Here is a 138,939-nt window from a genome sequence, read left to right as displayed (position 1 = left end):
GGAGCTCAGCTTGCCTTGCGGACCTCGCGATCTGGGCGACGGCAGCTCCAGCACGGGCAGCGTGGGCAGCCCCGATCAGCCGCACCCGGCTTGCTCCCCCGACGAGTGATGGTGCTGTGGATGCTGCTGCACCGGACGGATGGCAGCCTGGAGCGTGGGAAGACGGCAGGGAAGGATGGATGGGTGGGTGGATGGATGGATGGATGGATGGATGGATGGAAGGAAGGTACGGCCATCCACCATCCACCACCGCCTTCCCCTTCCCGGAATTTTATTTAACAAGATATAGGTTGACCGTCTTGGAAGGGACCTTGGAGGTCATCTAGGCCAACCCCGCCCACCCATGCAGGAGACCCTACACCATTTCTGACAAACGGCAGTCCAATCTCTTCTTGAAAGCCTTCAGGGATGAAAAAAATAACAGATGAACAGAGTTGGAAGGGACCTTGCAGGTCATCTAGTCCAACCTCCACCACCTGCCCAAGCGGGAGACCCGACATCTGCCTCTCCCTAGGATGGAACTCACAACCTCCTGCTGGTGAGGCAAGAGGCCACCAGGTATGGGCATAACAACTATCCGAAGAGTTGCGGCCATCTAGGCCAACCCCCGGCCCACCCATGCAGGAGACCCTACACCGTTTCTGACTAACGGCAGTCCAATCTCTTCTTGAAGGCTTCCAGGGATGAAATAACAGATGAACAAGAGTCGGAAGGGACCTTGCAGGTCATCTAGTCCAACCCGCCGGCCCACCCAAGCAGGAGAACCTAGACCATGTCTGACAGATGGCAGTCCAATCTCTTCTTGAAAGCCTTCAGGGATGAAAAAATAACAGATGAACAGAGTTGGAAGGGACCTTGCAGGTCATCTAGTCCAACCCCCACCACCTGCCCAAGCGGGAGACCCAACATCTGCCTCTCCCTAGGATGGAACTCACAACCTCCTGCTGGTGAGGCAAGAGGCCACCAGGTATGGGCATAACAACTATCCGAAGAGTTGCGGCCAAATGCAGCCAGCTTTCGGGATCGCACAGGACGCCTCGGCGAGGGTTTTTTGTTTTTTTAAATTGAGAAGGCATAATAATAATAATAATAACGCCATTTGGCAATTTGCTTGGCACCGCCGGCTGGTTTACCTCCTCCACAGTTTCTGATCTTTCCACACGCACACACAAGAAAGGGATCTCTTCTGGGGATCATTCGAACCCGCCACCACGCTTGGATTATTGGGTAGGCCGGGCACCGGAAAATTTCCTTGGAAGGCGGCTGGATGGGGAAAAAAGCAGGATCCGTTCCGAGAAGAAAATCTTGTCGCTAATCTAGTGAGGAATTATTGTGGCTAAAATCCCTCTTGAATGAGTTTGGGGGTGGGTGGGTCTCGCAGGAGTCTTTGCTTCAGTTGGCCTGCTGGGTGGCCTCCTCTCCCCCCCCCCCATCACCATTAAAAGACCATTGGGGCCGGTGACTTTTCTTCCTCTTCTTTCATGACTTCCTCCACCCAGATTGGAAAATTCTCTGCATCTCGTCCTACCAGGCGGGCCTACCCTGCAGGGCCGGTTGTTGGGAGAAAGGCGACATTAAGGAGGAGAAATCTGCCTGCCTGCGCTCTTGATTTTTTTTTTCCCCTGCAGGAGCTAGAAATCAGACGGACCAGTTTGCAAATTTGGGGAGTGGCAACTTGGCCAGGAAAGGAAGCACCATTTTGTAGTTTTATTCTTGCTATCCGAAACTGGCGTGTTCAGAAATGTAGTTATAGCCTGAATTTTTTGGGGGGTGGGTGAGGGAAAAAGGGTTGTCCGATTCCTTGGGAGATTTTCCCCACCGTTTTCGACTCCCTGTTTTTAATTCCTGCAAGAACAGGTCCCCGAGAAATCATGCAAAGAGATCCATGGGGAACTCCAGAATGGACTTTTAAAGGCTACTGCATAAATAAACCCTTTGTTCTGGATTTTTTTTTTTGGATTATGATAGGATCAAAACTACATAAAACAACAACCCAGCAGGTTAAGCTACGGAAAAGTTAAACCCTTGGGTGCAAAATACGATTCAAAAACACTGCAGCTGTGTTGAGTGACAAGCAACGGCTTGGCAGGAGTTGAACAGCGCTGGAGGGCGGGGGGTGCAAAATTTTTAGGGTGCACTGTTGTGCGTGGAAGGATAGACTCCACTTGCCCACCCACCCACCGGGTTCCCTACTGAGGGACAAAAATTGCCAAACGATTTCAAAATGTATTTGGGCGCGCAATGTCGGCTGGGCCTTTCTCAGCCGAGTTTTGCAGGCCGCGAAACGGATCGCTGCACTTTGCAAAAGTTCTGCTAGTGTTTTAAACCTTTTTTCCTTTCTACCCAGGGAAACGTAAGGCTGTGGGGTGGAGGTGGGGGTGTTTGAATTTCGATAGAATATATGCAGGGGAGGGTCCCCATTTTTTTCTCTCTCTCTCTTTCCGATGAGCAATATTTCAAAAAAATAAAAAATCCATCTTTGGATCACCCAAAGATGGAGCTTTAAATAAGGAGGGTGGTCGAGGGAACTCCTTGCCACTTGGTTGTGTCGCGTGTGCCAAAATGGAATTTTTTTAGTGCAGATTATGGGGTGGGGTTTATTATCCTGGTCGCAGATGCTGGGTGCCCCCCTCGCCCCATTCACCCCAGAGAGGGCGAAAGGAAGGGCTGGAGGATTGCGCTTGGGCTGGGGGTGAAAAACGGGGAAAGGCGCCAGTGACAGGGAGTCCTCGACTTACGACCGCAATTGAGCCCAGAGTTTCTGTTGCTAAAGGAGACGTGTGTTAAGGGAGTTTTCATCCCTGCTTTTACGACCTTTTGTTTCCCCGGTTGTTTAAATGAATCTCGGCCGTTGTTAAGTCAGTCCCACAGTTGTTAAGCAAATCGGACCTCCCTCTTGACTTTTGCTGGTTACGAGGTCATAAAAAGGGGATCACGTGACCCTGACCCTGTCGTAAATAGAGGTCAAATTGCCAAGCAATTGAATTTTGACCCACGGGGATGCTGCAACGGTCGTTAAGTGCGAAAAACACTTTTTTTAGTGCTGTTGTAACTTCGAACGGTCACTAAACAAAACCGTTGCGAGTCGAGAACTGCCTGTAATTGCCGAATGCTTGTGTCCGTGAAAGAGGCCTGGTTTCCCCCCCTTTTTAAACCGAAATTAAATCATATAACTGGTCGCCAGCCAGAGAACGGCCCTTTCCCAAAAATCCTGATTATTCTCTTGTTGTAATGCCAATTTTTTTTTTTCCAAGCCCTGAGCGAAGCTGAGTGGCAGGATTTTTTTTTTTAAAAGAGGAAACAACATCTGGTTAAATTGATAACGCCTGGAATCCCGAGCAGGACAAAGGAGGAAAGGGGCCTCTTAATCTTTTTGGAAAAAAAAAAAAAAGTTTCAGGGGTTCTTCCTCTTGAAAGCGAGAATGTTAATAAAACTCTTTAAAAAACCGACAACTTTGAAAGGGAGAATTTCTGTGTGGGTGGATTTGCGTTATTCCCGTGAACGGAGGTATGGAGGATCGTTCTTGATTAGGTATTTAGGCGAGAAAAACCCAAATACACAGGTATGGTATAGGACCGTGATGAGGAACCTATGGCACACGCGTGCCAGCCGGTGGGGTGGGCACGCAGAGCCCTTTCTGTGGGCACACGCACCGTCGCCAGCTGGTCTTCTGGGAGCCAGAAAATGGTCCGAAAACTGCCCCAAAAAACAGCCAAAAAACAGTCCATTTTCGAGCTGTTTTTGGGCCGTTTTCCGGCCATTTGTAAGTCTTTTTTCGGCCATTTTTAAGGCTGTTTTCAGATCATTTTTTGGGCTGTTTTTTGGCCCTTTTTCCCAGGCTGTTTTTTGGGTTGTTTTCATGCTGTTTTTTTGGACCATTTTTCAGGCTGTTTTGGGGGGCATTTTCTGGGCTGTTTTCATGCTGTTTTTCGGGCCATTTGCAGGTTGTGTTTGGGCTGTTTTCAGGCCCTTTGGGGGCTGTTTTTGGCTGTTTTTCGGGCTGTTTTCACGTTGTTTTTCAGGCCATTTGCAGGCCATTTTTGGGCTGTTTTCAGGCCATTTTTTGGGTTGTTTTTGACTGTTTTTCGGACCATTTTCATGCCGTTTTGGTGCCATGTTCCAGCCATTTGGGGAGCCATTTTCACACTGTTTTTCGGCCCATTTGCAGGTTGTTTTGGGGCTGTTTATAGGCCATTTTGGGGCTGGTTTTGGCTGTTTTTCGGGCTGTTTTCATGTAGTTTTTCAGGCCATTTGCTGGCCATTTTTGGGCTGTTTTCAGGCCATTTTTTGGGCTGTTTTTGGCTGTTTTTTGGACAGTTTTCCCAAGATGTTTTTTGGGCTGTTTTCAGGCCGTTTTGGGGGGCATTTTCAGGCCATTTTGGGGGCCATTTTCAGGCCTTTTTTTAGGCTGAAAAGCAGGCACGCGTGCACCGGCCAACTGGTTTTCAGGTTTCCGGCGTCTCCACGCGCTCAAATGCACACACAGACACGCGTGTTCCAGTTTGGGCACTCGGTGTCTGAAAAGGTTTGCCATCACTGGTATAGGAGGTGGTACTTGGCTCAACGGCAGTCACTTTGAGATGGGTTTTGGAGTCCTAGTGGAGAATCACTTCGTTACGAGCCAGCCGTGTGCAGCAGCTGCCAAAAAAGGCGACACAATCCGAGGCTGGATCAACAGAGGGATAGAATCAAGATGACAAGAAGCATTTAAAACTTCTTTATAATGCCGTGTTAAGACCGTACTTGCATCCACTTTTGCTCACCACAATATAGAAAAGATGCTGAGACTCTGGAAAGAGCGCAGAGAAGAGCAATAAAGATGATGAGGGGACTGGAGGCTAAAACATATGAAGAACGGTTGCAGGAACTCGGTATGTCTAGTTTGATGAAAAGAAGGACTAGGGGGGACATGATAGCAGTCTTCCAAAGAGGTTGCCACAAAAAAAGAGGGGGGTCAACCTATTCTCCAAAGCACCTGAAGGCCGGACAAGAAGCAATGGGTAGAATCTAACCAAGGAGAGTAACAACTTGGAATTAAGGAGAATTTTCCTGACAGTGAGAACTATTAATCGGTGAAACAACTTGCCACCAGGAGTTGTTGGTGCTCCATCACTGGAGGTTTTTTAAAAAGAGACTGTCTGGAATGGTATATAGGGTCTCCTGCTTGAGCAGGGGGGTTGGACTAGAAGACCTCCAAAGCCCCTTCCGACTCTGTTGTTCCGTACTCTGTTCTGTACAGCAGGAAAAAAAAAGGTTGGAAGGGACCTTAGAGGTCATCTAGTCCAAACCCCTACTCAAGCAGGAGACCACAACCTTGGCAGATTTAAGAGGAGGAGGAGGAAGATATTTTATCCGTTCAGTCGTGTCCAACTGGCAGTTCTTATGGGCCAGGTTCCCCCACACCTTCCGATCTCGCAACTACTTCTTTGGGACTTTGTTCTTCTTTTAAATTTAATAGAATAGAATAGAATAGAATTTTTTATTGGCCAAGTGTGATTGGACACACAAGGAATTTGTCTTGGTGCTTATGCTCTCAGTGTACATAAAAGAAAAGATACGTTCATCAAGGTACAACATTTACAACACAAATGATGGTCAATATATCAATATAAATTAAGACTTGGCTTCAAACTTCCAGAATTCCCTAGCCAGCAGAAGCTGGATGGAAGTTGGACCTTTAGGAAGAATCACCTAATGGTAAGAACCGAATGGGATTCCCCCCGCCCCCCCAGGAATTGTTTCTTCCGTTGGATAAGGAAAAACAGTTCACCCATCAGCTGGCTGGGGGATTCCGGCCCTTGAAGTCCACCCATCTTAAAGCTGCCAAGGTATAGATGTGCCGTTTGATAATATGAAATTGTAAGGGAAGTCGATTTTAGGTGGCCCGGGGTGGGGATGGGGGGACGACGGACTCCTGGTGGGAGCAGGCAGGGTCTCTTCCCCAGTGAACCTGGGAGAATTGCTGGCTGCCACTGGAACGGAACATCCTTGCAAATGAGCAAGAGGGGGTTGAGATAGATGACCTCTAAGCTCCCTTCCGACTTTTACTGAGCCTGTACGAATCGAAACAGGGTTCGGTTTGGGCGCCACCTATTCAGTGGGCACAACAACAGTGTCGAGTGGGTGGAAAGCAGCCAGCAACCTGAACCACATACACACACACCACCCCAAGGCTAGCCCAACAATCCTGGTTTGTTCAGGACCTGGTTTTGATCCTGCTCGAGGATCAATGTGTTGTTTAGCGCATGATGGGGGTCTCTGGAGGATTGCAAGAGCAGGAACCCCGTCTGTTTGCAAAAATCGCAACCGAAAGGGGGGGGGCCACAAACCGGCCTTCCTCGACACTTCCTGCCCAGCCTTGGGTGGAGGAGACAAAGGGTCTCCGAGCCAGGAAGCAGGTGGCCGGATCCTGGTTTCTGATAAAGGAAACCTTTTACCGTCAACATAACCGGATGGAGAGGATCCCTCGGTCTGCCTTTCGAGACTCTTCTGACGTCGCTAAATCAAAATGAAAACCATTAATCTGACTTGGTAGAGGAGGCGACGCAGATTAAATGCGGCAGAAAGTGTCTCTTTATCTCTGGGGGTTCCCCCCCCCCTTGAAAGTCTGTATTCACACAACTCGTTTCACGCAGGGACCGAAATCCTCCTTTGCAAAACAACACACAAATTATAAATTATTGCCAACGGGTTGGATTCTCGGCCCAAATCTGAACTAAACTCACATTTTTCTACCTCCTGGGGTGGGGTGGGGTGGCGGGTTGTGTGAATGGGGCCAGAAACTGGGAACGCTGAGCCGATAAAAATAATTTAAAAAGGTTCTGCAAACTGTCTGGCTTTTATCCATCAATTTACTTTGTTTCCTTGGCTGGCCCCACAAGAAATCCACCCTCTTGCTCGATCGCCCTGGGCCGAAAAAACGCTCACACGCAAAATGCACACACACACACACTCCTGCTGCAATAGTGTTTGTTTTTAATTAGTCCCATTTTTCCAAATAAACATTTTCTCCCAAAGTTGCTTGCACAGAATTTTTTTTAAAAAAAGAAAAGAAAGAAGGAGACCTGCCAACACACACACACACGAAAAAAGGCGTGCAAGAGATGGGAAACGTGCTTTTCAGCAATGCTGGAACTTAACCCCAGCAGTAAACGAAAGTTTTCGACTCAGTTGGGATTCCCGGCTGTGATTCTTCTTGGAAAAAGATATTTTCCAATAAAAAGATATTTTATTTTATTTGCTTCTCAGGTCCAAGGTAAGTTTGAAATCTCCTTTTACGGCTTCGGAAAGTGAGGCTGCAACGGGTTAGCCTGATTTGGCCTTAAAGTGTCACCAACTTATGGCAGTCAGCTCTGCCAGGAAGCTAGTCCTCATGAGGTTTTAGCCGAAGTCGGCAAGAGGCAAAAAGCGCCGATCTGATCGGACTTTGTGGTTAATCAGGTAGTCCTCGGTTTGCAGCCCTCCATTCGGCAAGTCTTCGAAGCTACGACGGGACTGAAACAAAGGAACCGGTGGACTTGTCCTTGCGCTTAGTGACCCCCATAGTCACGTGATCTGAATTCGGGTGCTTGGCGCAATTGGCGTGTATTTATGACGGTTGCAAGCGTTTCCAGAGTCACAGGATTGCCATCCAATTACCGTCGAATCGCACTTGGCCAAATAAAAGTTCAGTTCAATTCATGTCCCAGCCGGTTTCTCACCGGTTAAATCAACAGGGAAGCTGGATTTGTTTAACGACCACACGATTCATTTAACAACGGCAGCGATCCGCTGAGCAGGCCAGATCATAAAATTCGGGCGTGACTTACTTAACCGCTGCCTTGCTTAGCCATGGAGACTGCAATTGTAAGTTGAAAACTACCATTATTAGATGCAATTCATCACACTTTTCCGTTCATTTTCCAAGTTTTGTCACAACCCAGCTTAAGAAAGTATTCCTGGCCGAACCAACAAGAGTTCATGAGGTCTAGCAGCAATATTTGGTTTATTTTCAAGAAAAAGCAAGCCAAAAGAAGGGGGGAAAAAATACCCAACCCATCTAAAACAACACATCTGGGATTGTTTCCAGCACTGTGGAGTTCTGCAGGTTTCCTAAGCTTATTATTCAACATATGTTTTTTTTAAAAAAAGAAATAACAAAAGTTGACGGAATACAAATAGATAAATCTATCCCTCGCCGATCTCGCATGGTACAGTTCTGTGCTTGCCATTCTTTATTTATATTAAACTCCAATTAATTAAACTCCGATTAATTCCTATGTGGTTTGAAGACACACACAAAAAATGACAATAGGTATTTTTGTATCAATTCTTTTTTCTTTGCACAAGTGACCAACGCCCAGGAATGTCTAAAAACGGCACAAAACCATCACAACTTTGTCCAAAAACATCCCTTGTAATGTAACTTTCATGAGGCATCAGGAAAAAAAAGAAAAGAAAACTTGTTATGTTTATAATAATATACAGTATATCCAAACCAGCTTCAGTTCTGGACAATATATGTCCCACGACTACGTCATCCCGGCGGCTGTAGGTCATCGTAGAAAAATAAATCTAGATTTGTCTTAAATTTCTCTTCTTGGTTTCAAAAATCAAGCAGAAATAAAGTGAAAAATGACTTTAAAACGGTGATTTTTTTTGTTTGTTTCTTGAACGTGATCTAAGGATCCAAAAAGCCCTGCTTCTTTTCCAGAAAGTGGATGTCAAAATAAAAATAAAAATAAAAATGACTTGTCCGGTCAGTCTTGAGGACTAGCCACTTGGCCCTTATAAAACGCGAGGGTGAGAGATATTTTAGTGTTTCGCAGAAAGATCATAACCCTGCTTGGGGATTCGGGTTCTCCGGACCAAAGAAAAGAGCCTCTTGAGGACTAGCAACTTGACGCCTGCGTCTGGATGGGGGAAGCGGGAGCCCTGTAAACGACAGCTGGTCACAAAAGCGAGGCCAGAGGGAATCGGGTTATAGCCAAAGGGGTCAGCAAGGAAGGTTAATCCTCTGACAGCCCCCCCCCCAAAAAAATGGGGACAAGATTCGAGACAGCGCAACCGAAGTCATCTCCTCAAAGCGCCAGCAATGTTGGGGAATTGAGGGAATCCGAGGAGTGGTCCCCACTGCTGCTCCTTCGGTGGGCGGAGGAGCAGGGCTCGGAGGGGAAACCGGACCCCGACGGTCCGTCGGGGTCCCCCGGCGCTGGGTAGGTGAAGACCAGGCTGGGGGTGAAGGGAGTGAAAGACGGGGTAGACATGAGAGTAGGGGTATGGAGGGATTCGGGCTCCAGCAGGCCGCTGGGCGGCAGGGTGATGCTAGGGGGTACCGGGGCCATCCGGCGAGAGCCACACCGAGGCCCCGGGGGAGTCTCCTCTTTGTCCGGCGGTTGGGAAGGGGCGGCTGGCCGGCGGTAGCCCCCATCCTCATCTCCGGATGATTCTTCCAGGATTTTGCAAACGGGACGGTGGGCTTCCAGAACTAATTCCAAGCGGTCTTTCTGTTTCTGCAATTCAGCGATTTCCTTCCGGAGACCCGACTGTTCGGCTTCCAGCTGGTCTGTTTCCTGGGGAGGAAGGAATTTTTTTTTAAAAAAGGGGGGGGATTGGGGAGAGAAATCGGCTTAGATTTGAATCAGGAAGGAGATTCGATCCTTCTGACATTTGGGGGACTTCCTTGGTAAGAGATTTTTAAAAAATATATATATATAGTGGATAATCGTTGGATCGGGATGTATATGTAAAGCTTGAATTTACAACAGTTCATTGAGTGGCCAGTCGAAGTTACAATAATTAATAAGAATAAGAATACAATATAATAGTAAAATGAATAGAATAGAATAGAAGGGGATTAGGGTTAGGATTAGGATTAGGATTAGGAATAGAATAGGATAGGATTAGGATTAGGATTAGAATATGAATATAGAATAGGAGAGGACAGAATAAGATTAGGAATAGAATAGGAATAGAGAATAGGGTTAGGATTAAGATTAGGATTAAGATTAAGATTGGATTAGGATTAGAATATAGGATAGGATTAGGAATAAGAATAGAATAGGATTAGGAATAGGATAGGAAAATAGGATAGGAATAGGAAAAGAATATGTAGGAATATAGAATAGAATTAGGAATAGAATAGAATAAGGAATAGAAGAGAAGAGAAGAGAAGAGAAGAGAAGAGAAGAGAAGAGAAGAGAAGAGAAGAGAAGAGAAGAGAAGAGAAGAGAAGAGAATAAAGAACAGAACAGAACAGAACAGAATAGAATAGAATAGAATAGAATAGAATAATAGAACTAGGAGGGACCTTGGAGGTCTTCTAGTCCAACCCGCTGCTCTGGCCAGGAAGGGAACCTCAGAGGTCATCCAGTCTGATCCCTCCCCGCCCTCCTGCCCATTGCAGACCGTCGGGCGAATGCCATCAAATTAAATATGGTCTCTGAACGCACCGCTTGCAACGTGTCGGTCAGCTCTTTCCGCCGGTTGCGGCATTTGGCGGCCGCCAGCTTGTTCCGTTCCCGCCGTAAACGCCGTCGCTCTTCCTCCTCAGGGGTGAGCTGCAAAAGAGAGTCCGGCGTTCACAACTGCACAACACCAACCGGCCGTCTCCGGAACAGCACAGCGCGCAACACAAAACTCTGCGTGCAACACACACACACACACACACACACACCTCCAGGAAACCAAGAAAAAGGTAGTCCTCCACTTCCAACTTACGTTCATTTAGCGACTGTTCAAAGTTTAGAACGGCACTGGAAAAGGGGGACTTATGCCCAGTCCTCACACTTCTGACCACTGCAGTATTCCTCACGGTCATGTGATCGAATTTCGGACGCTTGGCCCCTGGCTCATATTTATTTTTATAATTTTTTTTGTAAAAAGTTTTTTATTTTTTTTAAAGAAGTAAAAAATCTTTTTTTTTTTTGTGAACAGGATATCAGCCAGGTACATCCTTAAACATAATTCAAATTTCACCCCCCAATGTATTACATCCAATATGTTTCCTTTTCCCTCTTAAAAATTATTATTATAGGCACATATTTATATTGATATATTGACCATCAATTGTGTTGTAAATGTTGTACCTTGATGAACGTATCTTTTCTTTTATGCACCAAGACAAATTCCTTGTGTGTCCAATCACACTTGGCCAATAAAATTCTATTCTATTCTATTCTATTCTATTCTATTCTATTCTATTCTATTCATATCTATCAAAAAATCTGTTCCATCCCCCCATTCTGAAATCAATATTTTAAACCAAGTCTAGTCCCCATATTTCAACCCCCCTTTTTACCCTACCCTCCTTCATTCCAAATAAAGCAATAGTTTAATTTCATTAAAACAATTATTATTTCATAACCCAATACCCAATAAAAACAAAGGGGATCAACATAAAATCTTAGTTTTCCCTTACCTAGTATTTCAATTTCAATTTCATATTTAACGTAAGTCTCTTAGTTTCCCCAAAACATCATTAATAATTATTCTTAACTTCTTAAATATCACCGATCTCAGGCCCCTGGCTCATATTTACGATGGGCGTCGCATCCCGGGGTCACGTGGTACCGTTTTGCAACCTCCTGACAAGCGAGGTCAATTGGGGAAGCCGGATTCACTTAACGACCGTGGTTCACTTAACAGCGGCAGCGATTCGCTTAACAACCGTGGCCAAAAAAAAGGTCCTAAAATTGGGTGCGACTCGCGTAACAACGCAAAATCGGATCCCAAGTGCGGTTGTAAATTGAGGAGGACTTGTTCTGGGGGGTACAGCCCAATTTTTTCAAAACCATTCTTAATCCAGTTCTGGCTGATCCTAGACTGAACCTTCCAGAGCGCAAACCAAGATTATGGTGTATATATAGGAAAGCGGACCATAAATACAGTTTCTATTTTTATAATTTTTCCCAGCTTTCAGGATTGGACTACAGCTCCCATCGTCCCCACTCTCCCGCCTGCACAGCCTGAATTTAAGGGACAGCAGAACACCATCCAACAGAGGCAAAATGAGAGTGGCGCAAACATAATAGATCCATAGATTGGACACGCCTTTGGTCTGAAATGGGATAGGGCTTCCAGCTTGGGCAGGGGGTTGGACTACATAACCTCCAAGGTCCCTTCCAACTCTGTCCTTCCTTTCTTCCCTCCTTCCTTCCTTCCTTCCAAAAAGAAAGGATTTTAAGAAGAAACTGGACAACCATTTGTCTGAAATGGGATAGGGCTTCCAGCTCGGGTAGGGGGTTGGACTACATGACCTCCAAGGTCCCTTCCAAACCCTGTTATTCCCCTTATGGCGGGTTCACCCGGTTGGTTTGGGGCCTTGAATGGTTATGTCACCTCACGGCCAGCAGGGGGCAGAAAACAACCAGGAAAAATCCAGGAGAATTTGTCCTGATTGGTGGTTGTTGTTTTCTTTCTTCACTTTTTTTTTCTCTCCACAATGGCTGTTTGCCTTTTTTTTAAAAAAATTATTTGACACAAGTATGCAAATTGAAGGGCCAGGAAAGGGCCTGTAAGGGAGTTTTTTTCCAAATCTGGCAACTCTAAATAGAATAGAATAGAATAGAATAGAATAGAATTTTTTTATTGGCCAAGTGTGATTGGACACACAAGGAATTTGTCTTGGTGCAGATGCTCTCAGTGTACATAAAAGAAAAGATACGTTCATCAAGAGGTCACAAGTTATTTGTAAAAAATAACAATATTTTTATGGATAAAAATTATATATATGTGTGTGTGTGTGTGTGTATATTTGTTTTCTGAGGTTTTCACGGGTGTTTGTATGTAGGTCTTTGGTTATTCAGGTTTTCTCCCGCGTAAAATTGGAAATGTCTTGGCAACGTTTCGACGAAGTCTCATTCGTCATCTTCAGGCTTCAGCTTCGTGCTCTGAGCACGAAGCTGAAGCCTGAAGATGACGAATGAGACTTCGAAACGCTGCCAAGACATTTCCAATTTTACGCGGAGAAAACCCAACAACCAAAGACCTATATATATATTTATATATATATATATTTTCTGAGGTTTTTGGTGTTTGTATGTAGGTCTTTGGTTGTTGGGTTTCTCCTGCATAAAATTGGAAGTGTCTTGGCGGCGTTTCGAAGTCTCATTCGTCATCTTCAGGCTTCAGCCGTGCAAGGAACATTGCTCCCAGAAGCACGAAGCTGAAGCCTGAAGATGACGAATGAGACTTCGTCGAAATGTCGCCAAGAGACTTCCAATTTTATTCCAATTTTATGCGGGAGAATAACCCGAATAACCAAAGACCTACACACACACACACACACACACACACACACACATAAATACTTGTAAACAAATAAAACATCCACCGAATGTTTGTGGCGGAGTTTTGTTTTCCCTTTCCCAGATACTCACCTGCTCTGAGTGACGCCTCCGGGGCACTAAACCGGGGCCCGTAGTGCGAATGACGCCAGGACGGATGCCAGCTGCGTAGTGTGGGCACCGATAGGGCCGGGGGAAGGGAGGGAGTCCCGAAGAGGCGCCCATGAGGGAAGGCTGCACCATCCACTGCAGGTTGTGGCTGGTGGTGATGGTGTTGAGGTTGGGCACAAATGGGGCGGTGGTGGCACTGCTCCCGGCTGCGAGATCCGGCTGGAATTTCTGTGAGGAAGAGAAGGAAGGGAAGGAGGAAGGGAGGAAGGGAGGAAGGAAGGAAAGAAGGAGGGAGGGAGGGAGGAGGAAGGAAGGAAGGAAAGAAGGAGGAGGAAGGAGGGAGGGAGGAGGAGGAAGGAAGGAAGGAAAGAAGGAGGAGGAAGGAGGGAGGGAGGAAGGAGGAGAGAGAGGAAAAAGAGGAGGAGAAAAGAGGAAAGGGAAGGAGCAGAAAAGAGGAGGAGGAGGAAAAGGAGGAGGAGAAAGGAGGAGGAGGAAGAGGAAAAAGAAGAGAAGGAGGAAGGAAGGAAGGGCAGAAGGAGGAAGGAGGAGGAGGAGAGGAAGAGGAGAGGAAGGAGTAGAAAAGAGGAGGAAGGGAAGAGGAGGAAAAGGAAGGAAAAGGAGGAGAAGAAAGGAGGAGGGACGAAGGAAGGAAGAGGAAAAAGAAGAGAGGGAGGGAGGGCAGGAAGGAGGAGGAAGGAGGGAGGGAAGAAGGAAAAGGAGGAGAAGAAGGAGGGAGGAGGAAGGAAAAAGAAGAGAGGAGGGAGGGAGGGAGGAAAGAGAGGAAGGGGAAAGGGAGGGAGGAGAAAAGAGGAGGAAAGGGAAGAGGAGGAGGAAGGAAGGAAAAGGAGGAGAAGAAGGAAGGGAGGGAGGAAGGAAGAAGAAAAAGGAGAGGAAGGGAGGGAGGAAGAAGGCGGGTAAGGAGTAGCAAGGAGGAGGAAGGAAGAGGAGGAAAAGGAAGGAAAAGGAGGAGAAGAAAGGAGGGAGGGACGAAGGAAGGAAGAGGAAAAAGAAGAGAGGGAGGGAGGGCAGGAAGGAGGGAGGGAAGGAGGGAGGGAAGAAGGAAAAGGAGGAGAAGAAGGGAGGGAGGGAGGAAGGAAGAGGAAAAAAGAAGAGGGAGGGAGGGAGGAAAGAGAGAGGAAGGGGAAAGGGAGGGAGGAGAAAAGAGGAGGAAAGGGAAGAGGAGGAGGAAGGAAGGAAAAGGCGGAGAAGAAGGAAGGGAGGGAGGAAGGAAGAAGAAAAAGGAGAGGAAGGGAGGGAGGAAGAAGGCGGGTAAGGAGTAGCAAGGAGGAGGAAGAGGAAGGAAGGAAGGAAGGAAGGAAGGAAGGAAGGAAAGAAAAAACCAAAGTTACACTGCTGCCTTATGGCTGAGTGATAAATATTTCCCCTGTTGTCCAACTGAGAGAAATTCACTTCTGCAGGAAGGGCTGGGAGGCCGGAAGTTACACGGGATCCTTTTAAAATAATCTTATCAGCCTCTCCCCCCTGAGTCCACCTGCCCCTCCCAGGGATACCCCGGAGACGGGGGGGGGGGATAGGGAGAGCCCTCTGCGCACGTTCAGAGGGCGCTCCCAGCCATCGGGTGCATTGGAGGCGAAAGGTTCCCGTGTTCCAGAATGCGCAGCCCGCCTCCTGCCCTTTCCACACACTCGGTGACCTAGTTCCCCGGTAGCCTCTGCCTTGCCCTGGAGGCTCTTGGCACGCTTGTGGGTCGCGCCTCGGCTGTTTGCGTGGGGCTGCTGGCGTCATTTCATTGGGCGAGGCCTTCCGAGTGGCGTAAAAGGCCATTTCTCCTGACCTGCTTTGACACGGGTGGGGACTTTCTGACACGCCACCATCAAGCCGCCATTTGCTTCGCACGATCCTGGATAGCGGTTTCCCCCTCTTCAAATTGTGTTTTTATTGCTCGACCTGCCTCACAAACCAGGGTCTCCAACCTTGGCAACTTTAAGCCCGGCGGACTTCAACTCCCAGAATTCCCCCAGCCGGCAAAGCTTTAAGCCCGGCGGACTTCAACTCCCAGAATTCCCCCAGCCGGCAAAGCTTTAAGCCCGGCGGACTTCAACTCCCAGAATTCCCCCAGCCGGCAAAGCTTTAAGCCCGGCGGACTTCAACTCCCAGAATTCCCCCAGCCCAGCCAGCAAAACTTTTGCCGGCTGGGGAATTCTAGGAGTTGAAGTCCGCCAGGCTTAAAGTTGCCAAGGTTGGAGGCCCCTGTCACAAACAACCCTGCGAGGTAGGCTAGGTGAAGAGCCGGCTGCTGAGTAAGTATGAATATACAGTGACGACCACAACGGAGCGCCAAAAATTTCACGCCCTTCCTCGTCAAGTGAATCGCTGCAGTCCTTAAGTGAATCGCAGGGTTGTTAAGCAAAGCTGGCTTCCCCGTTGACTCGGCTGGCCGGAAGGTCGCAAAAGGGGAATACGTGACACACACACACACACACCCGGGAGACGGCAACCGTCATAAATATGAGTCAGTGGCTAAGCATCCAAATTTTGATCAGGTGAGCATGGGGAGGCTGCAAAGGTCGTAAGTGTAGGAAAGGGTCATGCAAGTCCCTTTTTCCAGGGCTGTTGTAACTTTGAGCGGTCACTAAATGAACAGTTGTAAGTCGAGGACTAGCTATACCTATGAGCTGACCTGGGAAAGTGTAAGTCGGTGGATTTAACTTACTTTTCTCCCAAACGCTAAACTTTGAACTAAGTAATCTGAAGTTAAAAATAATATAGGGCAGGGATGGCTAACTTTTTTCTCGTTGTGTGCCGGAAGCGTGCATCCATGCGCAGGACAACACCCATAATGCAATGCGCCCCCCACGCTCTCCCTGCCCCTGCGCATGCACACGTGACCCCCTATGCTCCCCTTGCGCATGTGTGTGTGACCCCCGCCCTTCCACATATGTGCCACCCCCGCCCATATGCACACGTCTCCTGCATCCCATGCGCCCCACCCTCTGCGCATCCCGAAAATCAGCTGGCCGGCAGAAGGGGCGCACACACATGCACGGTGGAGCTGAGCTGGGCGATGGCTCACATGCCCACAAAGAAGGTTCTGCGTGCCAGTTGTGGTACGTGTGCCATAGGTTCACCATCACAGATACAGGGTTTCCTGCCTGAGCAGGGGGTTGGACTAGAATTGGTCCCTTCCAATTTTATCATTTTGTATTCTGATGGGGGGGAGTCGGACTAGAAGACCTCCAGGGTCCCTTCCAATTCTGCCATTCTGTATTCTGAGGGGGGGTCGGACTAGAAGACCTCCAGGGTCCTTCCAATTCTGTCATTCTGTATTCTGACCGGGGGTCGGACTAGAAGACCTCCAGGGTCCCTTCCAATTCTGCCATTCTGTATTCTGACTGGGGGGGGGCGGCTAGAGAAGGGCCTGTCTGCAAACGTCTCTCCTTCCTTTGCCTTGAGCAAAGGTCTAGAGAGGTAGACTTCTCCTGTCCATGGAGGATCCATTTTGCCTTGGGGTGGGGGGTGGGGAAGAGCAACATCCTCTGTGAATCAGCCATTCTGCCCTCCATGGCTTCTGCCTCGCTTGAGAACAGACATCTTCCTGCCCTCGTAGGTAGAGTTTGTCGTGTTTTGCTAAGTGCTGTTGTTGACAGAGGTGTCGTGCGTGGCTCCAACCACTCCAGTCCCTTCTCCTTCCAACCTGGAAGCAGCTGCAAAACGGACTTGCCCTGAGCGGAGGCTAAATTAATCCCTTACCCTACTCCCGTCGCTGCAATCCATCACAACCAAGCCGGAAAACATTCCTTTCCTGTTGTGTTTGCGCACAATGATTGCCGAGTCATGTAAACACCTGGTGCTTGCACAACATGGGGGGGAAAAATGAGTACAGTGGTTTTCATCTGGATTGGGGGATTAGAATAGAATAGAAATAAAAATGCAATACAATAGTAAAATGAATAGAACAGAACAGAATATGGAAATAATTAGAATAGAATAGAAAAGAAATTAGGAATAGAATAGAACAGAACAGAACAGAACAGAACAGAAAATACGGAATGGAATAGGATTCAGAATAGAATAGAATAGAATAGAATAGAAAATATGGAATGGAATGGAATGGAATGGAATAAATGGAATAAATAGAATAGAATAGAATAGAATAGAATAGAATAGAATAGAATAGAATAGAATAGAATAGAAAATATGGAATGGAATGGAATAGAATAGAATATATGGAATGGAATGGAATGGAATAAATAGAATAGAATAGAATAGAAAATATGGAATGGAATGGAATGGAATAGAATAGAATAGAATATATGGAATGGAATGGAATGGAATGGAATGGAATGGAATGGAATGGAATGGAATGGAATAGAATAGAAAATATGGAATGGAATGGAATGAAATAGAATAGAATAGAATAGAATAGAATAGAATAGAATAGAAAATATGGAATGGAATGGAATAGAATAGAATATATGGAATGGAATAGAATGGAATGGAATGGAATGGCATAGAATAGAATAGAAAATATGGAATGGAATGGAATGGAATGGAATGGAATCGAATCGAATCGAATAGAATATATGGAATGGAATGGAATGGAATGAAATGGAATGGAATGGCACAGAATAGAATAGAATAGAATAGAATAGAATAGAATAGAATAGAATAGAATAGAATAGAATAGAAAATATGGAATGGAATGGAATAGAATAGAATAGAATAGAATAGAAAATATGGAATGGAATGGAATGGAATGGAATGGAATGGCATAGAATAGAATAGAAAATATGGAATGGAATGGAATGGAATGGAATGGAATGGAATCGAATGGAATCGAATAGAATAGAAAATATGGAATGGAATGGAACAGAATAGAATAGAATAGAATATATGGAATGGAATGAAATGGAATGGAATGGAATGGAATAGAAGAGAAGAGAAGAGAAGAGAAGAGAAGAGATGGAATGGAATGGAATGGAATGGAATGGAATGGAATGGAATAGAAAAGAATAGAATAGAATAGAATAGAATAGCAGAGTTGAAAGGGACCTTGGAGGTCTTCTAGTCCAACCCCTTGCCCAAGCTGGAGACCCTATAGTACCGTTTCAGACAAAGGGCAGCCCGGTCTCTACTTAAAAAAAGAAGGAGATTAGATTTCCCAACTTAATTTTAAAACTGGCCTTCGAAGGACCGATCAAAATCTGAACGAATGAAAAAAATGGGGGGGAAAAAAATTCCACCAAGCTCCCTTTAACTCCTGCCAAGTGAACGCCAGTCTTCAAAGAGCTGGGAACCCAATCCCCTTGCGAGGTAGGCCTGCTCGGGCAGGCCCAGGTACCCATCCCCTGGGGGTGGGGGGGGGTGGAATGGGAAGATTTCACAAGCCGGGGAAAAGGGTGAGAAAAAATAAAAACCCTTCCCAGCCGCTTGGAAACTGGGTCCCAGAAGGGAGTGGCCAACCTTTAACGCTCCGTCTGCAGAACAGAGTGACTCCGTTCTGACAAATCTGGACGTGACTCACACTTATGACACAGCACAAAGAACGACCTGCCCTTCATCAAGACAAGGAATCAAACTCGGTGCCGCAAGCAGATGACTCAGGTATCTGGGGGAGACGGAGGGGGGGCGGGGGGGGGAGTGAGAAAGCAACCTTTGTAAATGCCCCCTCCCCTTCTTCCTAACTCTGGAAAATAAAATATCATTACTCAGCATGGTTATTGCTAAAAGGAGAATTTCCCTCCCCACACCTTCAATTCTATTCTATTCTTCAAACACCCCGGGGAACTCCCTGCCACTAGAAGTCCCAGGAGCAGCCGAGATGGGGGCACGGTGTGTGTGCATATGTGTGTGTGTGTGTGTGTGTGTGTCAGGTTAGGAGAACCTCCATTGCAAGGAGCAGTCTACATTAGGAGTGCTTTGAGGGGGGTTGTTGCTCCGTAATATTTCTTTTTAGGGGTGGAAGAGACGTCCGGGTGGGGGGTGGGGAAGAGGAGGTGGGCTTATAGTAACAGAGTTGGAAGGGACCTTAGAGGTCATCTAGGCCAACCCCCTGCTCTCTCAGGAGACCTGCACTAGGGATTCGAACCGCCGACCTGCCGGCCTTTCTGATCGACCAGCTCAGCCACTGATGCTTTTTTCTCCCCAACCTGATCCAGCATTTTTTGAAGGGCGTAAAAGGAATTTATTCTCAAAGTCCCGTTCCCACCCACCCCAAATCTACCAGCAAACTACGAAATAGGGAAAGACCACCGCATGTTTCATTGAATCCTATGGTCTATTTCCACTTTTTCCCCAAGTGACAGCTTTTAGACCAGTGGACTTCAACTCCCAGAATTCCCCATGCTGGCTGGGGGAATTTTGGGAGTTGAAGTCCACCCAAGATGACAGCCGGCCGCCAAGGCTGAGAAATACCGGATCAATTTAGTGTAGCGGAGACGCTTCCGATTTAAAATATTGAAAATATTCACGATCCTCGGTGGCATTGAAAAGCTGGCACAATAATAATAATAACAACAGAGTTGGAAGGGACCTTGGAGGCCTTCTAGTCCAACCCCCTGCCACAGTCCTCCATGCCGTTGTAGGAAAGAAATAACTCCCTTTGCAAACCTGGGTTTGACATTCGCACATTGGCCGAACCCCCAGATTAGCCAGCAAATCTTTCCTAAATCAATGGCCTCCTCCCACCCCTTAAACTGGATCTTGACACACCTTTTCCCCCCCTTCCAAAGGTAGAAAAACTCCCTTGATCATCTCTCAAATTTAAAATCTCAAATAATCTCAAATTCCAAATTCTACCCCCCCCACACACACTTTCTTACAGTGGATAAAATGGGAAAGAGACCCTTCCCCACGACATAAGTAACAGACACGCGTTTGATCAACGGCTGGATTCCATAACTAGGGTCAGTTTTCAAGACCCGTGGGGGAAAAAAAACCCTCGATTTTGACTCCTTCTTTTGACAGTTGTAGTTTTACCCATTTTGGCTCCCCCCCCCCCAAATTTCAGAAATATTCCAAAATCCACTTTTTGGGGGTGGAAGGGGGTTGTTTGCTGTGGGTCGATCCCTTGGGGAGATCCCGATCTGGAGATGCTGCCGGAATCCCACGCTCCGAAAATGTGGATTTTTTTTAAAAAAAAAGAAAAAAGTCTTTTATGTAATCTATCCGCCGTCGGTCTTACTTATTCCCATCAGCTTTCTATCGACCCTCGCAAAAGCGGGCGACCCGTTCGCAGCCCGGTGCAATCTTTTCCGCGTTCCCTGTAGCCCCCCCCAACCTCCTCTGACCAGTGCCTCTGAGCATATACAAAGTGCGGTTTATTTGTCTCTTCCCGCGCCCCGGTATTAGTCCTTGGAAAAGGCGGGAGTTGAAAGACAATCTGCAAAAGACGTTTGGAAAGACTCCTTGGAAACGGGAGCTGGGCTAGAAGGGGAGTTTAGAGTCTCAAGAGCATGTGCAAAGTGAGAGAGAGTGAGAAAGAGACAGAGAAGGAGAGAGAGACAGAAGGAGGAAAGGAAAGAGAGAGAGGAGAGAGAGAAAGAGAAAGAGAAGGAGAGAGAGAGACAGAAGGAGGGAAGGAAAGAGAGAGAGGAGAGAGGGAAAGAGACAGAGACAGAAGGAGGGAAAGAGAGAGAGAGAAGGAGAGAAAGAGACAGCGAAGGAGAGAGACAGAAGGAGGGAAGGAGAGAGAGAGAGAGGAGAGAGACAGAGACAGAGAGAGAAGGAGAGAAAGAAAGAGAGAGAGAGAAAGAAAGAGACAGAGAAGGAGAGAGAGAGAGAGAGGCAGAAGGAGGGAAGGAGAGAGGGAGGGGGGGGAAACTTCCTTGTTTCTTCCATCCCGGGCAGACTGCAGAGTCTAGAGTCGCCTGAGCATGTGCAGGGTTCAAAAGAAGGGGGCAAAGCGAAACTTCCTTGCTGCTGCCATCCCGGGCAAACACGCGGAGTCTCGAGTCTCCCCTCCCCCAGAGCATGTGCAGAGTTCAAAAGAGAAAGGTTGGGGGCAAAGCGAAACTTACCATCCCGGACAAACAACGAAATGCAGCGTCGTTCCCCCCCCCTCGCCCCGAGCATGTACAGAGTGCAACCCAAAGAGGCAACAGGGGAAAAAACGTCCTTGCCGCCGCGCATCCCAGCCGGACCGCGAAGTCTTAAGACTTCACCCCCAGCCCTCCAGAGCATGTGCAGAGTTCAAAAGAGAGAGAGAGAGAGAGAGAAGGTAAAAAGGGAAACTTACCGGCTGCTGAGATCCCGGGCGGACTGCGGAGGGCAAGGCGGGTAAACTTGGCCGCGGAGCTGCGGGCGGAGGTGGTCTTCCCCCTCCGTAACCCTTGAACATGTCTAGCCGGGCTCAGCCCCTCCGCCGACGCTCCGATGCCCGAAAGAAGCCAAAGCGGCGCCGACCTTGGCCTTTTTTTTTTTATGAATGGGGACTCCCGGCACGGGTTCTTCCACTTTTCTCCCGAGGGAGGGGAGGCAGAGGGAGGGACTTCGACTTTCCCACCCGCCATCCGCGTGGGGGAACCCCGGCCCGAGCAGCCCGTGGGAGCGAAAAAACCATTGTCAATCCAACCTGCCCTGTTACGCCTTCCCACGACCTCCCGAGGGAAATCCGAAGGGTTTCCCCCAACCCGCTTTCCCCCCCTGCGAGCGGACGCACTTGGTTTCTCCCGAACCGTGAATCACGAGACGATGACGCAGATGCCCTTAAATGGGCTGATTTCTTCCTGTTTGGCGCGCCGGGCTGAAGGATTCCCTTCTCGTGCCGGCTTCGCACGTGCGGGCTTGGCCACCTGCGCCCCCACCCGTGTTTTTTGGGGTGGGGGGTACAAAAACTGGACGCTTTAAGGGGGATTAGAGGAGAGGGGCTGGGGAAAGACACTTTGAGTGCTCTCTACACTCTGCACATGCCCAGAGGCTGTTCTTCTTGCCCAAAAGAACTGTATCCCAGACTTACAACAGTTCGTTTAGTGACCGTTCAAAGTTACAACCGCCCTTGAAAAGAGTAGTGTTTTTTCCCCACACTTATGACCGTTGGGACATTCCCCAGCGATTAAAATTCAAATGCTGGGCAATCGACTCGTATTTTATTTATTATTATTTATTATTTATTTATTATTTAAACTTATATACCGCCCTATCTCCCAAAGGACTCAGGGCGGTTTACAGGCATATAAAAACATCAATATACAAATTAAAATAATCATTAAAAGACTTATTCTAATGCCAATAATTAATAATACCAATTGTTAAAAATAGAAATATAAATATTAAAATCAATTTAAAACCCCTCTAAATTCAAAAATCTAAAAATCTAAGCCAGTCCTGCACAGATGAATAAATGAGTCTTGAGCTCGCGACGGAAGGTCCGAAGATCTGGAATTATGATGGTTTCAGTGTCTTTCGGGGGCGGAGAGGGGATCATGCGATCCCCTTTTGCGACCTCAAAGTCACCGGACTCGCTTCCCAACGGGGTTACTCATTGAACGACCACAGCGATTCGCTTAACAGCAGTGGTCGTAAAAACAGGACGAAAACTGGCTTGAGGATGGCTTAGCGACAGAAATTTGTCAGTTGTGGTCGTAAATCGAGGACTCACTTACCTGTAGTGGAACTCGCTTCCAGGGTTGGGAAAAAAAAATCGAAAAACAGCTTAATGGGGAGCTGGGGGGAGCTGGGGCAGTGGACTTGGGAATAAAGGAAGTGATGGGGTAACAAATTTTCTCTAATGACCTTTTTCCCCGTCCCCCATTCCTTTCGTTCATGCCTGGCACGTGTCAATCTTATTTGTCTCATCCAAATGGCCTCCGTGCATTCTTGACGCCGGTGACTCAGATTCCGCCCCCCCCCCTCCAGGCGTGAAACGGGGGAAATCCCCTAACTTTTCCCCAGTGGGAATTCAGCCAGCTTGCAATCCTATCCTGACTCCGGTTTCATTGTAAAAAAAGAAAGAAAAGAAAATGAATTGGGGCAAACCTGCTTTCCGGTCGTCCCCCCCTTAAAAAACCCGAGGAATTATTCGCAGATCAGAGGATCTAGTTGCTCACCTGTCAAACCCCCCCCCCCCTTCACTTTAGAGCACAGCTTCGTGCAAGCTCCTTGATTTCGATTGATTTTGCCGCTTGGCATCCAACCTGGATTTAAAGCCTGTCTTGGCTAATTGAAAAAGGTGGACCAGGGGGGTGACAGGATAGGAGTGTTTGAATATTTGAGGGGCTGCCCCAAAGAAGACATTTTTTTTTTCTAAAGCGCCTGAAGGCAGGAGAAGAAGCAAGAGATGGAAATTTAATCATTTCCTGACTGGGAGAACAATGAACCGGTGGAACGGCTTGCCACCAGAAGTTGTGGGTGCTCCATCGCTGGAGGTTTTTTAAAGAAGAGACTGAAGTACCATTTATTTGGAATGGTATAGGGTCTCCTGCTTGAGCGGGGGGTTGGACTAGAAGACCCCCAAACTCCCTCCAACTCCTTCCTTCCTTCCTTCCTTCCTTCCTTCCTTCCTTCCTCCTCCCTCCTCCCTCCTCCCTCCCTTCCTTCCTCCCTCCCTCCCTCCCTCCCTCCCTCCCTCCCTTCCTTCCTCCTTTCCTCCCTCCCTTACTTACTTAAAACAAGGTTTTTAAGAAGAAACTGGAGAACCATTTGTCAGGAATGGAATGGTGTCTCCTGCTTGAGCGGGGTTGCGGGTTAGACTGGAAAACCTCCAAGGTCCTTTCCAACTCTTTTTTATTCTGTGATTTGGGCTTGTTTTCCCCCCTTTATTCGATTAGATCAAGATACTTTCTATTCTTCAAGCTCTCCTCTGAGGACAGGAAGGGGTTTCCTTCCACCCCCAAATCTGAATGAGGTGTGTTAACTTTCGGTTGGTTTTTTTTTAAAGAAAGGTTTTTATTCAGTTTTTCTCAGGGCTACCAGCTTGAATGAGGAATAGAAAGTTTCAAAAAGGAACCGCTTCAGAAAGAAGGAGGAGAAACTCCTGGGACTTCGTAATAATAATAATAAATTTTTAAAAAAGGAGAGTGAGCCAAGGGTCCTTTGGAAGTGGTGGGACACCAACACCCATCAGCCCCTGACAGATGGTTGTGGATGATGGGACAGTTCCCCCATCCTTGCAGAGAAGAAAAGTTAGTTAAGGGTGGGGGTGGGGTGGGGTGGGGGCTCCCCTTGTGTAAAATGATTTGAGATTCAGACTGATGTGGAAAAAGGGAATTTTTCTTATAAGAGGTTTTTTTTTTCCAATTTCACTCCCCCCCCCCAGCATTTTTGAGACGCCCATTCTCACAAGGGGAAACCTTCGAGGGGGGGTGGGGAGAAATCTCATTTTATGAAAAAAAAATAAAAATAAAATTTAGCTAATTCACAACGAGGCTCTGCTCGGGAACGGAACGGCCCGACTTTGGTCCCATTTTACAGATGGGAAAACTGAGGCTGGGTCAAAGAGAAAAGATCCGGAACTGGGCGGTGTGTAAGCTTAAACTTTCTGTTCCTGGTTGCATTTAATGGGGAAGGGGAGGAAAGGGGCTGGATGAGCTTTTCTACCACTCACCAAAAGGCTAATTTCCCCCCCCCCCCATGACCCAAACTGCCCTGGATTTACTTCTGAACTGCAAGGGTTAACCAAAACTCTTTTTTCTAAGATCCGGCAGGATATGACACAGGCCTATAGGATTTTGGTGATTCACCTAGGAGGAAAGGACCTAGGAGGACTCAGCCAGCCTCAGCTTCTCCCTCCGTCCGTGACTGAGCTCTGAAGACAGAATAACACAGTTGGAAGGGACCTTGGAGGTCATCTAGCCCAACCCCCTGCTCGGGCAGGAGACCCTACCCCATTTCAGAGAAAGGGTCTGCCCGATCTCTCCTTATAAACCTCCTGTGTTCTTAAAACAGAACAGAAGAACAGGAGTTGGAAGGGACCTTGGAGGTCATCTAGCCCAACCCCCTGCTCAACAGGAGACCCTACCCCATTTCAGAGAAAGGGTCTGCCCGATCTCTCCTTATAAACCTCCTGTGTTCTTAAACATAACAGAAGAACAGGAGTTGGAAGGGACCTTGGAGGTCATCTAGCCCAACCCCCTGCTCAAGCAGGAGACCCTATCCTTCAACTTCAACTCCCAGAATCCTCAACTTTAGCTATTTTAAGATGGACGGACTTCAACTCCCAGAATCCTCAACTTTGGCAACTTTAAGATGGACGGACTTCAACTCCCAGAATCCTCAACTACGGCAGCTTTTATGATGGGTGAATTTCAACTCCCAGAATCCTCAACTTTAGCCATTTTAAGATGGACGGACTTCAACTCCCAGAATCCTCAACTACGGCAGCTTTTAAGATGGGCTGACTTCAACTCCCAGAATCCTTAACTTCAGCCATTTTAAGATGGATGGATTTCAACTCCCAGAATTCTCAGTCTCTGCCACTTTAAAGATAGGTGGATGTTCATTCCCAAAATCCCCCAACCCAGGCCTGGCTGGGGAATTCTGGGAGTTGAAGTCCACCCATCTTAAAGTTGCGGAGACGGAGAAACCCTGCTCTGAAGGGGCCTCCGTCTTTGAGGAGCAAATGGGAAGGACTCGCACTCACGTGTGGAAAGACGCCAGGAGGAGGACGGGCCAAAGAAGCCTGGTTTGGTGCAGAGTTTTCTCCGAGCTTTTAGAGCTGAGTCATCCATCCTTCCTTCTTGGGAGTCGTTTCGCTCACATTGCAAAAGGATGTCGGTTGGATCCAAGCCACCTTCGCTTGCAAAGCAAGACGTGCGTCTCTTTCCTCCCGTAACCAAAACCAGAAGTGGGAGCAGGAGGTCAGCCAGCCCAAGGATGAGGAATAGAGAAGGGGGCACTGACCTCCGAGCAGTGGTGGGCTTTCAGATTATGTTACTACCGGTTCGCCACGCAGGCGCACGCTGGCTGGTTCGCAGTGGCGACAGGAAAGGCACCCGGCCATTCAAACACTCCGCTTGCTCCATTCAGTGGCCCAGACTCCACCCCCAAAGGAATATGGGGCCGTTAAATGAAGATGATTAAAAACAGGGGTCTCCAACCTTGGTCCCTTTAAGACTTGTGGACTTCAACTCCAAGAGTTCCTCAGCAAGCTTTGCTGGCTGAGGGACTCTGGGAGTTGAAGTCCACAAGTCTTAAAGGGACCAAGGTTGGAGACCCCTGCGTTAAAGGAACTCTGCCCGGTTGCTGTGTGGACGTGGCCATGGTGGGCATGGCCTAATCGGCCAGGGGAGGGGCCTTTTTGCCCTCCCTGGGCTCCGGAGGCTTTCCTCCAGCCTCCGGAAGGACGAAAACGGCCTTCCCAGGCTCTGGAGGCCCTCCCTCTGGAGGCCAGAAACGGACCCGTTTCCAACCTTCCCGAACTTCCAGTAGGCCTGTTTTTTGCCCTCCCTGAGCCTCCTCGCACGCCCTGTACTTCAAAACGGGCCGTGTGGGGACTTCTGGGAGGGGCGGGGCCAGCCAGGAGTGGGATTTGGGGGGGTTCTCCAAACTGCACAGAATCTTAGTTAAAGTTAGGCCTTAAAAGTTGTAAACCTAATCGTGCATAACTTCTTCTCCAGAAACGCTACACTACTAACCAGAGCATACAAAACATTTGCTAGACCAATTCTTGAATACAGCTCGCCTGTCTGGAATCCGTATCTCATTTCGGACATTAATACAATTGAGCATGTCCAGAAATATTTTACAAGAAGAGTTCTCCGCTCCTCTGAATACAACAAAATACCTTATGCCACCAGACTTGAAATCCTGGGTTTAGAAAACTTAGAACGCGCCGCCTTCGACATGACCTGAGTTTAACTCATAGAATCATCTGTTACAACGTTCTTCCTGTTGAAGACTACTTCAGCTTCAATCGCAACAATACACGTGCACACAATAGGTTTAAGCTTACTGTTAACTGCTCCAATCTTGATTGCAGAAAATATGACTTCAGTAACAGAGTTGTTAATACTTGGAATGCACTACCTGACTCTGTGGTCCCTTCCCAAAATCCCCAAAGCTTTAACCAAAAACTGTCTACTATTGACTTCATCCCATTTCTAAGAGGTCTGTAAGGGGCGTGCATAAGAGCACAAGCTTGCCTACCGTTCCTGTCCTATTGTTTCCTTTCGTTATATCCAATTAATATAGTTATTACATACTTATGCTTATATATATGCTTATATATTGTATGGTTATTACATGCTGATGCTTATATATACTGTGTGACAAAATAAATAAATAAATAAAAATAAAATAAAAAATAGAGGTTCTCCCGAACCCCCTGTGAACCCCCAGCGGCCCACCCCTGGTGTAAATTAAGGAATACCTGTACAACTACAACTACAATTCCCAGCAGCCATCAAGGGGTAAGAGGGAGGGGTGAGCAGGGATATTGGGCCCCGGAGGACCGCAGAATGATGCCCCCGTACCTGGGATTAAAAACTCACCTGTCTTGGTTTTGCCACTACACCGTGTCGCTCCCTCCAGCCCAGTTGGCTGAGTTGTCACGCTGCTAAACCCAAATTAAACCAACTTCGACCCAGGTTGTGGGACTCTTCATGTCCACAAGACATGAACAAGTCAACCGTGTTGACTTTCGTGCAGGAAAAGGATGCTATGTAGCGTTCTCCTTCCTCCCACGTCTATAACCTTCTCCTAGTTCAGCCTTCCTCAACAAATTATTAGCGGAACCCCGCCTTAAAATATTCCTTTCATCTAATTCTCAGCCTCCCGCAACGAATCACTTAAGGTGCTCTTGGCAGATAGCTTGCTCCTGGCTGGGGAGGCTCCGTGTTACAAAGGTGACTAAGACTTCCAGGGAAGAGTTTGACACTGTTAGTGAATTTTTCCTGAGTCCAGCAAAAAGTGTTTTTTTTTTTTTTAAAAAAAGTACTTTATGTATGGACAGGCGAAGTTTGTGTCTTGTGGCAAGGAGTTCCAGAGTTAATCCGGGGGGGTTACTTAAAGAGGGATTTTGTTCACTGGCTGGCCCCAAATATCGGAAAACTGCTATCATGTCACCTCCCCTCAAAGCTGGAAAAATCTCTCCTGAATTTCTAAAAGTCGGAATGGGTGACTCTTTCGTGATCTTCCAACCGGGTTGCTGCTTCTCGTCAGGAACAGCCACAGTGAGTTGGAAGGGACCTCGGAGGCCATCTAGTCCAACCCCCCTGCTCACGCAGTTGAACTTCCCTCCTGCGTCCCAAGCAAAAAAACAAAAACAAAACTGCACTGGTTGGATTTCTGCCTGGAAGCATCTCTTCACAAACACCCCCCAAAAAAGCCCAGGAAAGCAGAATCAATGGGGTAGAGAGCCCCCCACCACACACAAACTGTACTCTGCCAAAGCATCCATTCCTCCCCCCCCCATTTCCCGTAGGGCTCAGCCACCGACCGACCGTTGCTTTGTGATTCATTCCTCGTTTTTCGTGGTTCATCATCTTTCTGGCAAGCGAACCAAGAGATTCCATTCCTGGCGTCTGAATCACTCGCAAGTGCACAAAACTTGGGTGGGGGTTGCCTGTGTGTGTGTGTGTGTGTGTGTGTATAGGGGGTGGGGTGCGGGGGAAACAGGACCTACCAATCGGTGCCTTCATTTCCTGCCACCCACCGGGCCGTAGAGGAAATGGGGGGAAAGTGAGTCAAACTCTTTCACCCCCTTTTCATCAGCCTGTTATGAAACCTTGCATTTTTATTTTTTTTTTGGGAAACGTGAAACACACATGACCCAGCCGGGCACGTGAAGATGCTTCATTGACCCTGGGGGGTGGGGAGGGGTCCTTTAACGGATGAACAGAGTTGGAAGGGACCTTGGAGGTCATCTAGTCCAACTCCCACCCACCCCCACCCAAGCGGGAGGCCTTACACCATGTCTGACAAGTGGCAGTCCGGTTTCTTCTTGAAAGCCTCCAGGGATGAAGTAACAGAAAAGCAAGAGTTGGAAGGGACCTTGGAGGTCATCTAGTCCGATCCCCCCCAACCTGCCCCAAGCAGGAGACCCTACACCTGCCTCTAACTAGAGTGGAACTCACAACCTCCTGATTGTGAGGCAAGGGCTCCACCTCTAGCCCACCGCAGATGTCTAGAGGGGTCCTGAGGACCGCCCCCCATTGGGTTCGTGTACTACAACGGTCCTAATGCTTTATTTTACCTTCTATTATCCTCCCTCCCTCCCATCCATTATCCTCCCTCCACTTCCTTCCTTCCTTCCTTCCATTATCCTCCCTCCCTCTCATCCATTATCCTCCCTCCACTTCCTTCCTTCCTTCCTTCCTTCCTTCCTTCCTTCCTTCCTTCCTCCATTATCCTCCCTCTACTTCCTTCCTTCCTTCCTTCCTTCCCTCCATTATCCTCCCTCCCTCTCATCCATTATCCTCCCTCTACTTCCTTCCTTCCCTCCATTATCCTCCCTCCCTCTCATCCATTACCCTCCCTCCACTTCCTTCCTTCCTTCCTTCCTCCATTATCCTCCCTCCTCTCATCCATTATCCTCCCTCCACTTCCTTCCTTCCTTCCTTCCCTCCATTATCCTCCCTCCCTCTCATCCATTATCCTCCCTCTACTTCCTTCCTTCCTTCCTTCCTTCCCTCCATTATCCTCCCTCCCTCTCATCCATTATCCTCCCTCTACTTCCTTCCTTCCCTCCCTTATCCTCCCTCCCTCTCCTCCATTACCCTCCCCCCACCTCCTTCCTTCCCTCCTTCCTTCCTCCATTATCCTCCTCCTCTCATCCATTATCCTCCTCCTTCCTCCATTATCCTCCTCCCTCCATTATCCTCTCCACTTCCTTCCTTCCTTCCTCCTCTCATCCATTATCCTCCCTCCACTTCCTTCCTTCCATTATCCTCCCTCCCTCCCATTATCCTCCCTCCACTTCCTTCCTTCCTTCCTTCCTTCCCTCCATTATCCTCCCTCCCTCTCATCCATTATCCTCCCTCCCTTCCTTCCTTCCTTCCTTCCTTCCATTATCCTCCCTCCCTCCCATTATCCTCCCTCCACTTCCTTCCTTCCTTCCTTCCCTCCATTATCCTCCCTCCCTCCCATCCATTATCCTCCCTCCACTTCCTTCCTTCCTTCCTTCCTTCCCTCCATTATCCTCCCTCCCTCCCATCCATTATCCTCCCTCCACTTCCTTCCTTCCTTCCTTCCTTCCTTCCTTCCTTCCCTCCATTATCCTCCCTCCCTCCCTCCCTTAACATCACTTAACAACCAGTTTACAAACTTATTACCGGCAGTGATTCACTTAACAACCGTGGCAAGAAAGGTCCCTAAAATGGGGGCAAAACTCACTTAACAAATACCTCACTTAAAACCACAGAAACGTTGGGCTCCATTGGGGTCGTAAAGTCGAGGACTACCTGTATATTTTGAACCCCCCAATTCCGCCATTCAAGGAGCTGAGTGGGCATAATAAATAAATAAATAAATAATAATAATAATAATAATAATAATAATAATAATAATAATAATAATAATAATAATAATAATAATAAAAAATAAATAGATTGGGTGCTTTTCTAAGCCTGAAAAACCAAGCTGTATACTTTTTAAAAAACCTCTTAAATACAGTTGCAATGCAATCTGCTCGCCGCTTCTCAAACCGAAGACGCCAAGTTGTATTAAAATAATTGGTGCATTTTTATTGCAAATCTGTGAAAGGTGATAATAAAAAAATTAACCAACAAAAACACACAGGCTATTTACAATTCTGTTTCTTCCCTTCGGCCAGGATTATTTGCTAGCTTCCAGGCCTGCTCTGCCGCTGGGTATTTCAGAGCAGCTGCGTCCGCAGAAATGCACAGCGATAAGTTTGGAGCGGTTGGAAAAGTAGCTTTTTCTAGCTTGATAAAGAGACCGGAGAACTTCAGCCAAAAGGACTTTGTCAACGGTAATTTGCAAGTGTGGTGGATTGCAAACGATGTCCTAGCTCAGTGTTGTTCAACCTTGGGAAATTGAAGACGGGTGGACTTCCACTCCAAGAATTCCCTAACCAGACATGCTGCCTGGGGAATTCTGGGAGTTGAAGTCCGCTCTTCTTAAAGCATGCTAGCTGGGGAATTCTGGGAGTTGAAGTCCACCCTCTTAAATTATGCTGGCTGGGGAATTCTGGGAGTTGAAATCCATTCATTTTACATCATGCTGGCTGGGGAATTCTGGGAGTTGAAATCCATCCATCTTAAAGCATGCTAGCTGGGGAATTCTGGGAGTTGAAGTCCACCCTCTTAAATTATGCTGGCTGGGGAATTCTGGGAGTTGAAATCCATTCATTTTACATCATGCTGGCTGGGGAATTCTGGGAGTTGAAATCCACTCATATTACATCATGCTGGATGGGGAATTCTGGGAGTTGAAGCCCACCCTCCTTGAAGTTCCCAAGGCAGTGAAAGTTTGCTCTAGCAAACGAGGGTCTTATAAAGGTGATTTTAGCCGGTGTAAAAAGTGTAGGAAGAACAAAGGCTGAAGGGCTGCTGGAGAAAAGGCTCCAGGGCTAAACATGTCCTTTCCGTCGTGCGTCTCAAACCCCAAGACAACCTACCTGACGGGCTTTTGCAAGAAGCGTGAGGTTTGGGGGTTAACCCCCACCCCACAACCCAGCCGCCTTGCCCAAACCGCAACTCCCAGGATGCCTTGCGCCACCCACACCTAGCAGACCTCGCTCCGAGCAGCTGCGTCCGCAGAAATGCACAGCGATAAGTTTGGAGCGGTTGGAAAAGTAGCTTTTTGTAGCTTGATAAAGAGACCGGAGAACTTCAGCCAAAAGGACTTTGTCAATGGTAGTTTGCAGTGTGGTGGATTGCAAACGATGTCCTAGCCCAGTGTTGTTCAACCTTGGGAAGTTGAAGATGGTGGACTTCACTCCAGAATTCCCTAACCAGACATGCTGCCTGGGGAATTCTGGGAGTTGAAATCCATCCATCTTAAAGCATGCTAGCTGGGGAATTCTGGGAGTTGAAGTCCACCCTCTTAAATTATGCTGGCTGGGGAATTCTGGGAGTTGAAATCCATCCATCTTAAAGCATGCTAGCTGGGGAACTCTGGGAGTTGAAGTCCCCCCTTCTTAAATCATGCTGGCTGGGGAATTCTGGGAGTTGAAGTCCGCTCTTCTTAAAACATGCTGGCTGGGGAATTCTGGGAGTTGAAATCCATCCATCTTAAAGCATGCTAGCTGGGGAATTCTGGGAGTTGAAATCCATCCATCTTAAATCATGCTGGCTGGGGAATTCTGGGAGTTGAAATCCATCCATCTTAAAGCATGCTAGCTGGGGAACTCTGGGAGTTGAAGTCCCCCCTTCTTAAAAAATTCTGGCTGGGGAATTCTGGGAGTTGAAACCCACTCATTTTACATCATGCTGGCTGGGGAATTCTGGGAGTTGAAGTCCATCCGTCTTAAAGCAGCTGGCTGGGGAATTCTGGGAGTTGAAATCCATCCATCTTAAAGCATGCTAGCTGGGGACTTCTGGGAGTGGAATCCCGCCCTCCTTGAAGTTCCCAAGGCAGTGAAAGTTTGCTCTAGCAAACGAGGGTCTTATAAAGGTGATTTTAGCCGGTGTAAAAAGTGTAGGAAGAACAAAGGCTGAAGGGCCGCTGGAGAAAAGGCTCCAGGGCTAAACATGTCCTTTCCGTCGTGCGTCTCAAACCCCAAGACAACCTACCTGACGGGCTTTTGCAAGAAGCGTGAGGTTTGGGGGTTAACCCCCACCCCACAACCCAGCCGCCTTGCCCAAACCGCAACTCCCAGGTTGCCTTGCGCCACCCACACCTAGCAGACCTCGCTCCGAGCAGCTGCGTCCGCAGAAATGCACAGCGATAAGTTTGGAGCGGTTGGAAAAGTAGCTTTTTGTAGCTTGATAAAGAGACCGGAGAACTTCAGCCAAAAGGACTTTGTCAATGGTAGTTTGCAGTGTGGTGGATTGCAAACGATGTCCTAGCCCAGTGTTGTTCAACCTTGGGAAGTTGAAGACGGGTGGACTTCCACTCCCAGAATTCCCTAACCAGACATGCTGCCTGGGGAATTCTGGGAGTTGAAGTCCGCTCTTCTTAAAGCATGCTAGCTGGGGAATTCTGGGAGTTGAAGTCCACCCTCTTAAATTATGCTGGCTGGGGAATTCTGGGAGTTGAAATCCATCCATCTTAAAGCATGCTAGCTGGGGAACTCTGGGAGTTGAAGTCCCCCCTTCTTAAATCATGCTGGCTGGGGAATTCTGGGAGTTGAAGTCCGCTCTTCTTAAAACATGCTGGCTGGGGAATTCTGGGAGTTGAAATCCATCCATCTTAAAGCATGCTAGCTGGGGAATTCTGGGAGTTGAAATCCATCCATCTTAAATCATGCTGGCTGGGGAATTCTGGGAGTTGAAATCCATCCATCTTAAAGCATGCTAGCTGGGGAACTCTGGGAGTTGAAGTCCCCCCTTCTTAAAAAATTCTGGCTGGGGAATTCTGGGAGTTGAAACCCACTCATTTTACATCATGCTGGCTGGGGAATTCTGGGAGTTGAAGTCCATCCGTCTTAAAGCAGCTGGCTGGGGAATTCTGGGAGTTGAAATCCATCCATCTTAAAGCATGCTAGCTGGGGACTTCTGGGAGTGGAATCCCGCCCTCCTTGAAGTTCCCAAGGCAGTGAAAGTTTGCTCTAGCAAACGAGGGTCTTATAAAGGTGATTTTAGCCGGTGTAAAAAGTGTAGGAAGAACAAAGGCTGAAGGGCCGCTGGAGAAAAGGCTCCAGGGCTAAACATGTCCTTTCCGTCGTGCGTCTCAAACCCCAAGACAACCTACCTGACGGGCTTTTGCAAGAAGCGTGAGGTTTGGGGGTTAACCCCCACCCCACAACCCAGCCGCCTTGCCCAAACCGCAACTCCCAGGTTGCCTTGCGCCACCCACACCTAGCAGACCTCGCTCCGAGCAGCTTTGCGTAGCGGTGCTGGTGTTTGCAACGGGTGGGGGTGGGTGGGGGGCTGTGGAAAAGGGGATCCCCCAGCCGCCACCCCCACCCCCTCCGGGGCTACTTTTTGTGTGTTTAAAAAAGTGAAAAACGACATTTTAAAAAAAGTTTGTTTTTTCCTCCCCTCCCCAGCGATGCTACCCCCTCGCTGTGCAGAAGGCTCCTGGGGGGGCTGAGAGAGGGTCTCGGGGTAGGGGTGGGGTGTCTCGGCTCAGGGTCGGCAGTGACAGTCGTGGGCCAGGCGGACCGTCTGGAGATTCAAGGAGCCGTCCTCTTTGAGGAAGAGAAAGGGCAGCGGGATCTTTCGGGGTCGACAGCAGCGTCTCTGGCGGGAGAAAGAAAGAAAGAAAGAAAGAAAAAGTAGGGAGAATTTGACGGTCTCCCCAACGCCATTTGAGCCCTGGGAACCGCTAGAGGCAAGTCCTCGACTTACAACCGTTCGTTTAGTGACCGACTGAAGTTACAACAGCAGCCAGGACTGCAGGGGTGACATGTCAAATTTGTTACTACCGGTTCTGTGGGCGTGGCTTGGTGGGGTGGGTGTAATGTGACTGGGTGGGCGTGGCCTACTTTTTTTGCTTTTTGCTTACTTTTAAAAGCATTTTTTTCTACAACCTCTTCGGCCAGAGAGGTTGTAGAAAAAAAAATGCTTTTAAAAGGCTCCTGTGATGATCCCATCTCAGCTGGGATCATCAGAGGAGCCTTTTAAAAGCATTTTTGCTACAGCCTTTTCGACCGAAGAGGTTTTAAAAGGCTCTGGCGATCCCAGCTGAGCCGCGCGATCATCAGAGGATTTTTTTTTTTTTACTTTTAAAAGGATTTTTTCAGCCAAAGAAAAAAATGCTTTTAAAAGTTAAAAAAAAACAAAAACAACCTCTGATGATCGTGCGGCTCAGCAGGGCATGGGCCAGTGGGGGAGGGATTTTTTGCTACCGGTTCTCCGATCCACCTGCTGCCGTCGCTACCGGATCGGGCGATCCGGTCCAAACCGGGAGCATTTCACCCCTGCATATTTTTTTTTTTGTTTACATTTATACCCCGCCCTTCTCCGAAGACTCAGGGCGGCTTACAATGTATAAGGCAATAGTCTCATTCTATTTGTATATTTTTTACAAAGTCAACTTATTGCCCCCCCAACAATCTGGGTCCTCATTTTACCTACCTTATAAAGGGTGGAAGGCTGAGTCAACCTTGGGCCGGGCTCGAACCTGCAGTAATTGCAGGCTTTGTGTTCTAATAACAGGCTTCTCTATTGCCTGAGCTATCCCGGCCCCTGCATGACTGTTTTTCACCTTTACGACCCTTCCTTTGATCAGGGAGACCAACATTAAAACAGCTTGGCCGCTGACTCGTATTTATGACGGTCGTCGTATCCCCGGTGATCTCGGGTTGATTCCCTTTTGCGACCTTCTGACAAGCAAAGTCAATGGGGAAGCCATGTATTCGCTTAACAACGGAGTTACCGTAAGGGCTGTTGAGAGGGAGGGAGCTAAATGCAAGATTGACGTTTAAAACCTGCATGTTAGGGTCAAAGAACGTATTAGAAAGTTTTGATTTAAAGTGCTTGTTTGTTCTTTTAAAAATTTTAGTACTTTGAAGGAAAAGAGAGGGTGAAAGAAAGGCAGAAAGAAAGGGGGGGGAAAAATTTCCCTGCCTCCTTCAGTAAGGCCAAAAAATTTGAAAGAATACAATAAATTTTGTAAATAAAAATGGTTTACCAGGTGCAAACAGAAATACATACTGTTTCCATAGCAAGGAAGATAAAAGCAGGAACGGTTAAATTGATTATTTCTTTTAAAGAGGAAAAAATGTTCTCATTTGGATATCGCTTCTGGAATTTGTGCTTGTGAATTAAAAAAAAAAGGAAAAAAAAGAAACTTTGATCTCGGTTTTGTTGATTAGAAAGACTTGGTGTTCTAGAAAGGGCTGGTTATATATTAATAATATAAAAGCAAAAAAGCTGAAGACGTAAAAAAAGGGAAACGTTAGCACGGAGCGTTGTTAAAGACCATGTTAAGCATTATTGTTATGATACGATTGTATAATTATTCTATCCATATTATTGCGGCGAAGGCTACGACAGATATGCGGATTATGGCTCTTTAAAAATAACTGTAGCCAGATCGCATGCAGTCGGATGGACATTGAATGTTATATAAATAAAATAAATAAAACATGGAGGAAAAAAAAAAGCAAAAAGTTGAGGATGGAGTGTGTTTATCTTGTACTGAGCTAGGAAGAGTCAACGCCCGCTTTTTTTTTTCTTTTACTCTTCCCCCTTGTATTTCACATCTCTTCTCCTCCGTTCCCTTTCCCGCCCTTAATTTCCTATTTTCTTTCCTTTTCTGTAGTTTATACAAAAATAAGGGCCTCTGGTGGCTCAGCAGACAAAGTCTGTCTGTTATTAACACAGCTGCCTGCAATTACTGCAGGTTCAAGTCCCACCAGGCCCAAGGTTGACTCAACCTTCCATCCTTTATAAGGTAGGTAAAATGAGGACCCAGATTGTTGGGGGCAATAAAAGTTGACTTTGTATATAATATACAAATGGATGAAGACTATTGCTTGACATAGTGTAAGCCGCCCTGAGTCTTCGGAGAAGGGCGGGATATAAATGCAAATAATAATAAAAAAAATGGGGCAAAACCAGGGGTGGGCTTCAAAAATTTTAGCAAGGCGTTCTCTGCCCTGTTGCTGGGTGGGCGTGGCCATGTCAGCCTTCTACACCACGCGCGCCCTGCACTTACCTGCATCCAAAACGGGCCAGGTGGGTACCCCTGAGAGGGGCAGGGTGGGGTGGGAAGGGCCAGCCGGGAGTGGCATTTGGGGGTTCTCTAAACTGCACAGAATCTTAGCTACAGGTTCTCCTGAACCCTTGCAAACCAGTGGTGGTTTTCAAATTTTTTTACTACCAGTTCTGTGGGCGTGGCTTGGTGGGTGTGACGTGGCTTGCTGGGCGTGGCTTGCTGGGCACGGCAGGGGAAAGGATACTGCAAAATCCCCATTTCCTCCCGATCAGCTGGGACTCGGGAAGCAGAGAATAGATAGGAGCCTCTGGTGGCTCAGCAGACTAAGCCTGTCTGTTATTAACACAGCTGCTTGCAATTACTGCAGGTTCAAGTCCCACCAGGCCCAAGGTTGACTCAGCCTCCATCCTTTATAAGGTAGGTAAAATGAGGACCCAGATTGTTGGGGGCAATAAAAGTTGATTTTGTATATAATATACAAATGGATGAAGACTATTGATTGACACAGTGTAAGCCGCCCTGAGTCTTCGGAGAAGGGCGGGATATAAATTCAAATTTTTTTAAAAAAAAAGAAAACTTGAAGATTAAAACCATTTAACCTAACTTCACAACGGCAGCGGTTCACGTAACAAATGGGGCAAGAAAGGTCATAAAAGGGGGGGCCCCAAAAAATTCACTTTGCCCTGGTCTCGCTTAGCAACGGAAAGGTTGGGCTTCGTTGTCGTTGTAAGTTGAGGACTACCTGAATGCCACACGGCTGGACCCAAGTTTCAATCCTTTGGACGCCAGGTCTCCCTGGAGCCGCCCCTGCACCTCCATCCCCTTGCTCTACCTGTTGGGCATCCACCTGGCCTTGAGGGCTTGGCTCCTGGAGGCCACAGGTCAGACTCCAAAAATCCAGCTGCGTCTCTTCTTTGATTCGGTGGCAATGGCACCCCAGACATTCGGTGAAGGTGAAGGAAGTGGGGCTCAGCACCCAATTCTGCCAGCCGAGATCTGGATGGTGGGATAGGGGAGGAGGGAGGGAGGGAGGGAGAGAGAGAGAGAGACAGAGAGAGAGAGAGAGAGAGAGATGGAAAGAGAGAGAAAGAGAGAGAGACAGAGAGAGAGAAAGAGAGAGAGAAAGAAAGAGACAGAGAAAGAGAAAAAGAGAGAAAGAGACAAAGAAAGAGAGAGAGAGAGAGAGAGAGAGAGAGAGAGAGAGAGAGACAGAGAAAGAGAGAGAGAAAGAAAGAGAGAGACAGAGAAAGAGAAAAAGAGACAAAGAAAGAGAGAGACAGAGACAGAGGGAAAGAGAGAGAAAAAGAGACAGAGAGAGAGAGAAAGAGAAAGAGAGAGAGAAAGAAAGAGAGACATACAGAGACAGAGAAAGAGAGAGAAAGAGACAGAGAGAGAAAGAGGCAAAGAAAGAGAGAGACAGAGAGAGAGAGAGAGAGACAGAGAGATAGAAAGAGAGAAAGAGAGACAGACAGAGAGAGACAGAGGGAAAGAGAGAGAGAGAGAAAGAGAAAGAGAAAGAGAGAGAGACAAAGACAGAGAGAGAGAAAGAGAGAGAGAAAGACAGACACAGAGAGAGAAAGAGAAAGAGAAAGAAAGAGAGAGAGAGAAAGAGACAAAGAAAGAGAGAGAGACAGAGAGAGAGAAAGCGAAAGAGAGAGAGAAAATGAAAGGATACACACGTCACTTACAAATATTTCAATTTTAAGAAGAGACTGGACAGCCACTTGTCTGGAATGGGATAGGGTCTCGTGCTTGAGCAGGGGTTGGACTAGAAGACCTCCAAGGTCCCTTCCAGCTCTCTTATTCTGAAATTCTTCATTCCCACCCTAAACCTAGTTTCTAATTCCAGTTTAGGTCAATGGGAAACCAGTTCTCTGTAGCATTTGAACGAAGCCAGGATTAATGTGTAACCTCAGCTACTAGGGGGCATAGTTACTTTTTAAACCTATTTTTTTAACCTGCCGTATTTTTCACGTTTTAATGTATTTTTTTAACCCGCTGTATTTGTTTTTACTACTATTTTTTAACCCAAAGTATTTTTTTTACATTTAGCCTATTTTTAACTCATTGTATTTTTTACTTTTTAACCTACTTTTTAATCCGCTGCATTTTTTTACATTCAACCTATTTTTAACCCAAAGTATTTTATTTTTTTAGCCCATTTTAACGTACTGTATTTTTTATTTTTAACCCACTGTATTTTTTACTTTTTAACCTACTTTTTAATCCGCTGCATTTTTTTACATTCAACCTATTTTTAACCCAAAGTATTTTATTTTTTTAGCCCATTTTAACGTACTGTATTTTTTATTTTTAACCCACTGTATTTTTTTTTACTTTTCAATCTATTTTGTAACCCAAGCTATTTTTTAAAATTTTTAGTCCATTTTTAACCTACTGTATTTTTACATTTTAACTTATTTTTTAAACATACCATGTTTTCTGTTTTAACCTATTTTTAATCTGATGTATTTTTTATTTTTAACCTACTTTTTTAATCTATTGTAATACACTATCAAGGGACCTGGTGGCTCAGCGGCTAAGATGCTGAGCTTGTCAATCGGAAGGCCGGCAGTTCAGCGGTTCGAATCCCTAGTGCCGCGTAATGGGGTGAGCTCCCGACTTGTCCCAGCTTCTGCCAACCTAGCAGTTCGAAAGCACGTAAAAAAAAATGCAAGTAGAAAAATAGGGACCACCTTTGGTAGGAAGGTAAGAGTGTTCCGTGCACCTTTGGCGTTGAGTCATGCCGGCCACATGACCACGGAGACGTCTTCGGACAGCGCTGGCTCTTCGGTTTTGAAACGGAGATGAACACCACCCCCTAGAGTCGGGAACGACTAGCACATATGTGCGAGGGGAACCTTGATCTTTACCTTAATACACTATCCTGATTTAACATCACAGGTCAGTTTGCAGCCATCATGGCTTAAGTCAACAAAACCAGGGCTTAAACTATGCTTTAGCAGAATGAATGGGTTATTACAAACCTAGTTGATAGTTCAACTGACCAATAGGCTTCAGGCAACAAACCAGAGTTAAAAAATATGACTGTCTTAGCCAGGACATTTTGCACAGATGAAGCTTTTTTTAAAAATAAAACAAACCAACCGCTAAAACAGGGGTCTCCAACCTTGGCAACTTTAAAACGTATGGACTTCAACTCCCAGAGTTGAGAGGAGCTCTGGGAGTTGAAGTCCACAACTCTTCAAAGTTGCAAAGGCTGGAGACCCCTGCGCTAAAATAGACAGGATTGTCATATGAACATATTAATAATACTGTGATATTAACGTATTGTTTATTATATTACCATCCAAGGTGACGCGTTGCGAGATCTGTAAGCAGCCCCCTTTTTGGGTCACCAATGTCTGATTGGAGGTTATACCTAAGGACCAAAAAATAAAATAAAAATGCAGATAAGCAATTTGTAGGCTCCAGCTTATGACGGTTCATTTAGTGACCGCTCCAAGTTACAACAACATTGAAAAAAGTGACTTGGTTAGGACCGTTTTTCACACTTAACAACCGTGTGACTGACTTAACAATCGCAGTGGTTCAGCTTAACAACTGTGCCAAGAAAGGTGATCAAAGTGGGAGGAACTCACTTAAAAAAAGGGCCTCACTTAGCAGCAGAAAATTTAGGGCTCGCTTTGGGGTTGTAAGTCGAGGATGACCTGTCTGTGTTTATCTGGAAGAGAGAAATTTTCACGGTTCTCATTTTTCCTTGGCGCTATCCGGAGGAGTAAATCCTGAAGCCGGCAGCTTCAGACAGCGAAGGAAAAAGCAGGTGTGCCGAGTGTAATCTTTGTGTTAGAAAAGATATCGGATTAGAAATGTCCTTTTTTATCCACACAGATAACGACGGCTGGGTTTTTATTTCCCTAAGCAAGACCCCTCCAGCCAGCTGTTCTCCTTGGAAGCGAGCGGAGAGTCAAAAGACCGCTTTTGAAAAAAAGAATAACCCTGAGGATTTGCAATAAACAACAGCTAAATTTTTTTTACAGAGTTCCAACAATGTCAGACTGTCCGGGATTTTATCAGGCAATGCTTGGGGATCCGTGCAAAGCCTTGTTTTGCCAAGTGGGGTGAATTTCGTTTATAGCCCTAGACTAATTTCTCAATCTTGGCTACTTTTAAGATGGGTGGACTGGACTTCAGCACTCAGAATTTCCCCAGCCAGCCTGGTTTACGATAGGTGAGTTTCATAACAGCATTTGGAAGGGACCTTGGAGGTCTTCTAGTCCAACCCCCTGCTCAAGTAGGGAGATTCTGTATCATTTTGGACGAATGGCTGTCCACTTTCTTCTTAAACACAAACACAAATCCTGGAGGCAAGTCGTTCCACTGATTAATTGTTCCCACTGTCAGGAAATAAGAGTTGGAAGGACCTTGGAGGTCTTCTAGTCCAACCCCCTGCTCAAGTAGGGAGATTCTGTATCATTTTGGACGAATGGCTGTCCACTTTCTTCTTAAACACAAACACAAATCCTGGAGGCAAGTCGTTCCACTGATTAATTGTTCCCACTGTCAGGAAATAAGAGTTGGAAGGGACCTTGGAGGTCTTCTAGTCCAACCCCCTGCTTAAGCAGGAGAGCTCATACTAATTCAGACAAACGGCTGTCCAATCTCTCTTCTTAAAAACCTCCAGGGATGGAGCACCCACAACTTCTGGTGGCAAGCAGTTCCACTGATCAATTGTTCTCGCTGTCAGGAAATTTCTCCTTAGTTCCAGGTTGCTTCTCTCCTTGATTAGTGTCCATCCGTTGCTTCTTGTCCTCCCATCAGGTGCTTTTTTGAGAAACCATAGCTCTTTTTTTTTTTTAATTTGAATTTATATCCCGCCCTTCTCCAAAGACTCAGGGCGGCTTACACTATGTCAAGCAATAGTCTTCATCCATTTGTATATTATATACAAAGTCAACTTTATTGCCCCCAACAATCTGGGTCCTCATTTTACCTACCTTATAAAGGATGGAAGGCTGAGTCAACCTTGGGCCTGGTGGGGCTTGAACCTGCAGTAATTGCAAGCAGCTGTGTTAATAACAGACTGTCTTAACAGTCTGAGCCAAAGAGGCCCTGTCTTCTTTGTGGCAGCCCCTCCAATTATTGGATCATGTCTCCCCTAGTCCTTCTTTTTATTAAACTAGACATACCAAGTTCCTGCAACCGTTCTTCATATGTTTTAGCGTCCAGCCCGCTAATCATCTTTGTTGCTCTTTTCTGCACCCTTTCCATCTTTTTTGTATCGTGCTTACCAAACTGGATGAAATATTCCAAGTGTGGCCTTACCAAAACATTATAAAGCGGTACTAACACTTCACGTGATCTTGATTCTATCCCTAGAACAGTGTTGGCTTTTTTGGCAGCTGCTGTGCACGGCTGGCTCGTATTTAAATGGTTATCCAGTAGGACATCTTACACGATCCCTTTCATAGTTACTGCTTTTGAGCTTTTGAACCACCTATATTCTATAAAGGGGCATTTGGTTTTTCTGGCTGCTGTTTTTCAATTCATTTTATGGTTGGCCCAAGCAAAGCAGAAATTGGATGGTTTTGTGTTAAGTTGCGCCCAGGAAATTCCTTAGAATTGTGGCGTTGAAGTTGTCGCTTTCCAAATGCAAACTGGCAAGGATATTTCTCTGCTTCTCGCACGATATCTGTGGAAGCATCTTGAGATCATCCCAAACCCTATGTTGTGGTCCGCCAGCAGTCTGCGGAGCTGGCAACGGAGTCGGACAGCGATGAGGCTGAGGTGAGGCCAGGGCCGTCGGGGAGTGAGGTGCGGACTCCAGAGCCTCCAGAGGCTGACAGTAGTGAGGCAGAGGAACAGGAGGAGCCTGTTCCTAATGCACGCATGAGAAGAGCTGCCAGAAGGCAAGAGCAGCTCAAGCAGAGAGGACAACTCGGGAGTAAGGCCAGGAGATGATTGGCCCCTCCCATAAGGCTTAAAACAGACCAGCAACGGCGTTTGGGCTTTGCCGGAAAACAACGTTGGTAGCTTTGTCTTGTTGCATTTATTTTGTATTGGTGTCTTCTGAATTTTTGCCAAGAAAGGCCTTTGGCAGTTTGCCTAATTGGACCAAGGTTTGCGATAGGACTGAGGTATTTGTGATGGGAGGAATTTGTTTTAATTTGAGTTGAATGATGGTGGGAATGAAGTAATTATCAGCTGTTCGAATAAAGTTTGTTTGTTTTTTCACAGACTGAGTTTCCTACTACCTACTTGGGCCTGGGTCACAACACCGTAATTGCTATATCGCAGGGGTAAAATGCTATTGGTTCGCACCGGTTCGGGTGAACCTGTAGCAGCGACAGCGCATGGCGGCAGTGTGAGGCTCCGCCCACCCACCCGGACGTCATTACTTCCTGGTTTTAGCTAGGAAGTAACCTGTTTTTGACCCTCTGCATATGCGCAGAGGGTCCAAAATCGGATGTGATGCATGCGCGCGAGTGGAGCGCACACTTCCGAACTGGTAGTGAAGGTAAGTAGATTTCACCCCTGCTATGTAGGTATGTCAAGAAGACTGCATTTCCCAGAGTTCCTTGCTAGAGAGACCAAACTAACCAGGAGTCCACCAGCTAAGTATAAAAAATAAATCTGTTAAATGTTGCAAATGCAATATTTAGGTTGGTATGATCACCTGTGGTGGATGTCGTGTCCCAAAAGCAAAAAAAAAATACTGGAAGAAAATACACTATGGAAACTATGACAAAACAACACATCGATTTTGAAACCTGAGAAATTCCTGTTGAGCATGATAATAAAGGTAACACATATTTAATTTTACATATTCTAACCGCAGCCCGGATTGTATACGCACAATACTGGAAAAATGTAGAAACCCCGACAGATGATAATATAATTAAAAAGAAAAGATTCTGGAATGGGCAGAAATGGATAGGTGAACTCTAAAAATCAAAAAAGAAGAAGATTCGGAATATTTTATAACATGGGAACTAAGCCACAAATGGTTAGCTGACAGATACAGAGGTTAGAGGATTAATGTGAAATATGGACTACACGAGAGAGAAAAAACTGATGAGTAAATATTTTGAGGGTTATATAATCGATACCATAATGGAAGGTTGTATACTTTTCAATAATGATTGGTATTATCCAGTAGGGTTTTTTTTTTCCAATTTTATTTGCTACCCGTTTACTGGCGGGCACTCATGCGTTCGCGCACATGACACTTCTGCACATGTGCAGAGATGTCCGGGCGGGTGGATGGAGCTTCCTGTCTCCACTGCTACCGGTTTGCCCGAACCAGGGTGAACCGGTAGCAACCAACCACGGGTATTATTGCATATATTTTTATATGTACGTGATTATAATGGCTATGATGATGTTTATATTTTAACACTTTGGGACACCTAGGAAACACACTGTTTAATACAGACGTGGAATTTGTGACACAAAACAATAAAGAATATTTGTACACAAAAGAGTCCTGGGAAATGCAGTTCTAGCCTCTTCAGGTTCCCTCGTCCGAGCAGCTCCAACTCGGTGGACTTCTACTCCCAGAATTCTCTGCGGCGCACTTGCTGACTGGGGAATTCTGGGAGTGTAAGGCCACACAGCTTGCGCAACACCAATTTAAAAATAAAACAAAATCCAATGCTTCCCAGGCTGAATTGCCGCTGAAAAACCGGAACGACGCAAAAGCCGGATCCGTTATGCAGTCGAAAAGCAGAAGTGAGTATTTTTGACATCAACTATTTGACGCAAACAAAACGGATGGCTGTGGTTAAATTCCCCACAAAGAGAGGGGCAACGCTTTTTAACTCCTCAAGCTCAAGGGTCCTTGAGTGGCTCCGACTGTTAAGACAGTCTGTTATTAACAGCAGCTGCTTGCAATTACTACAAGTTCAAGTCCCACCAGGCCCAAGGTTGACTCAGCCTTCCATCCTTTATAAGGTAGGTAAAATGAGGACCCAGATTGTTGGGGGGGCAATAAGTTGACTTTGTATATAATATACAAATGGATGAAGACTATTGCTTGACATAGTGTAAGCCGCCCTGAGTCTTCGGAGAAGGGCGGGATATAAATGCAAATAATAATAAAAAAAAAAGCGAATGGCCAGCAAAATGTAGGCCATGCTCTGGGATGAGAACGGGCGCTCTTGATATGCCCGTGCGCGCTCTTGTGAGTCATACTTCCTTGCGACATGTTTAACCGCTTTGGGACTGAATTTTGTCCCCTTTCGTGGATTCGCATCATCCAGTAGTTGGGAGTTGTGAAATTACAGGTAGTCCTCGACTTACGAACGCCCGTTAAGCCCAGCGTTTCTGCGGCTAAACAAAACATTTGAGTGAAATTTTGACCCACCTTTCAACCACCTTCCTTGCCAGCGTGGTTAAGTGACGCGCCGCCGTTGATAAGTGAATAACCCGGTTGTTAAGTCAATCCGGCTTCCCTGGTTGACTTTTGCTCTTCAAAAGGTTGCAAAAGGGGATCGTGTGACTCCCCCCACCGCCCCGGTGGGACACTGCGACCGTCATAAATATGAAACAGTGGCCAAGCCCCTGAATTTTATTCGCCTGACTGGGCGGGGATGCTACAACGGTCGTAAGTGTGAAAAATGGTCCGAAGTGTTCATTTCCCCCCCCCCCAATCCCGTTGTAACTTTGAACGGTTGCTGATTGAACTGTTGTAAGTCAAGGACTAGCTATAGCTCGCCAGGTTTGGTTTAACCTGCAAACCCCACTTTGATTCAGGGTTTGCAGGCTGGGTAACTGCATTGGCTTTTGGAGACCTGGGGAAGAGTGTTTGTGTGAGCCCGTAGAAGTGAACCTTGACACAGGATACAGATAGATTCAGATTAACAGAGTTGGAAGGGACCTTGTAGGTCATCTAGTCCAACCCCCCGCCCAAGCAGGAGACCCTACACCGTTTCTGACAGATGGCTGTCCGGTCTCTTCTTGAAAGCTTCCAGTGATGAAGCTCCCACAACTTCTGAAGGCAACTTCTGTTCCACAGATTGATGGTTCTCACTGTCAGAAAATTCCTCCTTATTTCCAGGTTGAATCTCTCTTTGTTCAGTTTCCATCCATTGTTCCTTGTCTGGCCTTTGGGTACTTTGGAGAATAGCTTGACCCCCTTCCTCCTCTCTGGGGCAGCCCCTCAAATATTGGAAGACTCAAATATTGGAAGACTGCTATCCCCTGATTCTTCTCTTCACTAGACCAGCCATGCCCAGTTCCTGCAACTGTTCATCACACTAGTGGCCAAAATTGTGGAAACCTTTTGGGAAAAGTGTATTTTTGAAGTTTGATGGCTAATAACACCACTTTTTGTTTTGTTTTGGAGAGTCAAGATAATTATATTCCACTGCTGGAATGGCCTGGGAATAGACAAACTGAAAAATCGATGGAGCCGACTCAAGAAACTGGTTAGTCAGAAGCGACCCAGCAATCTAACCCAGTTAATAGAAGCCATCATTCAATCTTGGTTTCACTTGGTAACAGCTGCAGAACTAAAAGACTTGGTTCACTCCGTGGGAAGACTTTGTAAGGCCGTCATTCATGCTAAAGGTGACCCAACGAAGGATTAACTGACATGGAGATCATGTTTGTATATCTTATTTTTTCCATGGTGATCATTTTTGTATATCTCGTTTTTTTTCCTACGTGTTTCACTTTTCTTCTTTCTACCGTAATTGCTATTTTAATAGCAAATCCTTCATCAAAGTTACTGCATTACATTCTGGATTAAATTATCGTTCCACTGATATATAATTTTATGGTACTGCTCCAAAAAAAAAAAAAAGTGGTGTTATTAGCTAGTTTTAGAAAATACACTTTTCCCAAAAGTTTTCCACAATTTTTTTTTATTTGAATTTATATCCCGCCCTTCTCCGAAGACTCAGGGCGGCTTACACTGTGTTAAGCAATAGTCTTCATCCATTTGTATATTATATACAAAGTCAACTTTTATTGCCCCCAACAATCTGGGTCCTCATTTTACCTACCTTATAAAGGATGGAAGGCTGAGTCGACCTTGGGCCTGGTGGGACTTGAACTTGCAGTAATTACAAGCAGCTGTGTTAATAACAGACTGCATTAGTCTGTTGAGCCACCAGAGACCACTCCTGTATGTTTTAGCCTCCCCTCTGAATCTCACTGGGGGTCTCAGGGAAGGAGAGGTGGAGTGGGGGAAGATGCCAGACAGAGGAGAAGCAAGGAGGGTGCAGAGTGCAGAAGGACACTTACTGAGATGCCGTCCCTCGATGGAGGGCTCCACAGACTTCCTTCCTTCTTGGGCCCATTCTTCCCGCACCTGTCGGGTCATGCTGGCCGTCAGCCGGGGTGGGTGGTCTAAGCGCAGCAGCTGGCACATCACTGTCCTTGCTCGCTGGAGGATTTGTTCCCGACAGCTGTGGGAGAGGGGTGGGGGGGAGTGACACAATCAATAGGAGCTCAGCCACAGGTGTGGAGCGAAATTTGGGGTAATGGGAAGAAGGGGAGAAGATGGAGCTCCTCCATTTTCTCTTGGAAGCTGCTAAGTAAGGTGTTCCTGCCTCGAAGGGCAGAAGGGAATAAATAAGGATATCTATCTATCTATCTATCTATCTATCTATCTATCTATCTATCTATCTATCTATCTATCTATCTATCTATCCCTCCATCCATCTTCCTTCCATCCACCCATACGTCCAACCTATACATCCATCGTTATTTCTCTCTCTCTCTCTCTCCATCTTCTATCCATCCATCCTATCCAGTGGTGAAATCTAATTTTTTTTACTCCCGGTTCTGTGGGCGTGGCTTGATGGGTGTGGCTTGATGGGCGTAGCAGGGGAAGGATACTGCAAAATCCCCATTCCCTCCCCACTGGGGCCAGCCAGAGGTGGCATTTGCCAGTTCTCCAAACTGCTCAAAATTTCCGCTACTGGTTCTCCAGAACCTGTCAGAACTTGCTGGATTTCACCCCTGATCCTATCCATCCATTGTTATCTATCTATCTATCTATCTATCCATCCATCTTCCTTTCATCCATCCATACGGCCATATGTCTATCCTATACATCCATTGTTATCTCTCTCTCTCTCTCTCCATCTTCTCTCCATCCATCCTATCCATCCATTATTATCTATCTATCTATCTATCTATCTATCTATCTATCTATCTATCTATCTATCTATCTATCTATCCATCCATCCATCTATCCCTCCATCTATCTTCCTTCCATCCTTCCATATGTCCATCCTATACATCCATTGTTATCTCTCTCTGTCTCTCCATCTTCCATCCTTCCTTCCATCCTATACACCCGTTATCTATCTATCCATCCATCTATCCTTCCATCCATCTTTCTTCCATCCGTCCATATGTCCATCCTATACATCCATCGTTATCTCTCTCTCTCTCCATCTTCCATCCATCCATCCTATACATCCATTGTTATCTATCTATCTATCTATCTATCTATCTATCTATCTATCCATCTATCCATCTAACCCTCCATCCATCTTCCTTCCATCCTTCCATCCTTCCATCCGTCCATCCTATACATCCATCGTTATCTCTCTCTCTCTCCATCTTCCATCCTTCCTTCCATCCTATACATCCATCGCTATCTATCTATCTATCTATCTATCTATCTATCTATCTATCTATCTATCTATCCATCCATCCATCCATCCATCCTCTATCAAATATTGAAACCGCCCATCTCTCACACCGAGGGACATTGGGGAGCATACAGATAAAATATGGAAACATAAAACCAGAAGATAAATTTTTTTAAAGAGTACAATGTTAAAAGTTAATTTTAATGTTCTGCCGACTGGGGAATTCCTCCAGGTGGAGAGACACAGGAGCAGGGACTCCTTTTAGAAACTCCGGCAACTGGGTGCCGGAATCAAAAGAGGCAGGGGTGTTGAGTGGGGGGAGAGGGAAGGGCGTGGGTACCACCTCCCATCAGCCTTTCCAAATTATTACCCTCAGGGGCTTTTACTTTCCCTCACCTGTGCCTGATGGGAGGTGTAGTCTGGCAGCTCCCAAAATTCCTCTGCTGCCCCCTCAAAAATCCCCTTTCCTTTGCCATCCTTTCCTCTACAATCCTGCCACATTTTCAAAATGTCCCCAGGAACATCCCCCACTCCCAAAAAAAGCAGATCTGTCCTCATCCTCACTTCTCCCCCCCAAAAAAAACCTCTGGATGCACCCGATCCGTGGTATTCGCCGTTCCCCAGTTCAGAGTACTGTGGCTCGCGCCTTCTCACTCTAGGGTCAGGCGGGGAGGGAGGGGTCCCTGCCTTTTGCAACCAGGTGGGGATTTGAACCCAGCTCCTCCCAGCCAGCCCCTCGATTTTTTCTGGGCTCCCCCGCCATTTGGAAGGGCAGGGAAGATGGGGGGGGGGGGCTTGCTGGAAAGCCTTACCTTTCGTTGAAAGTCAGGGCAGAAAACTGGAGGGTTTGCTGCTCGCTTGGGGGGTCTCCCTCCCGGAGGGCAGAGGTGCCACCGGAGGGCACCCCGCTGGCCAGCAAGAGGTGGAGGAAGAAGAGGAAGAGCATGGCACCGGGGGATCGGAGGGGGCCGTCGGAAATGGGCACAGGTGGGCACCGCAAGCAAGCAAGCAACGCTTAGGTGCTGCCTCCTGGATGGGGATGCGATGAGACGCTGGGAAGCAGACTTTTATCTGTCTCTCCTCCAGGCCTGGGTTGACCTTGGCATTTTTCAAACTCCTCATCCCCCGAGGACGGCAAACTGCAGAAGGAGAGTCTGGGTGCCAGCTCTTCGGTCCACCCAGGGGGGCAAAGCCAGGCATTCTCGCCACCCCTTGGGACCCTCCCTCCTCCCTCCTTCCCTCCCTCCCTTCCCTCTGTCCCTCCAAAGGGTGCCCCCCTTCTTGGAACGACCAGGATTTTGCGCCACGGATTTAGCAAGTTCTCAAAATGTGAGCAGTTGAATTTGGGGTGGGTGGGGGGGAAAAAGACCACTTGGGGTTGCAGGGGAGGTGGAGGGCAGGGAGGTGGAGAGGATGCTCCTGAGCTTGAACAGAGTGCATCTTAAAGCTTGCCCCCAAAAGGTGCTGTGTTGTTGTTGTTTTTTCAGGAGGCAACTGGACTTTTTTGGGGGTGTTTTCCCCCCCCCTCTTTTCGTTTGAAGACGTTTCGCTTCTCATCTGAGAAGCTTTTTTTTTTTCCAGCTCCTTCCATCCCCCTCCATCCAAGTCAGAGCTGAAGAAGCTTCTCGGATGAAAAGGGAAACCTCTTCAAAAGGGAGAAAAAAAACAAACAAACCAGAAAGTCCATTTGGCTCCTGGGAAAAAAAAAAAAACAGCTTTGGGACAACCTTGATTTTGGATGACAGACCTTGTCCCAAAAGGAAGCAACAGCAGGCGGGGGAGGGGAAATTCTATAGAGTCCAGAACGACAGGCGTTGGAAGGGACCTTGGAGGTCCTCTAGTCCAACCCCCTGCCCAAGCAGGAGACCCCTATGCCCATTTCAGACAAGTGACTGTCCGGTCTCTTTTTAAAAAACCTCCAGTTGTTGGGAGCACCCACAACATCTGGTAGCAAACAGTTCCACGGGTTAATTGTTCTCACTGTCAAGACATTTCTCCTTAATTCCAGGTTGCTTCTCTCCTTGGTGAATTTTCAACTGTTGCTTCTGCCTTCGGGGGTTTTGGAGAATAGCTTGACTCCCTCTCCTTTGGGGCAGCCCCTCAAATATTGGAAGGCTGTTATCCTGTCTCCCCTGGTCCTTCTCTTCATTAGACTAGGAATGGCCAATTCTAGCAACCGTTCTTAGCCTCCAATCCCATAATCATCCTTGTTGCTCTTCTCTGCACTCTTTCTAGAGTCTCCACATCTTTTCTTTTTTTTTGCATGGTGCTAAACCAGAACTGGATGCAATATTCCAGTGTATCTTGTCTTCAGCATTTTATCTTCAGTGGCATCGGAACAATTTTAATAAAAAAGGGACATTTTTTTCCTGAGCACAAGCAGAGTTCAGGGAAAACCCACATATACACACAATCTTGTTCACAAGATTGGTTAATTTTTTTTTCCTCTGCAAGATGCAAGGGGGAAAAAAAATCTTACTTGGTTTTTTTTAAAATATATATTACATTTATATCCCGCCCTTCTCCGAAGACTCAGGGCGGCTTACACTATGTTAGCAATAGTCTTCATTCTATTTGTATATTTATATACAAAGTCAACTTATTGCCCCCCCCCAACAATCTGGGTCCTCATTTTACCTACCTTATAAAGGATGGAAGGCTGAGTCAACCTTGGGCCTGGTGGGACTAAAACCTCAGTAATTGCAGGCTGCTGCTGTTAATAACAGACTGCATTAGCAGCCTGAGCCACAGAGGCTCAGGGCCTCTGTGCCCGCTGAATTTATTTATCTACTGATAAATAAATTTATCTGTGCCCGCTGAATTTATTTATCTACTTATCAGCACCCACAATCGAACATGTCTCTATCCGGATCCTTGGAACCATGAGGACTAGAAGCTTCATTTCCTTCCGGAGGGCAGGAGAACCATAAACCAGGGGTGAAATCCAGCAGGTTCAGACAGGTTCTGGAGAACCGGTAGCGGAAATTTTGAGCAGTTCAGAGAACCGGTGAATAGCAGTTCTGGCTGGCCCCAGAGTGGGGAGGGAATGGGGATTTTGCAGTATCCTTCCCCTGGAGTTGGGAGGGAATGGGGATTTTGCAGTATCCTTCCCCTGGAGTGGTGGTGGGGAATGGAGATTATGCAGTATCCTTCCCCTGGAGTGGGGTGGGAATGGATATTTTGCAATATCCTTCCCCCAGGAGTGGGGAGGGAATGGAGATTTTGCAGTATCTTTCCCCTGGAGTGGGGAGGGAATGGGGATTTTGCAGTATCCTTCCCCTGCAGTGGGAAGGGAATGGGGATTTTGCAGTATCCTTCCCCTGGAGTGGGGAGGGATGGGGATTTTGCAATATCCTTCTCCTGCCACACATACCAAGCCACACCACGCCCACCAAGCCAAGCCCACAGAACCAGTATTAAAAAAAAATTTTGGCGTTCACCGCGGGCCATAAACGGTTAGCAAGCAGAAGGATTCCTTGTGGAATCCTTTTATTTCTCCCGGGATGGCTGGGAATGCCGTGAACAAACCCCGGCTTGGTGCGATATGCCGGTTAGAGTCAGCAGGAGGGACTTGGGAACAGCAAAGTCACTGGATCGTGGGATGCTGTCTGAGAGTTGTTTGTTTTGTCAGACAGACAGCTGGGGCGATGACTGACAGCTGGGGTCGTCGTCAAAACCAAGAGAAGGAAAAGAAGTGTAATTGTGAGCTACTTAGGAGGATGAGGAACCAATGTGGTTTCCGAAGCAAAAGAAGGAAAACGAAAAGAAACAAGGACGGAGAAAGGGATAGAATAGAATGAATGAGCTGGAAGGGACCTTGGAGATCTTCCAGTCCAGCCCCCTGCTCAAGCAGGAGAACCTATAATATTTCAGATAAGAGTCTAGATAAAAACCTCCAGTGATGGACGACTTCTGGTGGCAAGCTGTTCCACTGGTTAAGCGTCCTCACTGTTAGGAAACTTCTCCTTAATTCCAGCTTGCTTCTCTTTGATAAGGAAGGAAGGGAGGGAGGGAGGGAGGGAGGGAGGGAGGGAGGAAAGCAAGGAAGGAATGAAGGAAGGAAAGGAGGGAGGGAGGAAAGCAAGGAAGGAATGAAGGATTGAGGGAGGGAGGGAAGGAAGGGAGGGAAGGAGGAAGCAAGCAAGCAAGGAAGGAAGGAAGGAATGAAGGAAGGATTGAGGGAGGGAGGAAAGGAAGGGAGGGAGGGAGGAAAGGAAGGAAGGAAGGAAGGAAGGAAGGAAGGAAGGAAGGAAGGAAGGAAGGAAGGAAGGAATGAAGGAAGGATTGAGGGAGGGAGGGAAGGAAGGAGGAGGGAGGAAGGAAGGAAGGAAGGAAGGAAGGAGGGAGGGAGGAAGGAAAGCAAGGGAGGAATGAAGGAAGGATTGAGGGAGGGAGGGAAGGAAGGGAGGGAGGGAGGAAAGCAAGGAAGGAAGGAAGGAAGGAAGGATTGAGGGAGGGAGGGAAGGAAGGAAGGAAGGAAGGAAGGATTGAGGGAGGGAGGAAAGGAAGGAAGGAAGGAAGGAATGAAGGAAGGATTGAGGGAGGGAGGGAGGAAAGCAAGGGAGGAATGAAGGAAGGATTGAGGGAGGGAGGGAAGGAAGGGAGGGAAGGAGGAAAGCAAGGAAGGAAGGAAGGAAGGAAGGATTGAGGGAGGGAGGAAAGGAAGGGAGGGAGGGAGGAAAGGAAGGAAGGAAGGGAAGGAAGGGAAGGAAGGAAGGAAGGAAGGGAAGAAGGGGAGGGAAGAAGGAAAGAAAAAAAAGGAAGGATTCAGGGAGGGAGGGAGGGAAGGGAGGAAGGAAGAAAAAGCCGGAGAAGAAAGGAAGGAAAATGTGTCTGAAACGGTATAAGGCTTCCTGCTTGAGCAGCGGGTAGGACTAGAAGACCTCCAAGGTCCCTTTCCAGCTCTTGTTATTGTGGGACTACGTTGCCCTTCGTTTCTAAAATTCAGCGAATTGACCCTGGAGAAGACAGCTTGATGCTCTCTCGCCTCTTCCTCTCCCTCCTCCTCCCTTGCACCCCCGCCCCCCTCCCAGGCCTGACTTTCCTCCCCAAGAGAGACCTCTCGTCTATCAGCTATAAATAGGGACCCCCACCCTCACCCCAGGTCCGTGGGGAGGAATGTTCCTATGGGGAGGGAGTCGGAAAACCCAGGGCAGAGCTGCAGGGCTGCGCATCGCCCCGGCTGGAGATTAGCTGTTCACAAACAGCTCTTCGGACACCTGCACCCAAGGTCTCCACATCAAACGTTTCCCATGCGGAGGGAGGGGGCGCACGGGGACGGGGATGTGGGGCGTCCCCCCCCCTTTGAAGATAAAAACCCCATTTCGGCTGGAGGGCTGCCGGGGGAGTTGGGGATGTGGGGGGGAAACGATCCTTCTCCGGCCTTTTGATGTTTTTGGGAGCCGCCCAGGTAGGAATGTTCAGCATTTTGAAGCCAAGGCAAGTGTTGTTTGTGGTGTCTCGAGAACAGAGAGTACTACAGAAACCCCCCAGGAGGAGAGGATGGTAGGGAGCCTCTGAGGTCTTCTAGTCCAACCCATCCTGGTCAAATGGAAAACCGGAGGTCTCCTAGCTCAAGCAGAAGACTGTATGCCCATTTCAGACCAATGGCTCTTCAGTCTCTTCTTAAAAAAACCTCCGGTGTTGCAGCACCCACAACTTCTGGTGGCGAGCGGTTCTGCTGATTCGTTGCCCTCACGGTCAGGAAATTTCTCCTTCGTTCCAGGTTGCTTCTCTCCTGGATCAAATTTCCATCCGTTGCTTGTTGCCCTGCCCTCGGGTGCTTTGGAGAATAAGTTGACCCTCTCTTCTCTCCGACGGCCCCCATCAAGCGACAGAATAGCAGTAACAGTAACCAAGGGACCTTGGAGGCCGTCTAGTCCAACCCCCTGCTCACGCAGGAAACCTGTACTAGGGATTTGAACCGCTGCGGAACGGCCGACCTTTCTGATCGACAAGGGAAGTGTCTTAGCCACTGAGCCACCTAGTCAGGCTAGGCGATAGCACCTAGTCTTATATACCGCTTCACAGTACTTTACAGCCCTCTCTAAACGGTTTACAGAGTCAGCCTCTTGCCCCCCAACAATCTGGGTCCTCATTTTACCCACCTCGGAAGGACGGAAGGCTGAGTCAACCTTGAGCCGGTCAGGATCAAACTGCTGGCAGTGGGCAGGGTTAGCCTGCAATACTGCATTTTTAATCAGGAGGAAGGAAGGAAGGAAGGAAGGAAGGAAGGAAGGAAGGAATAGCAACAGCTCTTAGACTTATATACGGCTTCCCAATGCTTTACAGCCTCTCTCACTAAGCGGTTTACAGAGTCAGCCTCTTGCCCAGGGGTGAAATGTTCCCGGTTCAAACCGGATCACTCGATCCCGGTAGTGATGGCAGCAGGTACTTCGGAGAACTGGTAGCAAAAATCCCTGCCCACCCCCCTGATGCCCAGCTGAGCCGCGCAATCATCAGAGGTTGGTGGGTTTTTTTTAACTTTTAAAAGCATTTTTTCTTCGGCCAAAGAAAAAATGCTTTTAAAAGTAAAAAAAAAAAAAAAAACTCCGACGATCGCGCGGCTCAGCTGGGATTGTCAGAGCCTTTTAAAAGCATTTTTTCCACCACCTCTTCAGCCAAAGAGATTGTAAAAAAAATGCTTTTAAAAGGCTCTGGTGATCCCAGCTGAGTTGCCTGATCGTCAGAGGCTTTTTTTCTTCTTTTTAAAGGCAAACAAAAATGCTTTTAAAAGAAAAAAAAGCCTCTGACGGTCAGGCAACTCAGCTGAGATCGTCAGAGCCTTTTAAAAGCATTTTTAACTACCTCTTCGGCCAAAGAGGTGGTCGAAAAAATGCTTTTAAAAGTAAAAAAAACAAAACAAAAGTTGGCCACGCCCACCCAGTCATGTTACCCCCAGCCACCAAGCCACGCCCACAGAACCAGTAGTAACAAATTTTACATTTCACATTTCACCACTGGTAGAGGGTCTCTTGCTTGAGCAGGGGGGTTGGACTAGAAGACCTCCGAGGTCCCTTCCAACTCTTGCATCCAGGACATAAACTGTTTCAACTCCTACCCTCAAAACGACGCTATAGAGCACTGCACAACAGAACAACTAGACACAAGAACAGTTTTTTCCCGAAGGCCATCACTCTGCTAAACAAATAATTCCCTCAACACTGTCAGACTATTTACTGAATCTGCACTACTATTAATCGTTTCATAGTTCCCAATCCTTATGATTTATATTGATATATTGACCATCAATTGTGTTGTAAATGTTGTACCTTGATTAACGTATCTTTTCTTTTATGTACACCGAGAGCATATGCACCAAGACAAATTCCTTGTGTGTCCAATCACACTTGGCCAATAAAATTCTATTCTATTCTATTCTATTCTATTCTATTCTATTCTATTCTATTCTATTCTATTCTATTCTATGTTCCATGGACGAGCAGCCGAATGTCTCAAACGAAAACACAAAAATGAGCCCCGGTTGCAAATGACTCGAATCTATCTGGATGACTTCAGAATTTTCGTCAACATTTTTGGGGTTGTCGTTTGTTCATGCGCCGATTGATTGATTGAGCCACGACTGCAAAAGTTCCAAGAACTTTAAAAAGAAGAGAAAACAGCGGTTGCTTGCTTTTGAGATCAAGGGCTATAAAATTCACACCTCGCCTTCCTGTCGTCGTGGTTTTCCCCTCCATGCAGCCGCCCCCCCCTCCCGCAATCTTCATTTTTCTTTCCATCCTTTGTCGATACCCAGATGCAACGAGACGCACCCGCAATGTGGCTGGCCAAGCTCGCTGCTTGCTTGATGCTATGGCCGGCATGGATCTCTGTTCTCTGTGCCAACTTTACCCTTTCTTCGGATCCGGGCATGGTGAGGAGACCCCTGGTAGGGAAAGGAGATGGGGGCGGTCGAAAGAAGGGAGCAAAATGGCTATCATTTCCTCTTTCCCCCCCCCCAAAAAAATCTCTAATCAGCCTTGCAACTTGCCTATAATAATTTGCTGTGCAGAAAATAACAGAAGAGTTGGAAGGGACCTTGGAGGTCGTCTAGTCCAACCCCCCTGCTCAAGCAGGAGACCCTATACCATCTCAGACAAATGGTTGTCCAATCTCTTCTTGAAAACCTCCAGTGTTGGAGCACCCACAACTTCTAGTGGCAAGCTGTTCCACTGGTTAATTGTCCTCACTGTCAGGAAATTTCTCCTTATTTCTAGGTTGCTCCTCTCCTTGATTAGTTTCCATCTGTTGCTTCTTGTCCTGCCTTCAGGTGCTTTGGAGAATAAGTTGACCCCCTCTTCTTTGTAGCGGCCCCTCAAATATTAAAAACCAGCTACCACCTTCCCCCCAATCTTTCTCTTCCTTAGGCTTAGTCCTCCTAACCATTCATCATATGGTTTAGCCTCCAGCCCTCTAATAGAATAACAGGAAAAAATGGAAGGGACCTTAGAGGTCTTCTAGTCCAACCCCTGGCTCAAGCAGGAGACCCTATTCCATTTCAGACAAATGGCCGTCCAATCTTTTCCTAGAAACCCCCCCCCCATTGATGGGGCACCCTCAATGGGAACACCCGCAAGCTGTTCCACTGATTAATTGTTCCATCACCCATTTCCTTCCACTTATGACTGTATGACTGTAACTTTGTTGTTTGTATCCTTACGATTTACATTGATATTGTTTCCTGATTGCTTATTTGTACCCTAGGACTATCATTAAGTGTTGTACCTTATGATACTTGACGAATGTATCTTGTCTTTTTACGTACACTGAGAGCATATGCACCAAGATAAATTCCTTGTGTGTCCAATCACACTTGGCCAATAAAAAAATTCTATTCTATTCCATTCCATTCCATTCTAATTTTTTCCTATTCTATTCTATTCTATTCTATTCTATTCTATTCTATTCTATTCTATTCTATTCTATTCTATTCTACTCTACTCTACTCTACTCTACTCTACTCTACTCTACTCTACTCTACTCTATTCTATTCTATTCTATTCTATTCTATTCTATTCTATTCTATTCTATTATCTTCACTGTCAGGAAATTTCTCCTTGGTTTCAGTTCTAAATCTCTCTTGGATCCATAGATGTGCTTGATAAATTATCAATCAAAATCTTTTAATTTTTCTCCCCAGCTCTCCGGTGATTCTCCGTATTATCGGGGGAGAGAAATTATTTTTTTCTTCCCCAGACTGGAAAATGCAGGCTGCTGCTACAAAGTTGATAGAATAACGGGGAGAGCTATCGTCGGTTTGCCACCAGCTCCAGAAACATCTTCGAGAAAAATCTGTTTAAAAAATTCCCAAGCAGAATAAAGTCAAAAAACGGAAAGAAATAGCCGAGGAAAGAAATGTTTCAGGAATTACAAAACAGCTTTGCATTCAGCTGACCTTTTCTTTTTTCCCAATTTCCCCAGAAATATAAATGAGAGTTTAACAAGGCTAACACGAAGCTTACGGGCAGCATTGCGTTTGTAGAAGCAAAAAAAAAATTCAAATGCAAAAGGGAAATTTATCTTTGCAATGTTTTTATTCTGAAGCGGGTTTAACTTTTTATGCACTCTTGTTTAATCCAGACAGAAATGACCCGGAGGTTTCAGGAGTTTATGGCGAAGTTTGGCAAAACCTACACCAGCCAAGAAGGTAAGCAATATCTGTGAATTTCTGCTTCGCCCTCTACTGCACCGTGAATCTTAAAACTAGCTCCATAAAAATAGGATTCTGATAAATTGTAGTAGAGGTTGAATCCAGCCATGTTTTTAGTATGTGAGAATGCAGATTTGAATAAGAAGAAGAGAAGCAGATATGAGACCATCAAGGCAAGAAGGTCAGTCAGATGCCCTTGAAAGCAGTGGGTTTTGCAATCTTGGCAGCTGGAAGATGCATGGACTTCAACTCCCAGAATTCCCTAGACGAACTGCTGGATGAGGAATTCTGGGAGTTGAAACCCACCCATCGTAAAACATTCTGGCTGGGGGATTCTGGGAGTTGAAGTTCACCCATCGTAAAGCATGCTGGCTGGGGGATTCTGGGAGTTGAAGTCCACCCGTCGTAAAGCATGCTGGCTGGGGGATTCTGGGAGTTGAAGTCCAGCCATCATAAAGCATGCTGGTTGGGGGATTCTGGGAGTTGAAGTCCACCCATCGTAAAGCATTCTGGCTGGGGGATTCTGGGAGTTGAAGTCCACCCATCGTAAAGCATGCTGGCTGGGGGATTCTGGGAGTCGAAGTCCACCCATCGTAAAGCATGCTGGCTGGGGGATTCTGGGAGTCGAAGTCCACCCATCGTAAAGCATTCTGGCTGGGGGATTATGGGAGTTGAAGTCCACCCATCGTAAAGCATGCTGGCTGGGGGATTATGGGAGTTGAAGTCCACCCATCGTAAAGCATGCTGCCTGGGGGATTCTGGGAGTCGAAGTCCACCCATCGTAAAGCATGCTGGCTGGGGGATTATGGGAGTTGAAGTCCACCCATCGTAAAGCATGCTGGTTGGGAGATTCTGGGAGTTGAAGTCCACCCATCGTAAAGCATTCTGGCTGGGGGATTCTGGGAGTTGAAGTCCACCCATCGTAAAGCATGCTGGCTGGGGGATTCTGGGAGTTGAAATCCACCCATCGTAAAGCATGCTGGCTGGGGGATTCTGGGAGTCGAAGTCCACCCATCGTAAAGCATGCTGGCTGGGGGATTCTGGGAGTTGAAGTCCACCCATCGTAAAGCATTCTGGCTGGGGGATTCTGGGAGTTGAAGTCCACCCATCGTAAAGCATGCTGGCTGGGGGATTATGGGAGTTGAAGTCCACCCATCGTAAAGCATGCTGGCTGGGGGATTCTGGGAGTCGAAGTCCACCCATCGTAAAGCATGCTGGCTGGGGGATTCTGGGAGTCGAAGTCCACCCATCGTAAAGCATGCTGGCTGGGGGATTCTGGGAGTCGAAGTCCACCCATCGTAAAACATTCTGGCTGGGGGATTATGGGAGTTGAAGTCCACCCATCGTAAAGCATGCTGGCTGGGGGATTCTGGGAGTTGAAGTCCACCCATCATAAAGCATGCTGGCTGGGGGATTCTGGGAGTCGAAGTCCACCCATCGTAAAGCATGCTGGCTGGGGGATTCTGGGAGTTGAAGTCCACCCATCGTAAAGCATGCTGGCTGGGGGATTATGGGAGTTGAAGTCCACCCATCGTAAAGCATGCTGGCTGGGAGATTCTGGGAGTTGAAGTCCACCCATCGTAAAGCATTCTGGCTGGGGGATTCTGGGAGTTGAAGTCCAGCCATCTTAAAGCATGCTGGCTGAGAATTCTGGGAGTCGAAGTCCACACCACACATCTTCAAGCTGCTAAGGCTGAAAAAAACCCCACCATTCTAAAAGCATTGACTTTCAGCTGCGTTCATTTTTAATCTGCTCCAAATTTCGAAGCATTTCAGTGCACTCCACGAGCTTAAAATAAAATGATGTTGACTCCTGAGGTGTTAAAACCCCCATAGGGACACGAAAAGGATTTGGCTACAAGGCTTTGCCGTTCTCTCTTTCTGGAACGGTTTTCCTGGCTTCCCAATCTAAAAAAAATATGAAAACCATGGTTACCCAGGAAGGGGAAGGAGCAGACAAACTGGGGTCTAACGTCAGCTAAGCGTCCACGTCTGTAATGAAATGGGGTTTTCTGCTTCCTGCCCCTTTTAATTTCTTTACCCCTAGATACGATTTACCGCTTCAAGGTCTTTGCACAGAACATGGAAACCAGCCGAGTCTTGCAGGACACCGAGCTGGGGACGGCGCAATACGGGATCACCCCTTTCAGTGATTTGACAGGTAAGATGCCAAGGAAAATGAAATGTTTGATTAAGCGGTGGGGATTAATAACCAGGATGCAGAAGAACAGAAGGCAGACTACGGCCTACGGTCAGTTTCATTTTGTTCAGTGAGAACAATCCACCCATGGAACAGACGTTTGCCTTCGGAAGTTGTGGGAGCTTCATCCCAGGAGGCTTATGAAAAGAGACCGGACTGTCATTGGTCAGAAATGGTGTAGGGTCTCCTGCTTGAGCGGGGGGGGGAGTTGGATTAGATGACCTATCAGGTCCCTTTCAACTCTGTTAATCTGAATCTATCTAAGATGATCAAAGGCCTGGAGACTAAAACATACAAAGAACGGTTTCAGGAACAGGGCCTGGCTAGTCTAGTGAAGAAAAAGGACCGAGGGAGACAGGAGAGCATCTTCCGATATTTGAGGGGCTGCCACAGAGAGGAAGAGGAAGGGGGTCAAGCTATTTTCCAAAGCATCTTTGAAGGCCAGACAAGGAAGAATCGATGGAAACGATTTTTCCACAATTTTGGCCACAACTGTATGAAATGGCGACGACGGGGAGGCAGCGCCCAAGAAGCAGGAAGGAGGGGACATTCCAATAGCAGCCAAGCAACCTTAATTTACTTCGATCAAGTGAAATGTGTCGGCTAAACCGCGCAGCCCCGGTTTGCAAATTTGGAAAGTGTTGCCGTTGACAGCGGGTGCAAGCAAAGACCCCAGCGTTGGCTTAGCGGCGGGGCTGGTGGTGAGCCGAGTGTTCCCTTCCTGCAGAAGTGGGCGGACCACCGTGCCTCTGTGGCAAGCAGGATGTTTGTAAGATAAGCCCACCACAGGACCCAACTTTTGTGCAAGGTCTAACCAGCTGCGTTTCAGCCTTGCATCGACACCGACGATTAAATCTCTCCGTAGCTTGCTCAGCTGGTCCAAGCAGGTCAAGGTGCTATTTTTTTTCTCCAAACGCAGGCTGGATTTCTCGTCCAGTTTTCTATTTTCCAAAGCACCATTAAAGGTCAAGGTCAAGGTTCCCCTCGCACATACGTGCTAGTCGTTCCCGACTCTAGGGGTTGGTGCTCATCTCCGTTTCAAAGCCGAAGAGCCAGCGCTGTCCCAAGACGTCTCCGTGGTCATGTGGCCGGCGTGACTCAACGCCAAAGGCGCACGGGACGCTGTGACCTTCCCACCAAAGGTGGTCCCTATTTTTTCTACTGGCATTTTTTTTTTTTAACGTGCTTTAGAACTGCTAGGTTGGCAGAAGCTGGGGCAAGGAACGGGAGCTCACCCCGTTAGGCGGCGGCGCTAGGGATTCGAAGCGCTGAACTGCCGACCTTCTGATCGACGAGCTCAGCGTCTTAGCCACTGAGCCACTGCATCCCTTAAAAGCACCATTAGGCAAGACAAAAAAAAAAAAAACTAACCGAGGAGAGAAGCAACCTAGAACGAAGGAGGAATTTCCTGACAATGAAAACAATTTAATCTGTCAACTTGTCTTCAGAAGTTGTGGGTGCTCCATCGCTGGAGGCTTTCAAGAAGAGATTGGACAGCCATTTGTCTGAAATGATATAGGGTTTCCTCCCTGAGCAGGGGGTTGGACTAGAAGACCTCCAAGGTCCCTTCCAATTCTGTCCTTCCTTCCTTCCTTCCTTCCTTCCTTCCTTCCTTCCTTGAATGTTCTTGCAATTAACATACTTCTTAGAGATTTCCTTCCTTCCTTCCTTCCTTCCTTCCTTCCTAAAAAGAAGAATTTTAAGAAGAAACTGGACATCCACTTGCCTGGAACAGTGTAGGGTGTCCTGCTTGAGCAGGGGGTTGGACTAGAAGACCTCTAAGGTCCCTTCCAACTCTGTCCTTCCTTCCTTCCTTCCTTCCTTCCTTCCTTCCTTCTTTCCTTCCTTCCTTCCAAAAAAGAAGGATTTTAAGAAGAAACTGGACAGCCATTTGTCTGAAATGGTATAGGGTCTCCTGCTTGAGCAGTGGGGGGTTGGACTAGAAGACCTCCAAGGTCCCTTCCAACTCTTCAGTTATTCTGTCACTTGAGGGTCTGTCGCAGCGAAGAGGGGGGTTGACTGATTCTCCAAAGCTCCTGAGCGCAGGACAAGAAGATGGAAACTGATCAAGGAGAGAAACAACCTGGAATTAAGGAGAAATTTCCTGACAGCGAGAACGATTTAACCAGTGGAACAGCTCGCCACCAGAAGTTGTGGGTGCTTCACCACTGGAAGTTTTAAAGAAAAAGACTGGACAGTCACCTGCCTGAAATGGCATATAGGGTTTCCTGCCTGAGCAGGGGGACTAGAAGACCTCTGAAGGCCCCTTCCAGCTCTGTTAAATTCTGTTAAGCTGAAACGGTGAAGCCTGTTGCGGGAAGCTGCCCTTATCTCAGCGGCTTGCAGGAAACGGCTTGGGACGGCCGGCTACACAATAGCTCCTTTGTTTGGGCACTGCAAGCGTTGGGTGTTTAAGCAGCGTGTTTCATTCAACCCCAGTTGAAGGGATGAGCTGCAGGAGTGGGGTGGGGGTGGGGGCAACTTAGCTGGCACAAAACCCGGTGGAATACCAAGCAAAGGCTCCAAGTAAATTGAATTCCTGGGGAATATTTTGCCCGAGTCGCACAAGGCTATCGCAGCCCGATCAAAAGAATTGGCTCCCCACCCACAACCCCACCATCGGCCTCTTTTCCCTACTCCTTTTTTTTTTTTGGTGAAGGTACACAACACCCAAGGCCGGCCAAATTATTTTGGCAGCCGGGGCTGAAAATTCCGCACGGACGTCTCCCCTCTCGAGGAAGAGTAAAAATAGAAAATTAATAAAAATGAAGACGGAAGGCTTTGCCACCCCACGCCTGCAGTGGGTCACCTCTAATCGGTCTTTTTTTTTTTTTTAAATAAACATTTGACCGGCGTGGTTTGAATTGCTGAAGGGCCAACCGGGGAAAGGGCCTTCGGGATCAACACAGGTAGTCCTCGTCTTAGAACGGTGCGTTTAGGGGACCGTTCAAAGCGACGTCAGAATTGGGGGGGGTGGGGGGGGAAGTGACATAGAACCGTTGTTCGCACTTAGGTGGCATTTTTGGCGCTTTTTGGCAAAGAGAAAGTTCAGATTAACCGAGGCTTCGCCCAATTCTCCAACCTGCTGGGGGTTCGGGAGAACCTGTAGCTAAGATTCTGTGCAACCCCCAAATCCCACTCCTGGCTGGCCCCGCCCACTCTGCCCCACCCCTCCCAGTAGTCCCCACACAGCCTGTTTTGGATGCAGGTAAGTGCAGGGTGCGTGCAAAGGCTCGGGGAGGGTGAAAAATGGGCCTACCAGAAGTTCGGGAAGGCCTCCAGAACCTGGGAAGGCCGTTTTCGCCCTCCTGGAGGCTCAAGAAAAGCCTCCAGAGTCCGGGGAGGGCAAAAACGCCCCCACCCTCACTGTGGTGCAGAAGGCCAACTAGGCCACGCCCACCCAGCAACCAGGCCGAGAACCCCTTGCTAAAATTTTTGATGCCCACTCCTAGCCAGATGCTTCCTCCACGGAGCACTGCACTACAATACCCCTCATCCCCCGCCCAACTCAGGCCGGTTAGAGAAGACTGGAGTTGTATATAAGCCGAAGCCGCCGGCGAATAATATAAAAAATGTCGGTTTTCTCCCCTTACGCAGAAAGCGAGTTTGCTAAGAGGTTTGGCGCCCCGGTTTTGCGGCCTGTGCCCTTTGGCCCGACGGAGCTGCGCCGCGCCTTCGTGACGACACCCCGATTCTGCGACTGGAGAAAAAAGGGCTTGTCGCCAGTGAAGGACCAGGTGAGCGGTGGACAGAGAGACCTGCCCAACGTATCTTCTGCAAAGGAACATCCCATCGGGCGCCGATTTCCGTCTTCTCAGCCAGCTGGGACTTTTGGTGTTGATGGACGTGACTTACGTAGAGCAGGGGTCTCCAACCTTGGTCCCTTTAAGACTTGGGGACTTCAAATCCCAGAGTTCCTCAGTCCACAAGTCTTAAAGTGACCAAGGTAGGAGACCCCTATTCTATATGCTACCGATGTTGCCGTGTGAATTTTCCTGCCCTGGACCAGGGCCGTGGTTAGAAATGGGAGGACACGGGCCAAAAGATCCTGGTTTAATGTTTCCTAACTCTTTTTCTTTTTTTCGAGGGACGCGGTGGCTCAGGGGCTAGGACGTTGAGCTTGTCGATCAAAAGGTCGGCAGCTCAGTGGTTCGAATCCCTAGTGCTGCCGTGTAACGGGGTGAGCTCCCGTGACTTGTCCCAGCTTCTGCCAACCTAGCAGTTTCGAAAGCACGTCAAAAATGCAAGTAGAAAAAATAGGGACCACCTTTGGTGGGAAGGGAAGAGCGTTCCGTGTGCCTTTGGCGTTGAGTCATGCCGGCCACATGACCACGGAGATGTCTTCGGACAGCGCTGGCTCTTCGGCTTTGAAACGGAGATGAGCACCACCCCCTAGAGTCGGGAACCACTAGCACGTATGAGCGAGGGGAACCTTTACCTTTAACTCTTTTTCTAGGGAGATTGCCGTTCCTGCTGGGCTTTCGCGGCCGTCTCCAACATAGAGGCACTGTGGAAGATTCACCGAAATGTGAACTGCAGCCTCTCAGTGCAAGGTACGTCCGTCAGTTATGAGGGGAAGGAAGGGGAGCAAGGAGAGTTCATTCAAGTGTTTCTCAATCCCAGCAATTTTAAGACGGGTTAGACTTCAACTCCCAGGGGATTCTGGGAGTTTGAAGTTTACCAGAGGTGGGTATTCAGCAGGTTCCGACCAGTTCTGGAGAACCGGTAGCGGAAATTTTGAGTAGTTCGGAGAACCGATAAATACGACCTCTGACTGGCCCTGCCCCCATCTATTCACTGCCTCCCGAGTCCCAGCTGATCAGGAGGGAATGGAGATTTTACAGTATCCTTCCCCTGCCACCCGTCCACCCGTCTTAAAGCATGCCGGCTGGGGGATTCTGGGAGTTGAAGTCCACCCATCTTAAAGCATGCCGGCTGGGGGATTCTGGGAGTTGAAGTCCACCCGTCTTAAAGCATGCAGGCTGGGGAATTCTGGGAGTTGAAGTCCACCCGTCTTAAAGCATGCAGGCTGGGGAATTCTGGGAGTTGAAGTCCACCCGTCTTAAAGCATGCTGGCTGGGGGATTCTGGGAGTTGAAGTCCACCCATCTTAAAGCATGCTGGCTGGGGGATTCTGGGAGTTGAAGTCCACCCATCTTAAAGCATGCTGGCTGGGGGATTCTGGGAGTTGAAGTCCACCCTTCTTAATGCATGCAGGCTGGGGAATTCTGGGAGTTGAAGTTCTCCCTTCTTAAAGCCTGCTGGCTGGGGAATTCTGGGAGTTGAAGTCCACCCTTCTTAATGCATGCAGGCTGGGGAATTCTGGGAGTTGAAGTCCACCCTTCTTAATGCATGCAGGCTGGGGAATTCTGGGAGTTGAAGTTCTCCCTTCTTAAAGCCTGCTGGCTGGGGAATTCTGGGAGTTGAAGTCCACCCATCTTAAAGCATGCTGGCTGGGGGATTCTGGGAGTTGAAGTCCACCCATCTTAAAGCATGCTGGCTGGGGGATTCTGGGAGTTGAAGTCCACCCATCTTAAAGCATGCTGGCTGGGGAATTCTGGGAGTTGAAGTCCACCCATCTTAATCTTCTTCGAAATAATATTTTTCCCCCCTTCTTTCGTTCTAGAAATCATCGACTGCACATACCATTCCAGAGGAGGGTGTTTAGGGGGCTACGTCTGGGACGCGTTGCAATACGTCTTCAACAAGAGTATGTGGACATCCCCGTTTGTCGCATTCTTTTGTTGTAACGTTTACGTGAGTCTGCACAACTGTTCCCCTCTCGTTGGACTCCGGGCTGTGGTGGCTCAACCCATGTTGGAGCATCACAACAACCCAGCAAGGTGGGCTCTGTGCGAGCAGGTGAGGGAGGCAGAGATAACAGGACAACGGAGTTGGAGGTCTTCTAGTCGGAACCCCCCTGCTCAAGCAGGAAACCCTACACCATTTCAGGCAAACGGCTGTTCAGTCTCTTCTTGAAAACCTCCAGTGATGGAGCACCCACAACTTCTGGTGGCGAGCAGTTCCGCTGGTTAATTGTCCTCCCTCTCAGGAAGTTTTTCCTTAATTCCAAGTTGCTTCTCTCCTTGGTTCGTTGCTTCTTGTCCTGCCTTCTGGTGCTTTGGAAAAATAGGTTGACCCTATTTTTTGGGGGGGGCACCCCCCAAAACGTGGAATTTCTGCTCTCAAGTCACCCCTTGTCCTTCTTTTCCTTCAAACAGACACACCCAATCCCCGCAGCTGTTTTCAGAGTTGTTATTTGATGATCAACTTGGCTTGCTTTGTAGGCTGAAAACTGGATTTTTGGGCAGCAAAAAACTCAAGATAGGGAATTATCTGCCTGGATATTAAAAGCTTCCAGGCAGTTATTTGGGAATGAGGGACATTCCAAAAGAATAACTTTTCAAAAAGATTTTCTCATCTGTCTCTTTTGTGAAGCTTCCTCGGTTTCTTTTCCAGGTGGACTGTCATCAAGCAAACTTTATCCCTACGTGGAGAAAAGTCAGCACTGCCAGAAACACAAGGGGCGAAAACTAACCAAGATTGACGGTTACAGCATACTTCCGAGAGACGAGAGGTGTAAGTCTATGGCAGAGGGCTGAATAGAGACCTCTGAATTATAAGGCTCTTGAGGCCCCTGAAAAATTAGCAGGTTTAGAATAGAATAGAATAGAATAGAATAGAATAGAATAGAATAGAATAGAATAGAATAGAATAGAATAGAATAGAATAGAATTTTTTATTGGCCAAATGTGATTGGACACACAAGGAATTTGTCTTGGTGCATATGCTCTCAGTGTACATAAAAGAAAAGATACGTTCATCAAGGTACAACATTTACAACACAATTGATGATCAATATATCAATATAAATCATAAGGATTGCCAGCAACAAGTTACAGTCATACAGTCATAAATGGAAAAAGATTGGTGATGGGAACGATGAGAAGATTAATAGTAGTGCAGATTTAGTAAATAGTTTGCCAGTGTTGAGGGAATTATTTGTTTAGCAGAGTGATGGCCTTCGGGAAAAAACTGTTCTGGTGTCTAGTTGTTCTGGTGTGCAGTGCTCTATAGCGTCGTTTTGAGGGTAGGAGTTGAAACAGTTTATGTCCAGGATGCGAGGGGTCTGTAAATATTTTCACGGCCCTCTTCTTGATTCGCGCAGTATACAGGTCCTCAATGGAAGGCAGGTTGGTAGCAATTATTTTTCCTGCAGTTCTAATTATCCTCTGAAGTCTGTGTTTTTCTTGTTGGGTTGCAGAACCGAACCAGACAGTTATAGAGGTGCAAATGACAGACTCAATAATTCCTCTATAGAACTGAATCAGCAGCTCCTTGGGCAGTTTGAGCTTACTGAGTTGGCGCAGAAAGAACATTCTTTGTTGTCCTTTTTTGATGATGTTTTTGATGTTAAGTCAAGATTTTAAAAAAAATCTTGGAATGGAAACATTGGAGTGGGAATCAAAACATTTATCTGCAAGCAGACAGTCTCTTTTACATGTTCAACCAATTTAAACACAAGGGGTGCATTTATATGATGTCATCCCCCCCAGAACAACAACAACAACAACATTGTGGCTTAATACCGGTAGACACTGTTTTACAACCATTGTGGTGGGGTGGCCTAGAGGTGGAGCGTCTGGCCTTACAATCAGTAAGGGCTGTGAGTTCAATCCTAGGTAGAGGCAGATTATTTCTCTCTCCGGGCACGATGAGAAATATATCTGCTGAACAAAACTCTGCATTGGCGACAGGAAAGGCATCCGGCCAGTAAAATGCTTGGCTAGCTCCATTCAGTTGCCCAGACTCAGAGGTGAAAATCCAGCAGGTTCTGAGACAGGTTCTGGAGAATCAGTAGCGGAAATTTTGAGTAGTTCGGAGAACAGCAAATACCACTTCTGGCTGGCCCCCGAGTGGGGTGGGAATGGAGATTTTGCAGTATCCTTCCCCTGGAGTGGGGTGGGGATGGGGATTTTGCAGTATCCTTCCCTGCCACACCCACCAAGCCACCCCATGCTCACCAAGCCACGCCCACAGACCCCGTAGTAAAAAAAAAATAATTGGATTTTACCACTGGCCAGACTCCACCCCGCAAGGGATTATGGGGTCATTAAAAGATGAGATGTTGGAAAATGGAAATAAAAATTATTTATATATAAAAAGATGAGAATTGTCTTACAACCATTTGTTTAGTGACCGTTGAAACGGCACTGAAAAACAGTGACTTGCAACCAATCCTCACATTGACAACGGGTGTAGGATTCCCATCGTCCCGTGAACAAAATTCGGGCGCTTGAAGAGTCCTGGGATCATGTGATCACCATTTGGGATCTTCCCAGGCGGGCTTCTGACAGGCAGAGTTAAAAGGGGGGGGGGAAGCCCGATTTGCTTAACAGCTCTGTGTTTCACTTAACAACTATTTGCTTCGCCAATTCGGCAGAGAAGTAAAAATGTGGGGTGACTCTTCACATCCGCCTTGCTTGGCAATGACAGTGGCCGTGGTTGTTAAGTCGAGGACGACCTGGACTTAGGGCCACAATTGAGCCCAAAATTTATGTTGCTAAGTGAGACCTTCGTTAAGTGAATTTTGCCCCATTTTACGACTTTTCTTATCCGCTGCTGTTCGGTGAATCGTTGCAATGGTTCTTAAAGTGACTCACGCTTCCCCGTGGAACTTATGTCTGTCGTAAATATGAGCCAGTTTCCAAGCGAATTTTGATCGCGGGACGGTGGGGGATTGCCCCCAAGGTCGTTAAGCGTGAAACAATGGCCGCGAGTCACTTTTTTTTCAGAGCCGTCGTAACTTTGAACGGTCAGGAAACGAGCTGTGATGTGTCCAGGATGACCTGTTCTTTGAATAGAATTTTATTGGCCAAGTGTGATTGGACACACAAGGAATTTGTCTTGGTGCAGATGCTCTCAGTGTACATAAAAGAAAAGATACGTTCATCAAGGTACAACATTTACAACACAATTGATGGTCAATATATGGTTGTAAACCCCCCGGTTTACGTCAATTGCCTGATCTTCGGACCTTTCGGTGTGAGCTGAAAACGCACCTATTTATTCAAGCGGGACTGGATTGAAATTTTATTGGGGTATTTATGTTTTAAGATTTTAAATGGTTTTAATATTTCGGCCACATTATAATATTTCTTTTTAACTTCTTTTTAATGTTTATATATTGAATTTTTACTTGGCTGTACACCGCCCTGAGTCCTCCGGGAGAAGGGCAGTATAAAAATCGAAATAAATAAATAAATAAATAAATAAATAAATAAATATATCAATATAAATCATAAGGATTGCCAGCAACAAGTTATAGTCATACAATCATAAGTGGAAAGAGATTGGTGATGGGAACTATGAAACGATTAATAGTAGTGCAGATTCAGTAAATAGTCTGACAGTGTTGAGGGAATTATTTGTTTAGCAGAGTGATGGCCTTCGGGAAAAAACTGTTCTTGTGTCTAGTTGTTCTGGTGTGCAGTGCTCTATAGCGTCGTTTTGAGGGTAGGAGTTGAAACAGTTTATGTCCCGGATGTGAGGGATCTGCAAATATTTTCACGGCCCTCTTCTTGATTCGTGCAGTATACAGGTCCTCCATGGAAGGCAGGTTGGTAGCCATTATTTTTTCTGCAGTTCTAATTATCCTCTGAAGTCTGTGTTTTTCTTGTTGGGTTGCAGAACCGAACCAGACAGTTATAGAGGTGCAAATGACAGACTCAATAATTCCTCTGTAGAATTGGATCAGCAGAATTGGGAGGGGAAATGAATTTAGTTCCAAAATCCTGATTTCGCTCTTGTAAATTTTGGGCTTGGCTGAGCTTCCATGTTGATGTGTGATGTTTTTTTCTCCCAGATATTGCTAATATTGTGGCCACCCAGGGTCCCGTCACAGCATTGATGAACATAAAAACCCTTCAGGTGAGAACGGGGGTGGTGGTGGTGGTGGTAAAATTCTGGAGAACGGAACTTTTTCGCTCGCTGACATCCTTCCCAATTCGCTGCCTAGGTTCTTTTTAGTGATTTATTTAATTTATATACCGCCCTTCTCCCGAAGGACTCAGGGCGGTTTACAGCCATGGTAAAAAAGTACAAATCAAAAAGTTAAAAAAAGCATTGAAAAACTAATTAAATTAAAGGCTGAAAGAATTATAATAAAACTATATTAAAACCCCAATAAAAAACTTCCATTAAGCCAGCCCTGCACGATGGAACAGAAAGGTCTTTAACTCGCGGCGAAAGGTCCGGAGATCAGGAAGTTGATGTATCCTCGGAGGCAGTTCATTCCAGAGGGCAGGAGCCCCCACAGAGAAGGCTCTCCCCCTGGGGGTTGCCAGTCTACACTGATTGACCGACGGCACCCTGAGGAGACCCCCACTATGGGAGCGCATGGGTCGATGGGAGGCTATTGGTAGCAGCAGGCGGTCTCGTAGATAACCCGGTCCTATGCCATGGAGCGCTTTAAAGGTGATAACCAACACCTTGAATTTTGAGGCTGAATTTTCCCAGATCCCTAACCTGGGTTCATTTGAACTTGGCTCAGCTCCTGTACAGCTAGTCCTCGACTTACAACCGTCCATTTCGTGACTGAAGTTAACAACGGCACTGAAAAAAAGGGACTTAAGGCCATTTTTCGCACTTACGACCCCCACTGTTACGGGATCAAGATTCAGACGCTTTGGCCGCTGATTCATATTTGCGACGGTTGCTGTGTCCCGGGGTCAAATGATTCCCCCTTTTGCGACCTTCCGATGAGCAAAGTCAAGGGGGGAAGCCCGATTCACTTAACGACCGTGTTAGTAAGTGAATAACTCCAGGGATTCCCAGAGCATCCGTGGCGAGAAAGGTCGTAAAACGGGGGCAAAATTCACTTCAAATTCGCTTAGCGACAGAAATTCGGGGCTCCATTATGGTCGTTAAGTCGAGGACCTACCTGTATTGCAGAAACCTAGGCCACAGGGTTAGTTGGTGGCGGTTACGAAAATAACCTGGGTCAAAATACAGATGAAATGTGTGAATTTGGCCGCCGGAGGGGATTCCAGAAAGGATGAGTCAGAGAAAAAAAGAGAGACCTAGAGAGGTAACTAAGATTTAAACTCTCATCCCTCTATGGCTATTAATCATGGTCTGTTTGGATTTTCTCCATGGGGCAGCATTACCGACAAGGCATCATCCAGAGGTCCAAGGTGAGCTGTGACCCCAAATGGCTGGATCACGCAGTCCTTATAGTTGGCTTCGGCGAAGGTAAGCCATGTTTTCTTGGTTGTCGGGGCCCACGGAATACTGGCTTGATCCTCCATTCAGCGTCCCGCCAGTTTTGAGATGGGACCTCACAACACCAGTTTAAAGGCAGTTGGGTTGTTGGATGAACCAGTGGTGAGATCTGAACCGGTTTATTACCGGTTCGCTGGCTGCGCCTGGACGCTGCCCGGGCATGCGCACTGCACACCATGCACCAAATGCAAGATGCGCGTGCGAGTGTACGACAAAAGGAGGCATGTGGTAAGTAGAACAGCGCTTGGAGGGGGGTGGGTGATCAGCTGTGGCACGCAATCTTTTTTTTTTTACTTCTAAAAGCATTTTTTTTTACAACCTATTCGGCCAAAGAGGATTCTGATTTCTGATTCCAAGAATGGTCATAAGTCGAGGACTTCTGCAAATTGTTTTAGTTGATGATGCCATGCGATAAATTCATTCATTCGAGCCAAATCCTGTTGCCTGAAACGCCACCAAAGTTTGATGAACGAGAATTAACCCGTAAACCCCAAATCTGATGCAAACATAGAAAAAGGGCGCAAGTTTTTAACCTGCGAAAGTTTGAACTTGCAAAAGTCTGAACTCGCGAAAGTTTGAATTTGCAAATTTAAGTGATGCAAACCTAGGAGAAGGCGAAAGTTTTCACTTGCAAATTCTGTGGCTACCCAGATTGACGCTCTAGATCCGGGATGGCGAACCTATGGCACGCGTGCCCAAAATGGCACAAGAACCCATGTCACCCGGCACGTGTGGCCTTGCCCGTTTGTCTTCCTGGTTTCTGGCGCGCACGCATGTGCGACGACCAGTTGTCCTCTGTGTCGAAAACTGATCTGCCAGCTGATCGTCAGAGTTCAGCTTTTCCGGACCGCGGCCCCGACGAGCACGCACGAGGTTTCCACGTGATCTTTTCGGTGCCGAAAACCTTCGCCATCACTGCCCCTAGATGTTAGCTAACAAGTCATTGAGGGCAAAATTGCGACGCTCAAGGTTTTTAGTCCCATTTAGCAAGAATGGAGCTTCAAAAACTTGATAGCTTTCTCGATAGGTCTTAGAAAGAAAGGCGCATTCGTGACCGTTTTTTGGTGCTTTTTTTGCAGGCAAAATTCGACGCGGGACCTGGAGTGGATCATACTGGATTATCCAGAACTCGTGGGGGACGCACTGGGGAGAAGAGGTGGGTTGAGTTCCAACGGATTGGTAGGGAAAAGAGAAGGGAATGGAAGTGCCTCTTGGGTGTAGTGGTCCGATTAAATTAGATTAGATTTAACAGAGTTGGAAGGGAGCTTATAGGTCATCTAGTCCAACCCCAACCTCCCCCGCCCAAGTAGGAGACCCTACTATATCGTTTCTGAAAAATGGCAGTCCAATCTCTTCTTAACGTAAGGTATACCAGGCTAGAAACCAGGAGACGGTGAGTTCTGGCATTGCCTCAGGCATGAAAACCTGACTTTGGCCTGATCACCAGGAGACAGTGAGTTCTAGTCCCGCCTTAGCCATGAAACCCACCTGGGTGACTTTGGGCCAATCACCAGGAGACGGGGAGTTCTAGTCCCGCCTTAGCCATGAAACCCACCTGGGTGACTTTGGGCCAATCACCAGGAGACGGGGAGTTCTAGTCCCGCCTTAGCCATGAAACCCACCTGGGTGACTTTGGGCCAATCACCAGGAGACGGGGAGTTCTAGTCCCGCCTTAGCCATGAAACCCACCTGGGTGACTTTGGGCCAATCACCAGGAGACGGGGAGTTCTAGTCCCGCCTTAGCCATGAAACCCACCTGGGTGACTTTGGGCCAATCACCAGGAGACGGGGAGTTCTAGTCCCGCCTTAGCCATGAAACCCACCTGGGTGACTTTGGGCCAATCACCAGGAGACGGGGAGTTCTAGTCCCGCCTTAGCCATGAAAGTTGCCTGGGGAATTCTGGGAGCTGAAGTCCACCCATCTGAAAGTTCCTTAACTTGAGAAACGCTAGCCTAGATAACCTTGTGGATACTCTCAACTCTTGATAACTTGGGGAAGTGAGTTAGGTAAAGCAAAACCCAGTTCAGGGGGCAGGAAAAGCGCCAGTCCCCATCACTGACATAAATTGACATTCATGCAGTAGAAACCAAAGAGTGGGGACAATTAACCAGTGGAACTACTTGCCACCAGAAGTTGCGGGTGCTCCATCGCTGGAAAGCTTTTAAGTCTGAAGTGGTATAGACCAGGGTCTCCCGCTTGAGCAGGGGGTTGGACTAGAAGACCTCCAAGGACCCTTCCAGCTCTATTCTGATCGATAATTGATTTGATTAGCTGTGTTCCTTAGGGCAGGGGTCTGCAAACTTGGCTCTTTTTAAGATTTGTGGACTTCAACTCTCAGAGTTCCTCAGCCAGCAAAGCTCAGGAACTCTGGGAGTTGAAGTCCACAAGTCTTAAAAGAGCCAGGTTTGCAGACCCCTGCCTTAGGGAAATTTTGACTGTTGAATCGAACTCTTGATATATTTTCTGTCAGGGCTATTTCCGGATGGACAGAGATTCTAACACCTGCGGGATTGCCCAGTATGTCACAACAGCTGTCCTCGAAGACTTGGGAGGAGAGAAGCCGGTTGTCTGTCCTAGATGACGGGGGGTGCGTGAATCTGTCTGTCTTCAAGACCAACCACTTTGGAGCACTCGGTCCCATTCATTTTCAAGCTTTTTGCAACCTGGCGCCCTCCAGATGTTGGCGGCTTGCCTACACCGTTTGATTTTCCTCCGAGAGTTCTTCGGTTTCTTTAAAATGCAGGGCTTCCTCGAATTTTCTTTTCCTCTTAATTTTAAGAGCGAGCGACGAGGCGTGTAACTTTTTAAAGAATTGCCAAGTGCAACGACTGGGCGACGATGGATCGAATCGCCCAGTTTTGGTGCAAAATCTTTTGTGTAGATAAACCCGGCTATTTTCTCTCTCTGTGTGTGTGTGTGTGTGTGTGTGTATGTATGCGGGCGTGCAGGTGTGGGGACATGGGGAGAAAAGGAATTATCTGAACGGAAACGGAATCAAACGCACGGACAGAATGTGTTATATCAAAATAAAGAAAGCAGGTTGTGAAAATACAGCGAACGCCGCTGGTTATCTTCGTACGGAAGGGGATTCTCATCAAAACAGCCATGTATTTCCTCTCCCCCCTCAATTCTGGAATCAAAACCGCCTTTCGTTATGTATTAGCTATATATTTTTTTAAAAATCCCCCTCTTCACATTTGTTCATCTCATCTTCTTCTTCCCACCCCTTTTGGCTAAGAAAGGAAGCAATTTGGCTTTTTCTGCAGCTGCATTTTTCTATTCCCAATTAGACGGATGTTTTTTTTCACACCTCCAAAGTCACGAGGTCTTTTAGCATCTTTATTTCTTTGGGTTGTTTTTTTTTCACAGTTTCATTTCGTTTCCACTGCGCGTCCAAACTCGGCGTGCGGTTGGTTAATTTGATGGTGGCATCCGCGTGTTTCTTTAACTTATACATATTTAAACCTAAACGCAGTTGAGGGGGAGAAAAAAAAGCAAGAATATATATGGGATAAACCCATGATGGCGCATGATGCCGCCATCGACATGACCTGAGCTTAACTCACAGAATCATCTGCTACAACGTCCATCCCGTCGAAGGCTACTTCAGCTTCAATTGCAACAATACACGAGCACACAATAGATTTAAGCTTAATGTGAACCGTTCCAATCTTGACTGCAGAAAATATGACTTCAGAAACAGAGTTTGTTAATGCCTGGAATGCACTACCAGACTCTGTGGTCTCTTCCCAAAATCCCCAAAGCTTCAACCAAAAACTGTCTACTATCGACCTCACCCCATTCCTAAGAGGTCTGTAAGGGGCGTGCATAAGAGCACCAACGTGCCTACCGTTCCTGTCCTAATGTTCCCTTTGATTGTATACAATTTCATATAGTTATTACATACTTATGGTTATAGATATATATGCTTATATATCGTATAGTTATTTCATGCTTATGCTTATATATAATGTTGTGACCAATAAAATAAATAAATAAATAAATAAATAAAGTGACACGCAGAGCCATGTTGCCTGGGCTATTGGAGGAACACTGCCTCCAAGCATCTCCAAGGAAAAATAAGTTTCAAAATCCAACCCCATTTAATGGGGAAAGGTCACAGACGAGTTGCCCATTCTGTCTAGAACATCTGATCTTGTTGAATTATCTTTGCTGAGTTGACTGCCATGATGCCGCTTTTCAAGCAGCAAGCCTTAAGGCTGTTCTTGGGAGCCAGGTCCCCAAGTTGGATCAATTTTAAAGGGGTTGAAATGGGGGGGGGAGGAACGGGAGTGGCAGGGGTGGGGGAACGGAGGCTGAATAAATGCCCAGAAAGTGCAAGAGAAACAAGAGGCTTTGGGATGGAAGGGAAATGAGCTCTCTTCTCATAAACCAGACTGTTACTGCTAGGAAGACGATGACTGTCAGCTTTTCGAATTCACACCCTGATGTGAAAAAGGGTGTGAATTTGTTTTTTGTTTTTTTTTTAAGCCCACACAGAGGGAGAAAAGCTGCCAGGCTTTCGTTGCAAAAAGGAGGAGGAGGAGGAGGAGGAGGAGGAGGGGGAGAGGAAGCCACCTCTAGAAAATAGGAAGGAAAAAAAGAAAGGTTTAAGTGACAGATGGCAGAAAGGGGGGGGGGAGAGAGAGAGAGACAGACAGACAGACAGACAGACAGAAAGAGAGACAAAGAGAGAGAGAGAGAGAGAGAAAGAAAGACAGAGACAGAGAAAGAGAGACAGAGAGAGAGAAAGACAGAGAGAGAGACAGACAGAGAGAGAGAGACAGACAGAGAGACACAGAGACAGACAGAAGACAGAGAGAGACAGACAGAAAGACAGAGAGAGATAGAGACATTCTATTCTATTCTATTCTATTCTATTCTATTCTATTCTATTCTATTCTATTCTATTCTATTCTATTCTATTCTATTCTATTCTACAATAGAATTATTTATTGGCCAAGTGTGATTGGACCCACAAGGAATTTGTCTTTGGTGCATATGCTTTCAGTGTACATAAAAGAAAAGATACGTTCATCAAGAATCAATATTCCATTCCATTCCATTCTATTTTCTATTCTGTTCCTGTTAAACAGGGAATGCTCCTTTACTTTAGACGGCAGGAGAAATATAATTTATTGAGCTGTTCTAGCCAACTGCTGTTCGGTAGCTAATTCTAACCTGGTCTCTCTCTCTCTCTGTGTGTGGGCTGTTGCTCCTTAGCAGCAGACGGGAATCTTCTTCCCACATTTGGGAAGAGGCAAGTTGTTCCAGCGTTCGGACGCCTCTCTCCCCCAGTTCCCAGTTGCTGTGCCGAGACGGTCAAGAAAGACTGCGCCGAGACGGAGGAGAGCTCGGGTCTCCCCTCCGGAGGCGCTTCACGTAGCTGCCAAGCCTTCGCTCACGGGCATGCTAATATGGGCCGTCAGCAGCGGCTGGCTGTTGCCTTCCTTGAGCACAAACACCTGCAGGGGAAAAAGAGAGAGGACCTTCTGGAGCGCAGAAAGCCAGGCGGGGTCCCGCAGAAGGAATCGGCGGTACCGAGATAAACAAACCCCCCCCAAAAAAGATGCGGAGACTCTAAGGCCTGTTCTAGACAGCAGCTGCTTGCAATTACTGCAGGTTCTAGTCCCACCAGGCCCAAGGTTGACTCAGCCTTCCATCCTTTATAAGGTAGGTAAAATGAGGACCCAGATTGTTGGGGGGGCAATAAGTTGACTTTGTATATAAATATACAAATAGGATGAAGACTATTGCTAACATAGGGTAAGCCGCCCTGAGTCTTCAGAGAAGGGCGGGATATAAATGCAAATAATAATAAAAAAATAAAATAAAAATAAAACAAGGGTCAGCAACCTTAAACACTCAAAAGAGCCACAAAGGCCCTAACCAGAAGCCCCCCCATATTCAATTCTGGAGCCAACTGGAAGTCTGGTTCCCCACCACCATAGAGTCTCCTCCTAGCGCAGCGTCCTTTTTCCTCTACCTATCCTAACTGAAAGCCCTATCAATTGTGGAGCCGACTGGCGACAGGGGGCCGCCGCAGAGGGATGAAAGAGCCACATGCGGCTCCAGAGCCGCAGGTTGCCGACTCCTGCTCTAGAAAGAGTGCCGAGAAGAGCGACAAAGACGATTCGGGGACTGGAGGCTGAAACATATGAAGAACGGTTGCAGGAACTCAGGTTATGTCTAGTTTAATGAAAAGAAGGACTCGGGGAGACATGATAGCAGTCTTCCAATATCTCGGGGGCTGCCCCAAAGAAGAGGGAGTGAAACAAAGGTGGCTTTTAGCAGGGTTCTGACAAGTTCTGGAGAACCGGCAGTGGAAGTTTTGAGCAGTTCAGAGAACCAGGTAGTAAAAATTCTGTCTGGCCCCACCCCACCATCTATTTTCTGCCTCCCAAAGTCCCAGTTGATCGGGAGGGAATGGGGATTTTTGCCGTAACCTTCCCCTGGAGTAGGGTGGGAATGGAGATTTTGCAGTAACCTTCCCCTGCCACGCCTAGCAAGCCGTGCCCAAGCCATGCCATGCACACCAAGCCGTACCCACAGAACTGGTAGTAAAAAAATTTGAAACCCACCACTGGATTGGGGGGGCTTGAACGGGATGGGAAAAACCAACTTAAGGTTACCAACCTTGATAACATCCGAGATCGCTTGGTCGCTGAGACACTCGACAAAGGTGGATAAAGGATAATTCAGTCCCGGGATCAACATCGGAGCCTGACGAGAAAGTTCCAAAAAAAAAAAAGAGAGAGAGAGAGAAATAAATACAGATAATCTTTGACTCCGCTGCCACGTCCGCAGGCTGCTGGCGGACGACAACAGGTTGCAGTATCCCGGAGGTCACGTGATTTGCCATTTGCAAACTTCCCGGACGGTTCCAACAAGGAAAGTCAAAGGGTGGGGGTGGGGGGGTGAAGCCAGAGAAGGAAGGCTGCAGTGTTACCTTGAAGAACGGCTGTTCGACGGAATAATGGTTTTCATCGTAAATGAAACAAATGAGAAGATTTGCTATCGCGCGATTCTCGGACATGTTCTGGAGGTTAAGACACAGTTTGAAAGTGGGGCCCATGCCCTGTACCTGGAGGGGGGGGGAGGGAGGAAGAGGAGGAGGAAGAAGCAGCATTAAATGAGGACAAAGGACCTGGGGCAAGGAAAGAGACCCCTAAGCCCAAAAGATCATTTGCATTTCAACTCTGGAAGTGTCAGAGAGAGAAAGAGAGAGGGAAAGTGTTTTCAATTGTCCTAAGCCAAAGCTGGCTGGGGGATTCTGGGAGTTGAAGTCCGCCAGGCTTAAAGTTGCCAAGGTTGGAAACCCCTACTTTAAAAAGTACGACAATCAGCTGTGCCCGGTGATCGTTGGAACTTTTTTTTTTACTTTTTTTAAGCATTTTTTTTACTATCAGCTGTGAGATAATCAGTTGTGCCTGATTGTCTGTGAAGTTCCTGCTTGCTTTTGCGTTGTGGGTCAGTCAGTCATGCAGCCACGCCCACCCGGTCACATGACCACCAAGCCACGCACGCCCGGTCACATACCGCCAAGCCAAACCTGCCTGGTCACATGACCGCCAAGCCACGCCCACCCGCTCACATGACCGCCAAGCCACGCCCACCCGCTCACATGACCGCCAAGCCACGCCCACCCGCTCACATGACCGCCAAGCCACACCTGCCCGCTCACATGACCACCAAGCCACGCCCACCCGCTCACATGACCGCCAAGCCACGCCCACCCGGTCACATGACCGCCAAGCCACACCTGCCTGCTCACATGACCACCAAGCCACGCCCCCACCCGGTCACATGACCACCAAGCCACACCTGCCTGGTCATATAACCGCCAACCCACGCCCGCTCACATGACCGCCAACCCACGCCCACCCGGTCACATCACCACCAAGCCCCGCCCGCCCGGTCACATGACCGCCAAGCCCCGCCCCACCACATGGCCGTCAAGCCACGCCCGCCCGGTCACATGACCACCAAGCCACACCCGCCCGGTCACATGACCGCCAAGCCATGCCCGCCTGGTCACATGACCACTAAGCAACACCTCCCCAGTCACATGACCACCAAGCTACGCCCACCCGGTCATATGACCAGGAAGCCACGCCCATAGAACCAGTAAGGAAAATGTTTGCCTTTCACCACTGCTCTGAATGGATTCCTCACCACTGCGTTCAGCTTGAGTGGCTCCTCCAGGGACTCCGAGATGGGGGTCATGCTGCATTCCAGCGCCCGGACGTAGGCACGGGCCGCCGTGAGACGGATGCGGCTGAGGTCCGTCTGAAAGACTTGGTGCATGGCTGGGAAAGGGAAGAAGAGGGAAGGATGAACGGAAGGAGCCCATCTATTTTACCCCCCTCTAACTATATAGGCAGTCCTCGACTTACGACCGCAACGGAGCCCCAAATTTCTGTTGCTAAGTGAGACATTTGTTAAGTGAGCTTCGCCCCACCTTACGACCTTTCTTGCCACAGTCATTAAGTGAATCCCTGCAGTTGTTGTTCAGTTAGTGAACATGGTTAAGTGAATCCGGCTTCCTTGTGGATTTTGCTTGTCAAGAAGGTCGCTAAAGGGGATCACGTGCCCCCGGGACACTGAAAACTGTCACAAATACGAGTCGGTTGCTAAGTATCTGAATTTGGATTATGGGACCATGGGTTGCTTGCAACAGTCGTAAGTGTGCAAAATAGTCATCAGTCACTCTTTTCAGTGCCATTCAGTGTCTCCTGGTAATTGGGCCAAAGTCACCCAGCCAGCTTTCATGCGTAAGGCGGGACTAGAACTCACCATCACCTGGTGACTGGCCCAAAGTCGCCCAGCCAGCTTTCATGCGTAAGGCGGGACTAGAACTCACCATCACCTGGTGACTGGCCCAAAATTAAGCCGGCTGAATTTCATACCTAAGGCAGGACTAGAATTCACCATCACCTAATGTCTGGCCCAAAGTCACCCAGCAGGATTTTGTGCCTACGGTGGGACAAGAATTCAGGACACCTCCACCCCCCAGTTTCTAATCCAGCACTTTCCCTGGACAATAAAGTGAGAGGTGGACCCTGGATTCTGCTTACCCACTCCACATTCTCGTTCCCGCAGTGTCTGGTCCACGTAGAGTTTTGTTTTCTTGGGCACGTTGAGTTTGGTGCTCTGGGCAACAGGAACACCGGCCGTGGCGTCCCCCTTATGGAAAGTGCTGGTGCGTTTCAAGATCTTGATGATAAGGCCCCCACCTGGAGACGATATAGAAGTTGGAAGTAGGGTGGGTGGACGCAAGACATCACGGACACCGATGTTAAGACTCTAGTGCAGAGAAGAGCAACCAAGATGATTAGGGGACATACGATGAACGGCCCTGGCTAGTCTAGTGAAGAGAAGGACCAGGGGAGACAGGAGAGCATCTTCCAATATTTGAGGGGCTGCCCCAGAGAGGAGGAAGGGCGGTCAAGCTATTCTCCAAAGCCCCCGAAGGCCAGACAAGGAAGAATGGATGGAAACTGATCAAGGAGAGATTCAACCTGGAAATAAGGAGGAAATTTCCTGACAGTGAGAACAATCAACCCATGGAACAGAAGTTGCCTTCGGAAGTTGTGGGAACTTCATCCCTGGAAGCTTTCAAGAAGAAATTTGGACTGCCATCTGTCAGAAATGGTGTAGGGTCTCCTGTTCAGGTGTGGATTGGACTAGATGTAAGGTCCCTTACAACTCTGTTAATCTGTAACCAAGATGACTGGAGGCTAAAACCTACAATGAACGGTTGCAGGAACTGGGCCTGGCTAGTCTAGTGAAGAGAAGGACCAGGGGAGACAGGAGAGCAGTCTTCCAATAATTGAGGGGCTGCCACAGAGAGGAGGAAGGGGGTCAAGCTATTTTCCAAGGCCAGACAAGGAAGAATGGATGGAAACTGATCAAGGAAGAGATTCAACCTAGAAATAAGGAGAAATTTTCCTGACAGTGAGAACAATCAACCCGTGGAACAGAAGTTGCCTTCGGAAGTTGTGGGAACTTCATCGTTGGAAGCTTTCAAGAAGAGACTGGACTGCCATCTGTCAGAGATGGTATAGGGTCTCCTGCTTGGGGTGGGGGAGTTGGACTAGATGACCTACAAGGTCCCTTCCAACTCTGTTAAAGAAATCTGTTGAAGGAAGGCTAGCTGCCCTGCTCCCATGATTGTCGAAAAGGCTTAAGCAGCCAAGGAACCAATGAGAGGCTGCGTTAGAGAGAAGTTCCCTGAGGCTGAGCTCCAGCACGAGTCTGAAAGCTCGGAAGACGAAACCTCCGGTCCCGCTGAGCGACCCGGATTGGATCCCGAAACCGAGCTCATTCACATTCACACCTTTGGTTGTCATGATGAGGGTGTTGTCCTCTCGTCCGTAGTGGCCAAAAGCGATGCTGGTGACGACGTCCTGCCAAGAATCACGAAAAAAAGCGAGGAAAATCAGTCAGCGACCAAGGAGCGAAATCGGAAACCTTGAGAGGGAGATGAGCGGGATATTTTCGCTGGAGCCTTCCGAGCCGAAGCTGGACGTCGTTATGTGTGAGAGGCTTTCTCGGTAGTTCTCGACTTACGACTCTCATGGAGCCTGCCGTGAGAGTCGTCCCTTGCAACAGTCGTGAAAGCGGGACATTGCACGTCGGACCCGATTTTGCAACCTGTTTTTTTTTTTTGTGGTGGTCGTTAAGCGAAATCACCATGGCCGTGAAGTGAATCGGCACTCGTTAAATCAGCCCATTCCAGGACTTACAGCCGCAACTGAGCCGCAAATTTCTGCTCTTAAGCGAGAGCTCTGCTCCCTTTTCTTGCCAGAGTCGTTAAGCGAATCGCAGCCATTTTTGATAAAATTAGTCACACGGTTGTTATTACCAACTGTTGTAAGTCGAGGACTACCTGAGATTCCCCCCGCCCCCGCCAACCCCACAAGTAAACGCCGATTTTCAGCAAAGCTATTGTAAAATCGTGGTCACATGACCGCGGGAGGCTGCAGATAGATGCAGTTGCGGGCCTGTTGCCAAAGCCTTGGTGGCTCAGACTGCTAAGACAGTCTGTTATTAACAGCAGCTGCTTGCAATTACTGCAGGTTCAAGCCCCACCAGGCCCAAGATTGACTCAGCCTTCCATCCTTGATAAGGTAGGTAAAATGAGGACCCAGATTGTTGGGGGCAATAAAAGTTGACTTTGTATATAATATACAAATGGATGAAGACTATTGTCATTTGCACCTCTATAACTGTCTGGTTCGGTTCTGCAACCCAACAAGAAAGACACAGACTTCAGAGGATAATTAGAACTGCAGAAAAAATAATTGCTACCAACTTGCCTTCCATTGAGGACCTGTATACTGCAGGAGTCAAAAAGAGGGCTGTGAAAATATTTGCAGATCCCTCGCATCCTGGACATAAACTGTTTCAACTCCTACCCTCAAAACGACGCTATAGAGCACTGCACACCAGAACAACTAGACACAAGAACAGTTTTTTCCCGAAGGCCATCACTCTGCTAAACAAATAATTCCCTCAACACTGTCAGACTATTTACTGAATCTGCACTACTATTAATCGTTTCATAGTTCCCATCGCCAATCTCTTTCCACTTATGACTGTATGACTATAACTTGTTGCTGGCAATCCTTATGATTTATATTGATATATTGATCATCAATTGTGTTGTAAATGTTGTACCTTGATGAACGCATCTTTTCTTTTATGTACACTGAGAGCATATGCACCAAGACAAATTCCTTGTGTGTCCAATCACACTTGGCCAATAAAAATTCTATTCTATCTATTCTATTGACATAGTGTAAGCCGCCCTGAGTCTTCGGAGAAGGGCGGGATATAAATGTAAATAAATACATTAAAAAAAAAGCAACTAAAATGCGATCACACATCACAGCTGCCAGACCGTCACAACCAAGTCCTTAAGTACCTTTTGGCAGGGAGCTGGGGTGCAGCTTCAGACGGTCTCCAAGCAGGGGTGAAATGTAAAATTTGCTACTACCGGTTCTGTGGGCGTGGCTTGGTGGTGGTGGGGGTAATGTGACTGGGTGGGCGTGGAAGCCGAGGCCGCGGCAAAGGAAGTGGGTTGGCATAAACTCGATAGGATGTCCACGAATATTCCCGAAGCTTGGAAGCTTACCGGCACCTGGATGACGTTCACGAGGTTCTTATCGCGGTAAACATGAATTTCGCTGTTGGCCAGCGACACCAACGCAGCCTGGAAACTCTGCAATTTCTCATCCATGAGGCCCAAAGTGATGGGGGTCGCCAATAACGTCACTGCCCAGAGTTTCTTCCCCTGGTAAAAGAAGATGGGGAGGGGGGAGGGGTGTGAGAAAAATCACAGGATCCCCTGCTTGAGCAGGGGGTTGGACTAGATGACCTCCAAGGTCCCTTCTAACTGCGCTATTCTACATTCCTTTGCTTCCTGGAGGAGTTTGGGCAGAGCAACACTGCCCCCTTCAGGATTGCTCCAGGCATTGCAGAAGAATAGACAAGGCAAGGTTTTGGACTTCGCTACAACGGAGCCCGGATTTCTGTTGTCGTGAAAGCGAGACGTCGGTTAAAAGAGTTGCGGTCGTAAATCGAGCCACCCACCCCACGACTGGACTCAATTTTACAGCAAGAGTCGTAAGGTGAGTCTTCGCCATCATTCCGTTAAGGTGCATTTGTTTTGTTTTGTTTTTCCTGGAAAATTCGGCAGAAAAGGGTGGGAAACTGGCAAGGAAGTTGTTAAATTGTGGTGGTGGGACCATGGGACGCTGCAACCGGTTGAAAAGGCAAGAAAGATACTTAAATGAATGGAAAAAATGGATTGACTATATTCAAAATAGATATCAGATGAAGAGATATCAGACTGCCTTTGAATGATTAGGATGTATTATTTCTGATTGCATTGGGGGAGGTTAGGATTTGATGAGAAACGCAGGAGTATAATTGAGTTAGGAGGAAAAATTTTTAGCATATGTTTGTTTTATTTTTAACTATACCTTGTGTTTGTTCCGGGAAGCTGGGGTGGGGGGGGAAAGGTTTTTGAAGGAGCGGGGAGGGGGAAAGGGGAGGGGCAAGGAGGGGAAGAAAAGGCAAGATGGTTGCCAAGTGGCCCACAAGCCATTACATGACTGCAGGTGTGTGTGATTCTTGACGAACATATCTTTTATGTAGACTTGAGAGCATATGCATCAAAAACAAATTCCTTGTGTGTCCAATCACACTTGGCCAATAAAAAATTCTATTCTATTCTATTCTATTCTATTCTATTCTATTCTATTCTATTCTATTCTATTCTATTCTATTCTATTCTATTCTATTCTATTCTATTCTATCCTATTCTATCCTATCCTATCCTATTCTATTCTATTCTATTCTATTCTATTCCATTCCATTCCATTCCATTCCATTCCATTCCATTTATTCTATTCTATTCTATTCTATTCTATTCTATTCTATTCTATTCTATTCTATTCTATTCTATTCTATAAAATTAAAATTAAAATTAAAAGCGAATCTAGTTGCTATGAATGGCAGATTTGGTTTGCTTTTAACACGGTACCCTGGATGAAGACAGCTGCTAAGCTCTGCGCAAACACACACCCTGCCAGCAACTCGCTAGCCCTAACCTTCTGGTTGTAGCCTCGCAGCGTCTCATCTGAGCAAGCCACCATGATGTTCTTCTGGACTCGAACCAAACCCACAGCCTGGGAGCTCAGTTCGATGCAGTATTTGGGCCGTTTGGAGTCCCTGCATGGAAAACAAGAAAGCAGGGGGGAAAAAATTCAGCCCGAAGAAAGAATGGAGCAGGGGGACATGGTTCCAAATGGGCAGAAAATGCTAAAAAAAATAAATCTATCCAAAATCTATCCAATCAACAAGGAGGCTACAAGCCAAAGTTTCTCATACCTGGCAACTTTAAAGATGATGCGTGAAATTCAGCTCCCAGAATTCCCCAGCCGGCATGCTTTAAATAGGTGGACTTTGATTCCCAGAATTCCCCAGCCAGTATGTTTTAAGATATCTGGACATCAATTCCCATATTTCCTCAGCCAACATACTTTAAAAGATGTCTGGACTTCAACTCCCAGAATTCTCCAGCCAGCATGTTTTAAGACAGGTAGACTTCAACTCCCAGAATTCCATGGCTGGCTAGGGAATTCCGGGAGTTGGAAGTCCACCCATCTTCAAGCTGCCAAGGTCGTGAAATTCTGATTTATTGTCTGCTTTCCCTTCCATCCTTTTCCCACTGTGCCACAATCTCTCACAATACGGCCATCTTACCCCAATTACAACTTTTCTAAAACATCGCGTTTATTATGGGATGCTCTGGGAAGTGGCTGATGTCCGTAGCTTGAATGTGTTTCACCTACTGTCTATTCCAGAGCATAACATAACATAACAGAGTTGGAAGGGACCTTGGAGGTCTTCTAGTCCAACCCCCTGCCGAGGCAGGAAACCCTACACCATTTCAGACCAATGGCTATCCAACATTTTCTTAAAAATTTCCAGTGTTGGAGCATTCACAACTTCTGCATGCAAGTTGTTTCACTTATTAATTGTTCTAACTGTCAGGAAATTTCTCCTTAGTTCTAAGTTGCTTCTTTCTTTGATCAGTTTCCACCCATTGCTTCTTGTTCTACCTTCAGGTGCTTTGGAGAACAGCCCGACTCCCCCTTCTTTGTGGCAACCCCTGAGATATTGGAACACTGCTATCATGTCTCCCCTACTCCTTCTTTTCATTAAACTAGACATACCCGGTTCCTGCAACCGTTCATCCTAAATTTTAATCTCCAGTCCCCTAATCATATTAATTGCTCTTCTCTGCATTCTTTCTAAAGTCTCCACATCTTTTTTACATCGTGGCAACCAAAACTGAATGCAGGATTCCAAGTGTGGCCTTACCAAGGCATTATAAAGTGGTATTAACACTTCATGTGATCTTGATTCTATCTCATTGTTTATGCAGCCCAGAACTGTATTGGCTTTTTTGGCAGCTGCTGCACACTTTCTGGCTCCTATTTAAATGCTTGTCCACTAGGACTCCAAGATCCCTCTCACAGGTACTACTATTGAGCAAGGTACCACATATACGGTACCAAAATATGGTATTTTGGTTTTTTTGCCTAAATGTAGAACCTTACTTTTTTCACTATTGAATTTCATTTTGTTAGATAGCGCCCAATGTTCAAGTCTGTCAAGATCCTTCTGTATCTTGAGCCTATCTTCGGGAGTGTTGGCTATTCCTGCCAGCTTGATATCATCTGCAAATTTGATGAATTCCCCATCTATCCCCTTGTCCAAGTCATTGATGAAGATGTTGAAGAGTCCTGGGCCTAAAACAGAGCCCTGGGGTACTCCACTGCATACTTCCATATGCAGTGTATTATACTGCATACGTACACTGCATACTGCAAAGGAGCAGGTCCTTTGCCGCTGGTGGGATCACATACCTGCGAAGGATGTAAATGCTACCGTTCCGACATGCCACAGTGAGGTAGTATTCCACGTCAAACTGGCCTGCGACGTCCAGAAAGGCGGGCACGCTTGGTATGGCCACCTACAAGGGTAGAAGAAAGCCCTGAATCTTGATTGGACTTCTGCCCACGAAACCTAGGTGGGAGGACTGGGCATGATAGCTGAATTCTCACACTGCATCCAACCAGGTCATTTTAGCTTGGCGTGGTTACCTTCGCACAGCTTGTTAAACTGGATTAGTGTTAATTCAGGGTTGTTGTTGTTTTTTTTCCCTAACGTGACCTGTTGGGTTGATATAAGATCAGATACAAGAGATGGTAGGGACCTCAAAAGTAGGTTAGTGGTGTTAAACAGGTTAGGTGGTTTGTGTGGAGGAGATGAGGGGGAAGGAAGTGGGTTTGGGAAGGAAGGACTTGGATGCTTCATAAAACAGGGAGATCTAACCTTGGCAGTTTTAAGACCGGTGGACTTCAACTCCCAGAATTCACCCGCCAGCCAGAAATTTTAAAGCATGTTGGCTGAGGAATTCTGGGAATTGAAGTCTACACACCCTGAAAGATGCTGTCTGGCGGATTCTGGGAGTTGGAATCCAGACATCTTAACTCACGCTGACTAGGGAATTCTGGGAGTTGAAATCCAGACATCTTAAAGCATGCTTGCTGAGGGATTCTGAGAGTTATAGTCCACCCATTGTAAAGAATGTGGCTGGGGGATTCTGGGAGTTGAAGTCCACCCATCTTAAAGCATGCTAACTAGGGAATTCTGGGAGTTGAAATCCAGACATCTTAACACATGTTGACTAGGGAATTCTGGGAGTTGAAATCCAGACATCTTAAAGCATGCTGACTAGGGAATTCTGGGAGTTGAAATCCAGACATCTTAACTCACGCTGACTAGGGAATTCTGGGAGTTGAAATCCAGACATCTTAAAGCATGCTGACTAGGGAATTCTGGGAGTTGAAATCCAGACATCTTAACTCACGCTGACTAGGGAATTCTGGGAGTTGAAATCCAGACATCTTAATGCATGCTGGCAGGGGAATCCTGGGAGTTGAAGTCCACCAGCCTTAAAGCTGCCAAGTTTGGACACCCCTGCCCTGTAACCTGACAGGATCCACAGTCTTAAAGCCAGAATCTTTTGAATATGGATGTATACATTCTGTTATGTGTTGGGTTATTATTTTTGTCAATATGTTTGACAGGAGGAAGGAGAGCATACTGTATCGCAAAGGGGGTACAAGGCAGGGGTGAAACGCTACCGGTTCAGGCGAACCGGTAGCGGCGGCAGTACGAGGCTCCACCCACCCGGATGTCGTTACTTCCTGGTTTTAACCAGGAAGTAACCTGTTTCTGACCCTCTGCGCATGCGGGAAATGCTCTGCACATGTGCAGGGGATCCAAAACTGCATGCATTTCCGAACCAGTAGGGAAGGTAAGTAGATTTCAACCCTGGTATACGGTATGCAAAACTCAAGTACAGAGCCTCACTTTTGACAAGATGGTGAAAGCTTCAGGGTCCAGGATCAGGATTTCCATGTTCTCCGTCCCGACCACCAAGCAGCTGATCGCGTCCTCTTCCACCCGGTTCTTCTTCAAAGTGGCCATACAAGTGATCACCGTCTGAAAAACACCCACAAGTTGTAGCCCGGAAAAATAAGGAAGGGACTTTATTCCATTAAAACCAGCCCACCGAATTAGAGGTAGTCCTCGATTTACAACCACAATGGAGCCCAACGTTTCAGTCCTCAAGCGAGATATTTTGCTAAGCGAGTTTTGCCCCATTTTACGGCCTTTCTCGGCACAGTTGTTAAGTGAATCATCGCACTTGTGAAATTAGTAATGAAGTTGCTAAGAGAATCTGGCTTCCCCGTTTGCTTGGCGGAAGGTCACCAAAGGGGAGCGCATGACCCCCAGGACGCCACAACCGTCGTAAATATGAGTCAGTCGCCAAAGCGTCTAAATTTTGATCACACGATCATGGGGATGCTGCAAAGGTCGTAGCTACGAAAAACGGTCGTAAGTCAGCTTTTTTTAAAAAAAAATATTTGTTTTTTTTTGCCAATTTACTTATGCATTTTCACATTATATACATACGTGCTTAGTGAACAGCGTATTGCAGTTCCGGACCAAGTGCCCAAAGCACGCCTGAACGCCCAAAATGCAATGCGCACACAGCCCCCTGCGCATGCGTGTGAGACCGCATGCGCACGTGGTCCCCCACACATGCCCCATCCCTCGTGCATGTGCCCCACCCTGGACGGAGACCTGAAGACCAGCTGCCCGGCGGGGGCCAGGCGTGTATGTGTGGCGGAGCTGAACCGGGGCAACAGCTCATGTGCCCCCAGAGTGGGCGCTGCGTGTCACCTCTGACACGCGCGCCATAGGTTCGCCATCACGGGCATATTGTCGGGATCAGGGGTCCCCAACCTTTCGGACCTCAGGGACCACTAAATTCATAATTTTAAATCCTGCGGACCACTAATATGATCTGCCTAATGACCAGCTGAGTGGGCGTGGCTAGATGATCATGTGACTGGATGGGCGTGGCCAACTCAGTGTCACTCAGGTTGAGGGGCACCTCACCGGCCACTACTTGCCCCTCTCCGCCCCGCCACTCCTCGCCTGCTCGCCTGGGGCTCCTTAGGGCCTCAACAGGAAGCGGTTATTGGAGCTAAGCAGCCACCAGGAGAAAGAAGTTGGCAAAACAGCTCAGTTCAAATTGGATCTGACCAAGAAGGAGGCTCGGCAGAAGCACCTCACTGAGGACTAGGAGCATACGCTTTCCAAGAAGAGGGAAGACCTGCGGGAATGCAAAGCCAGGTACTGGTGCCGGGAGGCTCAGAGGGCTGAGATGGTCAGCCAGTTCCAGGCCATGATGCAGTCCCACTGGAACAAAACCCTCCAGCTCTTCACCACCAGCAGCGCTTCCCTGCAGCCTTCGCCCAAAGCCCCACACTCAGGAGGCTGAAGCAGACCCTGAATCAGAATTTCTGCCCCCCTCCGACCCACACAAAAAGACTCCGAAGGGGGAGACTCTACAGCAAGTGTTCATTGCACGTATCCGGCCCAGGGCAGGGCCCATAGTTTGAGGACTCCTGATTTAGTGCAATATAAAAAATGCAAATCATTTTTCTGCAGACCACCAAAATTTTCTCACGGACCACCAGTTGGGGACCGCTGGTCTGGATCATTTTGCTTATATAACAATACTTTTCCCGTTCCTAATTTCTACCTCTATTATCCAACCACGTTCGAAAATACTCTGTATCTTTTTCAATGCCGTCGTAGCTTTGAACGGTCACTAAACGAACACCGCTACTAGATTCAGGGGTACGGACCTGGCGTTTGATGGGCTGGAACTTATGCTGGTTCACAAAGGACTCCATCTCAGGGAGGTCGAGGGTCAGGAACCTATAGAGAAGCGAAAAGGCAGTGAGAGACATATAGGCAGTCCTCAATTTACAACAGTCCATTTAGTGACCACCCGAAGCGACGACAGCGCTGACAAAAGTGACTTGGGATCGGAGTGTTTTTTTTTTCCACACTTAACGACCGTTGCAGCATCCCCTTGGTCGAAATTGGGACATTGGGCAACTGGTTTCTGTATTTACGACGGTCGCAGTGTCCCTGGGGGAGTCACACAATCCCCTTTTTGAGACCGTCCGATGAGCAAAGTCAACTTTGCTTGCTTTGCAACCGTGTTGCCAGCTTAACAACGGCAGCGATTCACTTAGCAACGGCGGCAAGGAAGGTGGTCAAACGGGGTGACATTCCTTCGACAACACTCTTTGCTTAGCAAGGTTCAAGTCCCACCAGGCCCAAGGTTGACTCAGCCTTCCATCCTTTATAAGGTAGGTAAAATGAGGACCCAGATTGTTGGGGGCAATAAGTTGACTTTGTATATAATATACAAATGGATGAAGACTATTGCTTGACATAGTGTAAGCCTCCCTGAGTCTTCGGAGAAGGGCGGGATATAAATGCAAATAATAAGTAATAAGAGACTTTTGGGGGCTCGATGCTGGTTGAAAGTCAAGGACTCCCGATATAGAGTCCCAGGTCAAGAAGTAGCACACACACACACACCCAAAAAAAGGAAAAGAGAACATTTCCCACAACCGGTGTGATGTTCCACGCCAGCCAACAACACCTTCAACGTGAGACGCTCACCTCAAAGACTGCACCGAGAGGGGCATTTCGGCATTTTCTCTGGGAAGGAAGAAGAGAAGACACACATTAGAACGATCTACGGGTAACAGCGAAGAGCCAAGAGGACTTCACAACTGAAATTCAACCTGAACCTGGATGCCTCTAGAAGTTTTGGATGCTCCAACACTGGAGGCTTTTAAGAAGAGATTGGACAATGATTTGTTTGAAATGGTACAGGGTTTCCTGCCTGAGTAAGGGGTTGGACTAGAAGACCTCCAAGGTCCCTTCCAACACTGTTATTCCTCCTTCCTTCCTCCCTCCCTCCCTCCCTCCCTCCCTCCCTCCCTCCCAGTAAATGTTTTTTTTGGTAAACATTTTTTATTTTATAAACAAACAAACAAACAATACATAATCAATCATTCAATGTATGATCTAGGTCAATGTATCAAACTTGGCTCTTTTAAGACTTGTGCACTTCAACTCCCAGAATTCCCAGGGAGCAAAGCTGGCTGAGGAACTCTTATTTATTATTCGAATTTATATACCGCCCTATCTCCCAAAGGACTCAGGGCGGTTTACAGGCATATAAAACATCAATATCAATATACAAATTAAAATAATCCTTAAAAAACTTATTCTAGCGCCCGAATTATTAAAAATAGAAATATAAATATCAAATATAAATATTAAAATCAATTTAAAACCCCTCTAAATTTAAAAATCTAAGCCAGTCCTTCTCTGGGAGCTGAAGTCCACAAGTCTTAAAAGAACCAAGTTTGCAGACCCCTGATCTAGGTAGGTCTTTTGTGACTTCTCCTTACTCCTCCATTCTTCATCCTTCCTTAATATTTTCCATTCATTTATTATATCATTCTGCCCACGTTATTCATTTATTATAACATTCTCACCATATTTCCTATTTATCTATTTACCTTATGTATATCTCTTCTCTAACCAATAATAGAATTGTCCCCATTTCTTAAAATATTCCGATTCCTCTCTTTCTTTAAATTATCAAAGTCAATCTATTCATTTCTGCACAATCTAAACATTTTTTTTAATTACTTCCCCACCAGAAAAGGTTTTAAAGAAGAGACGGGACAATCTGAAGTGGTGTAGGGTTTCCTGCCTGAGCAGGGGGTTGGACTAGAAGACCTCCAAGGTCCCTTCTGACTCTTCTGTTATTCTGTTAAGGAGGCTAAAACCATATATGATGACTGGTTAAGAGAACTAGGCGTGTTTAGCCTAAAGAAGAGAAGGATTGGGGTGTGGTGGTAGCTGTTTTCCAATATTTGAGGGGCTGCCACAAAGAAGGGTGGGAGGCGGGTGTCTTTCTATCTATTCTCCAAAGCACCTGAGGGCAAGAAGCAACGGATGGAAACTAATCAAGGAGAGAAGCAACTTAGGAAGAAGAACTCAGGAGAAATTTCCTTGTCCATGAGAACAATTAATCAGTGGAACCTCCAAGGTCCCTTCCAATTCTGTTATTCTCGGGGAGCCACCCTGACTTTCTCCAATCAGTCAAAAGAGAATTCTGGCCATCCCTCACCAACCCCCGAAAAATGGATCAGACAATCCACCTTGCGTGGGGACGAGATTCTCTTACCTGATGCCTTCCAGCAACTCTTTCATTGACAGAAGATCAACCTTTTCCTGTGTGAGAGAGAGAGAGAGAGAGAGAGGGAGAGAGAGGGAGAATAGGGCATCAGGCACATAATGCAACCCTCAGGATTATGGTTATAATGAGCCGCGGTGGCGCAGTGGTTAGAGTGCGGTACTGCAGGCTACTTCTGCTGACTGCCGGCTGCCTGCAAGTTGGCAGTTCGAATCTCACCAGGCTCGAGGTTTGACTCAGCCTTCCGTCCTTCTGAGGTGGGTAAAATGAGGACCCAAATTGTTTGGGGAAGAGGCTGACTCTATAAACTGCTTAGAGATGGCTGGGAAGCACTGGGAAGTGATATATAAGTCTAAGTGCTATAAGAGGAGTGGTTATTTAAGTCTCTTTTTTTGGATAACCAGAAAATCTGAATAGAATCAGATATTTTATTTGGCCAAGCTGTGATTACACCCACAAGGAATTTGTCCCCAGTGCAGAAGTACTCAGTGTATATGCAAAGAAAGGAGGAGGAGGAGGAGGAGGAGGAGGAGGAGGAGGAGGAGGAGGAAAGGTGGAGAACATATCTAGCACACCTACCTCCTCCTAGTTTCCCCACAACAGCAACCCTGTGTGGTGGGTTGGACTGGCAAAGAGTGACAAACCCAGCTGGCTTTCATTCCTAAGGCAGGACTAGAACTCTCCATCTCCTGGTGATTGGCCCAAAGTCACCCAACCGGCTTTCATTCCTAAGGCAGGAATAGAACTCACCATCTCCTGGTGGCTGGCCCAAAGACACCCAGCCGGCTTTCATGGCTAAGGCAGGACTAGAAATCACCGTCTCCTTGTTTTTAGCCTGGTACCAAGCTGGCTCATTCATGGATCAAGAGATGCCAGCAGATAAGTCAACAGACATTTTAAGAAGAAGGAAAGACACACACCTCCCTCAAAAGACCAGGAAACATAAGATTCAAAACTTGGCATCTTTGTGCCACTCAAATGCGCTCATTTAAAACCTGGGTTTTTTCTCTCTCTCTCTCTCTGCTCACCTCCTTTGCCTGATCCCAGACCACTTTCTCCATCGGGTTGGGCTCCATTGGCGGCAGAGTAAATTTGAAGTAGGGACGCAGATTCTTGTAGACGTAGATATACGGCCCAGAAGCCACAGCCAAGGCTGGCATGCGGGGCTCGTGTAGCTCCATCAGAAAGGACACCACGCTCGTGGGTAAATCCGGCAGGGTGTTTTCACTCAAGAGGGTGGTACCCTGGTAGACCTTCAGCTTCATCTCGTGGCCTGTCGAGCCAAAATTGCCCACCACTAACTACAGACAAGAGAGAGAGAGAAAACAAATATAACACGATTGATTTCTTTAAATCAGAGGTCTTCAAACTTGGCAGCTTTAAGACTTGTGGACTTCAACTCCCAAAACTCTCCAGCCAGCATAGCATAGCTGGCTGGAGAATTCTGGGAGTTGAAGTCCAACAAGTCTTAAAGCTGCCAAGTTTGAAGACCTCTGGTTTAAATCACCACCAAGGTGGATACAGATAGTCCTCCACTTATCACGAGTTGCTTAGTGACTGTTCAAAGTTACGACGCACCAAAAATTTATTTTCAATCATCTGTTTAGTGCCCACTAAACACTAAAAAGGGCTGTGGACTTATTTCCTGGATGGAAATGGGAAAAGTTGGCTAGGGATTTTCTATCTATGGTAGGCATATTTTCTTTACCTTGTGGTCTCCATCCCCGTGCAGGTCAGCCAGAGCTGGAAGAAGATCAACAGTCAATGAGAGGACAATTGTATATAAGTTTATCAAAGCCTACCAAGAACAGACAGAGGGAATCCTGGAATATGTTCTAGAGCTGAAGGTTGAACTGTGAAGTCCATGGTGCCCTCTGAGGTTAGTTCTTTCCTTGCAGACGTTTTATTACCCAAGTAGGTAACATCATCAGCACAAATAAGTGTGGGGTTTTTATCACCATCTCTTTTCTTTTTGCTTTCTTTTTCCATTCCAGTCTATTGTTTTCTGTTCTGTTCTGTTTCCCATTCTATTCTACGTTCCATCACTCTGCTAAACAAATAATTCCCTCAACACTGTCAAACTATTTACTAAGTCTGCACTACTATTAATCTTCTCATCGTTCCCACCACCCATCTCCTTCCACTTATGACTGCATGACTGTAACTTGGTTGCTTGTATCCTTACGCTTTATATTGATATTGTTTCCTGATTATTTGTAGCCTATGACTATCATTAAGTGTTGTACCTTATAATTCTTGACGAATGTATCTTGTCTTTTTATGTACACTAAGAGCATATGCACCAAAGACAAATTCTTTGTGTGTCCAATTACACTTGTCCAATAAAAAATTCTATTCTATTCTATTCTATTCTATTCTATTCTATTCTATTCTATTCTATTCTATTCTATTCCATTCTTTCCTTATTCTATTCCATTCCATTCCATTCCATTCCATTCCATTCCATTCCATATTATTATCCCACCTTTTATGTATATTTAAAACTCAGGGGAGCAAGCATGTGTAATACTCTTTCCTTTTCCTACTTTTCCCCAAAACAACCCTGTGACGTTGATTAGGCTATGAAACAGAGATTGGCCCAAAGACGCTCAGCTGGCTTTCATGCCTAAGCCAGGATGAGTTTTAAAATTCCTGATTTCTAAGCCAGGACCTTCACCATGACACTAAAAATAGCTTGCACTGCCAGTTTAGACACGTAGAATCATAGGGCTGGAAGGGACCACGGAGGTCATATAGTCCAACCCCTTATTCAAGCAGAAGATTCTGTACCATTCTGGATTGGCCAGTCTCTTCTTGAAAAACATCCAATGTTGGAGCACCCGCCATGACTTCTAGAGTTCACTCCACTCCTCCCCCCCAAAAAATGGAAAGAAGACGGAGAAAAGGATCTCAGACTTACTGACACATGAGGAAAAGGTGTGCAAATTGGCGACAGGATCGTAGTAGGCATCCAGCCATTTGGAACTAGTGCGAACACTGCTGGCCAACCACAGAAAAAAAGATGAAAAGGGGGGGAAAAAAAGATATAATTAAAATATAACATGACAGATCAGTGTTTCACAACCTTGGCAGCTTGAAGATGGGTGGACTACAACTCCCAGGATTCCGCAGTCAGCATGCTTTAAGACAGGAAGACTTCAATTGCTGGCTGGGGATTCTGGGAGTTGAAGTCCACCCATCTTAAAGCATGTCAGCTGGGGAATTCTGGGAGTTGAAGCCCACCGTTTTAAAGCATGCAGGCTGGGGGATTCTGGGAGTTGTAGTCCACCCTTCTTAAAGCATGCCAGCTGGGGAATTATGGGAGTTGAAGTCTCTCATCTTAAAACATGCCAGCTGGGGAATTCTGGGAGTTGTAGTCCACCATGTTAAAAGTTGCGAAGATTGAGAAACACGGTGGCAGTTTCAATTCAGAGCTAAATTCCCAAGGAGTCTCCTTTCCATACAAATGTATCCCCCACCCCCTAAAAGTGAACCCTGAAGGGGGAATGAGGGAGAATTGGCTCCATTTCTTGTCCCCCACATTTTTCCACCCTGAAGGGCTGTACTCGCTATATCCCTGGCTGGATGCCGTTGTTTCCCGGGTATTTGTTTACCCGTCGCCGGCGCCTCCGGAAGACGCCGCCATCGCCATGGCCCTCGAAGCCTTCCCTGCTAGGCCGCTAAGCCCGTTGCCGTGGAAACTCCACGACGTTCAATGGGAGCGACGCGAAAAGAAGCCCTCGCCTGCGAAGCCCGTTGCTATGGAAACCCCACGGCGTACAATGGGTGCATCGCGAAAATGAGTCCCGCCTCAACGGGCTCATAAACTTCTAGAAAGTTAGAGTGACCCACGCCGGGAAGCTTCCGAGACCGACTTTAAATTTTCCTTTCCTCTTCTCTGCCAGCCATCGAAATAAGTCAGGGCTCTCCAAACTTGGCAACTTTAAAATCTGTGGACTTCAACCCCCAGAATCCCTCAGCCAGTTATGCTAACTGGGGAATTCTGGGAGTTGAAGTCCACAAGTCTTAAAGTTGACAAGTTTGGAGAACCCTTGAACTAAGGGATATTAAAGGAGTTTGGTCAACTGTGGACAGATTATTTATTCTGATTGTTTTGGGTTTGGGATATCCCAACATTTATTCGGGGGTGGTGGTGGTGGTATAGTGATTCATATACAGGGTCAGTCCTGGGATTCACAGCTAACAAGGTTAGCCCCTTTAACAAATAAAAGTGCAATGAATTAGTTGCATTTCCAGTCTCTTTTTTCTCAATTTGCACAATTTCCAGGGACTCGCAAAACCCGCCGCACAAAAAAATTAAAGTCGATAGAAACGTGCTGATTTGATACATCTGCTACCTCTCTTTTGATCGTCTTTGTGGCAAAATTCTTCAATGATGGAATAAGAAAGAATAAAAAGGGGGCTTCTGTCCATGCACAGAGTGCCTTCTCCCTCCTTCTGGTAAGAGCTCAGATTTCTCCAGCGGAGCTCCTTCGAGACATGGCAACAACTTGACTCCCCATTTTTTTCTCATCCCATATTGGTAATCAATTTACAACCAGAATCGAGCCCCAAAATTTCGGTTGTTAAGTGAAACAGTTAAGGGAATTTCCCCCCCATTTTACAATTTATCTGTTGTTAATTGAATCACTGCAGTTGTTGAGTCACTTGGTTGTTAAGTGAATCCGGCTTCCCCATTAACTTTGCTTGTCAGGTGGTCACGCAAGAGGGGATCACGACTCTGCGACCGTCATAAATATGAGTCAGTTGCCACGCGACTGTTATTTTGGAGACAGGTGGCAATGTTGCAATGGTTGCAAGTGTGAAAACGAGTCATAAATCACTTTTTTTCAGTGCTGTTGTAACTTGAGTCACTAAATGAACCGTTGTTATGTCAAGGACTACCTGTACCAACCCTGGTTGGGAATTATGTGTGTTGTAGTCCCGGCGCAGCCAGCGGGGACTTGGATGAGTATGCTGTTTCAATGAAAGCGCATCTTCAAATGCCTTGTTGGTAATAGACTCTACGACCGTGAGCCCTTTTTATTTTTCAAATGCAACAGCTCATATTCACACGTTTATATAAACACACACCCTGGCATAAAAATCATAGATTGATCTCTCAAACACAGGATGGGAACCAAGGCTTGTTGGTAAGCCACTTGTGACAACTGGCTGAGTTCACAATCATAAATCACAAAGCCACCAAGCCATGGTTTATAAGCCATAATTTGGTTGTGTCATCCTAAACCAGAATTAAATCCAATACTGCTTAAGAGCAGTATTTATCTTAGCAACTTCAAGACGTCCGGACTTCAAGTCCCAGAATTCCCCAGCCAGCCTAGTTGGCTCACCGGGGAATTCTGGGACTTGAAGCCCAGATCTTAAAGTTGGAGAAACAATGGCTTACCCTTAGAGAGATGAGTGAACTCACCAACATCATGGGTTAAGTAATAGCCCTCTTTCTCCTCCTCAATCTAATATTTCTGACCTTGAAAACTTTTTTCTTCCCAATTCAAGTTTCAAAGGAGTTTTCCCCACCAACAGCCGCTAGTCTAGGAACCAAGATTTATTACTTCCAAATAGAGTATTATCCAGTGTGCTCAAACTGCGTAACAGTCAGATTGGATGCCCGCCCTCCAACCCCACCCCAAAGATGCAGAGATGGTGAGAAAAATCACTCAGATGAGTCCAAGAGAAAAGAAACACACCCAAAACAGAGAAGCTGGGCTGTTTTTCAAACCCATCTGTGGCCTGAAAGATATCCAGTCCAATTTCCGTGTCACCACCCCATTGGGATCGGAGGGCCAGTGAAGAGATAAAAGTGGTTTGTCCCGAGATCTTGGCACAATCAGGTAAGGAGACCAGGAATCCTGGATCGGGTCTCCATCACTCGATGAGTTTTTTGGCCTTGAAAAACCGTCGTAGATAGAACACCTGCCAGGATGCTAAGCTGACCAGACACAGCATGGAGAAAATGCTAAAGTAGAAAACTCGAGTGCTGGTGGATTCTGCAAAAAGAAAGTAGATGAAGGATCAACGATACGGCGGACGGCAGTTAACTAAGACCGTGGTGACTTTAAAACTTCAACTCCCAGAATTTCCTAGCCAACATGACTGACTGGCTGAGGAATTCTGGGAGTTGATATCCACAAGTGGCTGAGTTTGGGGACCAAACATGGCCGGCTGAGGAATTGTGGGAATTGACGTCCGCAAGTCTTAAACTGGCTGAGTTTGGGGACCCCTGACCAAGATCACCAACCAACTTCTTGTCCCTAACGCAGCAAACTAGATTCTCACATTATGCCAAACCATCATTAGCTTCACCACTGTATTTTCGCAGACCCTTAACTAGGATACTCACCCAACATGCTAAATTTGACTATAGAGGTAGTTCTCGGCTTACGACTACAATTGGGACCGGTACTTCTGTTGCTAAGTGATGGGATTGTTAAGTGCGTTAAATCAATCTTCTGACAAGTGTCTATCTAGTTCAGTATTTCTCAACTTTGGAAGCTGGAAGACTTGTGCAAACTCCCAGAATTCCCCAGCCAGAATATTTTAATATGAGTGGAACTTCGATTCCCAGAATTCCCCAGCCAAAATGCCCTAAAATGGATGGATTGCAACACTCAGAATTTGCCAACCAGCATACTTCAAATGAATAGACCTAAACTCTCAGAATTCCGCAACCAAACTTTAATCTAGCTTGTTTGAAGGAGAACTGGCTGATGGCTCATACTGACAATAACTAACGTCTACACTGAATCTCCTTGTTTATTAATCTCAAGTTGTCAATGTAATTCAAAACATGCCGGTGGGGGGATTCTGGGAGTTGAAATGTGCACATCTTCAAGCTACCAAGATTGAGAATCTATGATCTGATGAGGCCTAGTGGCTAGAATTCAGTACAGCAGGCTACTTCTGCTGACTTGCCGGCTGCCTGCAATTTGGCAGTTCGAATCTCACCAGGCTCAAGGTTGACTCAGCCTTCCGTCCTTCCGAGGTGGGTAAAATGAGGACCCAGATTGTTGGGGGGGCAAGAGGCTGACTCTGTAAACCGCTTAGAGAGGGCTGTAAAGCACTGTGAAGCGGTATATAAGTCTCAGTAATATTGCTTATTGCTATCTAGCCCTTGTTAGAAGGAGAATTGGCTGGTGGCTCATATGGACATATTAAAGCTTGAAACTCCTTGCTCTTTAACTTCAAGTTTACAATCAAGAGTCAGTGCCTGGTGGCTGGGGGATTCTGGGAATTGAAGTCCACACAGTGGCTAAGGCTAGGGGAATACCAAGTTTTGGCTTCCCAGGGAGTTCAGAAGAACTAGAGAAAGTTGGAAATGAAAGGGGCAGCGGATGCAGAAGTTAGTACGTTCTGCTGTTTTTCTTGGGGGGGTCAGCTGTCCAGAAAAGCAGCGGTCAAATCCGCAATGAGAAATTCCAGCCTCACCGTTGGTATCGCGCATCTCCTCTTCCCGTTTCTTCATGAAGGCGAAATCCTTGACGATGGACTCGGAAAGGTCCTCCAGGCGACGGAGGTCGATCTCCAACGGTTTCAGCTTCTCCGCTTTGGCGACCTGGCAGAAGAACCATAGAGTTTGGCGGGGGAAGAGGGACGAGTGACCTCACGTCTGCAGTGACATCATCACGCCCGTGATGTCATCCCTCCCAGGTGCCAACAGGGAGAAGTGACGTGAAGTAGCGCCACCATTAATGGCTGTCGTCACACACCACACACCCAATCAAGTTACCAGTCCTCAAAAGATATTTCCGTAACATGGTGAACAATTGGATTTCTCCCCCCCCCCCACAAACGAGCTTATCCACCTCAACTTACGACCATAATTGGGATCAAAATTTCCTTTGCTAAGCAAGGCGGTTGTTAAGGCAGTCGTCCCCAATTTTATGACCTTTTGTTTTTTTTACCATGGTTGTTAAGTGAATCCCTGCAGTTGTTGAAGTAAATTGTATGGTCGTTCAGTGAATCTGGTTTCCCTCACTGACTGTTATTTGATGATGGGCTGCACTTTGCAAACCTAGACTGAGCAACCGTGTTAAACCTGTGGTTTGAATGCAACCTAAGTATCTGAACTTAACAATATTCACAGCTACAAAAAATTGACTTACGTTTTCATAATTCATGGCTTCTACGCCATGTTTAACATTGAGAGTGACCAGTTGGTCCGGCAGCCGAAAGTTCCCTAAAGAGATAATAGGAAAGGTTGTGTATAGGATGGAAAAAAACACAAGGAGAAAAATCCCATTAGCTGCAGGCAAGGTTGGTCCCTCAGCCTAAGCCATGATTCGTTCTATTGAAATGGCTGAATTCCCACGACGTCCTAAGTCGCCAATCGTGGTTTACAAATTGTAACGTGTGATTTTACTAAGCACAGCAACATCAAGTTAAGAGAGCCTACTGCAGCTTCGTATGTTCTTATTAATTATATTAATAGTAATATAAGGACCAGGGATGAAATGTAAAATTTGTTACGACCGGTTCTGTGGGTGTGGCTTGATGGGATGTGGGTGGTAATGTGATTGGGTGGGCATGGCCAACTTTTTTTTTTCTCTCCCAACTTTTAAAAGCATTTTTTTCTACCACCTCTTCGGCCGAAGAGGTTGTAAAAAAGTGCTTTTAAAAGCCTCTGATGATCAGGCAACTCATCTGGGATCGCCAGAGGAGCCTTTTAAAAGCATTTTAAAATGTCCCTAACATTTTAAAATAAATGCTTTTAAAAGGTTTTGACGATCCCAGTTAAGCCCCACGATCATCAGAGCCTTTTTTTTTTTTTACTTTTAAAAGCGTTTTTTCGGCCAAAGAAAAAATGCTTTTAAAGGAAAAAAAAAATCCAAAAAACCTCTGATGATCGCGTGGCTCAGCTGGCCATGGCGGGGGGGGAGGGGGCAGGGATTTTTGCTACCGGTTCTCCGAACCACCTGCCACCATCGCTACCGGATGGGACGATTCGGTCCGAACCGGGAGCATTTCACCCCGATAAGGACCTCAATAGATGGATCAAAAGTCAAATCCAATTTGGCTGACTATGCAATGAACCATAGATCATAATAATAAAGTATATTCTTAATATTTTCTATGTTCTAATGCAGGGGTCTCCGACTTTTGCTTTGCTGACTGAGGAACTCTGGGAGTTGAAGTCCACAAGTCTTAAAGTTGCCAAGGTTGGAGACCCCCTGTTCTAATGCATTAAGTGAGGTCAGCCAAATATAATAACAGTAATAAATAAATATAAATAAAGAAAAAAGCTGGACAAAATCCCAAAATACAAAGACTTGCATCTAGAAGAGGGGTCTCTGCAACCTTAAACACTCAGACCCATTTGGACCCGTTTCCCACAGAAAAGAAAACACCGGGAGCCACTAAGCCAGGGGTGAAATCCAGCAGGTTCTAACAGGTTCTGGAGAACTGGTAGAACCGGTAGCGGAAATTTTGAGTAGTTCAGAGAATCGGCAAATACCACTTCTGGCTGGCCCCAGAGTGGGGTGGGAATGGAGATTTTGCAATATCCTTCCCCTAGAGTGGGGTGGGAACAGAGATTTTGCAATATCCTTCCCCTGCCACACACGCAGAACCAATAGGGGAAAAAAATTGAATTTCACCCCTGCACAAAACCCTTCCCGTGCCTGACTATTTCTTGAGCAGCCACGAAACTAGCCTATGTAGTTGAATTAAACATTCCGTTTTCTTCCGAAACTTTTCTTTTCTTGGATTTATCCATGGTTGGCCTACCGGGGGTTTGAAAAGCTCAATAAATTGTGCCCCGGTGGCTGTCGCACACTGGTGATTGTGACGCATATTTTGAGTGACAGGGAGTTGCAGCAGAGGGGTGAAAGAGCCACATGCGGCTCCAGGGCCGCAGGTGTCTGACCCCTGATCTAGAAGGACTATGGCTAAAGAAAGCAACACCAGTGATAGGCACCTTGGGTGCAATCCCAAAACATCTGGAGCACACCTGAAATACCACTGGCGTTAACCAAATCCCCATCAGTCAATTGCAAAAGGCAGCTTGAGTTGTGTGACCAGACCTTTAATATGATTCCACAACATATATCAAAGGTCCTCGGGAAAGATTTGATAGATGGCTATAAATGCACTTAAATTTAAACATCTGGCTGACTATATATGTAAACCGTAACAACGGTAATAATAATGGGGTTCAGTTTTCTCTGAAGCCCCTTTCAGTCCCGAAGCAAAATAAGGAACCTCCAAAAATAAACCTAAAGTAAAAATGCCTCTGATCAACACGAATGAAGATATTTTAAATAATCACAAGTAAATTTCCTGACTTTGGTGGCAAAAACCATTTAACCACGTCAGTTAAATGTTTCCTTTCCCTCCCTCCCTCCCCCCCCCCTTTGCACAACATATTACAGTCATTTGACTTTCCTAATCTTAGCTTTGGGATGATTTCCTTGTAGCCTATGACTATCATTAAGTGTTGGACCTTAGAATTCTTGTTGAAGGTATCTTTTCTTTTATGTACACTGAGAGCATATGCACCAAGACAAATGCCTTGTGTATCCAATCACACTTGGCCAATAAAAAAATCTATTCTATTCTATTCTTTCTCTATTCTGTTCTATTCTATTCTATTCATTATTTCTATTTCTATTCCATTCCATTCTCTATACTATTCTTTCTCTATTCTATTCTATTCTATTCTATTCTATTCTATTCTATTCTATTCTATTCTATTCTATTCTATTCTAATCTATTCCTCTATTCTATGGGCTGCGAGATTCAATGCATTTCCTTTAGCTGACCGGTTAAAAAAAAATATCACACATTATTTTGGGAAAACTCACAACGAAGTAATTAAAGTTTGTACTTGGGAGTCAAAAAGCAACACATAATCTACTCGTATCTTTCTCTCGCTTCCCAAAGTTAAGACCCATCGCCCTGGATGGGGCCGATGGGACCTGTAGTCAAGGCAGCTCGAATGCCCACACCTGGACCCCTTTACCTGGCTGCCCGTGACTCTGAAAGCAGATCTCGTAGACTTCGTAATCCTCGGTGGTGAAAGCGAATTTCCCCTTCTTGGCTTCCTCTCTGGAGTAGAGCAGGTGTCCGGCCGAGTCGGTCACCTAAGGGCAGAACAAGCGAGGAAACTCCTGAGCATGCACAGAGTGCAAAAAAAAGCAGATCGGCAAGAGTTTGCAGAGCTCAGACTGGTGCATTAAGGGTGGGAAGACCCCCCCTGTTCGTGCAAAGGGGTCGAGGAAGAGGACGAAGGGATGCCCCATACCTTTAAGTCCGTCCGGATACCCGGTGCGGCCGCTTCGGATACTTCGTACTCCCCGGTGACCATCACATCCCGGTGCAGCTCCTCTTTCAAGCACTTGCGGCTCAAGGGGGGCAGGTGGAAAGAGAGCCCCCGGCAGCGGCCGGCAGACAGGGCCAGCAGCACGGCCCAGGGACCCAGCAGGGCGGGCAGCCACATGGGGACGGTGCAAGAGGGAGACCCTCGCCTTCCTAAGGGCTGATTTTTTTGCGGGGAAGGGCGGGGGGGGGGTCTCCAAACAACCCCGGTGCTGATCTGATGGTAGTGAGGGGGTTGTTGCAACGATCGCGCCCAGAACCCGGGTTGGCACGTTCACACGACCCTCCTGCCCCGCTTCCCTTTCCCGGGATCGCTTTCTGCACGGTGCAAACCTGTAAACCGTTCTTGCGCTTCCCCCACCTAAGCGCGAGCTCCGGAGGGATTTCTCCGAGCGCGCATGCGCTCCTCGCTTCTACTCGCCGCGCCCCCCTCGGGCTGCGTCTACCCGCGACGTGGCGCGGCCTCCAGCTTCGTTCCGGGTTAGGGGCGGGGCCCCGAGAAGGACCGCCCTCTCCCTCCGCGTCAGGAAAAACCGGGAGAAGGGCCTGTGGGAAGGGGCCGGTTCGCCATCCGTCTCCATCCCGGTGGAGCGCGGCGGGGTTTTGGGGAAGGGAGGGCGGGGATGGGGGGAAGAGAAGGTGCCTTGGCTGGGGGGAAGGGGTGGTTTGACACCCGGGGGTTTCTTCCACGCGTTATTTAATTCCCAAACTGGGCAACGTTTCAGACTCGCAGAGGTGTTGGGACTTCAATTCCCAGAGTTCCTCAGTCGGGCGTCGCGCAAGGATTCTGGGAGTTGGAGTAAAGTGGCAAGATTCCTTTTTTTTTTTCTTCTCGCCATGTACCTGTATGCATTAGAGTTACTAGTTGTTTCTCTGTGTATCAAATATGTGGGATTGTATTTTGTATTTATATATTCTGTCACGGTTGTGTAGTGTATATTGGAGGTGGTGGTGACCCTTTTGAGAGCTGCATGCAATGTAATTTCATTTTAATACGTGCCGATTAGTGTACATTCAATGTGATAATAAAGTACAGTATTCTATTCTCTATTCAGTTCTATTCTGTTATTATTTTATTCTATAGCACTGCACACCAGAACAGCTAGACAGCAAAGCTGGCTGAGGAACTCTGGGAGTTGAAGTCCACGAGTCTTAAAGGGACCAAGGTTGGAGGCCCCTGTTTTATAGCACTGCACACCAGAACAACTAGACACAAAGAAAGTTCTTTTTCCCCCCTGAACGCCATCACTCTGCTAAACGAATAATTCCCTCAACACTGTCAAACTAGTCACTAAGTCTGCATTACTATTAATCTTCTCATCGTTCCCATCGCCCATCTCCTCCCACTTATGACTGCATGACTGTAACCGTTGCTTATATCCTTACGATTTATACTGATATTGTTTCCTGGTTGCTTATTTATTCCCTATGACTATCATTAAGTGTTGTACCTTATGATTCTTGATGAAGGTATCTTTTATGTCCACTGAGAGTGTAAGCACCAAAGACAAATTCCTTGTGTGTCCAATCATATTTGGCCAATAAAAAATTCTATTCTATTCCATTCCATTCCATTCCATTCTAATTATTCTTATTCTATTCCTATCTGGACCAACTGCCTAAAATGTGCCCGAATGTGTGTGCGCACGCCCGAACCCCCAAAATGCAATGTGCAGCCCCTGCGCATGTGCAGCCCCATATGCGTCCCCATATGCATGCGTGCGCGGTCGCCCCGCATGCGCTCCACCACCGTACATGCATGCCTGGCCCCACCGCACACCCTTTCCCCCAGCGCATGTATGGCAGAGACCCAAAGACCAGTTGGCAGGCAGGAGGCGTGGGTCCATGCACAGTGGAGCTGAACTGGGGCAACGGCTCGCATGGCCACAGAGAGGGCGGTGCATGCTCCCTTTGTCACCCATGCCCTAGGTTCGCCATCACGGTTTCCCATTCCATCCTATTCACTTCTTAACGGGCCTCTGTGGCTCAGTCTGGTAAGATAGCAGCTGCTTGCAATTACTGCAGGTTCAAGTCCCACCAGGCCCAAGGTCGACTCAGCCTTCCATCCTTTATAAGGTAGGTAAAATGAGGACCCAGATTGTTGGGGGCAATAAGTTGACTTTGTATATAAGATACAAATGGATGAAGACTATTGCTTGACATAGTGTAAGCCGCCCTGAGTCTTCGGAGAAGGGCGGGATACAAATGCAAATAAAAAAAAAAAAGGGGCCAAGATTGAAAAACTGGCTTAAAAAGAAAACTAAGTTAGAGTAGTCGTATGTTTGAATTGAAAGGTGGGGAATGAATTCGCTGCAGAAAAGACACCCCCTCCCCAATGAAGAAGGCAAGGCAATGGGTTGAGGGAAAAAGAAGAATTAACCCCAGGAAGTCCTCGACTTGCGACCGCAGTTCAACCCAAAATTTCTGTTAAAAGACAGTGGTTCAGTGAGTTTTGCCCCGTTTTACCACCTTCTTGCGACAGTTGTTAAGGGAATCTGCTTTCCTCGTTGACTTGGCTTGTCAGGTCACAAAAAGGGGACGACGAGGTCCCAGTGCAACCGTCGTAAAATACATCTGAATTTTGTCACATCATCGTGGGGATGCGCCAACAGTTGTTAAGTTAAATTTAACGTTAAGTTTAATTTAAAATTTAAAATTTTAATTTTAATTATCAGCCTTTTGTAATTTGCTAGGTTTTAATTGTTGGTTTTAATTGTATATGTATAGTGTTTTTATCTTTGGCTGTACACCGCCCTGAGTCCTTCGGGAGAAGGGCGGTATAAAAATTTAATAAATAATAATAATAATAATAAGTGTGAAAAAAATGGTCATGTCAACTTTTTTCAATGCTGTTGTAATTTGGAACGGCCACAAAATGAACGGTTGTAAATCAAGGACTATCTGTAAGAAAACAGGCCCGTTCCCCCCCCCCCGAACTTACCTGCATCAAAAACGGGCCGCGTGGGGACTCCTAGGAGGGGTGGGGTGGTGTAGGTGGGGCCAGCCAGGAATGGGATTTGCGGGGTTCTCCAAACTGCACAGAATCTTAGCTAGAGGTTCTCCCGAACCCCCAGCAGCCCACCCATGATCGTGACCACCGCTGAATTGGTGGGAGGGGCAAATCAAACTGAAGCCCACAAACTTTAGAAAAGTTAGCTTTATTCAACCCCTAGCGTGATGGCGCGATATCGCTAGCAAGGCAATTTCCCCATTTCTGAAGGTGATTCGGAGAGAACTGCAGACGTTCAGGAGCGCTTGTTGGGGAAGAGGGGGGAGGGAGAGGAGAACACCCAGGCCCACCCACCCACCCTCCCACCAGCCCTGCAGCCTTAACTTTCCCAAAAATGAGCATCTGCGTGTGTCAGCTCCAGCAATTCCCGTTCGAGGATCTCGGCGTCTTTGGCGAAGCGTTCGGAGAAGGAACAAATCAAACCCCCGGCGCTGGCTTCGTACTGAGTCAGTCGGACTTTGCCACCTGGGCAAGGAAGGGGAGAGAGTGAGGGACTGAGTCAGCCGGCAAAAATGACAAAAAAATTTCTGTCCCCACTTCTCTGATTAAGATATATAATCCCCCCACACACACACAATCGTCTTTTTTCCTTGGTCGTGGACTCCAAAAATGTATCTGGGGACAATGTTTAATGTGAATAGCAATAACATTTAGACTTATATACCGCTTTACAGTGCTTTTACAGCCCTCTCTAAGCAGTTTACAGAGTCAGCCTCTTGCCCCCACAATCTGGGTCCTCATTTTACCAACTTCAGAAGGACGGAAGGCTGAGTCAACCGGAAGGAAGGGGGGAAGGAGGGAGGGCAAGAGCACTTATATACTGCTTTACAGTGTTTTCCAGCCCTCTCTAAGTGGTTTACAGAGTCAGACTCTTGTCCCCAACAATCTGGGTCCTCATTTTATCGACCTCGGGAGGACAGAAGGCTGAGTCAACCCTGAACCTGGTGAGATTCCATCTGCCAAACTGTAGTCAGCAGAAGTAGCCTGCAGTACTGCCCTCTAACCACTGCGCCACTGGGAAGGCCGCAACTGGCAATCAAGTGACCCTTCACCCCACCCCAGGATGCTGTGACCGTCGTAAATGCGAGCCAAGTGGCTGAATTGCAATCAGGTGTCCCTTCCTGAACGGAGATCAGCTCTAAAACCCTTCACACACTGGAAATCTCTGGAATATCCTGATTTAAGAGCGTTGAGGTTTTACATACCGAGTGAAATCAGTGACGTTGGACCGCCCCCCCCCCCCGAGAAATCGTAAACCAGGTTCAAACCCCGGCCTTCTTACCCTCCAGTGTGGTGTTGGCTTGGACGAAGAGCTTCCGAGCTTCCTTGCGTAAAAGCACCGTGTCACGTAGGCTTAGAAAGCGTTCCGGTTTGTCGTCTGTCACAGCTGAATAGGCTTCATAAAGTTTCCGTCCCCCTTCGACATCGGCGGTTGATTTCAGGATCTGGAAAGAAAGGAAAAGTCTTGCTAAAATTATCACTTTTAGAATAGAATAGAATAGAATAGAATAGAATAGAAGAGAAGAGAAGAGAAGAGAAGAGAAGAGAAGAGAAGAGAAGAGAATAGGAATAGGAGAATAGAATAGAATAGAATAGAATAGAATAGAATAGAATAGAATAGAATAGAATAGAATAGAATAGGAATAGGAGAATAGAATAGAATAGTATAGAATAACAAGTTGGAAGGGACCTTGGAGGCCTTCTAGTCCAACCCCCTGCCTAGGCAGGAAACACAACACCAGACAAATGGTTATCCAACATTTTCTTAAAAACTTCCAGTGTTGGAGCATTTACAACTTCTGGTGGATTGAGGAATTTGTGTTGGGAGGCATTTGTTTTACTTTGAGTTGTATGAAGTAATTCCCAGCTGTTCGAATAAAGACTGTTTTTCCACGGACTAAGTTTATTAGTCCCTACTTGGGCCTGGGTCACAACAATAGCCTCACTTACTTGCAGCTTCCTGAGAAAACTTTCCAGAGCTGGTCTTCCCACGGTAGTGATCTTGGTGCGGTCCAGCAAGACAACCGCATCGGGTTTGCCGTCGGCCCCCGTGGTGTGGTGCAGGGACACCAGTCCCCCTCCAGCCTCCAGCAGCACTCTTAAAATCACAAAGCGGGCTTGCATGTGAGCCTGGGAGAGATATGGGGGGTGGGGTGGGAGGGAAACGGGGACAACACGAGACATCAGGAGGGAAGACAAGAGTCGTAACGGGCGCGAGGCGCTTTTGCACGCTCCCCTCTCTTGCAAGACTGGAAAATAGAATCGGCGTGCTAATTTCCAAGAGAGCAAAGCCAAATTCCAGATCTACTTTAGGGGTTCGATGTTGGCAATCCGCTCCCAGAATTCCCCAGTCAACAGGCTTTAAGATGGGTGGACTTCAATTCCCAGAATTCCCCAGTCAGGAAGTTTTAAGATGGGTGGACTTCAACTCCCAGAATTCCCCAGTCAACAGGCTTTAAGATGGGTGGACTTCAACTCCCAGAATTCCCCAGTCAACAGGCTTTAAGATGGGTGGACTTCAATTCCCAGAATTCCGCAGTCAGGAAGTTTTAAGATGGATGGACTACAACTCCCAGAATTCCCCAGCCGGTACGGGCGGGGGAAAGAGGAATAATCATAACTCAGTAAATGTGTGTGTGTGTGTGTGGAAATAAGCTCCCAGAATTCCTTAGCCATAATACTTTAAGATAGGTGGACTTCAACTCCTAGAATTCTGCAGTCAGGAAGTTTTAAGATGGGTGGACTTCAACTCCCAGAATTCTGCAAGCAGGAAGTTTTAAGATGGGTGGACTTCAACTCCCAGAATTCCCTAGTCAGTACGGGGGCAGGGGAAGGAGGAATAATCATAACTCGGTAAATGATAAAGCCAACGTTGAATAAAATCACAATAGAAATAGATAAATAACATGGGCAATAAGTAAAAAAAAAAATCCAATAGAAATCAAAATATAACTTTTGTATTGTCAATAATTCAGTAAGTGTCCTAGGAACATGGATGTATTTTGTTCTTACTTGGTGCCGTTATGGTTCACCCATTTATAAAATAAATATAAGTTTGATATTATTCAACCCGGAAACACCCTGGTGCTTCTGCTCTGGGGGCAAAAATAAGATCTACAAATAAAGAAAACATAAAGTTAATAACAAACTATCATTAGTGAAGGTTTTCAAGGGTTAGTTCCCCCGATAGGCTGGCTGGGGAATTCTGGGAGTTGAAGTCCATTCATCTTCAAACTGCCAAGGTTGAGAAAACAGCATTTAATTATCTAATAATAATAGTAATAATAATAATTTTAATAATTATATAATAATTATAATAATTTTATAAGATACATCAACAAATTGCAGCTTCCTGCAATAACACCAGCGGAACTGCAAAAAACTGCTACTTGGGACATCGTACATCTTAAGACAGTACTTGGGTGATACCTGGGACGCTGGCAGCAACCCGTATCAACCATTAGCATCAGTCAATGGTATTTGTGATGCATTTTTGAATGTTCAGTTGACGGAGTTTCTTGTTTCATGAATAAAGTAAATAATAATAATGCCAATATTTCTGTCTTTTGCAAATGGGGCACGTTGAAACACCAAGAAAATACAATTCTGAAATTGGAACTCTTACCTGGCGCCAGGTCCCAGATTCGGGGGTATAAAATTCCAGAGCCAGGAGTCCCGCCCGCACCATATTTAGCCAATTAATATAGATCACATTTTCAGCATCTTCCCCTTTTAGTTCAAAGATCCTGACAAAGCCAGAAAGAAAATGAACACTCCAGTTTAAGAGGGGACAAAAAACGATAAATGCAAATATATTTCTCTTTCATCTTATTTTTTTGAAATCAATAAGAACTTTCAAAAAGTTACCATATTAATTCTATGTAACCGTTGTTAATAATTCTTATTACTTTTCTGTGAGATGCTTACTGTTATTGCTTTTCCTGTTAATTATTTTGTTATTGATGTAGCACGGTATATCAGCGATAGGCTAAGAATTTGTAAACAGATTTAGTACTTTTAGTAGGTTTTAAAATTCTTTTGGCCTGTTTCGCAAAGGGTGGGAAATTAACACTGCTGAATTATATTAAATCAACATTCAACTACGGGAGGATATTGTGTGTACAGGTAGCCCTCAACTTACAACAGTTCATTTAGTGTCAGTTCAAGGTTATAACATCACTGGAAAAAGTGACTTAGGACGGTTGCGACATTCCTGCCGTCACAGGATCAAAATTCAGACGCTTGGCAACTGGTTCATACTTACGACCGTTGCTGTGTCATGTCAGGTCATGTGATCCCCTTTTGCAACCTTCTGACAAGCAGAGTCAATGGGGAAGCCCGATTCACTTAACGAGCGCGTTAGCAACTGAACAACTACAGTTAACAATGGTGGCAAGAAAGGTCGTTTAATGAAGCAAAAACTCACTTAACATAGGTTTTGGGCTCGATTGCGGTCGTTAAGTCGAAGACAACAACTATCTGCCTCTTTCTGTATCGCAATTCAGATTTTCTGCAGCTACCCTCCAAATATTGTTTAATATTTGGCTTTATTAGTAATCCTACCCACTTGGAATATTGTAGTTATGGTGGAATAATGAGTAATTCTTAAAATATTAAATATTGGTGATTTAGTAGGGTTTAACAAATACACGGCGCACAGAAATGTAATCTTAAGTTTAAATGAATTAATGGGAAAAACGATGAAGCATTCTAAAGAGAGAATTGTATTGTTGAAGTTGGAAGATTAGGGTTACACCTACTTATTTGCATTATTATTGTTAGCGTGGTTTAAAAAAGATTTCACCCAGTCAATACACTGTCCACAAAATGCGTATGGTGTGAAAAGAAAACTTCAAATAAATGTTTAAAGAAAACAAAAAAACAAGGGATTTCCCGGAGCTCAGAGGGTACCCCCTCATTCTTCAATCTCTCACCGGAGCACATCCTTGTTCAAACAGAGGTAGAGACCCACGCATTCTGCCCGACACTCTTCGTAACTCGAAGCCACGCTGGAGAACTTGCTGTCCCAGGTCTCGCCCCCTTGGTACCAACTCCGAATCTGGACCGGGGTGGGGGTGGTGGGGGGGCAGGGGGTAAGCAGAGAAAAACATGATGGAAGGTTCAACCGTCATTCTAAGTCAGCGTTCCCCAAAATTTTGTCCTTCCTAAGCCAAAACCCCTACAGGTAATTGTTGTAGCCCGCCAGCGGCCAGCGAACTGGTGGCAGACTCAGACATTGAGGAGGTTGGGGAGGAACATGGGTCAGTCCTGGAGTCTGGGAAAGGCTTTGAGGAGTGCTCTGCGTCAGAGGCAGAAAGGGGGCCAGGGCCGTCTGACAATTGTCAACTGCCTTCGGAGTCGGACATCAGTGGGGCAAAACAACAGCTGGAGCCTCTTCCCAGTGTGCACATGTGCAGAGCTGCCAAGAGAAGGGAACAGCTAAGGAACAAGGGTCGACTCAGGAGTAAAGCCACAGGTGGACGGTGAACGGCCCCTCCCAGTGGGAAAAAAAGAAAAGCAAAAGGGGAGGGCAGTTTGCAGGAGACAATTAGTTCGCTTAATTGGTTCCTGACTTTCCAAGACTCCTTGCCAAATTTTGAAGATATCGGCCTGGCAGCTCTCCAAGCCAGATAAGGTCTGTGACTGTAAATTCTCCCTTGAAAGACTTTGCTGGATGTGAATGAGAGGAATTCACAGTAACTTAATAAAAAGGGTTTTTTGTCGGGACAAGGAGTCTGCTTCGTGCTCTTGGGAATGCCTAGGTCAGAACAGTAATCCTGGGTTTACAAGAGTTCATTTAGTGAACTGTTGTAAACTCATGTGAATAAATTTTGCACACGCGGACGTGCTTGCTGGCCACTCGCGCGAGTGGAGCTTCCCGCATGCTCTCTTCCCCATCCCTCCCGTGGCCCAGTTTCGAACAGGCCATGGCCCAGGGCGGTTGGGGACCCCTGACGCAACTAGCCAGGATAGATGCGATCTCCATCTAACCCGCCCCTCTGTCCATCCTCACCAATTCTCCCGTCTCCGGGTTGATCACGGCAGCCTTGTCAAAGTTGAAAGCCCCCGAATCATCCTATGTAGGAAGAGGGGGGGAGGGGAGAGAAAGCTGTTAAAATGCCGATCCTGAGTTGCTGTTCCAGTTCTACAGAGGAATTATTGAATCTGTCATCTGCACCTCCAGAACTGTCCGGTTTGGTTCTGCAACCCAACAAGACAGACACAGACTTCAAAGGATCATTAGAACTGCAGAAAAAAACAATGGCTACCAACCTGCCTTCCATTCAGGACCTGTTATACTGCATGAGTCAAAAAGGGGGCTGTGAAAATATCTACATTGCTTATTTGTAGCCTATGACCATCATTAAGTATTTTATCAGTAAGGGTTAAATTTGTACCCTATGATTATCATTAAGTGTTGTAAGTGTTGTACCTTGATGGAGGTATCTTTTCTTTTATGTACACTGAGAGCATATGCACCAAGACAAATTCCCTGTGTATCCAATCATATTTGGCCAATAAAAATTCTATTCTATTCTATTCTATTCTATTCTATTCTATTCTATTCTATTCTATTCTATTCTATTCTATTCTATTCTATTCTATTCTACATACCCCTCGCATCCTGGACATAAACTCCTACCCTCAAAATGATGCAACAGAGCACTGCACATCAGAACAACTAGACACAAGGACAGTTTTTCCCCGAATGCCATCACTCTGCTAAACAAATAATTCCCTCAACACTGTCAAACTATCCATTAAGTCTGCATTATTATTACTATTAGTCTTCTCATCGTTCCCATCACCCATCTCTTTATTTATTTTATTTTTTATTTATTTATTTTGTCACAACAGTATATATAAGCATAAGCAAGAAATAACTATATAATATATAAGCATATAAATGAGCGTAAGTATGTAATAACTATATTAATTGGATATAATGAAGGAAACAATCTCCTTCCACATATGACTGTATGACTGTAACTTGTTGCTGTATCCTTACAACTTATATTGTTTCCTAGTATGATTTGATTGACTAATTGTTCCCTATGACTATCATTAAGTGTTGTGCCTTATGATTCTTGACGAATGTATCTTGTCTTTTTATGCCCACTGAGAGTGTATGCACCAAAGACAAATTCCTTGTGTGTCCAATCACACTTGGCCAATAAAGAATTCTATGTTCTAAAATTAATGTCAAAGCAATATTGTTGCAGTAAAAAGTAATTGGGGAAAGGAGGACCCGCAGAGGTTTACAGGTGTGGCACCTGAACACCTGGAAGATATCCAGCCCTGAGGCTAAAAATACTAGAAAAGCAAACAGATGTAGGTTTTGAGTCTGGATAGTCTAAAGAAAAGAATTAGGGGTGACATGATAGCAGTATTTCAGTATTTGAGGAGCTGCCGCAAAGAAGAGGGGGTTAAATTATTCTCCAAAGCACCGGAGGGCAGGACAAGAAGCAACGGATGGAAACTAATCAAAGAGAGAAGCAACCTGGAATTAAGGAGACACTTCCTAACGGTGAGGACAATTAACCAGTGGAATAGCTTGCCACCAGAAATCATGGGCGCTCCATCACTGGAGGTTTTTAAGAAGAGACTGGACAGTCACTTGTCTGAGATGGTACAGGTTCTTCTGCTTGAGCAGGGGGTTGGACTAGAAGACCTCGAAACTCCCTTCCAGCTCTATTCTATTCTATTCTATTCTATTCTATTCTATTCTATTCTATTCTATTCTATTCTATTCTATTCTATTCTATTCTATTCTATTCTATTCTATTCTATTCTATTCTATTCTATTCTATTCTAGTTTTGGGGAACGGTTAGAGAGACAGGCAGGTCTTACCTGGACAAACAGCTTCCCGCTGCCGTGACCGAGAAGTTCGTGGAGGCCAACTTGGACTTCAAAAGAAGGTCCTTTCCATTGGATGTAGAGATCCTGCAAAAGACACAGTTGTTGTTAGCAGGGGGTTGGACTAGAAGACCTCCAAGATCCCTTCCAACTTGATTATTCTGCCATTCCTCTACAGATTGAAAGGACTGGTTTTTGTTACGCCCTGCGGCTTTTCTTTAAACATCAAGGTCAAGGTTCCCCTCGCACGTATGTGCTAGTCGTTTCCGACTCGAGGGGGCGGTGCTCATCTCTGTTTCAAAGTCGAACAGCCAACGCTGTCCAAAGACGTCTCCGTGGTCACATGGCCAGCATGACTCAACGCCAAAGGCGCACGGAACGCTGTTCCTTTCCCACCAAAGGTGGTCCCTATTTTTCTACTTGCATTTTTTTTACCTGCTTTCGAACTGCTAGGTTGGCAGAAGCTGGGACAAGTCACGGGAGCTCACCCCATTACGCGGCGGCACTAGGGATTCGAACCGCTGAACTGCCGACCTTTCGTTCGACAAGCTCAGCAATTTTTTCTTTAATTGCAATTAATTACTTTAAAGAAAGTAATTAATTAATTACTTTCTTTCTTTAAAGGACTGTAATTCAAGTTTTTCTCTTCCCACCGAGTCCCGCTTTCTCCTATCATGTCCTCCGACACACACACACACACACACACACACACATACACACACACACACACACACACACACACGCCGTACTTTGTCCTCTTCTGCCAAGAAAGTCAGTTTTTCTTTTTGAGTGGCGTAAGCGACCGCCAGCACGTTCCCCAGCGAGACGTTCTTGAATCCTTCCGTCTGGCGGATGTCGTCATCTGTGGAGGAGAAGGAGGAAGAAGGGGTGGACCACAGTTCCCATCATCCTCAGCCCAATAGAAGCTGGGTTGGCTGAGAGCAGAGAAAAGGGAAATTTTTTCTGCCCCAAATCCAGATATTAAGAGCACAATGGCTGGGGAATTCTGGGAGTAGAAGTCCACCCAAGCTTGGGAAACACTGCTGTTAACACTCCAACCTCAACTTTTTTGCTTTTATATTATTAATATATAACCAGCCATTTCTACAACACCAAGTCTTTCTAATCAACAAAACCAAGATCAAAGTTTCTTTCTTTTTTTTTACTTCAGAAGCACAAATTCCAGAAGCGATATCCAAATGAGAAAATATTTTCCTCTTTAAATGAAATAATCAGTTTAACTGTTCCCGCTTTTATCTTCCTCGCTATGGAAATAGTATGCATTTCTAATTTGCACCGGGGTAAGCTTTGTGAACTGTCACCATGTTTATTTACAAAATTTATTGTATTCTTTCAAATTCTTTGGCCTTAATGAAGGGGAGGGAAAAATTTTTTTTTTTTCAGGAGTGAAATCTAGCAGGTTCTGGAGAACCGGTAGCGGAAATTTTGAGCAGTTTGGAGAACCAGCAAATGCCGCCTAAGGCTGGCCCCAGAGCGGGGTGGGAATGGAGATTTTGCAATATCCTTCCCCCACGATTGGGGAGGGAATGGGCATTTGCAACGCCCACCAGGCCACACCCACAGAACCGGTAGTAAAAAAAAATTGGATTTCACGACTGTTTTTTCCCCCTCTCTTTCTGCCTTTCTTTCAACCCTCCCCTTTCCCTCAAAGTACTAAACTTTTAAAAAACGCACCAAAGCACTAAACAAGAAAAAGCACTTTTTGTTTTAAATCAAAACTTTCTAACACACCTTATTCTTTGGCTTTGTTATGTCAAGCTTTAAACTTCAACAGTGCATTTAGCACCCTCCCTCCTTGACAGAATTTTTTTTATCTTGTAACTGTGCTAGGAAGAGTTTGGAAGTCAATGTCCCCTTTTCTTTCTTTTTCTCTTCCCATTTGTTTTTCACACCCCCTTTCTCTTGTTCCCTTTCCCGCCTTTAATTTCCTATTTTCTTTTGGTTTTTTTTTAATGTATTTCATACAATAAAAGTAAAAAATGTAAAGAGTAAGAGAAACAATGCTAACAATTTATTTTTTTAAAAAAAAATCAAAATATCCACACAGCCTTACAATTCGGGATGTTGATGCCGGCAGGTATTCCGCTTCCTGCGAAAGTCAGCACATCGAGGGAAGTGAAATCCGGCTTCAGGAAGTGGTCCTTCTCGAAGCTGCGTGGCCAAGGCAGTTCTTCCAAGAGCTGTTCGGCCTGAGCCACTAGCTGTGCGAACTTGGCGCTCATCGCTTTGTTCACCACAGCCACAAAACCTGAAAAAGACGGAGATCAGAATGAACAAAAAACCAGAGGGGGCTTCTTGCATTCTTGCAAATTCTCTGAAGCAGGTTCATTTTATTTTTTTTTTGGCGCTCGAGCGGGAAGAATTGAGGTTCAGCTGATTTGTGGGAAACAGAACCATAGCTCTGGGTTTCTTCCTCACTCAAAAAGAGTGTCAACGCACAAAACATCCCTGGCCGTAGGCAAGGGGGAGGGGAAACCAACAAAGCAGCACGGCAGCCAAAAACAGAAGTACATTCCAGACATATCTTTCTCAAGGCTGTCTCCCAGGGTTACCCACAGCGGCCAGAAGGGAGTGATCTCTACAACCCGCGAAATTGCTCCGGTGGCGAATGTGATTGATGACACACCTTGGGGGGAGGGGGGGGGAAACAGGGTCATGATTGGGGCTTAAATTACATGGGGTCAGAGTTGCCTTCACTTGGAACGTGCTGACATGAAGCTCCTAATAAATAATTGGATTTCTTTTGAAGCTTGGTTCGAGGCTCATGATTTAATGGGGACTGGCAAAATGATTCCTTGACTGTCTCCAATCTTCCCCCTTCAAGTCCATGTAAATGGACTGGATTCAAAGATTCCCACATGGCAAAAAGGAAGTACCTTCAAACTCTCCCCGGGAACCATAGGGGTCTCGGTAGCTCTCGATAAAACCAATGTAGCTGTGGAGGAAAATTGGACAAGAAGTGTCAACAGACATATACATACACTACTATTCTATTTTATTTTTTCCATAATTTCACTTCATTTTTAAATTTTGTTTCATTTTATTTAATTTTGAATTTTATTTAAATTTTATTACGTTTAATTTTATTTCATTTTTTTATTTCAATTTTTATTTACTTTTTATTTCATGTCATTTTAATTGCATTTTGATTGAATTTCATTTTTTAATTTAATTTCATTTTTATTTTTATTCTGTTACCATTTTTCATTTCACTTCGCCTTTTTATTGAATTACATTTTTCATTTCATTTTTTAATCCATTTCACTTTAATTTTTATTTCATTGCATTTTCTGTTTAATTTCATTTTGATTGCATTTCTGATTGCATTTCATTTTTTAACTTCATTTAATTTCTTAAATTCAATTTAATTTAATTTTTATTTATCTTATTTTCAGGTCTGATAATGGCTGTCTATCCTATACAGGTAATTCTCGAGTTATGACCACAATTGTGTCCAACATATTAAGTTAGTCACACCGTTGTTAAGTGAATCTGGATTCCCCATTGACTTTGCTTGTCAGAAGGTCACAAGAGGACCCCCAGGACACCGCAAACCGTCATAAGTATGAACCAGTTGCCAAGCATCTGAATTTTGTTTATGTGACCATAGGGATGGCTATAATGGTCATTAAGTATGAAAAATGGTCATAAGTTACTTTTTTCAGTGCCAAAGCTCACCTTTCCACGATGGGACTTTTGTCGCGAATCCAGGAGCGAGACCCCTCTTTATGAGCTGGGATGGAGCCCTGCTGGAAGCTGGTTGTGTAGTGCTTCAACATTTCCGTCTGAACGGGCCTCGCGGTATGTTGCTGGTGAAGGAACAGAGAGGCTGTCGAGAACTGCTTCTCAAAGTTAGATCTTTTAAGATGGGTGGTCTTCAACTCCCAGAATGCCTTACCTAGAATTGATGCATGTGGGGTATTTTGGGAGTGGAAGTCCACTTATCCCAACTGAAGTCATTTTAAGATGGGTGAACTTCAACTCCCAGAATGCTCTAGTCAGGATTGATTTGTGAGGTATCCTGGGAGTTGAAGTCCATCCATCACAACCAAAGTCATTTTAAGAGGGTGGACTTCAACTCCCAGAATGCTCTAGGCAGAATTGATTTGTGAGGTATCCTGGGTGTTGAAGTCCATCCATCACAACCTGAGTCATTTTAAGATGGGTGGACTTCAACTCCCAGAATGCTCTAGTCAGAACTGATGTGTGGGGTATTCTGGGAGTTGAAGTCTACCCATCCCAACCTTAACTATTTTAAAGATATGTGGACTTCAACTCCCAGAATGCTCTATTCAGAATTGATGCTGGCTGGGGAATTCTGGGAGTTGAACTCCACTCATCTCAAAACAAGCTGGCTGGAGAATTCTGGGAGTTGAACTCCACTCATCTCAACCTTAAATATTTGAAGTTGGGTGGACTTCACCTTCCAGAATGCCTTAGCCAGAATTGATGTGTGGGGTATTCTGAGAGTTGAAGGACACTGATCCCCGGACAGAATCATGTGGAGCCTTCTTGGAACTGCTGAAAGGACTGTGTTGTAGACAGGAGATAGGTGATGTCGTATCCCTATTGAGAGAGGGCTGTTCAATTTTGACATCAATGGCCTCTTTGACTCCTCTTTCAAACCAGCAGTCCTCTCTGTCCAGAATGTGGACTTTGCTATCTTCAAAAGGGTGGCCTTTTAAATGTAGACAAACTGCCGAATCTTGTCCTGATGGGTTTGTTCTCCTATATTGTGCCATGTGTTTGTGAAATGGCTGTTTTGTTTCTCCACCAATCTCCTGTTCTACAATACAGTCCTTTCAGCAGTTGCAAGAAGACTCCATACCATTTTGCCCCACTCAGGTGACCCTGAGGACACAGATAAACCTCCAAGTGGCCTCAACGACCCTCTAAAAGGATGCAAATGACCAGTTGTCTGCAAGGAGTATCAATCCATTCCCCACCATCCAGTCAGAGCTGAAGAAGCTTCTTGGATGAGAACGGAAACGTCTTCAAATTAAAAACAAGGAAGTCCAGTTGCCTCTTGGGACAACCATGACCTGGATGACTTGAGAATCTCCACAGACATGAGGGAAGGATTTGTGTTTGCTTTGAAGACCTCATGGGTTAAAAAAAAGGAGCTCACAAGATTGAGATTTTTTGTTCGGAGAGAGAGCTGCTAACCAAGATCAACAGAAAATCCGTTCCACTCGTCCCTTACCTGCGCTTTCTGCAAATTCTCCACAACCCTCTGCAGAATTGGGCTGTAATCGCCTCGCGTGACAGTAAACGTGCAACCCTCAAACTGGAATTGCTTCGGTTTGACCGACATCTCATCAAGTTGGGGTTCTGAAGAAAGAGAGACAGAATTCAGCATTTTAAAGATGTGCCGGCCCATACAAGTAGTCCTTGGCTTACGACGGTTCATTTGGTGGCCGCTGAAAGTTACAACCTGACAGAAAAAAAATAATGACCTATGACCCCTTTTCACACTTACGACCGCTGCAGGGTCGCCACGATCACATGATTTACATTCTGAGGCTTGGCAACTGACTCGCATTTATGACAGTTGCAGTGTCCCTTGTGTGACCTTCTGGCAAGCAAAGTCAATGGGGAGGCCAGATTCACTTAACGACCGGGTTACTAATTTAACAACAGCAGTTGATTCACATGGCAAGAAAAGTCGTAAAATGAGGCAAAGCTCACTTTAACAAATTTTTCACTTAGCAACATAAATTCTGGGCTCAATTGTGGTTGTAAGTCAAGGACTAACTATATATATATATATATATATATATATATGTTTTCTGAGGTTTTCGCGGATGTTTGTATGTAGGTCTTTGGTTATTCGGGTTTTCTCCCACGTAAAATTGGAAGTGTCTTGGCGACGTTTCGACGAAGTCTCATTCGTCATCTTCAGGCTTCAGCTTCGTGCTTCTGGGAGCAATGTGTGATTGCAGCTGTTTCTTCCTTTTTAACTGCTAGTGGGGGTTTGAACTGATTGGGTGGGAGCTTGGCTGTGCTCTGATTGGATGGGGGGGGTTTTGTGCTCTGATTGGCTGGGGGTGTGTCCTGTTTGGCTGGGGGCTTGGTTGTGCTCAGATTAGTCTGAGTTGCAGGGGGATTTGAGCTGGTGAGCTGCATTGCTGTTGTTTGGCTTCGTGTTTGACTTCGTCGAAATGTCACCAAGACACTTCCAATTTTACGTGGGAGAAAACCCGAATAACCAAAGACCTACATATATATATATAGATAGATAGATAGATAGATATAGATATAGATTATATAGATATAGATAGATATAGATATAGTTATATATAGATATAGATATAGATATATAGAGAGAAATATGTATAAATATAATTGATATATGTATACCATGTTTCCTTGAAAATAAGACCCTGTCTTATATTTTTTTTGAACCCCTAAATAAGCGCTTGGCCTTATTTTTGGGGAGGTCTTATTATTTTGGGGCGCATGGAGGAAACCAGAGGAAATGGTGGGGACTGGCTGTGCATGCATTTAAATATTTTCAGGGAGGGCTTATTTTAGGGGAAACAGGGTATATATAAAATTGAAAATATATATATTTTCTCTCTCCTTGACTTAAGAAAAGGACAGAACAGAATTAGTCCTCTACTTATGGCTGTAATGGAGCCAGAGTATCAGAGACATAAATAGTGATGTCGGAAAAAAATAATTGATATATCTATACACACACACACACACGCACACATATATATGTATATACGTATAAAATTGATACATGTATATATAATTTATTTATATGGGGAAAAAATATATGTGCTGACCCATATAGAAATTTTATAGATAGGTAGTAGAGATAAAGATATAAATATAGATATATAATTTATTTCTGGATGGGTTATTTATTAATTGGCAATCCCCTATACCAGTGATGGCTAACCTTTTTGCCATTGTGTGCCAAAAGCGGGGGGAGCTTGGGGGGAGGGTCGCATGCACGCGTGCTCACATACATAATTCTTATGCGTCCCGGCCCCCCGCGCATGCACGTGACCCACCCACGCTCCCCACGCTTTTGGCACACGATGGCACGGTGGGCCCATCTTCCACTCTCTGCATGCTCCAGAGCCTTTCTAGGAGTCTGGGGAGGGCGAAAACAGCCTTCCCCACCACCCACCGAGGCCCTCCGGAGGCCAGAAATGTCCTGTTTCGTGACTTCCGGGGGGCCCAGAAGGCCCGAAAATCAGCTCCACATGCGCAAATGGAGCTGAGCTCGCATGCCCACCGATATGGCTCTGCTTGCCACCTGTGGCATGTGTGCCATAGGTTCGCCATCATGGCCCTATACCTTCTGGGTGGTAAAGAATAACATGAAAATGTTATAAGTAAATAGATGAGGACAAGGAATGACAAGGTATCTTGTTAATTAATTGTGCTAAATAACAGGTGGTTAAGTCGAGGGCTACCTAAACGTATTCAGGTCTTAGAGACATGTTCTTAATGTTAATTAATGCCATTAATGTTCTTTCTTTAGGGGTCCACCATTGCACTCAAAACAAGAGGGACAAGAAGGGGTGGAGGGGGGCTCCAGCCATTACCATCCAAAAGGACCGAAGCCAGACGGACTTCGTAGCTCGTTTTCCCTCCGGTTTCTGTTTTAAAAAGCCGGGTGTTGTATGCGCTGATGTTCTACAGAAGAAAGAATAAAAGCATTGGAAAAACATATTTATTTTTAGCCTGTCATTATTGTATTTATAAATAACTCCACACAGTGAACAACATCTAAATACCCCTTCCTTCTCCTATTTTTCCCACAACAACAACAACCCTGTGAGGTGGGTTGAGCTGAGAGTGGGGAGGGGACTGGCCAGTGATGGGATTCAGCCAGTTCGCACCACTTCGGGAGAACCGGTTGTTAACTTTCTGAACGATTTGGCAAACTGGTTGTTGGAAGAAATCATTAGGGCAGAGAACCGGTTGTTAAATTACTTGAATCCCACCACTGGGACTGGCCCAAAGTCACCCAAATGGCTTTCATGCCTAAAGTTTCCAGTCTTTCAGAAAATAGAACAACAGAGTTGGAAGGGACCTCGGAGGTCTTCTAGTCCAACCCCCTGCTTAGGCAGGATACCCTATACCAGTGATGGCTAACCTTTTTGCCATCGCGTGCCAAAAGCGGGGGGAGCACAGGGGTCACATGCATGCATGCCCACACCCATAATTTAATGTGCCCCCCCCCACGCGACCCATGCTACCTCAACTTTTGGCACACAATGGCACGGTAGGCCCGTTTTTTGCTCTCCCCCGGCTCCAGAGGCTTTCTAAGAGCCTGGGAAAGGCGAAAATTACTGCTTGCAATTACTGCAGGTTCGAGTCCCACCAGGCCCAAGGTTGGCTCAGCCTTCCATCCTTTATAAGGTAGGTAAAATGAGGACCCAGATTGTTGGGGGCAATAAGTTGACTTTGTATATAAATATACAAATAGGATGAAGACTATTGCTAACATAGTGTAAGCCGCCCTGAGTCTTCGGAGAAGGGCGGGATATAAATGCAAATTTTTTAAAAAAATGGCCTCTCCCCCCGCCCGCCCTCCGGAGGCCGGAAACAGCCCGTTTTCCAACTTCTGGTGGGTCCGGAAGGCCCAAATTCAGCTGTTTGGCACGCACATGCGCCCTAGAACTGAGCTAGGGCAACGCTCATGTGCCCATAAATATTGGTGCCATAGGTTTGCCATCACGGCCCTATACCATTTCAAACAAACGGTTGTCCAATCTTTTCTTAAAACCTTCCAGTGTTGGAGCATTTATAATTTCTGGTGGCCAAGTTGTTCCACTGATTGATTGTTCTCACTGTCAGCAAATTCCTCCTTAGTTCTAAGTTGCTTCTCTTCTTGATGAGTTTCCACCCATTCCTTCCCATTCCTTTTTCCACCCATTCCTTTGGGTGCTTTGGTGCAGGGGTCTCCAACCTTGGTCTCTTTAAGACTTGTGGACTTCAACTCCCAGAGTTCCACAGCCGGCTTTGCTGGCTGAGGGAACCTGGGAGTTGAAGTCCACAAATCTTCAAGGGACCAAGGTTGGAGACCCCTGCTTTGGAGAATAGCTTGACTCCCTCTTGTTTGGGGCAGCCCCTGAGATATTGAAAGACTATCAAGTCCCCACTAGTCCTTCTTTTCATTAAACAAGACATACCTAGTTCCTGCAACCGTTCTTCATATATTTTAGCCTCCAGTCCCCTAATCATCTTGGTTGCTCTTCTCTGCACTCTTTTCTAGAGTCTCCACATCCTTTTTACATCGTGGCGACCAAAGCTGGATGCCATATTCCAAGTGTGGCCTTACCAAGGCCTTATAAAGTGGCATTAACCCTTCACCTGATCTTGATTCTATCCCTCTGTTGATGCAGCCAAGGACTCCTACGGTACCTGAGAATCCAGGAATTTCTGTGCCAGCTTCGCATCTTCCATGGAGCAATTTGCAGAGAAGTACGTAGAAACCCCCTAAAGACAAGGAAGATAGGGGGATAGGTATCCTGATAATTGTAGGCAGGGATGTCAGAGTTCCATCCCCAAACGGCCAATCCTTCCCCCCACCCCCAAGAAATGGGGCCAAGATGGGCCCAAGGACGATACCTCCCCACTGAGCCCTAAATGCCTCTGAAGGGGCTCCAGAGAGTACATTAGCTTCTCGCAGCTGTCCCACAAAGCTTCCATCTCTTTCGGGTTTTGCAAAAACGCCTGGCTCGCCCACACCAGCTTTTTCAGTGTTTCCTAGGAAAAAAAAAAAAGGGATAAAAGTAAAAAGATAAAGTAGAGTCAAAATTAACACAGCCTTCCATCCTTCCAAGGTGGGTAAAATTGTAAGATGCGCTTTTTGGTCTCCCGAAAGGGGGTGAAAATGTCTGTGCGTCTTATAGACCAGGGGTCACCAACCTTGGCCCCTTTAAGACTTGTGGACTTCAACTCCCAGAGTCCCTCAGCCAGCAAAGCTGGCTGAGGAACTCTGGGAGCTGAAGTCCACAAGTCTTAGAGGGGCCAAGGTTGGAGACCCCTATTATAGACCGAATATTACTGAAGCCCCGCCCACCCACCCACCGCCATTTTTTTTTTGGCCTCCACACGCCCCATTTTTGGGCCTTTCTCCGGCCTTTTTTTTGGCCCGTTTTCGGGGCTTTTTTCAGCCCGTTTTTTGAGGCTTTCTTCACCTCATCTTTGAGGCTTTTTTCAAACCATTTTTTCGGCTTTTTTCGGCCCGTTTTTGAGGTTTTTTCGGCCCCCTTTTTTTTGGCCCATTTTCCAGGCTTTTTTTGACCTGTTTTTGAGGCTTTTTTCAGCCCATTTTTGAGGCTTTTTTCAATGTTTTTGAGGCTTTTTGGCCTGTCTCTGAGGCTTGCTTCAGCCCGTTTTCAAGGCTTTTAGCCCGTTTTGAGGTTTTCAGCCTGTTTTCAGGGCTTTTTGCCTGTTTTGAGGCTTTTTCCGCCCATCTTGAGGCTTTTTTTGGTCCGTCTTGGAGGCTTTTTTCAGCCCATATTCGAGGTTTTTTTCCGGCCCATTTTTGGGGCTTTTTACAGCTTGTCTTTGAGGCTTTTTTTGGGCCGTCTCTGAGGCTTTTTTCAGCCTGTTTTCAAGGCTTTTTGGCCCATTTTTGAAGTTTTTTTCAACCTGTTTTCAGGGCTTTTTTCAGTCTGTTTTGGGGGCTTTTTTTGATCGATCTTCAAGGCTTTTTCGGCCTTTTTGGCCCGTTTTGAGGTTTTTCAGCCCGTTTTTTGAGGCTTTCTTCAGCTCATCTTTGAGGCTTTTTTCAAACCATTTTTTCGGCTTTTTTCGGCCCGTTTTTGAGGTTTTTTCAGCCCCCTTTTTTTTGGCCCATTTTCCAGGCTTTTTTTGACCTGTTTTTGAGGCTTTTTTCAGCCCATTTTTGAGGCTTTTTTCAATGTTTTTGAGGCTTTTTGGCCTGTCTCTGAGGCTTGCTTCAGCCCGTTTTCAAGGCTTTTTAGCCCGTTTTTGAGGTTTTTCCAGCCTGTTTTCAGGGCTTTTTTTTGCCTGTTTTTGAGGCTTTTTCCGGCCCATCTTCGAGGCTTTTTTTGGTCCGTCTTGGAGGCTTTTTTCAGCCCATATTCGAGGTTTTTTTCCGGCCCATTTTTGGGGCTTTTTACAGCTTGTCTTTGAGGCTTTTTTTGGGCCGTCTCTGAGGCTTTTTTCAGCCTGTTTTCAAGGCTTTTTTGGCCCATTTTTGAAGTTTTTTTCAACCTGTTTTCAGGGCTTTTTTCAGTCTGTTTTGGGGGCTTTTTTTGATCGATCTTCAAGGCTTTTTTCGGCCTTTTTTTGGCCCATCTTCGAGGTTTTTTCTGGCCCATTTTCAGGGCTTTTTTTGGCCTGTCTTTAGGCTTTTTTTGGTCTCTTTTTGAGGCTTTTTTTGGACCATTTTTTTTGAAAAAAAATGGGCCAAAAAAAGGATGGAAAAACCCTGAAAAAGGGCAGAAAATAGGGCATGTGGAGGCTAAAAACTTTTTTGTTGTTGTTTACCTCTTCTAAATTTAGGTGCGTCTTATAGTCTGAAAAATACGGTATATTGTTGGAGGGCAATATGTTGACTCTGTAAACCAGTTAGAGAGGGCTGTAAAGGGGTATATAGGTCTAAGGGCTATTGCTGTTGCTAAAAATTAAGAAAAATCAAAGCGAAAAGAATCAAAATAAATATGAAAAAGGAGAAAAACGAAGAGAAAGACAAAAGAAAAATAAAATAAAATTGAAATTCGAGCAAAACAAAAACAAAAACAAAGGAACTCAAACTAACAACGGAACAAATGAAATGAAATACAAATAAAGATGAGGAAAGGAATAATGGAAAGAAATAAAAAGAAAAAGAAAACTAAAAGAAAACCAAAACGACAACACAAGAACTCAAATTAATGGTGGAAAACTGAAATAAAATACAAATAAAGACGAGGAGAGGAATAATGAGAGGAAATAAAAATGAAAATAAAACGAAAACTAAAAGCAAGCCAAACTGAAAGTGAGGGGGAAAAAAAAAAAAAAAAAAAAAAAATCAGAAATCAAAGTAAACATGAAAAATGAAAAAAAAATTAAAACAAAATGAAAATGAAAATAAAGAAATCAAAAATGAATCTGAGTAAAAAAAAAAAGACAATAAATATCAAAGTAAAAATGTTCAAGGCCCAAGAGGGGTGGAGCCACTGCCAAGACTCCGCCCCCTCTATCAACCCCTTGCCCAATGAGGCTCAAGGAGCTTTCCGATTGGCTGAAGGGTAGAAGTTAAAAAGTTGATCCCACCCATTATACTTCTCTTTTGGCGCTCACCTTGGGAAGGTTGGGAACAAATTTGGTGTCACCGAAGGACTTGTAATTGCCCATATTGGCATAAATGGCCGCCGTGTAAACCAGAAACGCCTGCAAGGAAGAATTCCATTTTATTCGCCTTAAAAATATTTAAAAACCAGAGCTTAAATTTTTACAAAAATTGCGGTCAACAGAAAAGAAAGGAAAAGAAAGAAAAACAATCTCTAGTACTTTACCACAAAATTGTATCCAGCGCTCTTCCGTAGCTTCATAAATGACTTGGATGAGGGGATAGAAGGGAAATTCATCAAATTTGCAGATGACACTAAGCTGGCAGGAATAGCCAACACCTCGGAAGACAAGTTCAGGATCCAAAAGGATCCTCACAGACATTGAACAATAGGCCCAAACCAACAACATGAAATTTAAAGTGGAGAAAGGGAATTCTTTTTTTCACTTAGGTAAGAAAAACCAAAGGAAGAAGTACAGATCAGGTGAAACCTGGCTCAAAAACCATAAATGCGAGAGGGATCTTGGAGTCCTAGTGGACAATCCCTTAAACACGAGCCAGCCGTGTGCGGCAGCAGCCAAAAAAGCAAATACGATCCTTGGTTGCACGAACAGAGGCATAGAATCACAATCACGTGAGGTACTAAGCAGGGGGTTGGACTAGAAGACCTCCAAGGTCCCTTGCAACTCTGTTATTATATTGTTGCATTAGTATCGGTTTATAAAACGTTAGTAAGGCCACACCTGGAATACGGCATTCAACTTGGTCACCATATTACAACAAAGAGGTTGAGACTTTGGAAAAAGTGCAGAGAAGAGCAACTAAGATGATGAAGACCCAAAACATATGAAGAACGTTTGAGGAATTGGGTATGGCCAGTCTAAAGGAAAGACGGACTGAGGTGACATGATAGCAGTCTTCCAGTATTTGAGGGGCTGCCACAAAGAGGAGGAGGCCAACCTTTTCTCCAAAGCACCTGAAGGCAGGACAAGAAGCAACGGCTGGAAACTAATCAAGGAGAGAAGCAACCTGGAATTAAGGAGAAACTTCCTATCAGTGAGGACAATTAATCAGTGGAACAGCTTGCCACTAGAAGTTGTAGGTGCCTCCATCACTGGAGGTCTTTAAGAAGAGACTGGACAGTCACTTGTCTGAAATGGTATAAGGTCTCCTGCTTGAACATGGGGTTGGGATTAGAAGACCCACAAGGACACTTCCAGCTCTATTTTGATTGATTGATTTTTAAGAAGAGATTGGACGGCCATTTGTCTGAAATGGTATAGGCAGGGGTCTCCAACCTTGGCAACTTTAAGACTTGTAGACTTCAACTCCCAGGGTTCTGGGAGTTGAAGTCCACAAGTCTTAAAAGTTGCCAAGGTTGGAGACCCCTGGTATAGGGTCTCCTGCTCGAGTAGGGGGTTGGACTAGAACAGGGGTCTGCAACCTTAAACACTCAAAGAGCCATTTGGACCCGTTTCCCACGGAAAAGAAAACACCGGGAGCCACAAAAACCCAGCCCCGTGCCTGACTATTCCTTGAGCAGCCACAAAACTAGCATATGTAGTTGAATTAAACGTCCTGTTTTCTTCTGAAACTTTTCTTTTCTTGGATTTATCCATGGTTGGCCTACCGGGGGGGTTGAAAAGCTCAATAAAATCGCGTGTCTGCAGGTGTCGCACATTGGCGGTTGTGCCGCATAATTTTGAGTGACAGGGAGCCGCAACCGAGGGATGAAAGGGCCACCCGCGGCTCCAGAGCCGCAGGTTGCTGACCCCTGGATTAGAAGATCTTCAAGGCCCCTTCCAGCTCTTATTCCGATTGGTTGATTACCTGATATTCTTCATCTGTGATGCCGAGCGAACGGGCCACCTCTTGTAACTTGCTCGGGTCCTGGGTTCGGAAGATGCGGGAGAGGAGGACGTAAATGGTAGGAGATTCCGGGGACGTCTGCAACAGGACCACCAGTCCGCCATACCAGCAAGCTCGTGACAAGTAATGAGCATAGAGTTTCTCTTCCGGGGACAGCAGCTCAAACGCTTCGGCGCAATCCAGCATCGCGATCCCGACGTCGTTGGGCAAAACGTAGTGGGAGTCCACCATGATGCCAACCTGGAAAAGGGAGAAGCCGAGATGTCTTCCTTCAGCCCAGTTACGGTATGTACTTTCTTATTTTTTAAAAAAACATATTTATTATAAAGATAGACAGTTTGGTCTAGCGGTTAAGGCAGCAGGCTGGAAACTGGGAGACGGTGAGTTCTAGTCCTGCCTTAGGCATGAAAACCAGGTGGGTGACTTTGGGCCAATCACCAGGAGACGGTGAGTTCTAGTCCCGCCTTAGGCATGAAAACCAGGTGGGTGACTTTGGGCCAATCACCAGGAGATGGTGAATTCTAGTCCTGCCTTAGGCATGAAAACCAAGTGGGTGACTTTGGGCCAATCACCAGGAGACGGGGAGTTCTAGTCCCGCCTTAGGCATGAAAACCAGGTGGGTGACTTTGGGCCAATCACCAGGAGACAATGAGATCTAGTCCGCCTTAGGCAAGAAAACCAAGTGGGTGACTTTGGGCCAATCACTAGGAGATGGTGAGTTCTAGTCCCGCCTTAGGCATGAAAACCAGGTGGGTGACTTTGGGCCAATCACCAGGAGATGGTGAGTTCTAGTCCCGCCCTAGGCATGAAAGCCAGCTGGGTGACTTTGGGCCAGTCCCTCTCTCCAATCCATTCCACTTCACAGGGTTGTTGTGGGGGAAATAGGAAGAGGAAAGTGCATTGGATATGTTTGCTGCCTTGAGCTATTTATTCATAAAATACAGGATACGGGAAGGGGAGGGAGGAAGGAAGGAAGGAAGGAAGGAAGGAGGAAAGGAAGGAGGAAAAGAAGGAAGGAAGGAAGGAGGGAGGGAGGGAGGGAAGGAAGGAAGGAAGGTGGGTGGAAGGAAGGAAGGAAGGAGGAAAGGAAGGAAGGAAGAAAGGAAGGAAGGTGGGTGGAAGGAAGGAAGGAAGGAGGAAAGGAAGGAGGAAAAGAAGGAAGGAAGGAAGGAGGGGCCCCTCTTTCCTTAGGACGTCCCCAATACCTCAGATTCTTCCTGAATTCAAGCAGCAACTGCCAGACATAAAATCTGTTGCTTTAAAGCTGGAAAAGGGGGGGGGGGAAACCCACTTAAAACCCATGTTTTAACATGAAGAGGAGGGTAGTTTTTAGGGCTTTACAAGGGCCAGGTTAAGCCCCTCAATGTCTATGGAGATCCTCAAGTCATCCAAGCTCCCGGATGTCCCAAATGTGCTTCCCCCCCCCCCTTCCCATCCCCAACAAGGAATTTCTGGGTTTTTTTGTCTTCGAAGACGTTTCACTTCTCTCACCCCAGGAAGCTTCTTCAGGCTCCGACTTGCATGGGGGGGAATTGGGAGTCAGAAAGCGGAAGAAGCTTCTTGGGCAAGAGAAGCAAACATCCTCAAAGGAAAAAAAAACCAGAAAGTCCAGTTAGACTCATCAAAGAAAATTTTTTTTAAAAAAAAAAGGACCTTTGGGACAAAGTCCTTCCCTTCCCTTCCCTCCCAGCCAGCCATTTCCAGGTTCCAACATGCTGGGAATCCCTTCGCCAGACAAGGCTGCCCATCCTAAATTGTGCTCTCCAAGATCCAGCTTCCTCTGCGGTTAAATCCCACCTTCCGCTCAAAACCATGAGGACCAGAAACTTGCCTTTAAAAAAAAAACAACAACCCCGAGGCGGACTGCAAGCCAGAGGGTTTCCAGCCAGGCGGCCGCTGATTTTCCTGAAATCTCCACCCCCGAGGCAGAGTTGAGGTCAGACCCGGATTGGGGTACACGCGTGTGCTCCCGGTTCCCACGAGACTCGCCGCACCCGCGCCCACGTGACCCGCCCGCTCAGCTCGGTTCCCTTCTCACCTGCAGCAGCTCGCCTCCCTTTTGCGCGACTTCCAACTTCCTGCCACGCCCCCTTCTCGGGTCCACCATTCGGCTCTGCGATCGGACGGGCACGCCCCCCACTCCTCCAGCCAATGAAGCTGATAGCGGCGTTGCTGGGAGACCCGAAGACCCGCCTTTTCTTTTTTCTTCTTTTCCCCTTTTTTACGCTCGATTCTTTCTGGCTTGCTTTTTTTTCTGGGTTTTTGTTTTAATCTTGTTTTTTCCCTTACTCCGTCCGCTCCCTTCCTTCATTCCCTATTTTCCTTCCTTCCTTCCCATTCTTTCCTTCCTTCTTTACCCCCTCCTTTCTTCTTTCCTTTTTCTTCCTCCTTCCCTCCCAGTCTCTCGTTACTTCCTCCTTGTATCCCTTTTTTCTTTCTTTTTTCTTTTCCTCCCTCCTTCCTTCTTTCCTCCTTCCCTTTCTTTCCTTCTTTCTTCCTTGCCTTCTTTTTCTTCCTCCTTCCCTCCCATTCTCTCCTTCATTACTTCCTCCTTGTATCCTTTTTTCTTTTCCTTCCGCCTTCCTTCTTTCCTTCCTCCCTCTCATTCTGTCCTTCCTTCGTTCCTTCTTTTTCTTCCTCCTTCCCTCCCATTCTCTCCTGTTCCTTCCTTCCTTCCTGTATCCTTTCTTTTTTTTTCTCCTTCCCTCCTTCTTTCCTCCCTCCCTCTCATTCTCTTCTTCCTTCTTTCCTCCTTCCCTTTCTTTCCTTCTTTCTCTTCCTCCTTTTCTCCCATTCTTTCCTGTCCTTCCTGTATCCTTTCTTTTTTTTCTTTCTTTTCTTTTTTTTCCTCCTTCCCTCCTTCTTTCCTCCCTCCCTCTCATTCTCTTCTTCCTTCTTTCCTCCTTCCCTTTCTTTCCTTCTTTCTCTTCCTCCTTTTCTCCCATTCTTTCCTGTCCCTTCCTGTATTTTTTCTTTCTTTCTTTCTTTTTCTTTTTTTCTTTCTTTTTCATCCATCCATCCCTTTTGTTTCCCCTCCCTTCATCTTTCCAGAATATCTACATCTTTTTTTATTATACCCGACCAAAACTGGACACAATATTCCAAATGTGATCTTAATAAGGCTTTATAAAGCGGTGTTAGTGCTTCATGTGATCTTGATTCTATCCCATCTTCACCATTTGAGATGATGGTGAAGCTCTTTGCATTAAGCCCCAGGCGAGATCCATGTTGCATTTTCCCTGGTTTCTTCCTTTGGGGGGTTCATAATGTAGGAAGTGGGAACGTGGTGGCTCAGTGGCTAAGACGCTGAGCTTGTCGATCGAAAGGTCAGCAGTTCAGCGGTTTGAATCCCTAGTGCTACGTAACGGGGTGAGCTCCTGTTCCTTGTCCCAGCTTCTGCCAACCTAGCAGTTTGAAAACAGGTAAAAAATGCAAGTAGAAAAAATAGGGACCACCTTTGGTGGGAAGGGAACAGTGTTTTCTGTGCGCCTTTGGCATTGAGTCATGCCGGCCACATGACCACAGAGACGACTTCGGACAGCACTGGCTCTTCGGCTTTGAAACGGAGATGAGCACCGCCCCCTAGAGTCGGGAACGACTAGCACATATGTGGGAGGGGAACCTTTACCTTTTAATGTAGGAAGTGTTGTGGGGGGAGGGTGCACCTCTTGGAGATGGGATGTGGAAAACCCTTTGGGTCTTCTCACTGGCTGAGCTCACCCCATAACCAAGAAACCTTACCAAAGCTTTCACACATTATCCAACAAATGGTTAGTTTCAATCTCCGGTTACCTTTTGGTTTGTAATATCCTATGTTGGGCAGACACAGCCTCTTCACTGAGGTTATGATTTACCGGTAACTGTTTTACCAGCTTAAAAAATCCTGGTTAATTTGGAAGCGTAAAGCATGGGAAGCATGTGACGGGAACACAAAGAGATATTACAAAAACCATACCCCACACATGCAAATTTATTTCTAATGTCCTTTTTGGTTGGATAAATAGATTAGAACAACCTTGGCAGCTTTAAGATGAATGGATTTCAATTTCCAGAATTCCTCACCCATAATTCTTTAAGAGGGGTGGACTTCAACTCCCAGAATTCCCCAACCAGCATGTTTTAAGGTGGGAGGACTTCAAGTCCCAGAATTCTCCAGTCAGCTTGCTTTGAGAAGATTGGACTTCAACTCCCAGGATTCCCCAGCCAGCATGTTTTAAGATATGGGGACTTCAACTCCCAGAATTCCTCAGCCAGCATGTTTTATGATGAGAGGACTTCAACTCCCAGAATTCCCCAGTCAGCTTGTTTTGAGAAGATTGGACTTCAAATCCCAGAATTCCCCAGCCAGTTTGCTTTGAGAAGGGTGGACTTCAACTCCCGGAATTCCTCAGGCACCATGCTTACTGGGTAATTCTGGGAGTTGACGTTCACACGTATTAAAGTCGCGGAGGTTGAGAAGCATCACATCATAAAATAAATCTTTTCGTCTCAATTGGAAGAGGAATGCAAAGGGTTTTAATTTAGACCCAGAAAAGATGGGATATTTAGGCGTGAAAACCAGTTTAGTGACTCTGGGGCCTGTCCTTCTCTCTCAGCCCCATTCATCTTGCAGTTGTTGTTGTTCTTGATGTTGTTGTGGGGAGTGTACAAGGAAGGATCCTTATGTATGCCACCTTGAGTTGTACAAAATAAAGGCGGGAGACAGTATATAAATAAGAGACCCACACCGTATAATGGATATATATATATATATCTCTGTGTTAGCAACAGCAAAGCTCTCCTGGGCTTTCCCCACCGATCCAAACACGGATCTAGGCTGGGTTCACACAACAACCCTAAACCTGGGTTAAAGAAATCGCAACGGCAGCGTGCAGATCGCCTACAATGCCCAAGCAATGGAGTTGAGCTTCCTCTGTCGATTCATACCCTGTTTGAAGATAATCGGCTGGCTTTCGTAGACCCCTGACCCCAAAACGATGCAGTCCCCGTTTGTGGGAACCTCTGCTTCTCGGAGACTGGTTCTAGGTGGGGAAGGGAACGACTGGGTCATGGGGAAGGGGGGGGCGAGGACGGGGAGGCGGACCGAGGAGAATCCATCTTCCCCAAATTGGAATCCAACCTACCCTGCCCCCCCCGCCCCCCAAAAATGCTCGGATGGGAAGAGATGCAAAGTCCAGTACAATCAAATGACGAGATTGAGCGGTCCACGGGTGGCCGGCAGGAGGTTGTGGTTTATTCTCCAACCGTCTTCCCCCGCCGGGCGAACCGTGTTTGCTGTCCCCCCACCCTTTTCCGGCTCAGTCGAGGGGTCCCTGGAAAATGAGCCGGACGAAACCCTGCTGGCCGGTCAGCCAGGTGCCGCAGAAGGGGCAGGCGGCGTGGAAGGCGTGGGTGCCGTGCGGCAGCGGGATCTGCGACCAATACTGGACAGTCTTGGCGGAGCAGACGTGGCCGCAAGGGCAGAAGGCGTGGGTGGGGCGTCCGGCGTCCAGATACAGCCCAGCCTCGCAGCCCAGCCAGAGAGGCACGTAAGGGCCCAGCCGTCGACACATGGGGCATTCGCGCTCCAGCCCCCCTTTCTCTTTACGGAACCCCCAGTTGTGAAAACCGTGGACGTGGCCACAGTTGATGTAGACCCAAGGCTGCTGTTTCTCCACCACACCTCGTTGGGCCAGGCTGGGGAAGGCCAGGGTGCTGAAGCCCACCGGGCACTGGGGCCGGGCAGCGTTGACTTCTTGACGCAGCAGCTCCAGCTGTTGCAAAGTTGGGGTGCGCAGGAGCCCCTCCGAAGTGCGCCAGAGGAGCGTGGCCCCGCAGAGGTCAATGAGGGAGCCGTCCTCCAGGATGTTGGACTCCATTTCCACCTAGCATCGAGGGAGAAGAGAAGCGATTAATAACAGAGTCGGAAGGGACCCTTGGAGGTCTTCTAGTCCAACCCCATCCCCCTGCTCAAGCAGGAGACCCTTTTCCATTTCAGACAAATAGTTATCCAGTCTCTTCTTAAAAACCTCCAGTGATGGAGCACCCACAACTTCTGGTGGCAAGTCGTTCCACTGGTTAATTGTCCCCACTGTTAGGAAATTTCTCCTTAGTTCTAGGTTGCTTCTCTCCTTGATTAGTTTCCACCCATTGCTTCTTGTCCTGCCTTCAGGTGCTTTGGAGAATAGCTTGACTCCCTCTTCTCTGGGGCAGCCCCTGAGATATTGGGAGATTGCTATCATGTCACCCCTAGTCCTTCTTTTCACTAAACTACCCAATTCCTGCAAACCTTTTTCGTATCTTCTATCCTCCAGTCCCCTTATTATCTTCCTTGATCTTTGCACTCCTGAATTTCCTCCTTCTCCTAAACCTTTTAAATCTTGAGTTCTAATCTACTCTCGGTGGATAAATCTTGATTTATAATCCACTCTTCTCAGTTGAGTTGCCAACCTACTGTTCTGACCTAGGCTTCCCAAGAGCAAGAAGCAGACTCCTTGTCCCGACAAAAATCCCTTTTTATTAAGTTACTGTGAATTCATCTCATTCACATCCGGCAAAGTCTTTCAAGGGAGAATTTACAGTCACAGACCTTATCTGGCTTGGAGAGCTGCCAGGCCGGTATCTTCAAAACTTGGCAAGGAGTCTCGGAGAGTCACGAACAGCGAACTAATTGTCTCCTGCAAACTCCACTCCCCTTTCGCTCCTCTTTTATTCCCACTGGGAGGGGCCATTCACCGTCCACCTGTGGCTTTACTCCTGAGTTGACCCTTGTTCCTTAGCTGCTCCCTTTTCCTGCCAATTCTGTGCATGTGCATACTGGGAACAGGCCCCAGCTGTTGTTCTGCCTCACTGATGTCCGACTCCGAAGGCAGCTGAAGTCAGATGGCCTTGGCCCCCTCTCTGCCTCCGACGCAGAGCACTTATCAGAGCCTTCCCAGGACTGGCCCATTTTCATACCTAACCTCCTCACTGTCTGAGTTTGCCACCAGATCCGCAGCCTCCCCACAACACCTACCAGCTTTCCCCGCTGCTGTGCGGAGCGACTGTCCCGCAGGGCGTAGACGTTCCCGCACACCGAGATCTCCCGCCAGACTCCCGGGGTGGAGTCTTCACTAAAACCGCCGTTGGGGTGCATTACAAGTACGCCGTTCGTGGTCAAGCCATCCATGAGCCCGTCGGGTGTCCTCCATTTCGCAGCTCTCTCCTGCCAACGAGAGAGACCTGGCATTGAAGTCTGGTTTTAAGATCCTGGTTGGATCCAATTGCCCCACCACTGCTCCTCAGTCAAAACTACTCAAGGGAAAGACAATCAGTGATGGCTAACCTTTTTGCCATCGCGTGCCAAAAGTGGGGGGAGCGCGGGGGGTCGCACGTGTGCGTGCCCACACTCATAATTTTAAGCTCCCCGCCCTCCCCATGCATGCATGTACGACCCCTCCCTTGTGCTCCCTCCGCTTTTGGCACACGATGGCATGGTGGGCCCTGTAGGCCCGTTGTTCACTCCCCCCATTTGGGAAACGGGCTGTTTCCGGCCTCTGGAGGGCCTCCGGCAGGGTGGGAAAGGCTGTTTTTGCCCTCCCCAGGCTTCTAGAAAGGCTCTGGAGCCTGCGGAGAGTGAAAAACGGGCCTTCCCGTGGGCCCAGAAGGCCCGAAAATCAGCTAGCCGGTGCGCACATGTGTGCTGGAACTGAGCTTGTGTGCCCACCAATATGGCTCTGTCTGCCACCTATGCCATAGGTTCGCCACTACGGCTCTAGGTAATCCTTGAGTTACAACTTGTTTGTTTAGCAACGGTACAAAGTTACCACACACACACACGCATTCAAACATTCTTATTGCCATAGGTGAGAATATTTGAGTTTTAAACATTTGATCAGTTGCTGGTCAGTTGCAAAAGCGACTGCGCCCCCCATTGGATCCGTGAAAAAAAATACAGGTAGTCCTTAAAATACAACAGTTCATTTAGCGACCGCTCAAAGTTACAACGGGACAGGAAAAAAGCAACATGACCATTTTTCACACTTACAACCATTGCCACATCCCTGTGATCAAAATTCAGACGTTTGGCAAAACGTTTGTTTTTATGACGGTCGCAGAGTCCCGGGAGGGGGGGGTCACGTGATCCCCTTTTGCGACCGTCTGACAAGCGAAGTCAATAAGGGAATCCAGAGTTCACTTCACAACTATGTGACCAAACAATGCGGCTATTCCCCTTAACGATCGTGGCAAGAAAGTTCCGTAAAATGGGGGCGAAACTCACGTGCCACCCTTGTTAAGTGAATCACTGCACTCGATAAGTTAGCAATCCGGTTGTTAAGTGAATCCGGCTTTCCCCGGTGTCTTTGCTTCGCAGAAGGTCGCAAAAGGGGATCACGTAACCCACCCACCCCCAAAGGATTCTGCAACGGTCATAAATATGAACCAGCGGCCAAGCGTCTGAATTCTGATCATGCGACCACGGGGATGCTACAAAAGTTGTGACTCTGAAAAAAATGGTCATAAGCGGCGGTGAAATTCAGCCGGTTCTATCCGGCTCGGGCAAACCGGTTGTCAGCGTTCCAGAAAAAAACCCCTCTTCAAGTAAAGACTGGAAGCAAGCATCTTTCAAAGTTCTTTTACTAGGATGGGTAAAGTGGTACAACTGGGGAAATCCGAATCTGAGAGATCTGGATCACCAACCGTCCCATCACTCCGACCGCTCACTCCGATTGCTCCTTCTCCAGATGCAGTCCCGGCCTGACCTTGACCGGCAGGAAGGATGCTATTATGTCTAATGTCTAACTATAGTTTCTACTAACCCACCCACCCTCCTACTTTCCCACACAGGAGAAAGTGGAAGCGCGGAAGCTTTCGGCCTAGTATGGCTTCCAAAGCTGACACTGATAGTACCAGCAGCGGGAGGCTCCGCCCACCCACCCAGTCGTCATCACGTCCCGTTTTTGACCCTCTGCGCAGGCGCGGAGGAAGTGCGCGCACTCACATTTGTGAACCAGTAGCGAAGGTAAATGAATGTCACCCTTTGTCATAAGTCACTATTTCCACTGCCGTCGTAACTTTAAACGGTGGCTAAGTGAACTGTCGTTAAGTGGAGGACTACCCGTACACATACATACACACACAAGAGCTGCTTGGTGACTCACTCACTCCAAGGAAAATGTTGCGGGACGCGTCGAAACCGGCGGCGTAAATCCGGGCGGTGTACGGAGGGTTTCTTTCACAGATGACTCGGCAGGCAAAACGGGATATAGTACTTTGGGCGGTCTGTCCATCCACGGATGAGTTTGTGCCCGGCGTGGTATCGGTCACCACAAAATCGATCATGCTCTCCGTCGAGCGGCCGATCTGGGAACAGAGAGACGGGGAGGAGGAGGAGATGCGAGTCAGCGACCAAAACTTTCACAAAAAGCGAACGTTTTTCCTTTGATCCGAAGTGGACATTTTTCCCCCCTTCTCTCCAAAATGCTGGTTTTATTTTTCTCTAAGATGGATTTTTTTTTTATTGCTGTGTTTAAATAATTTCTGCGTCTCTGGCCAGAGTACAGGTAGTCCTCGATTTAAGACCACAACTGAGCGCTGTGACCTTCCCATCGAAGTGGTACCTATTTATCTACTCGCATTGGCATGCTAGGTTGGCAGAAGCTGAGGTAAGGACGGG

The 138,939-nt window shown here is 46.6% G+C and overlaps 7 protein-coding genes across 15 annotated transcripts in view; 2 read left to right on the top strand and 5 right to left on the bottom strand.

Annotated features, from left to right (window-relative positions):
• The window catches only part of CCDC85B (coiled-coil domain containing 85B), a 4,328-nt gene extending 862 nt beyond the window's left edge, over positions 1 to 3,466 (top strand). The window contains exon 1 of the mRNA XM_058160278.1: positions 1 to 3,466. This exon is cut by the window's left edge and continues 862 nt beyond it. Coding sequence (XP_058016261.1) covers positions 1 to 109 — 109 coding nt within the window. The 3' untranslated portion in view covers positions 110 to 3,466.
• Positions 3,467 to 5,746: 2,280 nt separating this feature from the next.
• On the bottom strand, positions 5,747 to 21,818 carry FOSL1 (FOS like 1, AP-1 transcription factor subunit). Its single transcript, XM_058160275.1, has 4 exons — positions 21,575 to 21,818; positions 13,360 to 13,605; positions 10,432 to 10,539; positions 5,747 to 9,552 (listed from the first exon to the last, which is right to left on the bottom strand). Exons 1-4 carry the CDS (start codon positions 21,674 to 21,676, stop codon positions 9,061 to 9,063), a joined length of 948 nt encoding a protein of 315 aa, XP_058016258.1. The 5' UTR covers positions 21,677 to 21,818; the 3' UTR covers positions 5,747 to 9,060.
• An 11,278-nt stretch (positions 21,819 to 33,096) lies between these two features.
• BBS1 (Bardet-Biedl syndrome 1) lies at positions 33,097 to 96,668 on the bottom strand. 4 transcript variants are annotated; one of them, XR_009152388.1, is made up of 21 exons: positions 96,551 to 96,625; positions 95,857 to 95,936; positions 94,645 to 94,679; positions 93,965 to 94,237; positions 92,928 to 92,974; positions 91,343 to 91,381; positions 90,511 to 90,583; positions 88,661 to 88,792; positions 87,148 to 87,254; positions 85,324 to 85,444; positions 83,844 to 84,002; positions 82,044 to 82,113; positions 80,782 to 80,940; positions 79,880 to 80,013; positions 78,654 to 78,788; positions 78,341 to 78,427; positions 76,886 to 77,169; positions 47,212 to 47,375; positions 40,310 to 40,384; positions 37,835 to 37,998; positions 33,097 to 34,580 (listed from the first exon to the last, which is right to left on the bottom strand). XR_009152388.1 is itself a non-coding variant. In XM_058160266.1 (17 exons), exons 1-17 carry the CDS (start codon positions 96,586 to 96,588, stop codon positions 77,083 to 77,085), a joined length of 1,773 nt encoding a protein of 590 aa, XP_058016249.1. In that variant the 5' UTR covers positions 96,589 to 96,668; the 3' UTR covers positions 75,023 to 77,082. The 4 variants fall into 4 exon arrangements, 2 of the variants coding, with proteins under 2 accessions (XP_058016249.1, XP_058016248.1); XR_009152389.1 differs by lacking the exons at positions 33,097 to 34,580; positions 37,835 to 37,998; positions 40,310 to 40,384; positions 47,212 to 47,375 and adding an exon at positions 75,023 to 75,169; XM_058160266.1 differs by lacking the exons at positions 33,097 to 34,580; positions 37,835 to 37,998; positions 40,310 to 40,384; positions 47,212 to 47,375 and having other exon boundaries at positions 75,023 to 77,169; positions 95,857 to 95,933; positions 96,551 to 96,668.
• On the top strand, positions 56,136 to 74,608 carry CTSW (cathepsin W). Of its 2 annotated transcripts, XM_058160277.1 has the most exons (11): positions 56,136 to 56,445; positions 58,152 to 58,218; positions 60,269 to 60,382; positions 64,019 to 64,165; positions 64,882 to 64,974; positions 66,047 to 66,130; positions 66,880 to 66,999; positions 70,286 to 70,350; positions 71,583 to 71,673; positions 72,783 to 72,859; positions 74,175 to 74,608. In XM_058160277.1, the coding sequence occupies exons 1-11, from the start codon at positions 56,329 to 56,331 to the stop codon at positions 74,283 to 74,285; spliced, it is 1,086 nt and encodes a 361-aa protein (XP_058016260.1). In that variant the 5' UTR covers positions 56,136 to 56,328; the 3' UTR covers positions 74,286 to 74,608. The 2 variants fall into 2 exon arrangements, with proteins under 2 accessions (XP_058016260.1, XP_058016259.1); XM_058160276.1 differs by lacking the exons at positions 70,286 to 70,350; positions 71,583 to 71,673; positions 72,783 to 72,859; positions 74,175 to 74,608 and having other exon boundaries at positions 64,019 to 64,158; positions 64,878 to 64,974; positions 66,047 to 66,994.
• Positions 96,669 to 97,944: 1,276 nt separating the features above from the next.
• Positions 97,945 to 104,665, bottom strand: LOC131186567 (transmembrane emp24 domain-containing protein 10-like). The gene is made up of 5 exons (XM_058160282.1): positions 104,200 to 104,665; positions 103,918 to 104,038; positions 101,063 to 101,136; positions 100,386 to 100,512; positions 97,945 to 98,947 (listed from the first exon to the last, which is right to left on the bottom strand). Exons 1-5 carry the CDS (start codon positions 104,392 to 104,394, stop codon positions 98,826 to 98,828), a joined length of 639 nt encoding a protein of 212 aa, XP_058016265.1. The 5' UTR covers positions 104,395 to 104,665; the 3' UTR covers positions 97,945 to 98,825.
• A 2,924-nt stretch (positions 104,666 to 107,589) lies between these two features.
• Positions 107,590 to 131,391, bottom strand: DPP3 (dipeptidyl peptidase 3). Of its 3 annotated transcripts, none has more exons than XM_058160262.1 (18): positions 131,344 to 131,391; positions 129,267 to 129,545; positions 127,448 to 127,537; positions 124,760 to 124,897; positions 124,553 to 124,627; positions 122,728 to 122,818; positions 120,366 to 120,493; positions 118,841 to 118,971; positions 118,039 to 118,097; positions 117,216 to 117,410; positions 115,891 to 116,003; positions 115,136 to 115,228; positions 113,297 to 113,359; positions 112,218 to 112,342; positions 110,909 to 111,029; positions 109,234 to 109,413; positions 108,566 to 108,728; positions 107,590 to 107,748 (listed from the first exon to the last, which is right to left on the bottom strand). In XM_058160262.1, the coding sequence occupies exons 2-18, from the start codon at positions 129,534 to 129,536 to the stop codon at positions 107,603 to 107,605; spliced, it is 2,181 nt and encodes a 726-aa protein (XP_058016245.1). In that variant the 5' UTR covers positions 129,537 to 129,545; positions 131,344 to 131,391; the 3' UTR covers positions 107,590 to 107,602. The 3 variants fall into 3 exon arrangements, with proteins under 3 accessions (XP_058016245.1, XP_058016247.1, XP_058016244.1); XM_058160264.1 differs by lacking the exon at positions 131,344 to 131,391 and adding an exon at positions 131,137 to 131,324; XM_058160261.1 differs by lacking the exon at positions 131,344 to 131,391 and adding an exon at positions 130,511 to 130,552.
• Positions 131,392 to 134,038: 2,647 nt separating this feature from the next.
• The window catches only part of PELI3 (pellino E3 ubiquitin protein ligase family member 3), a 23,447-nt gene continuing 18,546 nt past the window's right edge, over positions 134,039 to 138,939 (bottom strand). For all 3 annotated transcript variants that reach the window (XM_058160270.1, XM_058160268.1, XM_058160269.1), the window contains exons 5-7: positions 138,429 to 138,626; positions 136,300 to 136,488; positions 134,039 to 135,169 (exon numbers count right to left, since the gene is read on the bottom strand). In XM_058160270.1, coding sequence (XP_058016253.1) covers positions 134,603 to 135,169; positions 136,300 to 136,488; positions 138,429 to 138,626 — 954 coding nt within the window. In that variant the 3' untranslated portion in view covers positions 134,039 to 134,602. The remainder of the gene's footprint in view (positions 135,170 to 136,299; positions 136,489 to 138,428; positions 138,627 to 138,939) is intronic.

The sequence above is a fragment of the Ahaetulla prasina genome, chromosome 17 (genome assembly GCF_028640845.1).
Source record: "Ahaetulla prasina isolate Xishuangbanna chromosome 17, ASM2864084v1, whole genome shotgun sequence".
NCBI lineage: Eukaryota > Metazoa > Chordata > Lepidosauria > Squamata > Colubridae > Ahaetulla > Ahaetulla prasina.
This window is presented reverse-complemented; position numbering and strand designations above follow the sequence as displayed.

What these genes read in the sequence shown, in the direction of transcription:
- FOSL1 (XM_058160275.1), bottom strand. Translation starts at nt 21,676, where the DNA reads ATGTTCAAGGGTTACGGAGGGGGAAGACCACCTCCGCCCGCAGCTCCG. An exon ending in GCCCGGGATCTCAGCAGCCG is followed by an intron (nt 13,606 to 21,574) that starts GTAAGTTTCCCT and finishes TCTTCCTCACAG; the next exon opens with AAATTCCAGCCGGATCTCGC. An exon ending in GGAGGCGTCACTCAGAGCAG is followed by an intron (nt 10,540 to 13,359) that starts GTGAGTATCTGG and finishes TCTCTTTTGCAG; the next exon opens with CTCACCCCTGAGGAGGAAGA.
- LOC131186567 (XM_058160282.1), bottom strand. Translation starts at nt 104,394, where the DNA reads ATGTGGCTGCCCGCCCTGCTGGGTCCCTGGGCCGTGCTGCTGGCCCTG. An exon ending in GTATCCGGACGGACTTAAAG is followed by an intron (nt 104,039 to 104,199) that starts GTATGGGGCATC and finishes TTCTGCCCTTAG; the next exon opens with GTGACCGACTCGGCCGGACA. An exon ending in AAGCCATGAATTATGAAAAC is followed by an intron (nt 100,513 to 101,062) that starts GTAAGTCAATTT and finishes TTCTTCTGCCAG; the next exon opens with GTCGCCAAAGCGGAGAAGCT.
- CTSW (XM_058160277.1), top strand. Translation starts at nt 56,329, where the DNA reads ATGCAACGAGACGCACCCGCAATGTGGCTGGCCAAGCTCGCTGCTTGC. An exon ending in AACCTACACCAGCCAAGAAG is followed by an intron (nt 58,219 to 60,268) that starts GTAAGCAATATC and finishes CTTTACCCCTAG; the next exon opens with ATACGATTTACCGCTTCAAG. An exon ending in TATAGTTGGCTTCGGCGAAG is followed by an intron (nt 71,674 to 72,782) that starts GTAAGCCATGTT and finishes CTTTTTTTGCAG; the next exon opens with GCAAAATTCGACGCGGGACC.
- BBS1 (XM_058160265.1), bottom strand. Translation starts at nt 96,588, where the DNA reads ATGGCGATGGCGGCGTCTTCCGGAGGCGCCGGCGACGG. An exon ending in CTTTCACCATCTTGTCAAAA is followed by an intron (nt 87,255 to 88,660) that starts GTGAGGCTCTGT and finishes CTACCCTTGTAG; the next exon opens with GTGGCCATACCAAGCGTGCC. An exon ending in TGCGAGGCTACAACCAGAAG is followed by an intron (nt 84,003 to 85,323) that starts GTTAGGGCTAGC and finishes TTCTTTTACCAG; the next exon opens with GGGAAGAAACTCTGGGCAGT.
- DPP3 (XM_058160262.1), bottom strand. Translation starts at nt 129,536, where the DNA reads ATGGTGGACTCCCACTACGTTTTGCCCAACGACGTCGGGATCGCGATG. An exon ending in GCGGGAAGCTGTTTGTCCAG is followed by an intron (nt 113,360 to 115,135) that starts GTAAGACCTGCC and finishes CTTCCTACATAG; the next exon opens with GATGATTCGGGGGCTTTCAA. An exon ending in AGCCAACACCACACTGGAGG is followed by an intron (nt 107,749 to 108,565) that starts GTAAGAAGGCCG and finishes TTCCTTGCCCAG; the next exon opens with GTGGCAAAGTCCGACTGACT.